The 144,179-nt window shown below is 36.1% G+C and overlaps 4 protein-coding genes and 2 long non-coding RNA genes across 6 annotated transcripts; 2 read left to right on the top strand and 4 right to left on the bottom strand.

Annotated features, from left to right (window-relative positions):
- Positions 1-9,358: 9,358 nt before the first annotated feature.
- On the bottom strand, positions 9,359-41,146 carry LOC145280166 (uncharacterized). The gene is made up of 2 exons (XR_013868567.1): positions 41,066-41,146; positions 9,359-11,827 (listed from the first exon to the last, which is right to left on the bottom strand). It is a non-coding gene; the product is annotated as an uncharacterized LOC145280166 (long non-coding RNA).
- A 579-nt stretch (positions 41,147-41,725) lies between these two features.
- Positions 41,726-59,981, top strand: LOC145280165 (uncharacterized). The gene is made up of 2 exons (XR_013868566.1): positions 41,726-41,860; positions 58,041-59,981. It is a non-coding gene; the product is annotated as an uncharacterized LOC145280165 (long non-coding RNA).
- A 3,240-nt stretch (positions 59,982-63,221) lies between these two features.
- On the bottom strand, positions 63,222-79,979 carry LOC145280162 (uncharacterized). Its single transcript, XM_080131930.1, has 2 exons — positions 79,457-79,979; positions 63,222-64,701 (listed from the first exon to the last, which is right to left on the bottom strand). Exon 2 carries the CDS (start codon positions 64,620-64,622, stop codon positions 63,582-63,584), a length of 1,041 nt encoding a protein of 346 aa, XP_079988056.1. The 5' UTR covers positions 64,623-64,701; positions 79,457-79,979; the 3' UTR covers positions 63,222-63,581.
- Positions 79,980-93,137: 13,158 nt separating this feature from the next.
- Positions 93,138-107,974, bottom strand: LOC145280161 (uncharacterized). The gene is made up of 2 exons (XM_080131929.1): positions 107,713-107,974; positions 93,138-95,411 (listed from the first exon to the last, which is right to left on the bottom strand). Exon 2 carries the CDS (start codon positions 95,053-95,055, stop codon positions 93,970-93,972), a length of 1,086 nt encoding a protein of 361 aa, XP_079988055.1. The 5' UTR covers positions 95,056-95,411; positions 107,713-107,974; the 3' UTR covers positions 93,138-93,969.
- A 2,618-nt stretch (positions 107,975-110,592) lies between these two features.
- LOC145280382 (uncharacterized) lies at positions 110,593-111,723 on the top strand. The gene has a single exon (XM_080132153.1). It carries the CDS (start codon positions 110,593-110,595, stop codon positions 111,721-111,723), a length of 1,131 nt encoding a protein of 376 aa, XP_079988279.1.
- A 25,577-nt stretch (positions 111,724-137,300) lies between these two features.
- LOC145280160 (uncharacterized) lies at positions 137,301-140,277 on the bottom strand. Its single transcript, XM_080131928.1, has one exon. It carries the CDS (start codon positions 139,804-139,806, stop codon positions 138,436-138,438), a length of 1,371 nt encoding a protein of 456 aa, XP_079988054.1. The 5' UTR covers positions 139,807-140,277; the 3' UTR covers positions 137,301-138,435.
- Between the last annotated feature and the right edge of the window lie 3,902 nt (positions 140,278-144,179).

A 144,179-nucleotide genomic window follows, 5' to 3' on the forward strand; every position in this document is an offset into this window, starting at 1 on the left:
AAGATGGCGCTCGCATGCTTTTATGTGGAAAAAAGTCTCGGGGAATCTCGGGGAATCTCGGAGAATCTCGTACCCTGATTCCATAAATAACGATGAAGGGAAAGCGGGAAGAGATGAGTTTTAGTCGCTAAAGCGAACGGATGTGTGTAAAAGAAGAGGTAGAAGAAAACAGTATGGTGAACGAAACAAACAATGACTCGGTTGAAAGTAGAGTTGTAATGAACACAAGCTATTTCGGCATAATTCCCCTGTTTGATGGCAGTAGCACTGATCACTCAGTGCAGGAATGGGTGGAAAAAGCAGAATTAATATGTCAGCTCAGTGGGGTAAAGCGTATAGAATGCGTGGTCCCAATGCGCCTCACTGGGGGGGCATATGCAGTATACCAGCAGTTGGCTGATGAGGAAAAAACAGATTTGCCTGCATCAAGCGCGCCCTTTTTACAGCATTTGCATTAGATCCAATTACTGCATGGAAGGAATTCATGGCCCGAAAATTACATCCCGGGGAAACGGTGGATGTGTATCTGGCTGAGCTAAAAAAGCTATCGGTCCTTTTTGGAGGGATGTCAGACAAAGGCTTGGTGTGCGCCTTTGTTGGAGGATTACCTAAGAGTGTGGAAGATCTGCTCTGTGCCTCATCCCAAGTGGACGAGATGAACATATCGGAAGTATTGGCGCGGGCACGAGCAATACTAAAGAAAAGCCTTAACACTATAGACCAAGTGGCAGCTGTACAACCATCACAGGTTGGATTGCAGGACCTGGGCGCAGCTACAACCTGCTATAAGTGTGGAGGACCCAACCATTTGGCCCGTGATTGTCTTTTGTCACGTCAACCAACTCGGAAACTTGACGGGGCGCAGTGCTACAAGTGCAAAAAACGCGGACACCTGGCCCGCACCTGTCTGGGAAACGGGCAAGAGGAAGAAGCTACAGCGCCACTCTTCTCCCCAGATCGTCATTGAGCAGGGCGCTACCCACTGTAAGCATACACATTAATGGTAGCGAGCGCCTCGTGCTTGTGGACACTAGGTGCACCCAGACTCTCGTAAGCAAGATATGCTGTGCCACATGGAAAGCAGAGAAAATTCCGGTACTAACTGTAGGCAGAGGTTCACTAGCCTCTTGTGGGGTGAGCATTATCCGCGCAAGCATCAACGACGGGCCTGCAGTAGCCGTGCGAGCCCTGGTGATGGAGGGAGAGCTTCTTGGGTACGACCTACTCCTGGGTATGGACTTGATTACACAACTGGGTGGAATTACCGTGGACAGAACCGGCAAGGTACAGTTCTCCCGATGTGAGGAACATGTTTGTGCTGCCATAACTCTCGACGAGCCTGACTTTCATGCAGAGTATGATAGAAACACCAATGCATGGACGGCGTCTTGGAAGTGGTCAAACGATTAGCCACCAATATCCTTGCGAAACCGGTTATCGGAATATCCCCCACCCATGTGGCTAAGGGAACAGTATGAAGAAGAACTGCAAACGTGGATCGACAATGGCTGGCTTCTTCCATACCCAGAGGATGAGCTTGGCCCCCCGCGAGGGCTGATTCCCTTGATGGCCGTCGTACAAGAGACCAAACAAAAGGTCCGCCCCATCCTAGACTACCGTGAGCTGAATGAGCATGTCGACCCATATACGGCAAGGGCTGATGTGTGTGCACTAAAATTAAGGGAGTGGCGACAGCAGGGATCGAACGTGGCAACTCTGGACCTACGCAGAGCCTATCTGCAAATACGCATTGAGAAGAAATTGTGGCCATTTCAGACTGTGGAAATTAGGGGAACCCGATATTGTCTAACCAGGCTAGGGTTTGGTCTAAATGTGGCCCCAGGCATTATGACAGCAATCATGCATGCTATCCGGCAGCAAGATGAGGCAGTGCAACAGGCAACATCCTCATACATCGATGATATATTCGTCAATGAGAACCTCATGTCAGCGCAATCGGTTAGAATGCACTTTGAAAGCTTTGGACTGACATGTAAGGAACCAGAGCGTCTGTGCGATGGAGCAAAAGTTCTCGGCCTGCACGTGCGCAATAGCAAGGAGGGACTTTGCTGGAGAAGAGGAAGTCACGTTCCCAAGGTCCCATCAAACATCACTCGACGAACAGTGTTTTCGCTTTGTGGAAAGATAGTAGGCCATTTCCCTGTGTGCGGTTGGCTCAGGGTGGCCGTGGCAGCCATAAAGAGACGTGCAACAGCTGTGTCGTCGGGATGGGACGATGCAGTACACGATGTCACCCTAAGGAGCATGTTGAAAGAGACTGTGTCCAGAGTGACCAGTGATGACCCCGTTCAGGGAAAGTGGTGCGTCAGCAGGAATGAGTTCATGGTCTGGGTGGATGCTAGTTCACTGGCCCTTGGAGTTGCCCTTGCAGTTAATGATTCCATTATTGAAGATGCCTGTTGGCTTCGGCCAGAGAATGATTCGAGGCACATAAACCTGGCCGAATTTGATGCCACATTGAAGGGCGTTAACTTGGCGCTTCAATGGCACGCCAAGGTTCTACATATCATGACTGACTCGGCATGCACTCATCGGTGGATAACCGATGCATTAAGTGGAAGAGCACAGCTGATGACACGAGCATCGAGTGAGATGTTAATTCGAAGACGGCTTGCCACCTTGGTCGACACCATCACAGAGTACGACCTGACCGTGGACATAGTGTTGATCAGGTCTGCGCTCAACAGAGCAGATGCTTTGACAAGAGTCCCTCAACGATGGCTTCTGGCTGGTGCTCAGAGAGATGCTGATAATCTGCAAAACACATGTGCAGCAGTTGTGTGTAATGTGGATGCAGCGCGCATCATGGACATTCATCGACAGTGTGGACATCCTGGCATCAAGTGGACACTGTACTTTGTCAAGATGATTGATACAGGAGTAGGAAAAAAAGATATCCGAAGAGTGGTGGAACGTTGCGAGGCCTGCCAATCCATCGACCCAGCTCCAGCACGATGGAAGAAAGGGGAGTTGGGAGTGAGTGGTAAGTAGCAGAGAGTGGGCATGGACATCACACACTACGGTGGCAACCACTTCCTTACCCTCATCGATTGTGGGCCTACACGTTTCGCAGTCTGGAGACTCCTCGGGCGCCAGGACTCTTGCAACATTATTCGCTAGCTGTCATCCATGTTCTGTGAAAGAGGTGCGCCCGATGAAGTGCTGATGGACAACGACCCAGCCTTTTGCAGACATCAGATGAGGCAGTTCTTACAAGAATGGGGTGTGCGGCTGCGGCTTAGATGCGTTTATGTGCCTTCTGGCAATGGTATAGCTGAGAGAAGCCATCGCAGCATCAAAACAATTGCAGCCAGGAAGCAGTGCACCATCGCAGAAGCTGTGTACTGGTATAATCTCATGCCAAAGGATGGCGTCTCTCCAGGAACGGCGCCTGCAAACGCAATCTATCAGTACCGTGTCCGAGAAAAAGGAATCCACCCCGATACAACTGTGGCCACTGAGATAGAACGGAATCGATATGCCAAAGGGGATGCTGTCTGGGTGAAGCCGCCAGGAAACCGATGTACTGACAAGTATAAACGAGGCACAGTGACTGATGTGGTGAGTCAGCAGTGTGTCCAGGTTGATGGCGTACCCCGTCACATTAGGGACCTACGGCCGGCGACACATGTACCACCTCCTGTGGACGATGAGAGTGACTCTGACTCTGAGACGAGTGGGCCATCGCTTTGGTTTGCACCATCCCTATCAAGCAGTGACTCTGATATCAGTAATCTCCACGGAGATGAAGCCTTCTCCGACCATCAGGCGGTGGATGAGAGCGCACGTGAAGACGAGAGCAGCACTGTCCCCCTTCGTAGAAGCACCCGACGGCGGCGATCACCCTGTCGTCTCTGTGATCATGAGATCGGGGGGGAGTGTGGAGAAAGAATTGGCTTACCGTTAAAGTGGCTGCGCGTTTGTGCCTGTAGAGCACAAATTGAGAATCAAGATGGTGCCCGCACGCGTTTATGTGGAAAAAAGTCTCATGGAATCTCGGGGAATCTCGGAGAATCTTGTACCCTGATTCCATAAATAACGACGAAGGGAAAGCGGGAAGAGACGAATTTTAGTCGCTAAAGCGAACGGACGTGTGTAAAAGAAGAGGTAGAAGAAATCAGTGTGGTGAACGAAACAAACAACGACTCGGTTGAAAGTAGAGTTGTAACGAACACAGCTGGTGTGCCAAATAAGAATTACCGACATAGAAGTACAGTAGAAACATGGCCTACCTGCATGTTTCGAAAAAAGCACTCCCAACAAACGATCATCACACTACAGCCACAAATGTAACTTCAACGACATCCATCGGTACAACCAAACCAATTTCCTTGCAGCCGATAGTATTAGAGTGAAAATAATAACAAACTGGATAGCATTTTTTCTCAACTTGTTCCAACGTACATCCGAAATGCCAAGAATTAATAATAATTTACGTTGTGGTGACTGGTGACGATATCTCAAAACATTCCCTCACACGCGTTTTAGCTACGTCTCACAAACTTTAGTGAATTATTCACAATATATCTAAATATTTTTTTCACCACATGTGCATATAAAAATATTTAAGCTTTCTATTTTATCATGGAGAACGAGTGGCAGCAAGCCCACCGAAAACTTCAAATAACAATTCTAATGCAATTTTAACTCCAGTTTTCTACATAATTATTTAATGGAACAAGCGACAACAAGCCTTTACAACATGTCGCGGCATATCAAGCCTTTCTAACAACATGTTACAGCATATCAACCCTTTCCAGCAACAATGGCTATCAGCTCTTTCTGACAAGCAACTCGCAAAGATGCAAAATATGGCCGCAACTCATCGCATGCAAAATTCACATCGTCTTGTGACCGTTCCGTTCCACACATTTGCACAAACTTTGAACTCTTTGTCTAATATCTTTTCACATTGCAACTTTTGTTCTTCACCATGACACTTAATAATAATTATATTATTTAATTCCCGAAATTCGAAAAGAGCGTGTGTCTTAAGATAGATGTCTGAATGGGGGTAGAAGTGGAAAAAATGCCGTGAGTGGGTCAGTTTACTGCATATACTCCTCGGCAGAAAATGGAAATATCTGGAAGGCAGTTCCATTTATAATCTCTTGTTGTGTACTCAGTTCGCCTAAGAGATGACCTCTGATTCGAGGAAGCCAAGAAGTAAGTTTAATTCTTCAGCGCCAAGCTTAGAAAATCAAGCCTATCTTCAAAATCGTAATGATAAGCGTGATAAAGAAACTGAACTTGTAACAGTATTAAAACAAAAAGGATGTAAATTGCAGGTGACATGTTTTTTTGTTTAATACTTTACAGAACTCTGATCTATTTATAATTTAAGCTAATTCGTTCTAGCCGTTATCATTCAGGGAATCCCTTAGAAAAGTGAAATATTCCAAATAATATTTCAGCCTAAAAAAGAAAAAAAAGAAAAAAAAAGTGGTGTCGCTTTTAAGGCAAAGCTGATAGAAATGATTTGTTTTTCTACTACTCTATTTAATGTAACAACATTCAAACATTATAAAAGTGCTCGTGAAATGTCCCTTCTGATTAATTATAAAATGCCCTGGAAATGTCCCTTCTGACTCATTATAAAATGCCCAGAGAAATGACCGTTCTGACTAATTATAAAATGCTATGAGAAATGTCACTTCTGATAAATTGTAAAATTCCCTAGAAATGTCTCTTCTGATTAATTATAAAATGCTTTGAAAAGGCTACTTTTGATAAACTATAAAATGCCCTGGAAATGTCTCTTCTGATTAATAACAAAATTCCCTGGAAATGTCCCATCTGATTAATTACAAATTGCCTTTGGAAATGTCCCTTCTGATTAATTGTAAAAGGCTCTGGAAATATCACCTCTGATTGTTTACAAAATACCATGGAAATGTCCCTTCTGATTAATTACGAAATGGCCTGGAAATGTCTCTTCTGATTAATTATAAAAGTGCTCGTGAAATGTCCCTTCTGATTAATTATAAAATGCCCAGGTAATATCTACTCTAATTATGAAATGCCCTGGAAATGTCCATTCTGATTAATTCAAAATGCACTGGAAATGTCCCTTTTGATTAGTTATGAAATGCCCTGGAAATGTCCCTTTTGATTAATTATAAAAGGCCCTGCATATGTCCTTTCTGATTAATTCTAAATAGCCCTGGAAATGTTTTCTGATTAATTGTAAAATGCCATGGAAATGTCCGCTTAGATTTATTAAAAAATTCCCTGGAAATGTCCCCTCTGATTAATTACAAAATGCCCTCGAAATGTCTCTTTCTGGTGATTTACAAATAGCCTTAAAATATCCTTTCTGATTAATTATAAAATGCCCTGGAAATGTCCCTTCTGATTAATTATGAATTCCCCGGAAATGTCAATTCTCATTAATTATCAAATGCCCAGAACTATCTTTCCGATTAATTATCAAATGCTCTGGAAATGTCCCTTTTGAATTATTATAAAATGCCCTGGAAATGTCATTTCTGATGAATTTTAAAATGCCCTAGAAATGTCCCTTCTGATTAATTATAAAATGGCATGGAAATGTCCCTTCTTATTAATTACAAAATGCCCTTGAAATGTTCTTTCTGATGAAGTTTAAATGGCCCAAAAACTGTCGTTCTGATTAATTATAAAATGCTCTGGAAATGTACCTTCTGATTAATTATAACATGCTTCGAAGTGACCTTTTTATTAATTATGAAATGCCCTGGAAATATTCATTCTTATTAATAATAAAATACGCTGGAAATATCGCTTCTGATTAATAATAAAATACCCTGGTAATTTCTCTTCTTATTACAAAATTCTCTGGAAATGCTCCCCCCCCTGATTAATTACAAAATACCATGGAAATGTCCCTGTTCCTTAATTACAAAATACCCCGGAAATGTCCTTTCTGATTAATTATAAAATATACCTTAGAAATAACCTTTCTTATTAATTCTAAAATGCTATTGAAATGTCCCTTCTGATTACTTACAAAACATCCTGTAAATGTCCTTTCTGATAATTTGCAAAAAGCCCTGGAAATGGCTTTTCTGATTAAGTATAAAATGCTTTAGGAATGTTCCTTCTGATTAATTACAAAATGCCCTGGAAATGTCCCCTCTGATTAATTATAAAATGCTGTGGAAATGTCCCTTTTAATTAATTATAAAATGCCCTGGAAATATCACTTCTGATTAATTTTAAAATACCCGGGAAAATTTTTTTCTGATTAATTATAAAATGCATTAGAAATATCCCTTCTTATTTTTTTTATAGGATTCCCTGCAAATTCCCATTCAGATTAATTATAAAATGCCCTGAAAATGTCTCTTATGATTTATTATGAAATGACCTTGAAATTAATTATAAAATGCTCTGGAAATATCCTTTTTGATTAATTATCAAATGCACTGGAAATGTCCCTTCTGATTATTTACAAAACTCTCTGGAAAAGTCCTTTCTGGTTAATTACAAAATGCCCCGTAAATCTTTCTTCTGATTAATTATAAATGTCCTTAAAATGTCCCTTCTGATTAATTATAAAATGATCATAATGCTGCGAGATCAGGATAAGATCAGAACAGTTTAACAAATTGATGCACGATATCAGGATCTGAAATGATTTAGTTAAGTTTTTCATTGTACATGATCCAACCTCATTGTAATTGTTTTATTATGTGATAAGTTTCTTACTGATGTATGTTTGTAAATTTTTTCAACTACCGTGGAATTTTCACGGGTTCTGCTAGTTGAAATGATTGTTTGAATGAATAATAACAAAATATAAGAAGCTACATTCATGCACATATCATAAAAAATAACAAAAAGTTGCTTTTAATTCTATTTTACAAAATATCTTTTTAAAAGGATAACTATTTTCATTTTATATAATTTATAATATTTATTTACAAGATAGTTATAATATTCTTTTATTTTTGTTAATTATTTCTCTTGTTTTTGTTGTAGTGTATCATTCATTTTATTTTTATCTTCGTATCAGACAGCTCTGATCATATTTAATCTCTACCCACACCATTGCCACAGATCAGTAACTCCAACGTAATGTGACACAATCATTAGTAGATACATATATATGCAACTCAACCACAGGAAAAATCGTTCGGACACCTACCACCAAAGTTTAAAAACAAACATGCAAACAAGCAAAAACAGGCAAAATATTACCAACTTAGTACTGATTGATAAATAGACAGTTCAGCAAACATCTCCAATCTATGGTTCACCCTGGCCAAACTTTTACAAAAACACTCCACTAGCTACAACCGCTCTCAACAATTTTCGCCACTCTCTATCTGCACCTAAATCTAAACGTAGATTCCTTTCCTAGAACAACCCGTATGTGGAACACTGTTCCATTGGTTTGCTTCCTGGTCGATTTCAATATGATAGCCTTCAAGTCAATGTAAAAAGTGCTTGTTGAACCGTCCCCTTAATAATCCAATGTAAAAAGTGCTTGTTGAACCGTCCCCTTAATAATCCAATGTAAAAAGTGCTTGTTGAACCGTTCCCTTAATAATCCAATGTAAAAAGTGCTTGTTGAACCGTCCCCTTAATAATTCAATGTAAAAAGTGCTTGTTGAACCGTCCCCTTAATAATCCAATGTAAAAAGTGCTTGTTGAACCGTCCCCTTAATAATCCAATGTAAAAAGTGCTTGTTGAACCGTCCCCTTAATAATCCAATGTAAAAAGTGCTTGTTGAACCGTTCCCTTAATAATACAATGTAAAAAGTGCTTGTTGAACCGTCCCCTTAATAATTCAATGTAAAAAGTGCTTGTTGAACCCTTAATAATCCCAATTCTACTCACTTTACACTCATTATGATTACTTCCGCCTTACTTCGGGCCTTGATAAGTGGTGACTTCCTTGTAAAAAAAAAACACCATCACCCTTCACAGATTACAACCTTCTTCAGTAGTGACTTCACTTCTGGACGTTTATCGAGTACAAACGTTGCTGGAATCTTGACTAACTAAATTATCACCCAAAGCACCTTAGAAAGTCTTGTTTGTTTAAAAAAGAGAAGACACATACGTGTTAATGAATTAATATATGAATGGATGTTGATTAATTTGTAGTGCAAATATATAATAATAAGTAAATTGGTGACAAATGCATAATATATTGATCATAATCGTTCAACAAATAAATCACAAGTTTTAGTAATTATGATATTAGATTATGAAAATTCATAGTGAACTTATTTAATTCAAGAAAATGAAAATGTTATTATAAGTCTATTAATCCAAACGAGAAAATTGTTATTATAAGTCCATGTGTTTGGACGAGAAAAAATATTCATTCAAAGTCTGTACATATTAATAGATAGGAATAACAATTAGTTTATTAGACTGACAGAGTTCACACTATTATTATGTGGAAATCTTACAACAATTAATCCATACAATGGTGTCATAGCAAGAAACTAAAGTCAGGTTTCATTTGCGTGCAAAGAAAGAAATTTGATTGTTGTACTGGGTAACATGGTTTAGTTAGGCAGCCTAATCTTCTTTCTGCAAACTGACTGAAAAGCGTAAATGCAAGTCTTTATATATCAACAGCAAACAGGTGTGCAGCTCAAGAGAAAAGTGTTTCTGATTGGTTAAATCCCGATATAAGGAACCAATCTAAATTGAGTATTTGTTTCAATCAGTGCCAAGCATTCAAGCCAGCAAAAATCAAATTATTAAAGACGCCATTATTCTGCAATTGATGTAGCTAGTAATGCTACTGTTGCTAGACCCATACTTCTAGTTTTTTTCCATGGAAGTTATTTTGAGTATTTTTAGGGATGATTTTGGACTATTTCTATAGCAGACTTATTTTCTGGTTCTGTCTCATTTGTAAGACAGTCTTGTATAAAATGTTTGGCCAGTTTCATGTTGGAAGTTGTTCTGCTGGCTCTTGTTTCATGATGTTGATGCACCATTTTGAAATTTACCCAGTGCTCACATACCTCCTGATCCTCTGAACTGCTACAGCTTAGGCAGATATTGTTTTTTTTATGTTATTATGTACAATATTTACATTTTCAATGTTTTAGTGTCTAGTCTGTATATGTTTTTTGTGACCAGTTGACAATACTAAAGTTGTATATTATCCCAGACATAGCTAGTTGGTTAAAGGCAATTGCTTTTGTTTGTAAACTTGTTTTCCAGTTTTTTTCTTACACAGTATATGTATAAACTGCCAATTCTTTCTTTCATCCTGGCATCTTGAATTAAATCATTCTCTTTAATGCCAAGATATTTGCAGTTTCTCTGCTCTCCTAGATCCTTTATGTACGTATCTTTATCCAGATGTAGGTGTTCCATTCGGACCTTCTTTCCAGCTCTGATGGGACACTTGGGACTTTTGTCCAAACCTAACCTCATTCTGTGGAAAATTTATATACGACCTGCAAGAGTCCACTTGTCAGCGTTTGAGCTGCCAAACAGCTTAAAGTCATCTATGAAAGGCAGGTGGTTGATTCTTATGATTTAGGAGGCACACTGGTTTTCATTGAGTAGCAGAAGATTAAAGGAGATAATCTATTTTGGAACATTCTTCTTCTGATCATGATGTTAATGATTGTTATAGATTCATGTGTGTGGCTTAATGGCATGGTTGCTTGCCACATTTTTATATGTACAGCTATAATCTCTTTGATTATTGGATGGATATTATCAAAATACTGCAGCAGTCACGTGCAGAGCAAATTCCTTTTTTTAATAGATGAAAGCCATGCTTGGGTTCTTCTGCTTCTTCCTAAAACATTTACGGAAGGTTTTACTAACAATCAACTGATCATTGGTGCCAAAACTTTTCTTTCTGCATGCTGTTGTTCTTTATTCAGGTATGCTCTAGAGGAGAGGTGTTGATTGATACTGTCTGTAACAAGGCCAGTGAAGAGGTTGTACGTCGCAGTGAGACAGAAGATGAGTCTGTATTTACAAGAGCGTTGTATTTCACTCGTTTTGGGTATATTTTATCCCTAGTATGTGTTTGCATATGCTGCGACAACGTTGACTTCTGTGTAAAAGAAGAACCACATAATTCACAAGAATGTGGTTTGTCGCCTGTATGGATTCGTATATGATTCATTAAAGTTGATTTATGTGTAAAAGAAGAACCACATACTTCACACGTATGTGGTTTATCACCCACATGTGTCCGTCTATGCTGCGACAAATGTGCCTTCTGTGTAAAAGAAGAACTGCATACTTCACAAGAATATGGTTTATATCCCGTATGTGTCCGCATATGCTGCAATAAATGTGCATTCTGTGTAAATAAAGAACCACATACTTCACAAGAATATGGTTTTTCTCCCGTATGTGTTCGGGTATGCTGCAACAAACTTGACTTTCGTGTAAAAGAAGAACCACATACTTCACAACAATATGGTTTTTCTCCTGTATGTATTTGCATATGTTGCAACAAAATTGATTTCCGTGTAAAAGAAGAACCACATACTTCACAAGAATGTGGTTTGTCTCCTGTATGTGTTCGCATATGCTCCAACAAACTTGACTTCCGTGTAAAAGAAGAACTACATACTACACAAGAATATGGGGTGTCTCCTGTATGTGTCCGGATATGTTGCAACAAATGTGACTTCCGCGTAAAAGAACAACCACATACTTCACAAGAATGTTGTTTGTTTTCCATATTTGTTTGTATTTGCTGCAATAAACTTAACTTCTTTATAAGAGCAGAAACACACAATTTACAAAGATGTGATTTCCTTATTTCAAATCATCAAGGCAATGATGATCGTTTCAAATCAAATAATTTATTTCTTTTCATTGCTGAAAATATAGAATACATCTTTAAACATACATTTAATATGGTAAATTTGAATTTCTTATATTTATTTTTATAAAACGTCCACAAATTCGTTATTGATATAATTCAAAATATAATGAGTATATCTTTATTCAATACCTGTTTGTTAATAAAAATTAATGGATTCTATTTTTCATATATTTAAAAGAATCTTTACCACTTATATGTAACAAAACGAAATAATTTTAGATATAACTTTTTAATATAAGATAAAAATACACATGTTCTAGTTTATCTTTAAAAAACAATTAAATTAAGTCATTTCATTTGCCAGTTTTATCAAAGTTTTTCAAAGTAAATATTTAATCATGTAAATATTTTCTATCCCTCTCTTGCATCATTTTCGCTCATTGGCAAAAACATGTGTTTAGCAAAAGTGGAAAAATATACGATTAGGTAGATTTAGACAAGGGATTGGGCAGAGTAAAAGAAAAAATGTTGGTTGCTCTATGTTTTCATGATTTTAACATTACTTTCTGCTGCTCCAAATTTCTTGTCATAATTTCTTGTTCAGATTCGAGTTGTTAAAGATCACCTTTTGATCTCTATAAAAAAGTCCATTCAAATTTTTTCAATCTTTCATCGTTTCTAACGATGGGTTTGAATCTCACATGATTGCTTGTATCAAGAAGTACCCTCTGTATTCTAGCACCATATTTCCTACCATAACTTTTGTAATTCAACCCCTTGCTTAAGAAACAGACTTTCTAGTTTATTCTGGATATCTTGGCAATGCAGCCTTTCTCTATTAGGTCTTGCTTATATAGATTAGAGTGCTATACAACAGTATTACATTAAAGCCAGGAAAATAATTGGTTGTTGTAAGCATCGTTGTAGGATTATAACACCACCTTCTGTAATAAAGAAATCAGTGATTTAAAAAAAATAATTATAATGCCACATAACTTGTGTTGCCTAATTGTAACACAGATGATCGGTAATTAGTATTATTGCTTTAGACAGATATAATGTAGTGGCAAAATACAATTAATTTTTATTTTTCTCCAAAATATATGAAATTGTTAAGCATCCAAAATTTATTTTCCCCCAAAAAGAAAACAATTGACAAAACTTACCAAAATATAACGTGTTTATTATTTACTTTTTAAATGGTACATTCTCTGTATTACTCAGTATAATTTACGCCCAATCATTTTCCCCAATCGAAACAGATTAAAAATAAACTATAAATATACTATTATAAAAATTGTTGAAAAATATTAAACTGTATTAAAATTTGACTTTAAACTTTTATATAAGTGTAATTCTAAATATGAACCGAATTTTATGTTGAAACTTGAAGATATAAACATTCGAATTTCTTCAGATGTTTTTTAAACAGCTTTTGTTAAATAAAGAGTATATTGTTCTATTAAATTTTTATTGTTTAAATAATTTGACTTTAATCGTTTTATTTAAAAAAGTGAAAATTGAACATGCATTTTTCATTCAGTAATGTGCTTTAGAAGATTGTCAATGAAATAAATACAATCGCCAAAAGATAAACGTTTTATTATTTCTAGTCGCCAGTTGGAAAAATCACTCGCAAATGCGGCTGTTTTACTCACAATGTAAAGTCCTTTAACTTTAGGATTTTTACACTATTTTTCACAAATGGAAAGTAATGCTATGTGTATTCCTTCATCGATTACATTAGTATAGGCACGGCTAAAACGAAAGGAAGGAATAAGCAGTGGCGGCTCGTGCCTAAGATAAGTGGGGGTGCTGTTTAAAAAAATACTTATTGTTTTAATATTGTGTAAAAATAAAACAAACATGAAAAATATACATAATTTATGCGTATGCACACGTATAAAAATACAATAACTTAAAGGAATCCTAAATAGATGTAAATATTTTAAATATTTTACTTATTACATTCATTTGAAAGTAAATTCCATTCTTCTTGTTTTAATTTGTGAGAAAAGATTGATAATTTTCTCCTTAACTTCTGAATGACTCCTGAAGAACTTTTTTCAATTGAAAGCACTGCAAGTGCATTTAGTCTTTTGCAACCCATGGTACTCCCTAGAAAAGTTTTTATTCTTTTCAGGGTTGAAAAACAACGTTCTGCCTCTGTAGTTATGGGAATTGTCAAAATAATTTTTATGAGTTTTATAATTTCACTAAGAACATCGTTTAAATTGTTTTCCAAAAAAAATGCAGGAGATCAATTACTTTGCAATACTCATGGATATCTTACCTACTATAAACTACTTCTAACTCAGTTTCAAGCTTTTCTTTGTCACTCATGGGATATGCTTCAGTTGTCAAGGATATCTCTTCTGTAGGTAGTTCTTGTTAAACAATTTAGCAAGTATTAAATGTTTAGTTGAAGAATATCTGCCCGTTATAAAACAGATATATAGTCACGCAGTTCTTTAGCTTCGGCTTTGAGTGTTTATGAAGGATTTTCACAGTATTTGGAGTTTCTTATCTCTAAAATAAGTTTTTAAATTTGTTATGTATTCATTGACTTTATATATGCTAATTTCGCGAGATTGCATTTGATTATAAATAATATCAACATGAGACATAATTTGATGAAATAGCTCTAACCAAAATATGAAATTTTCATCATTCAAATATTTCAGAATTCCTGTCGCTTCTGCAACGGTCTCATCTACATATGATGTTGACTGAATTTCAGTGAGACAGTTTTTTAATGCTTGAACATTTTCATGAACTCTATTTATGGTCCGCATGCTTACGTTCCACCTTGTGGCGGATGGACGTGGATTGCTTACATCCTTCTTGAGAATGGACAGACCCTGTGGTGATCTAGAAAAGAAAGTCGGAATAGCCAAAATGCTCCAGATAAATATTCTAGCATTTTGTGTAATACTTGCTGCATTACTCATTATTAAATTAAGTTGATGCGCATAACAGTGAGTGAAATTAGCATTACTATAAACTGCTTTTATTTTCGCCTGAACACAAGCTTTTTTGCCTTTCATGATATTCGCACCATCAAATGTCTGAGCTATCAGTTTTTGGCGATTCCCTTGAAGGATTATATCTAATTGTTGTAGAATACATTTTGATCTCCCATCAGCGGTTTGGTTTTCTGAAATAAAGAATCCCGAAAAGCGTTCAAGTATTTTTCCATCCAAGACATACTGTGAAACAATGATCATTTGTGCATGTTCAGACATATCTGTTGTATCGTCAGCCATGACAGCTACAAAGGAAGCTTTGTTAATTACTGCCCTTATTTCATCACGGTATATTTGTAAAAGACAGTCAAGTATGTCATTATGAAGGGGAATAACCACGATCCTTTATTTTCGGAAAAGTCAAAGCAATTTATTCTAACATTTTCCCTTTCAACAAGTATTAAGTATGGAATTATAGAAGTTAAATTTAGTCTGTTCAGTACAAGGTTAAGAAGTCATTATATTTACTTGGAAATCGTCGCATTCTGGACGATCTCTGCACTGACTCACAGGGATTTTGTAAAACCAACACAAAGTCAAGTATCTGCAGAATGTCTTCTTGGTTCCTCCTCTTCTCTTTTCTCTCTCCCAATAATCGAGCACAGCATATAATAACAAAACTCTAAAGCACGTCTGACAGCACTGACTTCTGCCAACAGTCTGCGCCTCCTCTTAACAACACAGGCTTTTTATATTGCAAAATCGTTCACCTCTATTTGCATATTCTTCTAACTCACGTGATCACTACTCTATAAATAAGAGTCTTGACCGTTTCTTTTCTTTCTTTTTATTTATTTTCGGTGACCGACCCGCACGTGGTCTATCCAGGTAAGTCACGCATTTCTCCACACTCCCCCCTGATCTCATGATCACAAACAGGACATGCGGGCAATCGTCGTTGGCGGGTACTCCTTCAAAGAATCGGGGGCAGCACTTCCTCATTGCTGTTTTCTTCATTACCACCATCATTACTACCAGTCTGTTCCATTATCCCGTCTCGTGGTTCCATAGGCGGTGTCTCACAATCAGGGCAGGGGGGCAGTATCCGTCTTTGTCGGGTACTTCTCCGAAGAATCAGAGGCGTCATCTTTTCGGTGTGCTCCATCATCCCTTCTCGCGGGGTTTCGCAATCACGGGGGGTGGGCAGTATTCGTCTCTGTCGAGTATTTCGATGAGGCATTACTTCCTTGTGTCCATCGCTCTCCTCGCTATTGTCATCAGTATGTCCCATCATTCCCTCGTCTGGTTCTGTTGGTGGTGTTTCTATGCTCACCTGAAGGGGCAGTAAGTGATCAGGATCATCTCTGAACGGTGTGTGATCCTCCTCATCGTCCTCAGAATCAGAAGAGGTATAACAAGAGCGGATATCTTTTACGTGACGTGGTATGCCACCAATCAACATGGTCTGAGGACTTATGATTTCGTCTATTTTTCCCCGGAAAAATTTCGTAGTGCACCCAGCATTCGAGGGTTTTATCCAAACAAGGTCTCCCACCTGATATGGTGTATTGACAACACTCACCACTGATGGTATGGCATCAACTCCTTTCACACGCTGTTCATATTGATAAATCCCATTGGCTGGTGCAGTTGCTGGTGTTGCATTGTCCTTGGGTGTTATATTATACCAGTACACAGCTTCTGGAATAGAGCACTGCGTCCTGGCTGCAATTCTTTTGATGGTGCGGTGACACCGTTCTGCTATACCATTACCCTCAGGATAATATGCATACCGATAATGCATTTTAATCCCCCATTCGTGCACGAATTTCTGAAATTCTTGACATCGAAATGTGGCGGCATTATGAGTCAGAATTTCAATCGGGGCACCCCGTTCAAAAAAGACGGCTCTCAACTGTTGTATAATGCTGGCTGCATCCTGTCGTGTCAACAGGCGCCATATTGTGAAACGCGTCGGGCCACAATCCGTCATGGTCAAAAAATGTTTGTCCCCATAATGTGTTATGTCCATCCCTACTCGCTGCCAGTTTCCCTCCACCTCCCCTTTTTGCCATTGGGATGGTGACGGATCAATTCTCTGACACTCTTCACACGAACGTATGGCTGCTTTCACTGATGCTTTTGTAGTTGCAGGGCATACTCTTCGGACAAAATATGCAGTCCTCTGAATTCCAGGATGTCCAATCTGCTGGTGTATCATACGGATCTGGTCAGGTGTTAATTGATCCGTTACAGTCGCGCATGTTTGTTGTTGAAGATCGGATCCCTGCCTCATTGCATCGATCCACCTCTTTGGTACTCGAGTCAAGCTATCAGCCAAATTCTGCATCGACGAGACTAACGTAATGTCTACCTGCAAGCTGTATTCGTCAACTAGACGCTTAATTATTGCTAGTCTCCTTCGTACTAGCATTTCACTTGCAGCTCTAGTCTTAACTCGAGCCTTTCCAGTCAAGGTGTCGGTTAACCAATGGTAAACACACAATGAGTCAGTGTGGAGATGCACAACATTAGTCTGCCATTGCAATGCGAGATTAAGACCTTTTAACGTGGCATCAAGTTCTGCCAAATTTATATGTTGGGCATCATTTTTCGGACGAAGCCAGCATGCATCTTCCACAACAACACCTAGTTGCTCCAACACGACACCTGTAGCCAACGAACTTGCGTCAACCCATGCATTTAGTTCGTTTCCAGACACTTGCCACTCACCCCGGGCAGGGTCATTCCTATGCACTCTGGACAACATTTCAGCCATCATTTGTTGGAGAGAATCATCATCCGCAACATCGTCCCATCCTTTTGTTACTGTAGTCACTCGTCTTTTCACCACTCCTGTTGCTGATCGGAGCCATCCACAGACAGGTAGATGTCCTACCAATTTACCACAGATAGAAAACACAGTACGTCTTGTTAATACATTGGGTAACTTTGGAAGTGGGCTCCCTCGCTTCCATCGCAACGTATTGCCCTCCTCCCAGACCTCGAGGCCTAGCACGGGCACTCCATCCTTTAGGCGCTTAGGGTCTTTGCTTATTAACCCAAACGCTTTCAGTTTTATTCGAACTGCATCCGCAGACATTATGTCCTCATTAACATAGATGTCATCTATGTAGGCTGAAGCAGCTTTTGCTGTGGTCTCATCCTGCATCAAAACAGTTTTAATAATGGTTGTCATAATCAAGGGTGCTACGTTTAGGCCAAAACCCAAACGTGTCAAACAATATAGTTTTCCCTTGAGTAGTACTGTCTGAAACGGCCATAATGACTCATGGACACGTATCTGCAGGTAGGCCCTCTTTAGATCCAGAAGTGCTACATTGCTCCCTTTTTGACGCCACTCTCTCAGTTTAGCAGCGCACACATCTGCATTTCCGGTAAACGCATCAACATGCCGATTCAACTCTCGGTAATCCATTATGGGACGAATTTTTTCTTTGGTAGGTTGTTCAACAGCCATGAGCGGAATTAATCCCTTGGGTGGTCCCAGACGTTCCTGTGGGTATGGTATTAACCAACCATTGTCAATCCACATCTGAAGTTCTTCTTCATATGCGGCCCTATTCTTGGTAGAAACTGCATACTCTGGAATCGTGTTGCACAGCCGATCTGGTTCCTGGCCCATGGCCCATTTCCACTTTGCAGTCCACACCCTTTCGTTGTCATCAAATGTAGCACAGAAGTCCTTTTCTTCAATCGACATGGCTGCACAGACGTCTTTCCCTTCTCCAAGCCTGATACCTCTAGCTGCTGTGATTGTAACGCCTCCTAGTGCTTGTATTGCATCAATTCCAAGCAACATGTCGTAGCCAAGGGGTTTCTCCTGCATCACCAGAACGTCAACTTTAGCTGTGTCACCCTTCTCAGTACAGATTGTGACTGTCCCTTCACCACAACATACCCGTGATAAGCCATTGATGGTCATAACGCCGACTGGGTTCCTCCGCCACACCGGACAACAATGGGCACTAACTATAGACCGGGAACACCCCGTGTCTATAAGTGCTGAACACTGCACATCATCAAGTTTAACGCTAATGACAGGCAATCCTGTGTTTATTGGTTGGCAGGGGGCAAGGGTAGCGATAGTACCTTGCCCCCAACTTCGTTTCCCGAACAGTTGCGAGATATGTGCCCAAACTTATTGCAGCGATAGCATTGCACTGGTCTCTTTGATTGTGGATATACACCTCTCCTATCACTCCGGCACTCTTTAGCAAAATGATTGGCCTCCCCACATTTATAGCACACTAGGGTGGCATGCTTATTACTATCTGGAAGAGAGTCCACATTGCCTCCATGTCGAAAACGAGCTGCTGCTGCAATTGGTTCCTGTTCCTTACAGATGTTTCGAGCTCGGGCCAATAACTCATCAGTTGACAATTCATCGATTCTTGATGATGCCCGCAACAGTTTACTGACCTCCTCGGGTAGGCCTACCAAAAAAAGCACAGCTTAATATTTTATCGTTGACCCCACCAAACGGTACAGATAATTTTCGCAGGTCGGCTAGATACACGTCGACTGTTTCCTTGGGTTGAAGTGTCCGGCTCGTGAACTGTTGCCACGCAACAAATGGATCTGTACCAAACGCTGTATACAGGCTCTGCTTGATTTCATCCCAGTCTGGTTCATCCCCGAGTTGTTGGTAGACTGCATAGGCCCCTCCGGTTAGCCTCAAAGGGATAACTGTGGCTGGTTCTTTAATTTTGCACAGTTTACAGATTTTCTCTGCCTTTTCAATCCATTCGACGACAGCCGGTCCAGTGGTAGATCCGTCGAACTCGGGTATTAAGCGAATGTCGAATCTGTCCATTGTTAGTAACCGCACACCAAGCGCCGAAATAGCTTAAAACCAACACAAAGTCAAGTATCTGCAGAATGTCTTCTTGGTTCCTCCTCTTCTCTTTTCTCTCTCCCAATAATCGAGCACAGCATATAATAACAAAACTCTAAAGCACGTCTGACAGCACTGACTTCTGCCAACAGTCTGCGCCTCCTCTTAACAGCACAGGCTTTTTATATCGCAAAATCGTTCACCTATATTTGCATATTCTTCTAACTCACGTGATCACTACTCTATAAATAAGAGTCTTGACCGTTTCTTTTCTTTCTTTTTATTTATTTTCGGTGACCGACCCGGACGTGGTCTATCCAGGTAAGTCACACATTTCTCCACATTTTGGTCCTCAACATCCACATCTTGGGGAGCATGGATATTTTCAGGATCAGGTAAGGGATTCTTCTTCTTCATGTATGTATTGTTTTCGTCAGTTGGCGGTTTTTAAAGGGGTTCAGGGCTTGCAGGATTGTTTTCATTGTGTTGGTCTTCTTGATTTGAGGAGTTAGGAGCCAGGTCTCACAAATCGATAGTAGTTTCCGCACCAGAGGGTAGTCGTACATGAGCATAGTAGAGGTTGATGTCTAGGGTAGCAGGGTTACCGGAGGGTCGAGCTTACTAGACTTAGTATGGTTTCTGAGATATATTGAGCCTGGTTTCGCCCGAGTGGGAACAAAAGTTCCGGAGGAAGATCTACGACTATATTTGACCATTCTGTCATGAGGATTCGTATTAGTGGCAGTGCATAGTAACGACCTAATTGAATGGAGAGCGTTTGGTAGCATATCTTCCAAATAGGGCAGTTTCATGTTGCTAGCGTGTAAAGTCATTTGGATGACCTTCCATAAAGTCCCACTGAGTTTCTCAATTTGCCCATTACCCTCAGGGTGGTATCTACTTGTTTTAGAGGTGGCGTTACTTTTGCCACGTAAGTAATTTTTTATTTCTCCTGCAAGGAAGTCGGCAGCCCGGTCAGTGTGTATCATATCGGGCATACCAAAAATTGAAACTAGTTGGTTTAGGCAGTGGATCACGGTTTTACTAGTCATATCCTTACAGGGGAAGGCAAAGGGAAAGCGAGTATATTCATCAATTATAGTGAGTAAGTATTTGTTACCATGCACAGAAGTAGGTAAAGGGCCTTTAAAGTCGATGTTTAATCGCTGGAAAGGTAATATAACCGGTATGAGTGTTCCTTTGTTACAACTGGCAAATTTAGGTTTTAGATACTGACAGGAGGAACACGAGTCTGTTATATTTTTAATTTGTTCTGAAGAGAAAGGAAGGTTTCTTGTCCTGATGAAGTGGCTGAGTCGCATGACACCAGGATGGCATAGTGTAACATGCAAGTCGTGGAGGTCTTGCAAAGTGTGCGTTAATGCAGAGATGCGAGAAAATGTGTCAGCAGCTGTATTTTCTGTTTCTGGATAGTAAAAAATACTGAATTTGAATTGTGACAGTTCGATCCGCAAACAACATATCATTTTTAATTTTAGATTTCCTCTTATTATCAAACATAAAACTGATGGTCTTTTGATGAGTAATAACTTTGAAATGTCTCCTGAGTAAGAAGTGTAGCCACTTTCGGAGAGCTTCGACAATCGCAGCAGCTACTTTTTCGACCGCATGATGTCTAATCTCGTTCGGGTTTAGTGTCCGAGAAAAGAATGCAACAGGTCTACCCTGTTGGTTTAGAGTAGCAGCAATGCAGTAATTACTGGCATCAGTTTCTACTACAAATTCTTTATCCGGGTCAACAGTTATAAGGGTAGCATTTCTTAAGTCGGTCTTCAGCGTCTGAAAAGAATTTAGAATAGACGGGGGCAGTGGAAACTCCTTGTTATGGTTAAGAGGCAGTATCTTATCAGAAAAGTTTCGAATGAATTTACTATAGTAAGAGAACATACCAATTATCCATTTTTGTGACCGGAAATTTAGAGGCGGTGGCATTTCAAGAAGTAGTTTTAGCCTCAGGTAATCAGGTACAATTTGATTGTTCTGGATTGTGTAACCAAGAAGTGTGATAGAAGTAGTAGAAATTATGCTCTTACTTTGGTTGAGCATGATGTTGTATCTTTTCGCTACATTATAAAAACTTTGAAGGTTGTAGTCATGCTCTTTTTGATCCTTTTTGCATATTGTGACATTGTCTACATACACAAAAGTGTCTGTTAATTTTTCTCTTTCTACAATGTCATCGATACATCTTTGAAAGGCACTTACTCCGTTAGTGACGACAAAAGGGATACGAGTAAATTGGTAAAGTTTTCCATTTACTTCAAATACTGTGTATTTCCGATCGACGTGACTAATTGGGATTTGATGGTAAGCAGACTTCAGGTCGAGTGTTGTAAAAACGTTGTACCGAGCTATGTTATCAATCATTTTAGTAATGTTAGGCATGGATAGGCATCCATTTTTGTAAATCTATTTATGGTGTCGCTATACTCGACCACCATTCTTTTTTTTATTCTTGTTACAGGTTACTAAAACTTGGGCTCGCCAAGGAGATATAGAGGGCTCTATTGTGCCTTCCCTCAACATTCTGGCAGTTTCCTCTCTAATAAATACGTTGTCATTGAATGAGAGACGACGAGATTTGGTGGCAATAGGGGTCGTCCGTGTAGAAAGATGAGAGAAAAGGGGAGGAGGAGAAATTTTGATACATGGAAAACTGTCCCTCTTACCCATTGCTCCGATAACAAGTTCTTCCCCGAGACCATCGAAAGTCTGTAGGCCTCTGTTATAATAAATTACTGTAACTCTTCAGGAAATGAATCATAGTTATTCCCCCGTGGCCGGAACTAAGGATTCCGCCATATTGATTTTGCCAAACATGTGGATATATTTTAAGCTGATAAAACCTTTACGAAAGGCATTCTTATTCATTCTTCTTTTATCATTTCAATTTTATCAGCTTAAAATATAAAAAAAAAAAAATGGACAAATTACTGCGGCCAGACAGATTTAACACAGAACCAACTGCTCCGAATTCGGAAAAAATATACAAACATTGGAAGTTAACATTCGAATACTATCTACGCACGTTAAATAACGGCCAAATCGAAAACAATGCGCAAAATCTTTTCGCTTTGATTAATTCTGTCTCAGCGACAATTTTCGAAATTATAAGCGACACCACGGATTACAACGGCGCCATAGAAACGCTAGACGCTATTTATATGAAACCAACAAACATTGTATTTAACAGACATCAACTCCTGACAAGTAAACAGAAACCGACACAAACCATCGACGAGTTCATGCAACAATTGGAAGTATTCGCTAAATCTTGCGAATTTCAAGCGGTAAGTGCCAAGGAAAACAAAAAACAATATATACGGGACGCGTTCATTAGCGGCATCTCGTCTTCGTCTATCCGTCAGCGCCTACTTGAAAAACCTTTCTCGACGCTACAAGAGACATTTACAGTGGCTAGGTCCCTAGAACAAGCGGAGAAGCATACGGCCAGCTTCGATTACCACCAGAGCGTAACAGCTACCGTAGTTCAACCAGAAGAAACTCCCTTAGCCGCTGTAAAAGGAAATACATTACAAAAAGGAATTTGTTTCTTCTATGGGAACACACGGCATGCACGGGCGATGTGTCCTGCGCGTAATGCCGAGTGTAGAAAATGTAAAAAAAAATGGCCATTGGGCTAAGGTATGTAGATCATCCTCCTCTCCTGCTGCTGTGTTGTATGACCCGGACTCCCCCTCACCCAATCTCTCCTGACTAGGAACGGGTGCCAAAGACATCACCTACACAAAATGCGAAATAAATGGGCAGGTAGTGAATGCTATGGTAGACTCCGGCAGCGTGGGGACGTTCATTAGCAAAAATACAGCAAGAAAGCTGAAACTTTTTGTTATCCCCAAACTGAAAACCGTAGCATTGGCGGACCCGAATCATCATGCTAAAATCATCGGTGAAACTGTTGTTGACATCTCTCTAAACGGTAAAAACCACCACGCCATGACGGTGGAAGTAATTAAGGACCTGTTCACGGATATGATTGTCGGAAAAGACCTTCTAAAACAATATAAAACTGTGACGTTGAAATTCGACGGTCCCAGGGAAGAACTTGTTATTGGAGCGATGGGTAAGAGTAACAGTTTTCCATGTATCAAAATTTCTCCTCCTCCCCTCTTCTCTCATCTTTCTACTCGGACGACCCCTATTGCCACCAAATCTCATCGTCATTCATTCACTGACAACATTTTTATTAAAGAGGAAACTGCCAGAATGCTGAGGGAAGGCATAATAGAGCCCTCTATATCTCCTTGGCGAGCTCAAGTTTTAGTGACCTCTAACGAGAATCAAAAAAAAAAAAAAGAATGGTGGTCGACTACAGTGACACCATAAATAGATTTACAGAACTAGATGCCTATCCCATGCCTAACATTACTAAAATGATTGATGACATAGCTCGATACAACGTTTTTACAACACTTGACCTGAAGTCTGCTTACCATCAAATCCCAATTAGTCACGCCGATCGGAAATACACAGCATTCGAAGTAAATGGAAAACTTTACCAATTTACTCGTATCCCTTTTGTCGTCACTAACGGAGTGATTGCCTTTCAAAGATGCATCGATGGCATTGTAGAAAGAGACAAATTAACAGATACTTTTGTGCATGTAGACAATGTCACGATATGCGGAAAGGATCAACAAGAACATGATTACAACCTCCAAAGGTTTTATAATGTAGCAAAAAAATGAAACATCACACTCAACCAAAGTAAGAGCATCATTTCTACTACTTCTATCACATTTCTTGGGTACACAATCCAGAACAACCAAATTACTCCTGATTACCTGAGGCTAAAACTACTCCTTGAAATGCCACCGCCTCTAAATTTACAGTCGCAAAAACGAATAATTGGTATGTTCTCTTACTATAGTAAATTCATTCGAAATTTTTCTGATAAGATACTGCCGCTGAACCATAACAGGGAGTTTCCACTACCCCCGTCTATTCTAAATTCTTTTCAGACGCTGAAGACCGACTTAAGTAATGCCACCCTTATAACTGTTGACCCGGACAAAGAATTTGTAGTGGAAACTGATGCCAGTAAATACTGCATTGCTGCTACGCTGAACCAACAGGGTAGACCTGTTGCATTCTTTTCTCGGACACTAAGCCCGAACGAGATTAGACATCATGCGGTCGAAAAGGAAGCTGCTGCGATTGTCGAAGCTCTTCGAAATTGGCGACACTTCTTACTCGGGAGACATTTCAAAGTTATTACAGATCAAAAGAGCGTCAGTTTTATGTTCAATAATAAGAGAAAATCAAAAATTAAAAATGATAAGTATGTCGGTGGCGGATCGAACTATCACAATTCAAATTCAGCATTACTTACTGCCCAGGAACGGAAAATACAGCTGCTGATATGTTTTCTCGCATCTCTGCATTAACGCACACTTTGCAAGACCTCCACGACTTGCATGTAACACTATGCCATCCTGGTGTCATGCGACTCAGCCACTTCATCAGGACAAGAAACCTTCCTTTCTCTTTAGAACAAATTAAAAACATAACAGACTCGTTCTCCTCCTGTCAGTATTTGAAACCTAAATTTGCCAGTTGTAACAAAGGAACACTCATACAGGCTATACTACCTTTCCAGCGACTAAACATCGACTTTAAAGGCCCTTTACCTACTTCTGTACGTGGTAACAAATACTTACTCACTATAATTGATGAATATACTCGCTTTCCCTTTGCCTTCCCCTGCAAGGATATGACTAGTAAAACCGTGATCCATTGCCTAAACCAACTATTTGCTATTTTTGGCATGCCCGATATGATACACACTGACCGGGCTGCCGACTTCCTTGCAGGAGAAATCAAAGATTACTTACGTGGCAAAGGTATCGCCACCTCTAAAACAAGTAGATACCACCCTGAGGGTAACGGGCAAGTTGAGAAGATCAATGGGACTTTATGGAAGGCCATCCAAACGACCTTACACTCTAGCAACATGAAACTGCCTCATTGGGAAGATATACTACCAAACGCTCTCCATTCAATCAGGTCGTTACTATGCACTGCCACCAATACGACTTCCCATGAGAGAATGGTCAAATATAATCGTAGATCTTCCTCCGGAACTTCTGTTCCCACTTGGGCGAAACCAGGCCCAGTATATGTCAGAAACCATACTGTCTAGTAAGCTCGACCCTCCATTAACCCCTGCTACCTTATTAGACATCAACCCCTACTATGCTCATGTACGACTACCCTCTGGTGCAGAAACTACTGTCAATGTGCGAGACCTGGCCCCTAACTCCTCAAATCAAGAAGACGAACACGATGAAAACAATACTGCAAGCCCTGAAGCCCGTAAAGAACCGCCACCTGACGAAAACAATATCGACGTGGAGGAGAAGAATCCCTTACCTGATCCTGAACATATCCATACTAGCCACGATGTGGATGCTGAGAACAAAAATCCCTGTGAGTCAGTGCGGAGATCGTCCAGAATGCGGCGATTTCCAAGTAAATATAAGGATTTTTTAACCTAGTACTGAACAGACTAAATTTAACTTCTATAATTCCATACTTAATTATTGTTGAAGGGGAAAATGTTATAATAAATTACTGTAACTCTTCAGAAAATGAATCATAGTTATTCCCCTTGGCCGGAACTAATGATTCCGCCATATTGATTTTGCCAAACACGTGTATATATTTTAAGCTGATAAAACCTTTGCGAAAGGCATTCTTATTCATTCTTCTTTTATCATTTCAGCCTCACTAAGGTTTTCTTTAATATTTACGGTCCCCAACATTCAAAGGGAAACTACATTGTCAACGTGCTTCTTTGACTTCTCATGCTTTTCAGTTCTATCTTTCATTTTGCTAATAGTTCTGAAACCATCTATTGTCCACGTTACATCCACCCCCAAACAACAAACAAGGAAAGCAGAACAATGCCTTTTTTAGTTCTAATCTGCAAAGCCAACTTTTCCGTTGGTACCATTCAGAATTAAAGCTACGAATATACATTTTGTTGTTGCTAATATCTGGTTGAGATATTTGAATATCAGGCGTTGAACGGCTTCTTTTCTTAATTTCATGGAGAGACAGCTGTGAAAACTTCGCCATTATAAGCCGTCGAAAAAGGGATAATGCGCAAAAACATTTTAATTAAAAATACTATTTTAAATTGTGTACACTTTACAGAGTACTAAAAAATATATAAAAATATATTTCTTTTAAACTTTACAGATTAAATAAAATTTTATGGGCTTTTTCCGCAGGCAAACAATGAAAAACATTTTTTAAAATACATTTTTTTTACAAATTTTTAATAATTTATTTTTTCATAAATACAAAAACTTTGAAATTTACTTGCATGCACACTATGGTAAAGTTAGGAGATTACCATTTAAAACGTGGTTTTATTGTATAACAGTTTTATTTAAAATTTAAAAATGTGCTTATAACAAAACTTACTTTATAAATAAAATATAGAATAAAAAAGTTTTCATGTTTGTACTATGAGCAAACAGAAAACATTTAAAGATACATAATTTTATTTACAAATCTTTTTACAACTTTTTATATAAAAACAAAAACAAACAAACTTTGCTATTTACTGGGATTTTTATAAAAACGGTTTTACTTACAAGCTCGTTTTGTTATTGCATATTTTAATTTAAAAAAAAACTTTGTTCAAAGTGTAAAACTTCTTACATTGCCCTCGTGGGAGGTAAATAAATTTCACGATATATATATATATATATATATATATATATATATATATATATATATATATATATATATATATATATATAAAGTTAAAAACATTTCTAACTAAAATGTATTTTAAAAATAAATTTTCTTCACTTTTCTATAGAAAAAAATGTAAATATTTTTTATTCTGTAAAGTTTAACTACTACAAAATAAATAGATTTCAAACTACTTAAAAACACAAACAAAATAAGCCATATAGGTGAAAAAATAACATTAGTCCCGTTGATAGCTTTACGGCTAAAAGCCCGAACACTTTTGATTAAAAAAAAAGTTTGGCATATTGTATATTTTTGTCTGCTTAAATCGCATTTAAAAGTGTGAGAACTATTTTTTAAGGTGGAGATTTTATTTACAAGAACACGTTACACTTTTTAATAATAATAAAAGCAAAACATTTGCAAACAAGCCTCTTAAAAAAAAATATAAGCGAAAACACACAAACACCGCATTTCACAAGCGTTTGGAACTGCGAAAACGACAGCTCCAAATTGGCTTTTATCGGCCGTCTAAAGCGGGCATGCGCACAAGCGAACTTCACTAAGAATGTGTAACTGTGAAGTTCGCAGCTCCAAGCAAAGTTTTACTTTTATGCTTCATAGAAAGAAAAAAATAAACGTATTCTTTTGAACGTGTATCGATAATATTGAGTAGAAATAACTTGGGGGTGCTCTGCTGCAGTTCCACAGCTCCAGGCACGAGTCGCCACTGGGAGTAAGTATTTTTTTGACGGAGTCTCTATTTAAAAATTTACCAAAAATTAAGTAATTATCCAATCAGTACGAAATTTTCATTTAAGTGAAGAATGAGTTTTATAATGGTGTACTTTTTTCATAATCGATATTAATATATATTTTTTGTCTACAACCTAACCTTCTTTATTTGTGGGTACAAATATGCTTAAAATAATTAGCCGAAACTGAGCAAAATATATTGTATTGTGGGAAGGGTGAGGTTTGTAGATAAAAGAAGCAAAAAAAAAACAAAACAACTGCGCACGTATCATATTTTAATGTTGAAAATCCGAATTTTTAATGTGTTTTATTTTTCATCATCAAATTATTTGGTTCATAAACCTTTTAAAAAAATATTTAGATGTTTTAGCGATCGAAGCTAAATTATGGAATGGTTTGGAAATTTTAAAAAAATTTTAATTTTAAATTCCATTAAAAATAGTAGGAAAAAGTTTTATATTGTTCTGCTTTTCATATGATAAAATTCAAGCTTTCATTTTTCTGGAAAAACCAAGTTGCTCAAGAATAATGGATTTTAATTCCTTTTCAAAACAACAACTATTCCTTATTTTTCCATTTTTTGGCCGTGCCTATATTAGTACTGATAATTAGATGTACAATGACAATCGATTGCTACTACACAATTCCACCAGTTAGGTGTGATATAATCAATTCAAATCTTTATTCAATTCCTTTTTCATATTTGTGTTTTACACTTTTATGGACAGTAATCATAAACAGGTTCCAAGAACAATTAATAAGGGCACATAAGTCCTGTTGTGTATCAAGTAATCTTTAATTAGTATTATTGCTCAACAAAGATATACTTAGGGTCCTGTAGTGAAGTAGAAAAAATTATACTGTCTCGTTGTGAAACAAGTAATCACTAATTAGTAGTATTGCTTTAGACATATATAATGTTATGGTGAAATACGATTAATTTTTATTTTTGCTTCAAACGTGTGAAATTGTAAGAAATCCAAGATTTAACCCCCCCATCCCCCCAAAAAAAGAATTAACAACATCTACCAAGATATCACATTTTTATTGTTTACTTTTTAAACAGTAGGTTGTTCGTATTACTCAGTGTAATTTACTCAAGATAATTTTCTCAGTTTTGATAACTAAAATGAACATGAATGAAAAAAAAATTACAAAAAACTCTACTGTATTTTACTGAAAACTACAATTAAATTCAACTCTTTTTAATAACTTAAAATATTGCAGCATTAAGACTTTTTTTAAAATTCAATTTAACATATAATCAATTCTTAATTAATAATGCAATATTTAAAGTTATAAATTTATTATATTTTTTATTGGAATATCTTTCTTTTTCTTTTCCAGTTTTAACAACTAGTCCTTTTACTTTTCCATGCTTAATTTTAACCACATTACTTTTCATGCTCGCATTTTTCTATATGAACCACGATTTTTCCAGGCTTTGCTTTGAAATAATATTTTCTCTCTATTACACTTGTTACTCTCTCTCTCTCTCTCTCTCTCTCTCTCTCTCTCTCTCTCTCACTCTCTCTCTCTCTCTCTTTCTCTCTCTCTCTCACTCTCTCTCTTGGATTTCTCTCTTTTTCTCTCTCTGGATTGTGGCGTTCATTCAGCAGTCAGTTTTTGCATTGGTTAGTGTTTGAGCACAGCAACGGTGAATTCTGAACGACAGATAGAGACAGCGGTGAATTATTAGTGACAGTTTTTTATATATATATATATATCTTGTTACGTCATCATCTCCGCCATCCGCGGCTGATTTAAGGTAGCATAACAAATTTGGTTGCTATGATAACCAACAGCCAATCAGAAACAAAACGTCGCTACGTCCCTTACAAATTTCTGAGAATATTTTAACATTGAATTCTATTAAAACTTTTGTTTTACTAAACGAAAATTGAATTTTTTTTTTCAAAATATAGCTGAGAAGGGGCCTATGAACTGTAAAAATTGTTTGAAATTTGGTCACAAAATGAGTGAGCGGTGAAGCTTATACACAGTTCTAAATGAATAAAACTAACACCTACCCATATATTCAAACACGTAGTTTTGAATGATATATAATATATATTACAATAAGCCTAGCAAACAAATAATGTCTATTTATGAAAACCCCATTAACCCTAACTCTAGCCTTTTCATTTACCACAGGCTACTGTCCCCCAAACTACAAAATAGGTTCTTTTTAATTTTCAAAATAGTATTAAAGTGTAGTATTTTTTAAATAATTTTTATTGATAATTATGTATGTATATATATATATATATATATATATATAAGTAGGTTGTAGTTTGCTTGAAGCATTGTTGAAGAAAATTATAAGGTAAAATTAAAAGCCAAGAACAATGCGAGATTTTTTTTTTTATATAGAGTAAAATTAAATGCAAACAAAAGAAATAAAGTTCTTTTTTTTGTTGTTTGTTTTTTCTTTTTCACACAAATTTTAACTCTAAACAACAGTAATTTTTTTTTTCTGTTGTATTCAATGGTGATATAAATCTCAATATATTTCAGACTTATTAGTCCATTTTCAAGAGAAGACAGCGGAAGAGTGTTCAAAATTGGAAAAGTAGCCGCAGAGTTTGCCAGCGGAGTTAATATCTTTAAGAGCATATATGAGAAAATAGACCACATACTGTCTTCACATCCCTCGGCTAACATCCACATCTGTGGTGACTTCAACGTCCATAACTTGGAATGGCTGACCCATTCAAATAAGACAGATTATGAGGGAAGGTTTTGTCATGATTTTGCCATTGCTTATGACCTCACTCAGATTGTTCGCGAACCAACCTGTGTGCCCGATACACCCGATCAATATGCAAGCCTCCTAGACCTTTTTCTCTCTACTTCCCCTGAGCTATGTTCATGTTCCGTTCATTCTCCTCTAGGATCCTCCGACCACTCCGTCGTATCAGTTAAGATAAAAACGAAATGTAAGAAGCCCCCAGACGTACTCCTCCACCGTACTGTATACCGATACTCTATGGCTGACTGGGATAGCTTCCGTACATTCATATCAGATTTACCTCTGCATTCCATGTTTAAAAAGGAAGTGCCCTCTATAGTATCAGATCTGACCGAATGGTTAATTGTAGGCATTGACCAATTCATTCCATCTAAAAAATTCCAACAAAAACCTAACAGCCAGCCAGGGTTCACCCAGAATGTGCTGCTGCTATCGCACACAGAAATCACTTTTTCCATAGCTACCAACGTAATAGATGCACTGAGACTAAAGCTGCTTTCAGGAACGCCAGCAACCACTGTAAAAGAGTAATAAAAAATGCAAGAGAGCTATATGCCCAGTCTGTTAAATCCAAGGTAGCTGATCAGCGGCTTGGTTCCCACCAGTTTTGGCAAATAACAAATAGGATCCTGAACAGAAGTGTGCGTTCTATCCCAACCATTATTAATGGACCAGAGGTCATCTCGTCAGCGTCAGACAAGGCCAAACTGTTTGCAAAGAACTTTGCAGCTAATTCTACCCTATGCGACGAAGGCCATCAACTCCCCATATTTTCTCCTATAACACAGAACAAGCTAGGTAACATACAAATATCTGTGTGTGAGGTCGCCAAGCTAATCAAGAACCTAGATTCCAGTAAAGCAACTGGCCCTGATGGCATCCCAATTATAGTGTTAAAAAAGCTTCAACCAGAACTTGCTCCCATACTTACGAAACTATTTAAATGTTGCCTTAAGGAGAAGTGCTTTCCGACTCCCTGGAAGACCTCATCAGTTTGCCCTGTATTTAAGAATTCAGGTGATAAGTCATCTCCCTCTCAGTACAGACCAATAAGTCTCCTGTGTGTTATGAGTAAGTTGCTGGAATCCATATTAAATAGAGAAATAGTCAACCACCTCAGCAGGAATAACCTTCTTAGTGACACACAATATGGTTTCCGCTCTGCAAGATCTACCGCAGATGTGCTGATGGTTATATCACACAGGATTAGTGAATCTCTTGACAAAGGCTTCCTTTCTAGGGCAATTGCTCTTGACATATCAAAGGCCTTCGACAAGGTATGGCATAAGGGTCTACTTCACAAGATTTCCAGCTATGGTATAACTGGAAATGTTTTCTCAATCATTAAATCATTTCTCTCCGATAGGCTCATAAGAGTAGTGGTAGATGGACAAAAATCGGAGGCCTGCAATATAAATGCTGGAGTTCCTCAGGGGTCAATCCTGGGCCCAACTCTCTTCCTGATCTACATCGATGACCTCCCTAAACACATACTTAAATCATTCGTTGACATCTATGCTGATGACACGACCATCTACGGCAACACATCAAAGGCTATAGATGACAAAGTTCTCTCTGATTCTCTCTCTTCTGATCTGGAGCGCGTGGTTCAGTGGGGGAAGATGTGGCTGGTTACCTTTTATGCATCCAAAACCAAACTCCTATCCTTACATCATCAACGCTCTGATCCCCATCTGGCATCAGTTGTGATGGATGGCTCTCGTCTGGGTGAGGCCCCGTGTTTTGACAAGCTTCTGGGTTTGACCTTTACTCCTGATCTGAAATGGAACATTTACATCAAGTCTGTTGCCAAGGTCGCTGGAAAGATGGTGAGATCCTTCTATCGCTCCAGAAGATATCTCACTACTGATGCAATTCTCTATCTATATAAAAGCCAAGTACGTCCAAGGATGGAATACTGTTGCCATATCTGGGCAGGAGCTGCTAAAAGCAGCCTATCCTGCCTTGACAGAGTACAAAATAGACTTCGTGGCTTAGTGGGGGATGCCCTTTTCTCTACCCTGCAACCTCTCTCCCACAGAAGAGACGTTGCGAGCCTATCCTTGTTTTATCGCAATTTCCATGGCAGGTGCTCGTCTGAACTCCAATCTCTGGTCCCCCCTCGCCAATCTTTTACGAAAAATACCCGTCTAGCTGAATCCACTGTTAAAAATTTCCCCCACTCTATATCTGTGCCTAAATAAAAACGCGGATTCCATGAACAAAGCTTCTTTCTTAGAACTGCACGCCTGTGGAACTCTGTTCCGTCTGCCTGCTTCCCTCCGGACTACAACTTGGATGTCTTCAAGTCCAATGTTAACAAATTCCTAATGAACCGCCCCCTTAAGTAAACACTTCATCAAATCTCCACACTAACATAATGTACTTGCAATAACCCTTATCCCTGAGTGGCTTCTGGGCCTTGATAAGTGGTGATCACTGTGTAAAAAAAAAAAGTGTTTACCATTTTTTTTCTTGTTAATAAGACACTTGACTCCAAGCAATACAAAACACCACCTCCCATGTTAAGAATGGCGACTAGTGAAAACAATAGAGAATATGCTGGATAATAAAAGTCTTAATATCATAAGAACTTGTAGTGTTACATGATAAGGGCTGTCCCCTTTTCATGTAAGTATAAAAATAGAGAGATTTAGTTAAAATGAAAATGAAATAGCAATAGACGAAATTCGAACCTCGTAATTTAGGTTTAGAAATAGATTACGAGAGAGAATTAGAAAATGGAATGTAAAAACAAACCATTGTTTAGCTTAGTGATAAAATAGTTTTAAGAAAAGGAATGTGCATTTGTCAATTCTGTTATGAAATTGAATTGAAGAATGCAACTATAGGATAATTTAATAAACATGTTTTTAACATATTGGAAATATAGGTTACTGGAAATATAGGTTAAAATTCCTTTTGTAAACAAAGGAAAATGTATTGGACACGCATTTTCAGAACACGGGAAAGAAGATACATGTTTTTACATGTGTATGACGTCATGGAAAATGGGAAGTTCTCGATATAGTTAGAAACTTTAGAGTTAAGCAGAGAGAGTCTGAGGACGACAGACGACAGTCTGGAGTCCAGAGATGGACAGTCGAACGTCTGGAAGCGAGACGGTCACCTTTGAAACATAGAATGTAAAACTTTGAATTCCTGACTAAGAAAACCACCGACCGGTCCATGGAAATAAACGCGTCATGTGTTTTTATAAACGTCGTCTTTGTGTTGTAATTCTACCAAAAGGTAAAGTGAAATTTTCATTATATGCCTTATATATCCTGTGTTTTAAAATGTCTTCACATACACAATGTCTCTACATCTCATATCTACAATGTGAACACTAAGACTGTCTCAACACTGTCTCTTCACTCTAAGGGCTTCTATTACACTTCTAAGTATGAACATTTTATATATATGAATCTCTTCATAACACGAACACAGAACGCAACATCTCTCTTAATAAGACTCTCTAAGACTCACTTTTAATAAGACTTCCTAACAACGAATAACAATAACAACGAACAATAACACCAACAACAAGAAAAAGAATAACAAGAATAATCATAATAATAATAAAAACTATATAACAGTAGCAGTCACAGAGAACTATTTTCTCTGGTGAATCAATGCCCCCTCCCCTCTTGAGTTCTCCAGCCACAGGCTGACCTATCAGCTAACAAGACGCATTGATTCATCTGCTCCCTAAAAGTCTTGAGGGAATGTAAGCCAGTCAGAACCGAACCGCCAGCCTAGCAGCATTTATCCTCTTTCGTCCCCTGTCCACCGGACATCTCGCTATAGCTTTTCTCGACTTGAGACAACTGCTTGTTTTTCTTGGTGCGCTCACACTCACAGGCAGATGACATTTCGCCTTCCAGTTTCTTTACTAAAGAGACCAGTCTACTGTATTATTTCATACACCAAACTCAAACTATATACATATATATATATATAAGAGCAAATAGTTAATAAAACATGTTAATAAGCACTTTGAAAAAGAGTTAAAAACATATTTAATCTGAAAAGGAAACACTTAATAAATGGATAGTCCTTAATCCACAGAGTTTCGAAGAAATATTTTCCTTCTCATCAGAGGATAGGAATTAGCAAAATGCGCGATCGGATTTTGCATACAAAAGTATTTGATGAAACTACAAGTAAGTCAAAGATCTTACTTGATAACAAAAAGTGAAGCAGAGAGAATATGGTGAAAAAAAAGGTGATTTCATGTGAGTGGATAGTCACGTGAAAGGTAAGGTATCCAATGACGGTAAAATCCAAAAATGTAAGTCCAAGAAAGTTAATTTAATTTTCCATTCGCACAAGTAAAATCCAAGGAAATCACGTAATTGGAAGATGGTCCAAAATAATCCAAAAGGCCGAAATCCATGCAATAATTCACAAATATGTACAAGGAAAATGTGAATTTCCAAATATGTTTTATTTATTTTTATTTTTTGAAAGACCAACTATGCTGTAAGTACCATATTCACTTCATTTTGTCACACACACACACACACACACACATGTATTGTTAACTCTTTTACCACTTCCCTTCCTTTTAAAAGTATATTTTTCTATTTTATTTTATTACTAGCGAGGGGTACCCGGCGTTGCCCGGGTGTTTGTAGGTGTGTGTGTGGTGTTAAATAAAAAAGAAACCGGGGGTAGGATCGAAGCCGAAGCCCTGAGGCGAAGTTTGAAAATAAAATCGGCCAGCCAGAATGAAGCATTGTTATAAGCGTATAAGTGAAAGATGTTTTAAAGTCGTCAAGCGTTACGACGACGACGATGACGACGTAAGCATTGTTATAAGCGAAGTAAGAAAAGAAAACACCGTTTTAAGCGGGTGGGGGGTAATCAAAACATTGAAAAAAAAAACACAAAAAAACTAACGTAAGGCAAATGAACGATGGAAACAGAAACCGAACACATGAAAAATGGCTTAAATAAGCCTGTTTCGATATTAAAATTAAAAAAATCGGTGGGTAGCTGAGTGTTTTTTGGTGTCGTTAAAAATAAGCGAAGTAAAAAAAAAAACACAGGTGGGTACCCGGGTGTTTTTGGGTGTCGCTAAGAATAAGCGAAGTAAAAAAAAAACAGGAAAAAGAACGTTACGTGAAAAATGGCTTAAATAATACAGGGTTCAATATTTAAATATAAAAAATCGAAAAAAAAAAAACCATCTCACACCACAATTCGAACCCAAAACGTTTAGATAATGAAACAAGGCCTTAACTACCTGGGCTAAACCGACGCATTTGAAATTTGTTCGGTTTTTTCAACTATTTAAAGTAAATCAGGTGACGACGTCATGACGTCATCTGACGGATGCGTTGTTGACTCCCCCCCCTGTCGAAAATTGTCGATTTCGGGGTGAAAAAGTTAACGTTTTTCTTTCTATCTCTCTCTCTCTCTCTCTCTCTCTCTCTCTCTGTTTGCGTCTCTCTCTCTCTGTTTGCGTCTCTCTCTCTCTCACTTCGACTGTTACTAAAAAAGAAAATGGCGTCTGGCTGGGTTTTTTTTGTAAAAACTTCGATCGTTAATATTTTTTGTAAGCGTATTTTTTTTTACTTCACATTTTTGGCTTGTTATTTTTTGTTTAACTATCGTATCTAAGTATTTTTTATGTGCTAATAACTTTGGTAACGTTGTCATAGCATAGATGTTCATAGTTTAGCTTGTGTGAGGGTTAATTTTTACTTTACCGATAACAACAATTTTTAAATTCAGACTGCCATTAGAGCTTGCTGACGTCAAGATCACGGGACATGACTCAGCGGGTTTTAAATACAAGTTGACCCAAAATAAACGGCCCCATGTATACTTTATGTAGAAGAGTTGGCGCCCGTATTTTTTGGGGCAGTTATAAATCGATTTAAAAATATGTAATGTTTGACATTAAAATGTCACTTTTTTGGCTCCCCCCCCTGCAGAGAATCGATCAGTTGATGCACTTCTGATGGTTCTTTTGGGCTAATTTTTCGATATTTGTCGTCCGGAGGGTGGGGCTTTAATATGATACCAAGTTTGTGAATTTTTGTTCCGTTGGTCAAAAGTTTTTGGCAGAAACACAAACAAACATACATATATACATTTTCGCTTTTATATATATAGATAAAAAAAAAAATTCTTTTTCGCCTCTTATTAAGTATTTTCTCTCTAATTTTTGTCTCTGGCTAAATATTTCCCTTTTTCCCTAAGTGGTTCTTTGACAATATCTGTGAGCCGTCGCAAAGATGTCACAACCTAATGACATCACAACCCAACCACTTGTGAATATGGCTATTTTAAAAGCCATAGAGAGCCTCACTCACAAGGTAAAAAAACTTGGCAAGCTGGATCCGCAGTCGCACAGGCACCTACTCCAGACTAACTCTTTGCCTTCACGCCGCTACCCTCGCCACCGTTCACCATCTCCATATTGCCGCTCTCACTTTAACAAGCCAGGCAGGGTGCTGTAAAATGCCTTGTTCGTATTCGAACCAGGGAAATGATCTTGTGGAGAACTGAGCACAGCACATTCTCCACAGAACTCGCACAACTATGCCTATTTCATCACAGACTCACTATCCCAAGCACATTGCTTGGTTGATACCAGATCTGCTTGCAGCATCTGGCCACTGAGACTCCTCACTGAGAAGCCTCCAGTGTTGTCCATCACACTGCAATTGGTAAATCACTCCCTCATCTCCACGTACTGTCAAATTTTTCGTTCTCTGGACTTGGGATTACGTAGAGACTTTACGTGGATTTTTACGATAGCTGATATACCCTATCTCATTCTAGGTGCAGACTTTCTGTATCACTTCAACTTGTTAGTTGATATACGCAGACAACAGCTGGTAGATGCTAATACAGAACTTTCCATCACAGGTTCAAAATCGAACGCCACATCTATCAGCCCAGTATTTTTCATCACTTCTGCTGCTTGACTCATACCAAACTTTGCTACATTCCTACCTAGATTTAACAAACTTGAATTTTATTGAGAGAACCAACTCACTCAACAACTCACCATATTGAGACCACAGGTGCTTCTATATTCTCATGACCTCGACATCTTCCTGCTAACAAACTTAAGGCAGCAAAGGCAGAATTCAACCATATGCTTCAGCTAGTAATAATACACCCCTCATCCAGTCCATGAGTTTCCCCTTTGCATATGGTCCCAAAACATTCTGGAGATTGACGTCCGACTGGGGACTACTGACGATTGAATGCCACTACAGTACCTGATCGTTACCCAATCACATATATACAAGACTTTGCTTCCTCTCTGGATGGTTGTAAGACCTTCTCCAAACTAGATCTAGTTAAGGCTTACCATCAGATCCCAGTGAATCTGCCGATATACCCAAAACTGCAGTAACAACTCCATTTGAAGCATTTGAATTTTTAACTATACCTTTCGGTTTAAGAAACACGGCTAGCACCTTTCAGTGCTTCATGGACAAAGTAGTGCATGACTTGGACTTCGTCTATAACTATATAGACAACATTCTCGTGGCAAGTGCCTCACTTGAGGAACATGTCACTCACTTCCGCCTACTATTCGAACGGTTTCAGCAATACCAGGTGAGGATTAACCTTGGTAATGTGTTTTTCGGTGCTTCGTCACTAGTTTTTCTGAGCCACATTATCATCCAAGACTGTATATCTTGGTTACTGGAGAAGGTGAAGACTCTACAAGACCTTCAACCATCCACTTCACTTCACCAACTAAGGCATTTCCTCAGTTTTTTAAACTATTACAGATGCTTTATCCTACACTGTGCGAATCTTCTAGCTCCTCTTTCCGACCTGTTATGTAACAGGAAGAAGAAAAACGAGCAAATCTCACTTAATGAGATTAAGCTTAAAGCTTTTAATGAAGTGAAAACAAAACTGGCGACAACATCTCTACTTGCACATCCTGTATCTGATGCCCAGTTTTCACTGGTTGTTGACGCATCAAGCACAGCTGTAGGTGCAGTGTTGTAACAGCAGCACCAACAACAGTTACAACCTCTCGCATACTTTTCGAGACAGCTGAAACCGGCAGAACAACTTTACAGCACGTTTGGCCGTGAATTCTTAGCAATGTACCCCGCAGTGAAACACTTAGAATTAACAACAACCAATTCAGCTCTGTATGTCGACAGACTGCAAGCTTATTTTAGTAAGCTCCCACCGATGCATACTAGGAAACAGACCATAAGATCATCGGTCCCAAAGGACATTTCACCTTGGACTCACGTTTTTCTCAGAAAGGACGCCGTGAAAGCCCCCCCCCCAACTTCACCTTATACTGGCCCTTATATTTTCATCTACTGATAAACTTTTCACCTTAGATATCAGTGGTAAAAGAGAAACTGTCTCTATTGACAGAGTAAAAAAAGCCTTTCTAAACACAAAAACAAACGAGCAACACACTCCCTCTACTTACACACATCATCAAAATACACATACACCTAAAGTGAGTGCACCACTCAATACAATTATATAACCACTACACGTAGTGGTCATAGAGTACGTTGGCCAAAGAAATTATGTAAGACTCTGTACATTTAATATGCCCTTGTCCAATTTCTGCTTGGATGTTTTGTTTTTTTTAAAAAAAACAAAAAAAAAAGAACAGGACTTTTTACAAGAAAGACATTTTTTTCTTCTTCTTCTTCAGGAAAAGCAGTTTTTCACAAAAAAGCAAGAACATTTTTTTTTTTCACAAAAAAAGTTATAAAATAACTGTACCATTTCTTTTCTTCTCTATCGGCTTTTCACCAAAGCAGGGGGTGATGTAGAAATCACAGGAAACTATTTTCTCTGGTGAATCAATGCCCGCCTCTTAGTTCTTCGGCCACAGGCTTACCTAATAGCTAACAGGGCGCATTGATTCATCCGCTCCCTAAAATCTGGAGGGAACGTCAGCCAGTCAGAACCGGACCACCAGCCTAGCAACATCTATCCTCTTTCGTCCCCTGTCCACAGGACATCTTGTATTGACGGTCTTGATTTGAGACAACTGCTATCCAGCCGGAGACGACACGGTACTGATTGACCTTCGACTACCTTAAAAGAACTTTCTTTACCTTCTTCCCTTTTAGCAGCCTGACCTGCCAGTTCCTGCTACAAATAAAATACTCTTCATTGTTATTGTTTAAAAAGAAGTTTGTGTTTCTTTTGTGCCTCGTACTTTGCTATAATTTATTAGGAAGGAAAAATAATTACCTCTCCTAAAAACTACTTACCGGCAACTGTGATATTCATTCATAGCATACTCGAATATGCCTAGAAATCAAAATTTTAATGGTGGACTCTTACAAATGCGCTGAAGAAGAGACTGGATGGCTATTAAACTCAGATGCTCAGAATGGCCCTCAATACATCATGGAAAAGCCATGCAGTAAACCAACAGCTTTATGGTTACCTACCACCAGTATCACTGAAAGTACAGCAGAGAAGGATAAGAGTAGTCGGTCACTGCATGGGACACAGCAAAGAGGAAGCCAGCAAGCTAGTTCTCTGGATACTAACAGATGGACACCCAAACCGTGGTAGAAGAAAAATGGCCTACATTGACAATCTGCTACAGGATTGGAAAGTTGGGACCTGCAAACTGTCACGCGAGATCGAGAAAACTCGCGAAGTCATGTAGATTCGATGGTGAAGCGTCCTGAAAGACGACTGAGATGGGATGATTTAATGGTGAGTATTCATTTATAGTCCTCTGAGACATATTGACTGATTCTTCTTTTAAATTTATTTTGTTAAATTTCTTCTTTTTAGGCTTTTTATTTCCACTGTGACAATATTTGCCGCGTTTGTAATTTTCTCCCTGCAACGTGAATTTAGGACGCTGAAAGTGTTTTTTGTTTTGTTTGTTTGTTTTTTTTTGTTTGTTTTTTTTACATTTACCAACGTTGATCGTTTAGTTTTTACTTTGTTTTTGTTTTTTGTTTTTTCTGAACATATTTTCTTTATTTTAAACCTTATAAAGTCTATTTATATAAACATTTTATTTACCTAAACGACGGAGTTGTTTTCTTATTTTTATTTATTTATTGTCAATATTAAAAAAAAAAAAAAAGCTATGGACAACTAAAAATCCTCAAAGAAAAATATTATTTTCATTGTGATTATTCGCTTAGTAAATGAGTTATCTCCCTTTCATTTTTAAATGCGCTAAAAACGATATTAAATTTTAAAAAGTAATACTTACTTTTTGTTTTATAATCTGCTTTCATAACAGAAACAATTATTCGCATGTGGCTGACTTTGCAAGCTGAACTTCGAATTCAAGATGGTGAATGGAAGAGCATATTCGCAGGAAATAAAATTTAAAAGGGAAATTTAAAAGGAAATCATTTCGAAATAAAGCCGATCATTTACGGATAAAATTAATATTATTTTTATTCATCTCAACATTTTAATGTTTACATAAGAGAAAAAGAAGATGCTTGTTAAAATAGAAGTGACAGATCATTTTTTTTTTTTTTTAATGCGTCATTTTAAGCAAAATCAATATTAATTGTCATGCCCGGATTTCTAATTCGTAGAAGTGGGGCCGTCCGTCGGCCGATCTGACTGAACTTCTTTTTTCTTTTTCTTTTTTTTTTTTCTTTTTTTTCAAGTTTAACTTTTTTCAAACCTATATAAATTATTGCTGAGTCAAAATAATTAAATTAAAAATCATTTTTCTTATTTAGAATTATTGGTACTCTTGCATAATTTGACCCGAATTCTCGTGATTTCCCGTCAAGCCCGGATCGGGCGAGACCGGCAATCATCGGTGTCAGCCGAGAGCGGCCTAACAGACTAAGGAAAAAGCAAAACAAACCGTAAAAAAAAAAAAATACAAATGCAAATTATCAAAAATAACAAAAAACCTACCTTGAAAAAGCAAATATGTTTATTTAATTTATTTTAGTGTTTATTTATTTATTTTTCTTTTTTGCAAAATATTTATCAACAGCAAGTTATGTAAATATTGTTGTCTTCAAGAAATGGTTTAGGTGTAAGTACAATTGTTTTGTTTTTTCTTTAACCGTATTTTTATTCTTGTTTTTTTTTTTTAAATTTTATTTTCAATACTTTTTGTTCAGTCAGATTTAGAAATAGAAAAACATGTTGTTTTTTTTCATTTTTATTTTTATTTTTTTTTTACGGTTGTTAATTGCCGGCGGAAGAACTTTCTTGAGATGAGGATATTTCCTTGGAATCTTTTACTTCGGTCGACTGTTGATCGGCCATATCGACAGCAAAGAGGGAGGTGATGGGCGGGGTAGAGGAAATGGAAGGAAGACCCCCCCCCCCCCAACCGGGTAGCTCTCGGAAATGTGATTTATGATGGAGACAAAAGGATCGTTTCCAAATTTTTGTCTCCACATAAATTCAAGTGAATATGTATTCAGAAGCTTCCTTCCACATCCTCTCGACGTGGTTTGTTGTTTTTCTAGCATGCACCACAGATTTATTTCCTTGCCTGTCATTTTATGTTTGGTGAGTCTGAAAATATAGTTGTCAGCCTTTTGGGGGTTCAATCGATTTGTTCCAATTCGAATGTCGTCTGCTTTCAGTTACATATCGCTTTTTCATTGGCTCAGCAAACTCCCAGAAATTGAAGGACAAAAAAAATTCTAAATAAATCATTAAAAATAACTAATCATAAATTAAAAAATTATTAAAAACATTAAAAAAAAAAAAAAAAAACTTTTTAAAGTCAAATTAGTGTTTCAACATTTGAACAATGCTCGGCTGACCCCGATGATTGCCAGTCTCACCCGATCTGGGCTTGACAGGAAATTACGAGAATTCGGGTCAAATTATGCAAGAGCACCAAATTATGAAATCAAGTAAAAATTTCATTTTTTACTTGATTACAAAATTTAAAAAACATGTTTTTTTTTTTCATAGAATTTTCCTTTCGGCAACGATCAAAGTGTAGTATCCGTTCTGATGCCGCACTTCACTTTTTTCACTTCACGTTTTTAGTCTCGGTTAATGAAGGAGTGATCCTTCATAATTGATACATTTTTATTTTTGTTACTAACCAGAGTGCTCCATTTTGGGGAGCTGTTTTTACCCACATTAAAAACCGGCCTTGTGTCTAACTCTCTCCACGTGGGGAGGCAAGTAAACAAAAACAAAAAAATTTTTTACCATATTCTTGTCTATTAAGTTGTTAGGTTGCTAGAATAACGTTTTACATTTAGTAATCAAGTAAGAAATGAAATGTTTACTTGATTAAATAATTTGAAATAAGAAAAATGATTTTTCTTTTCATTTTATTAATATTAAAACATTGCTAAAGACCATTTTAGTAAAAACAATGTTTTCGTACCTCTGTGTATAGTAAATACAAACCGTTCCATTTTTGTGTTATTACCTAAACTCCCAAGATGCGATCCTCTCACGTCGAACATTTTTTCTTGTTCTCCCGTAACACTCGGCACTACTTGTTTTTGAACTGAATGAACGCCTTAAAATAAGTTAAACCACTAAAAACTCAGCTGGCTAGGTAGAAAATGAACACTTAGAAAAATCGATTTTATCTTTTTTAAAACTACAGTAGACAAGTAAAAATATATTTTATGTATTATAGGGGGTGTACTCTCTTTTAAAAACAATATCTCCTGCTAGAACAGTCATGAAATGCGTTTTCGATCGATATTTATTCTATAATGGACCAGTTTTCCTACTTAGCAAAAATGGACGATTTTTTCGTGGACGATTTTTCCAGCCACCTTAATAACACCCATAACTAAATAATTGCCTTCCAAAATGAGTTTCTACTTGTTAGGTGATTATGTGTGACTGAACATTCTAAAAAAACTTGACAAAAAAATAAAGACAAAACGGAAAAAATTATTTTAGAATTTGGACTGGGGGATACGTTTCTTCTGTAGGGGACTAGGATATATAAATACCCCAATCGCGTTACAAAAGAATAATGAAACGAATGGGAATTGAAGGAAACAAAGACTCAATTAATGGATAAGATAAATGTCGTTTATTTGCTGTTGAAAGAAATGAATGTTTTAGTTATAACATGTCCGCGCGTATGTAACCAATGTCCGTTGCAGGACTAGTGCTGTAGCAAGAATAGGAAATGTGTTTTCATCTCAAGTTCGGGTCATTATTGTTTGTTCGCGCGTGAGAATTGAAGTGAGTGTGGTAGTGGAAATGAGAATCCAGCGTGTAGGCAAGGAAGAGAATATTAGAGTTGTCATCAGTTAGTAGGCAGCTACGCGAAGGTGTTCTTAGTGGCCAGTAGTAGATAGAGAGAGAAAGAGTGAGAATGCATACATACAGTCTTTAGCTCGTGCCCCATACATAGTAGGAAGTGGGCGTGAGGTGCGCGTGCGCGCGCGCCGAAACGGCGCGTGGCTTGTTCGCCCAACCTCTCTAGTTGAGAGTTGGTTCCAAAGAGGATTAGAAACAGCTTATCGCCTTGTTTTTATACTCGTTTCCAGAGTGTATTTTGCGCATGTGTATTTCCTTAGAAAGCGGAAGTGACGTCGTTCATGTGCTGTGTTCGTGTTCGCGTGTGTGAGTACATGTGTATACGTAAGTATGTGTGTATATATACGTGAATGTGAGTGTATGTATGCGAACGTGAATAAGTGTACATGTGTGGACGTGGGCGCGTATGTTTGTGTGTGCGTATGTATATGACAGCTTGAAATATGAATGTGTGTTTTGTGTGAGACTTGAAAAAGGCTCGTACACTTCTATAAATATAATTTTTTACCACTCACCCCAAGTTTGACTGAAATGATAGTAAAATAACACTGAATCATTTTAGAAAGTTATTATTAACCCCTCTCCCAAAATGCCCAGAAAAATGCCCTAAAACACTAGAATGACTCAGAAATGTGGGTCATCTCTTGCATTAAATATATATGTGAAACTCTAAATTCTAAAAGAATTCATGTTTTTCTTCCTTGACAAAAATTTCAGGCTATCCATACATAATCTCACTATTACTTAGAATGTTGGAATTTTTTGTACCAATAATAGTGCCCCCCCCCCCGTTTATTTTTATTATATTTTCATTCTGGTTTTTATATTTGATTTTCTGTATTTCGTATCTTATGATTCTTAGTTTCGTATATTTTGGGTTTGTACGAAACTCTCTTTAATTTGAAGAAAAGGGAAATGCTAGCTCCTTGATGACGTGACGAGTCCAGCGCAAAATTCGGCCTCTTTTGAAATTCCGGCGACGAGGATATTGGACTTAATTTCATTGCCCGGCGCTAAATATGGAATTTTGACGAGCCCCCTTCAAAGAAGAAAACCCAGCAAGAATACCCCAGAATACTGAAGACTATTTACGTGGCTATAGTCTGCACGTAATTGGAAGGAGTATAAGTTTTTAAAGGGACTTTTAATCGAGAAAAAAAGATAAAGGCACGTGCCTGACTAGCTTTCAATTTGTGAGTACGTTCCTAAAATTTATTACATATGAGGGTGTGATTAGCAACTACTATTTTGAATTATATTATTGTGTTCGTTCATTGATGTGACTTTTTCAATATAAGAACCAGTGTTTTTTTTTTTTTTCATTATATGTTGTTACCTTGGTGTTCTTTGTTTTTGAATTTAATGCCCGCAAATGGAAAAATTTGCAACTAACTTCATTGTAAATAAAATTTCTTCTTCGTTTTGAAAAAAGACCCTTATATTATTCTTTACCCCACCCCTCCTTTTTAGTTCATGCTTTTATTTTTTCAGGCTAGTTACTTTTGCGTTGAATTTATCTGAAAGAGGATAAATTTCCAACAAGAGGGATTTATCGAAGATTTTCATATACTACTACAACAATAATAATTTTTTGTATAGTAAAATGATCCACTTAACTTTTATATTTACATGAAAATATAAAATTAAATATGAAAGGAAATATAAGAAAAACATTTTAGTAAAATATATTTTCAATTATTTAAAAAGAATATGCACTTACATTTTGGTTGGCAGACAAATTTTCAGTCTCCCTCTGTGTATTTGCATCTGCCTTATCAGGGGTGGGGAAGAATATAAACTTAACTGATAAAATTGCTTCAATTATAACCAGGAATCGTTAATTACTCGATTTGAGATAATGGCCTTTTATCAGCATATTGAAAATTTGCATTGATGACAAATAAACACTACCAACAGACAGGAGATGCCAAAATCAAAGAAACGCTGGCGCCAAAATGTGTCTAGTGTAGAAGTGGAAAAACCTCGAAGTCCACTAATTCTTTAAAGTTTTTTGTAAGGCAAAAGCCAACATTGTCTTTTTTTGGCACAAGTAAAATAAATTTGCATCGTTTTTTATGCTATTATTATAAATATAGATTTTAATACCATTAGGAACTTAAAAACAATAAATGTTCTCATTTTATTTTAAGTCCCATCAATGTAAAATTAAGTTTAACATGATTTTTAAGGAATCAGTTTTGAAATCGGAAATTAGAGTATTTTTTCCGATACCAATTCCGATATCCTGAAAAGTTCCGATTTCTTCCAGTTCTCAATTATAATTAATCATCCCAACACTAGAAATTATATTTATGTGATTTTCTTTCACTACATTTAAGAATTAATTCTAAAAAAATGTCCACCTTTTAAATAAGACATTAATTTCAATTTTATCAGTGTTGCTAGTTGCATCCCTCAAAAATCGACAGTTTTCACATTCACTTATCCAGATTATCCAACAAAATCTATAAAAATAAAATGGCTTTGTACTTTTTAGGAGTGTTTTGTTCTCAATGTGCGTTGTGTGTACTCTGTAAAATTACATCTAAATAAGTGCTTATTACGGTTTCGATTTATTTGAAAATCTAAATAAGTTTTTGTATGTTTTTTTCTCAATATAAATATTATATAAAATTCGACCCAAATAAGTGTTTAATATAGTTTAGATTTATTTGAAAATATAAATATAATTTCTAGAGGGGTTCTCTTTGCCATCTAAGTATTATATAAAATTCAATCTAAATAATTGTTTAATATACTTTAGATTTATTTAAAAATATTTCTCGAAACGTTCTCTTCGCCATCTAAATATACAATGAATTCCAAAATAAATAAGTCTTTAATATAATTTTGATTTATTTAAAAATAGAAATATAGGTGCGAAACGGGTTCTTTTCTTCATATTCTTTTCCATTGTAAAACCTATAAATACTTTCTTGTGGGGTGTTTAAAGGAAATGTATTGATTGAATAAAGGAGTTTTTACAAGTATAACTTCTGATTCAACAGTTTAAATGCGTCAGTATTCTTTTATGAATTTCCACTTAGATATATGGATAATGTACTATATGCAAGGTTTTTGGTCTGATGTCATAACTTTCGCAGATTTTCACATTCAGTAACAGAACATAATTAGTGGTATTAAGAATAAATTCTAAAAGACAAATATAAATAATAGTTTTTTTTTTAGAGAAGATATACTTTTTACAAATTGTGCATAGATATACATGTAAGATCACCTTCAGGCTCTTACCGTTTTACACAAGGGTACTTTTACAGAATACAGACCGTGCTGAAATACTAATTTTATTATTTATTGATCTGGTCTAAACATTGGACGCACCTAACAATTAATTAAACTATACCTACTGTATACAGTATAATTTTACTTGAACGTACTATGTAAAATATGGAACGCTCTGTATTCTGCATACTTACAAAACCTCTTGCGACCCGAACACAATGAGCAGTACCTCAGTCTTGACGATTGTGACAAACAGTTAAGACAGTCAGTGCTCAAAGATAACCACCTCAATACAACAATAACTGAATGTGCTCTGCAGTGCCATCAGCTGATAGTAAATACCTGTAAAGATCACTATCCCCAGTTACCGCAAACAAGTTTTTTTTAGATGGGGGGGTCACCACTTATCAAGGCCCGAAGGTCACTCAGGGATAAGGGTTATTGCGTGTACAGTACTCAATGAGATAGTATTGTAGTAATCATTAGTATTGGGGGTTTTGATAGAGTGTCTTACTTAAGGGGGCGGTTTGTCAGGAGTTTGTTTATGTTGGACTTGAAGACGTCCAAGTTGTAGTCAGGTGGGAAACAGGCAAGCGACAGAGTTCCACTGGCGTGCAGGTCTAAGAAAGAAGCTTTGTTCATGGAATCTACGTTTTCATTTAGGCACAGATAAAGAGTGGGGAAAAATAATGACAGTAGTTTCAGCCAGACGGGTGTTTTTCATGAAAGATTAGCAAGGGGGGACGAGGGATTGGAGCTCAGACGAGCATCTGCCATGGAAATAACGATAAAACAAAGACAGGCTTGAAACGTCTCTTCTGTGAGAGAGAGGTTGCAAGGAAGAGAGAAGGGCATCCCCCACTAAACCACGAAGTCTATTTTGTACTCTGTTAAGGCAGGATAGACTGTTTTTAGCAGCTCCTGCCCAGATGTGGCAGCAGTACTCCATCCTTGGACGTACTTGGTTTTTATAAAGATAGAGAATTGCATCAGTAGTGAGATATCTTCTGGAGCGGTAGAAGGATCCCACCATTTTCCCAGCGTCCATGGCAACAGATTTGATGTACGTGTTCCATTTTAGATCAGGAGTAAAGGTCAAACCCAGAAGCTTGTCAAAACATGGAGCCTCCCCAAGACGAGAGCCATCCATTTCAATTGATGCCAGATGGGGATCAGAGCGTTGATGATGTAAAGATAGAAGCTTGGTTTTGGATGCATTAAAAGTGACCAGCCACCTCTTCCCCCATTGTACCACGTGCTCAAGATCAGAGGAGAGAGAATCAGAGAGAACTTTGTCATTTACGGCCTTTGATGTGTTGCCATAGATGGTCGTGTCATCAGCATAGATGTCAACGAATGATTTAAGTATGTGTTTTGGGAGATCATTAATGTAGATCAGGAAGAGAGTTGGACCCAGGATGGACCCCTGAGGGACTCCAGCATTAATACTGTGGGCCTCCGATTTCTGCCCATCAACCACTACTCTAATGAACCTATCAGAGAGAAATGATTTAATGATAGAGAAAACATTTCCAGTAATACCGTAGCTGGAAATCTTGTGAAGTAGGCCCTTATGCCATACCTTATCGAAGGCCTTTGATATGTCAAGAGCAATTGCCCTGGAAAGGAAACCTTTGTCAAGAGATTCACTAATCCTGTGTGATATAACCGTTAGTACATCTGCTGTAGATCTTGCAGAGCGGAAACCATACTGCGTCTCACTAAGAAGGTTGTTTCTGTTGAGGTGGTTGACTACTTTTTTATTTAATATGGATTCCAATAACTTACTAATGACACACAGGAGACTTATTGGTCTGTACTGAGAGGGAGATGACTTTTCACCTGAATTCTTAAATACAGGGCATACTGATGAGATTTTCCAGGGTGTTGGAAAGCACTTCTCCTTAAGGCAACGCTTCAACAGTTTTGTAAGTATGGGGGCAAGTTCTGGTTGGAGCTTTTTCAGCACTATAACTGGAATGCCATCAGGGCCAGTTGCTTTACTGGAATCAAGGTTCTTGATTAGCTTGGCGACCTCACACACAGATATTTGTATGTTGCATATCGTGTTGTCTGTTATAGGAGGAAATACACGGAGTTGATGGTCATTGTCGCATAGGATAGAATTAGCTGCAAAGTTCTTGGCAAATAGTCTGGCCTTGTCTGACGCTGACGAGATGACCTCAGGTCCATTGATGATAGTTGGGATAGAACGCACACTTCTGTTCAAGATCCTCTTTGCTATTTGCCAGAACTGGTGGGAACCAAGCCGTTACTCAGCAGTGTCCACCATTGGATGACAGTGCACCATATATTGATATGTTTTTGTCTTAATTTTACCGGCCTGCAAAGGTACAACAGGGAGTTTGTTTTTACGTTTTCACTGGCTGTTCTCTATATCTATTTTAATCAAAAGCTCACGATTTCTGAGCAGTGATTTAATAACCATGAGACTGTTGTTTACTTAGTCATTTGGACCACCTTCAGTATGAGTGTCTGGCTGTTCATATCATACACAGCTCTTTTGTCAACAAACGCTGTTCTTGTTATCAGGTTTACTTCATTCCATCTTCAATGTATTGAGTTAGATTAAGAAATTGATCACAAAATGGTTTTCCTTGACAATAAATGGCCTGATAAGACGATACCTGTTCTTCTATAAGCATATCAAATCTTTTTGTTTTTTTACATGTGTGTACATAATCCCCATTGCTATCAATCGATCGAAACACTCAACAATCACCCATTCCCATTTATTCTGCAAATCTGATTTTATGATACTGAACGTGCTCTATAAATGAGGTTCATTTTCAATTGTGCTTTTTTTTCTGATATTTAAGGGCCTTAATTAGATGGGTTAAGTTTTACAAAATGTGAAACAGAGAAACTCTCTTCTACTCCAAACAATATAATAATTTGTATTCTTTGCTTTTACACACTGGGACAAGTTAGATGCACAGTGGGTGTTTAATGTACGGGATTTCAAGCTAAACCAACATTCACCTAATGGAAAAGCAGTTTTCATCCTCTGAGTGGAGACAGAACAGATAATACGATAATACATTTTAACTTAGTTTGAATGTCTAGAATTATAATTTCCAAGTCATAAAAAATTATATTTTGAAATAAAAAGTATGTTATTTTAATTTGTAGGAGTTTCAGTTCGGTATAGAAATATAACAAAAGCAGTAAAACTTGCAAACAAAGCGTTAATGGAAAGAAATAACTTAAAAGTAACATTTAGTATATGAATAATTTTCATGGGGAAGGTATAGCTTGTTTTGCATTATATTTTCAAAAAGAAATTAAATTTAAATGAAAAAGGACATTTGAGTTACTGTCCATTTCAAGGCATCCTTATGAGGTTTCTCTCCATGGTAACTTCTAACATCAAACGAAATTCCAAAAAATAAAATAAATTTGATATTTGAGTCCTTAATTAATCAAGCTCTAATCCACCACCTTACAGCTGCTAAACTTCTGTCAGATCACCAGTACGGATTTAGGCAAGCCCGTTCTACTGCAGATATTCTAACTGAACTTTGATACCAAACACTGGATAAGGCAGGGGAGGAGAGAGCAGTAGCCCTAGATATATCTAAGGCATTTGACAGGGTATGGCACGATGGTCTTTTCATGAAAATAAAATCTTATGGTATTACTGGACGAATGCTTAGCATAATTAGATCCTTCTTGAATAAGAAAAGAATCCAGGTTGTCCTCGATGGGCGTACGTCCAAAAAATTTGATATAAATGCGGGTGTACCTCAGGGATCGATCCTTGGACCTTTATTATTTCTGATATTTATAAATGACATACCTGATAAAATTGTCTTTGAGATGGATATATTTGCCGACGACACTACACTCTATAGCAGGCACGTGGGGAAAATTTATGAGCACATATCTAAGGTAATGGCCGAAACCCTAGAGGAAGACCTTCAGTCTGTAGTGGAATGGGGTCAAAAATGGATGGTGACGTTCAACGCTGCCAAGATAAAGCTCGTTTCCTTTAATAATTACATAAAACCTTATCAACCACCAATAGCTATGGCTAGAGATACTTTATCGGAGAGCACTTCATTCAAGATCCTTGGCTTAACGTTCACAGGAAACATGAGTTGGAATAGATACATTGAGATCATTGCTAAGGCTGCTTCAAAGAAGCTCTCTCTATCATGCTAGAAAGTTATTTATGCCTGAAAGTATCCTGTACCTCTACAAAGCCACCATTCGTCCATGTATGGAATATTGTTGTTACATTTGGGCTGGTGCATCTGCTACTAGTCTCTCACTCCTGAACAGGGTCCAAAAGAGAGTCGCCAACCTAATAAGACCCGAACTGTCATCTAAACTTCAGCCCCTGTCCCACCGACGACATGTTGCATCTCTCTGCCTGTTTTACAAGTATTTTAATGGTGGATGCTCTGACGAACTACAAGCCCTCGTACCCCCTCATGGAAAATACACCCAACAAACCCGACAAGCAGCGAAGTCTCATCCCTACACAGTTGAGATCCCTAGATGTAAGAAAGCTTTTTACTCTAATAGCTTCTTTCCCAGAACTGCAAGACTTTGGAATTCTCTTCTGGTTTCCTGCTTCCCCAACTGTACTGACATGCAAAAGTTCAAGTGTAATGTGAACAGACATCTTGTTGCTAAACTCCCACGTAGTACTCCTGCAACTTAGGTCCCTGATAGTAGCCCACTACATCAAAGTGCAATGTGCCTTGTTTGGGGGGAAAATATAATAAAAAAAAATTATTTTTCCACTAGCAAGTAATTTGTGACAAGTTCAAAAGCCTAATTAAATAGCTGAAAAATGGTCAAACAAAAGTGAATAATGTTTCCTGTAAGTTTTGTTTTGTTTACTAAATACAAAAACAAAAAAAGTAAATTGTGTTTTAAAGTCGTACAATTTTTTAACAGTGTCATTACATTTTAACCGGCCCAACACATTATAGACTCCATCGCAAGGAAACAGGAAAGAAAAAACTCAAAGCACTCTCTCTTTTTTAATGAATCCCTTTATATCTCGTATTTCCAATAACACATTTTTTTCTAAATATTTAAACTCTCTATTTCTCCTTCAGTCGTATGTGACTACATCTTTCCTCGTGTCTCAAACTCATGCTTCTCTTTTCACATCTCAAACACCTCTCTTTCTCTGAACTTGTCTTGAAAACATGTTTCTCTGAACACATTTCAAACATGTGCTACTCTGAACACCGCTTCTCTGTTAAAATGTGTCTTTTTATTTCTGTTGTGATGTCACATGGTGCAGCCGGCTTGGTCATTTGCATATCTTATCTGCTGCTGTTTCCAGCGTCAGTGCCTCTGTTACATACCTTCATATGACAAAAAAGTCTTTACAAGAATTTAATTAAAACCTGTACTGAGGTAATAAAAAACACAAGAAAATTCAAAAGTTTACACAAAAGCGTGACAACATAAATTAATAAAATACCTTAGTTAATAGTTTGTTTTGAAATTTTTAATAAAGAAATAATTTTTGTTAATTTTTTTATTTACACACATTCAACATCTCGGCATTTGGGGAAAGGGACGTATTCCTTGACCGGCATTTGCAGGTCACTTTCATCATCATCATCATCGTTATAGTTATAGTTCCCTTTCTAGCAGTCGGCTACATTCCTACCCCCTGGAGGTGGAGGAAAGGACTTTTGCCTGTTTTCTTCAGTTCGAACCTAGCCGGCCAAGAAGAAGGAGGCTGACTTCGGCTCCGTCAAAAAAGGATTTTTGACGTTAAATTCTTATGTTTTTTTTTCTCTCCTCCTTTGGAGAAAGACGTTTCTTTAGAACTCCATTGGGAAGTACTAAACTGTTAACCTTATTTTATTCACAGTCATTTAAAGACAACAAGGTCTTACGACTATGCACCGAGGCGCAGTCACTGCCTGTATCTTCGTCTACTGGTTCTTCACTGGTGACCTTGTGGGTTTTACGATTTCCAGCTCTGTCGTTGTACTTCCAGGTCAAACAGGCTGGCGAAATGTGACCGGTTTTGTGACAAAAATTACATGTTGCCTCTTTGAAACGACAGGAGTCGGGGTAATGTTTTCCGTTACATCGGAAACATGGTCTTTGTTTTTGTCTCCGTAGTGGAGTAGGTCGTTCAACCTGGTTGACTTTCGTATGTATTGTAAAATTGGACGTTGAACAGGCTGTCATGTCACTAACATTTCTGTCTGCACTTTCCATGGCAAGAGCTATCTGTCGGGCATAAGGAAATGTTAGTTTCGTCTCGGAAAGCAGTCGCCAACAGATTCGATCATCCATCAATCCAACGCCGAGCAAATCTCTCAACATCTCTTCTATTGTATTTCCAAACTCCCAAAACTTTGTAATTTTTTTTGAATAAGCAATAAAATCCGAAATGGACTGACGTGGTTGTTGGCGGCACATGTAAAAGTTGAATCGCTCAACAATTACGGACGGTGTTGGGTTGCAGTGCTCTTTTAACGAGAGCAAGAGTTCCTCATAACTTTTGTCTCTTAAACTGTGCAGCGTAACGAGATCCTTCAGCAGAGTAAATGTTTAACCACCGCAAACAGAAAGAAGGACGGCCTTTTTCTTTCCTGGATCTTGTATTCCGATAGCCTCGAAATAATACTCCAATCTTTCTGAGTATGTGTCCCAATCACCTCCACTCGGCGAGAATTCGTCGATTTTACCATAAGACGTCATGTTTTTAAAATGCGTGTGTGCAGGTAGAAATATGCCGCTATTTAATTTCTATTAAACGCGATGTTTTTCGGAGAAAAAGTTTAAATAACTTTCCCCTTTATGAGAAATGATCTCATCCTCGTTGCCATGTAGTGTTTCTCACTGAGAACGCAAACGCCGAGTTTGTTTTAAGACTTTATTCAGCCGAGAGCCGACCGCAAGTATCTACATGCTGTCTCTTTTTTGCACCGCCCGTTTTTTGCCGGTGTTCCCCCTGTTATCGTCCCCTGTGTACCTACATACATTACAAGGGTGACATCATGAGCCAGGTTGTGGCTATCTGTACTTATTTTGCGAAGGTAATGGCGGTTTTGGAGTGTGGTTCTCCTGCTGCCATCAACTAATATGCGGTATTGTCTGTGGGGGAGAGTTTCAAAAATCATGCCAGTGTTGTCCCAGCGCAGGGGTTTGTGTCCATGTTGGTTTTGAATTGATACATGTTCCCCGATTCTTAGTGGGTTGAGTTGTTGCTTGTTTTCAGTGTGTTTCATGTTGTTGAGGAACCGCTGATTAATGGCCCTCTCGCGCATGTCGCCAAGTTCCAACCATTCATGGCGAAATTTTGTAGGATTTGGTGAGTGGTCATTCAGGGTGCGAGCGAATAGAATTTCTGATGGTGACGCATCTATGTCAGGTGGTGGTGTGTTGTGATGGAGTAGCAGTGCTTTTGCCACTTCGTCCGTATCCAGTGAACCATTAGGGTTAATATTTGTTGTTAATATCCTCTTCATGTGCTTGACAGCTGCCTTGGCTCTGCCATTGCTTTGTGGATAATATGCTGACAAGACTCGAAGGGATATATATGCTCCATGTTTTGAGAAATGTCCTCCACTCATCAGAGTTGTATGGGGGTCCACTGTCATGAGCAATTTCCTCCGGCACACCATAATTCACAAAATACCTGCGTAATATGTTGCATACTGTGGAGATCCTGGCGTCTTGTTTCATTGAGGATACTTCTGTCCAACCTGAATATCTGTTAGCATATATCATATATTTCCGTTCAGCCATGTTGAAAATATCTGTTACTGTCGACTGGAAAGGGTAGTCTGGGTGGACAGGCTCTATTGCGGGTTCTTTATGGTTTGATGGGGCAATTTCTTTACAGCGCTTGCACTGATTGCGCTTTTCATGCAATTGTGCTCCCATACCAGGCCAGAAAAAACTTTGTCTGGCATTGCTTCTCATACTGTTGACTCCCTGGTAGCCAACATGGAGTTGGTCGATGAGTTTGCGGTGTAGGCATTTTGGAATTAATATGCGACTTTCCTTGAATACTAGACACTGAACCGTGTATAGGTCGCTTTGCATATTCCAGAATTCTTAAACATTTAGCTGTAGAAGATCTTTGTGTTCAGAGAATCCCTTTTCTATTGTTTCCACGAGGTTCAGGTATTGGTGATCCATCGTGGCTTCTTGCTGTATGCATGCCATCTTGATAGGAGATGTTTCTTGGTTGTATCGGGATTCTATTCCAGCTTGCAATGCTTCTTCCATGCTGTCCAATTCAGCTGCTGCGACTTTGGAGGTAGGTGTAGGGATACGGGACATAACATTTGCTCCACCATTTGCGTTGCCTGGTATTGATATAGCCCTGAACTGTGATATCTAAAATCATGGAATTTTTTATTTCGTCCATTGAATATCGGCACAAGGGGTTTGTGGTCAATAGCAAGTATCAGGTGGGAGCAGTGAGTTAGTGAATCTCTTGATAACTCTGATAGGTTCATAAGAATAGTGGTTAATGGGAAGAAATCAGAGGCCTGCAATATTAATGCTGGAGTCCCTCAAGGGTCCATGCTGGGCCCAACTCCCTTCCTGATCTACATAATGATCTCCCAAAACACATACTTTAATCATTCGTTGACATCTATGCTGATGACACGACCATCTATGGCAACACATCAAAGGCCGTAAACGACAAAGTTCTCTCTGATTCTGTCTCCTCTGATCCTGAGCGCGTGGTTCAGTGAAGGAAAAGGTGGCTGGTCACTTTTAATGCGTCCAAAACCAAGTTTCTATCTTTACATAATCAACGCTCTGATCCCCATCTGGCATCAATTGAAATGGATGGCTTTTGTCTTGGGCGGGCTCCATGTTTTGACAAGCTTCTGGGTTTGACCTTTACTCCTGATCTGAAATGGAACATGTATATCAGGTCTGTTGCCAAGGACGCTGGGAAGATGGTGGGATCCTTCTACCGCTTTAGAAGATATCTCACTACTGATCCAATTCTCTATCTTTATAAAAGCCAAGTACGTCCAAGGATGGAGTACTGCTGCCAAATCTGGGCAGGAGCTGCTAAAAACAGTCTATCCTGCCTTGACATAGTACAAAATAGACTTTGTGGCTTAGTGGGGGATGCCCTTTTCTCTTCCCTGCAGCCTCTCTCCCACAGAAGAGATGTTGCGAGCCTGTCTTTGTTTTATCGTTATTTTCATGGCAAGTGCTCGCCTGAATTACAATCTCTGGTCCCCCCTCGCCAATCTTTCATGAAAAACACCCGTCTGGCTGAAACTACTGTCATTAATTTTCCCCACTCTTTATTTGTGCCTAAATCCAAACGTAGATTCCATGAACAGAGCTTCTTTCTTAGAAGTGCACGACTGTGGAACTGTCTTCCGTTTGCCTGTTTCCCACCTGACTACAACTTGGATGTCTTCAAGTCCAACATAAACAAATTCCGGACAAACCGCCCTCTTAAGTAAGACACTCTATCAAATCTCCAATACTAATGATTACTACGATAATATCTCATTGATTATCTTATGATTCATTGTAACTATCTCATTGAGTACTGTACACGCAATAACCCTTATCTTCGAGTGGCTTCTGGGCCTTGATAAGTGATGACCTCCATGTAAAAAAGGTGCTTTCTGGACTGTGAAAAATGTTTATCTAGTAGAGTCAATTATATTAATTGATTAAAAATCAAACTTAAAGAGCATTAAGAATGTTTCATCAACATTTATATTAGTTGAAGTTACTTTAATCTTGTATACGTTTTTATAATAAATTCTGCTAGATATCAGTATAACTTGGTGACACACAGGACACATATACTCTTAAGCTGACAAATATCACATATAAACCAACTCATATCATAACGTGACACATATAAATCAACTCATATCGTAAGGTGACAAAAAACATAAATTGAACTAATACAATGTTTTGATACATTCACACCCAGAATATTTCAAAACAGCAACAAACGTTTGCATTGTTAGTTTTGGTGGTGAATGGGAATCAGTATACAGTTTTTAATTGCATACCACTCATGTTAGATTTATAAGTAAAAATTCAGGGTGACTCATTTCAGTCTGGACAATTAATGAAAAAAAAACTTTCCTATCAATTTTTTTTTATATTTGCAATATTTCTATGGCGTTCTCAATTCAAGAATTTCATACAGTAGAATTTTCATGTGATCAAAATAGAAATCAGTAAAATGTTTTATTAGATAGCATTGGTGGTCACGCTTCGTTCTTTATCAGAATGCAGATCAGAAAGAATAATATCATTTAAACGAATATAAAGGAAATACTTTATGCTATCCATTAGCATCACACTCTGAGAAAAAACTAACTTGGAATAAAATACGGATAATAATTCATGGTCCATTTGAACCCACTGTTTAGATAAATTCCTGATTGACTATTAATTTAACACCATTCAACTTTGGCGACAATCATGTGATATATATGTGAAGTTCTACCTGCATTTGAGCTTTGTTGTTTTTAATTTTTAAAAAGATTTTGTAATCGAAACTTCAGATAACATTACAATTACACAGTTGGCAGGCCATAGCTTAATCACCTATTATCGAATTTATGATAAATAATCATTATTACTGAAGGTAAATTTTTAATGAAGTTCAATCTTTTGTTGATTACTATTCAAAAATATGACAAAAATGTTCATTGTTTTTCAAATTATAAGTTTGTAATATATTTTTGTAGGGAAAATTTTGGTGTGACTGAAGTCATGGAAGTGGACTGCTAAGGGTGGTATGTACGAACTTGAAACCCAACTGACGGGATACAGAAAGGCGAAAAATCAGGTTTAATCGCGTCTTAATTTGCATAAATGAGACAATATAAAGCCAACATTGAATAGGTCGGGAGTTGATTCGAGTTTAGTTCTCGAGAATCGAACTAGGCGTTGTTAGAGCAGAGAATGTCGCTGAGAATCCAGTTCATGGTTTTTTTCTATTAGAAGCTATTTCGGCTTTAAATATGGGGCCAATGCGGCCAAAATGAAATGGGAAATTTTTAATGATTCGCGTCGAAGCCAGAAAATTAAAAGTCGCTTTGAAAATTGAAAACCATTGTCACAGAGAGAATCAAATGAGAAGGTTGAAGATATGAAGTCAGACTTTGTCTTTTTGTTTGTTAATCCCAGTGGAATACGTTTGTTTCTTTAACTATCGTTGTCAAATGAACATGTTAAAATGCGATTCGGACGGCTTGTGTGCATTAAAGTCGTCGTTTTTAAACGAGGAATTTAAAATGAAATCCTGCTGTGTTTAAAAGAAAAAGTTGTCGTTTTTAAATGAAAATTATTTTATAAAAGTGCAATTACAGTCGGATTTTATTGTTTGAAAAAAAAAGAAGGTCGCTGTTAACAGAACTTAAAATATGACTCGGACGACTTGTATGTATTTAAAAGTTATTTTTCAATGCGGAATTTAAACTGAAATCCTGTTGTGCTGAAAAGAAAGGTCGTTTTTAAATGATAGATTCATTTTATGAAAGTACAATTCGAGTCGGATTTTATTTTGTTCATGAAAAAAAGTCGCCGTTAAAAGAACTTAAAATGAAATTCAGACGACTTGTGTTCATTAAATTCGTCGTTTTCAACGAGGAATTTAAAATGAAATCCTGTTGTGTTAAAGAAAAAATGTATCGTTTTTAAACGAAAATTATTTTATGAAAGTACAATTCGAGTCAAATTTTATTGTGTTTGAAAAAGTCGTCGCTGTTAAAAGAACTTTAAATGTGATTGGGACAACTTGTATGTATTTAAAAGTAATTTTTCAATGCGGAATTAAAAATGAAATCGGGTTGTGCTGAAAAAAAATGGGTGTCGTTTTTGAACGAAAGAGTAATTTAGCTGAGAGTCGGACTTTTTTGTTTTGTTTTTGAAAAAAAGTCGCTGTTAAAAGAACTTACAATACGATTCAGTCGACTTGTATATAAAGTCGTTTTTAAATGATAAATTTAAAAATTTCTGTGTCTGGCTGTGGACTAGCTGTGTCTGGCCGAGTATCGTGGGCTAGCTGTGTCTGGCCGAGTATAATGGGCTAGTTGTGTCTGGAACAAGTATCGTGGACTAGCTATGTCTGGACAAGTATCGTGGGCTAGCTGTGTCTAGCCGAGTATGGAGGACTAGCTGTGTCTAGCCGAGTATGAAGGGCTAGCTGTGTCTAGCCGAGTATGGAGGGCTAGCTGTGTCTAGCCGAGTAGCCCCACTTTTGCTAAGGAATATCCGACAAAGACAGATACTACTTCCCTACCCAGTTTATGATCATGAGATCAGGGGGGGTGTAGGGAAAATTTTGATGTGATGAAGTCATGGAAGCGGACTGCTAAGGGTGGTATGTGCGAACTCGAAACCCAACAGGACACAGAAAGGCGACAAATCAGGTTCAATCGCGTCTTAATTTGCATAAATGAGACCATACAAGGCCGACAGTGAATAGGTTAGGAGTTAAGTCGAGTTGAGTTCTCGAGAACTGGACTGAACATGATTAGAGCGGAGAATGTCGCTGAGAATCCAGTCCATTTTTTTTATTAGAATTTTTTAATATTTAAAATTAAAACTAATATTTTCACAATAAAACTGAAAAAAATGCGATTGTAATATATTATTTTTATTGCAAATTCAGTAAAATATTTTTTTATAAAAAAGGCCAAACTTACTAAGTATATTTTATTCGGTGGAGTTTGTGTTAACCCTAACAAGAGTCAAAGTACTGACATTACATTCAGCCAACATTGGGTCTTCAATATAAGCTTGAGAAAATAATGAGTTTACATAGTTTTTTTTTCTGTAATGTTTGGGGCAATAGACCCTCAAATAGTTCCATGTGTGTACTAGTACGCAAACGATTTGTAACATATGACATAATCAATGTTTAGTTCGTACAATATGAATGGGTTGAATTGTGAATTCATTTATTGAAGGACCACAATAATGGGGTGATATTGCTTGACAGTGTAATGTCTATAAAATTAAAGGCTTGTTTTTGGACTATCAAAGAAGGATAGACAAGTGTTTTGTTTTGTTTTTTTGTTTGTTTTTTTTTCGCACCAGCTCAGATGTGACAGCAATGCTCTTTTCATAGACTAATTGTGGATTTTTAAAAGTATAGAATACTGGCAGTTAAGTTTTCTAGCATAGTAAAGGGAGCAAACTTTCTTTGTAGTAGTCTTAGTAATGTATTCTATGTATTTATTTGAATTCATGTTGTCTATGAATATTTTGTGGGGACTCACCCAATGCACAAAAGATGAACCCTTACAAACTGTATAAATTGACAGAGAGGTATCAACACTTAGGGTGGCCTGTGTACTTTCATAGTAGGCCATGTTGGCATTACATGCTATGAGTGTTAGTCTTTGTATATTCTGTTTTGATTCAATACAATTTACCTTTCTTACTCATATTAGTGTCTATGCTTTCGTTAGTGATCCTTCTGGGCCACAGCACTTCAGGGAAAAGAGATGCGAATTCACAAAAGAAGTACTCAAAACAACTTGGCAACGAGACACTCAAATTCACAAAAGAGATATTCACAAAATCAAGGCAACAAATAATTCAAATTCAAAAAGGATCAGCAACAAAAATCTTCGTTTCAAAAAGGAAAGGAAAACATCGTTTTGCCAGACACCAAATAAAGTTCTTAAAACTGTACTTCAAGATATTTCTATTTAAAACTAAACAAAATGAAATGGTAAGCACGTTTAAGTTTTTTAAATATTTTTTCAGAAAAAAGTAAAGTCTTTAAATGTACAGTGGTAAACTGTGATTAGTAATACTACATCATCTCTTTTCTCAGTAAAGTAAATTTCATTCTTGAAAAGTTTTTAAGACTTTAAAGAACATCAGATAATTAAAGAAAGATTAATTCAGCAACAACAAGAGACAAGAAGTTCAGGAATTGCTTCTCAAGAGCTTGACCAATAAACCTAACACAGACAGTAACAGCTTTTTCGCAAAACATGATATGGAACACCATGGAGACGTTTACCTATGTTTTTGATCAAGACGAAATATTCAATACTTTCTTTAGAAGGTATGAAGACCTTTTCAATGTCGATTGCAAGATTGGCCTGATACAAAAAAATGTGTCTACTTTTATGAAAGCTAAGAACTGTTGAACAAAATAGATTTTTAGTCTACATTCTACCCAAAAACTATGGATCTGAAGTTCGGGGCAACCGTTAAGTTACTCCCATAACTTTTCAGTCCCAATGCGTCACTGTTTCATAAACGATGGATGTTTCAATTTTGCCATACAGGACGATGAAGATTATTTAGCGTTCACTTTATTCGTAAACATGAACTATAGTAACTTTAGACTAGCAAAATTATCGGCAGATTATTTTAAATGTCTTATATTTGCTCAACGGATAGTATCAGCAAAAATGTGAAGATTAGAGTGTAATAGTGAAACTTGAAAGTGAATCCTATCTCACTCTACAAACTTGCAGAGGATTTTTATGAGGTGATATGCATGAGAAGCGATTCTTAAAATATAGAGGAACCGGATGTAGTATACGTCAGGAAAGTAAAGTACACATCCAAAAATGACTGTTCTAAAAAGAGAAAAAGGAATATGTTCAGCCACATTCTCAGCATAAAGCAAATATTTACTTTCCTAAAAAGAAAATGACTATCCACATTTTCAAAGCGAGCAGACTATTCAGAAACAACAGAAATTATCCCAAACCATGTAGTCAGCCCATTTCAAAATAAAACTTGACAAAATTGTGGCAAGCTTGGCCATAAAATGTTGCATTGTAGAATCAGATGCAACCCAAAAAAAACAATCAGATAATATTCAACAAAATGTCAGACGAATATTTATGCAAATATGTAATAGTCAAGATATTTAATAAAACCATAAAATTACGAAATTACTGTCGGTATTGTCGGCATGTAGGCATTTATGCTTTCAGCAGTCTTATTCCATTTTATGTTTCTACAATATAGCCTATTGTGTTACTACTCTTCTGGAATATGGTTCCAGGATGCCACGTTTTCACAATTTTATTTATGTTGGTTTGGATACAGTAACGATGGGTTTATAGTATACCTACTGAAATTGTGTTTTTTCTCCATTTCTGCTAATCTGTTCCTATAATCGTTATTTTTCTTCCTTTCCAAGTTCTATTCGACTGGGTAGTATAGTTGGTAAACCCGTTTAAATAGGAATTCAATATGTGATTGTAATGTGTTCTCTATAGAAGGTATTCTTACCTGCTACAGTGAGCACATCTTTATGTTGGAGGTATTTTTGATTATAGACTTAATATGTTTCATATATCGTTCAATAGAGGTATTTATTCTAGCATAAATGGATGAGCTGCCTAATACTTCATGATGTGGTAGAGTTTTGAAAAGTTAGTCACGAGTCAGTAAGGTTGCTTCATCAATAGGTAGTTCTAGATAAATATTGTTTTTCTTCTATATTGTTTGAGGACTGCACTCAGTGTTTTGGCATGAAAGAATAGTTCCTCTCTTTATATTATTTTTAATTTTACAAAACTGTTATAGCTGTTATATTTAACCGGAAATGATAGACTTATTGTTTATGTTTGACGTCATAATAACAATGAAGCCGGTATTCATTCAGGCTCACACATCCGTGGACAGATGTCACTGATTGTAAGATATCATGTTACTAACTGTCTGCATGCTGGTACATGTGTTAAGGTATCTTACGAGTCGAATCTTGGCATTGCCTCTAACAAGCATTGCCAACTCGTGTGCATAAGAGTAATAGAATCTAATACAATCTCTCGGAAAATGAAAAGCAAGTTTTAAACAAAATCACAAAAATTACATCATGAAAATGAACATTTCTATAGTCAATGTAAAACACAGTAATATTTTTGTATAAAATCGACATAAAGTTAAAGAGAGCAATTATTTCAATCAGAATTCATGAATACAAACTGCAATTTTTTATCAACAGGAACGTTATCCAAATATAGAATAACTTTAGAATATGATGTGTACATTTATAGAGAAACTAAATCATTTGTTCCACCAAAATTGATATTTCTTTTTAGTTTTTGTTTGAACTTTTAGTCAATTAGGCATGCTATCCCCGTGGATTAAATAATGGCTTACATTAAAAATTCTATACAGTTTCCCGAGTTTGATAGAAAAATTCCAGAGTTCGTCAAGATTTATCTGAGGATAATCAGAGGTGATATTGGCCTAAACGTTGTGAAAATCATACTGTATATGAACATCCAAATAATTGAAAATTAGACAAGACTTTTATATTTTTTGCTTTTTAAATGTTTTGCCAGGTGTGCTTTCAGATTCGAATTACATGTAAATTTTGATCCACAAACATGACAAGAATATGGTTTCTCACCTGTGTGTATTCGTGTGTGAATCTTTAAAGTTGATTTAACGGAAAATGCTGCTCCACAAACTTGACAAGAATATGGTTTTGCCCCAGTGTGTATATGCATGTGCGTTTTTAAAGTCGAATTCTGTGAAAACGAAGAAAAACAAACTTGACAAGAAAATGGCTTCTCTCCTGTGTGTATACGCATATGAATTTGAAGTTTGTGTTTCTGTAGAAATGATGATCCACAAACGTTGCAAGAATATGGCTTGTCTCCTGTGTGTATTTTTACATGACTTTTTAAACTTGAATTATCAGAAAACACAGCCTCACACAGTTGACAGGAAAACTGTTTCTTTCCATTGTGCCTTTGCATATGAGTTCTTAAGCTGGAATTTTGTGAGAATGCAGACCCACAAATCATGCATGAATAGGGTTTTTGTCCAGTATGTATAAGCATGTGGCTTTTTAGACTGGAATTCTCAGAAAAAGCAGAGTCACAAATTTGACAAATATATGGTTTTTCACCTGTGTGTATTCGGATGTGTGTTTTCAAACTGGAATCCTGCGAAAATGATTTTCCACAAACTTGACAAGAAAACGGTTTCTCGCCAGTGTGTATGCGCATGTGAGTTTTTAAAGTGAATTTCCGTGAAAACGAGGAACGGCAAACTTCACAAGAATACGGTTTTTCACCTGTATGGATTCTCAGATGTTTTTTCAAACTGGAATTCTGTGTGAACGCATATCCGCATTCCTTACAAGAATATGGCTTTTCTCCTGTGTGTAGTAGCATGTGTGACTTTAAACTGGAATTTTTGGAAAATGTAGATTCGCAAACCTGACAAGAATAAGTTTTTTCTCTCATACGAATTCTCATGTTTCTTGTCAAATAGGATTTCTGAGGAGATAAAGATTTAAACTCGTGTGTGTTTTTGCTAAGCTCCTGCATGTCTTTAACTATATAGAGCTTTGCACTCTTGACAATTATCCAAAATCACTCCTATCATCCATTTATATAATAGTTTTATCTGCAAAGAAAGAATGAATATTTTTCACAAAAATCCAAATAATGTTTATTATTTAACCCAACTTCAATAAAATAAATCTGTCATATAATTGAACTTTATGCAAATAAGTACAGACAATATTAACTAATGTGAAATTTAGGGAGGATTACATTAGTACATGTCAGGATAACCTAACACATTCATTAAAAAACTAGTAAGAAACTATTTTACAATAGGCAGCTATGCACTTTCAACACTTATCCGATATCACTATTATCATCCATTTATATCTGTAAAGATAGGATATTATGAATAAAAATGGAATAATCTCTTATTTACTTCAACTCCAATAAATTAAATGATACTGTATCATAAAAATTCAATAAGCATTTTAATATTTATTATAAGGTTCTTAATACATGAAATCTTTTTATTTTTACACATTATTTTTAAAAGTGAGACATTTAGTGCACTTCTTTTCACAGCCATCAATCAGTAGTTTTAGTTATTAGACAAAAGATCATACATATTGTCAGATCTTAACTAGAGAGCATTAATGTGTGAGAGAAGTGACATTATTAACGATTTTACAATATACTTAAAATTAACTGGATTTATTTTTAATTTTGTAATCTTTTTCCTTTTCATATTCAGCTAATTATATTATGTTCTTTAGAAAAAGGAATACAACATTGCTTCTACATCTAAATACAACTGTGAGAGAAAAAGTATTTTGAACTATTTTATAATATACTTCAGTCTTACTGTTGAATTATTGTCTTTCTAAGTATGGACATTTGGCCAGGAAAGCAAAATAAAACGTATAAAAGAAATAATGAAAACGTTTTTTTGTATGAAATTACTCTGATATTTAGTATAAATATTTTAAAAGTAAAAAATTGTCCAAATATTTTTCTTTAATTTATTAAAAAATTAAAATCTTACAGCGCATGTAGATGATGTTACTTCCAGAAAGGAATTCTAGAGAAAGTGAAAACATTATTCGTGTAAACAGTATTTCTGTAAAAAAAATATCATACCAATAGTTTTATCTGAAAATAAAAATATATAAACAGAAATTAACAATTATTTCTATTATTTATATCAACTTTAATAAAGTAAATGATATTGTATAATACAAATTAATAAATATTTCTTTTTTCATTAATCTATATTTTTATTAGATGTATGGTATATATCTTGTATTTAAATGTTTTACACCATTGGTTTGTTAATAAAATAGATAAATATTATAGGCATGTTATTTTATACACTTTGCATTACCTGATTAATGATTAGAATAATATATGTATCATTAATGCGTGCAAGATTGGCTCTCTGGATTTTGTCCTATTATTTAGCAAAGTTTCATGATAAACATTTGTTCAACTGTCGTTTATCCATGTAATCTTTTTATTTTGGTAGTTTACACATTCTTAAAAGCAGTATTTTTACAAATTTCATTTTATATTCTTCAAAAGTTAATTGCTAGTTTTAATTATATCATGTTCTTAAAAGAAAAATAACTCACATTATCAGACAATGTGTAAATACAATTGGAGAGCGTAAATGCACAAGATATTTTTAACTAATTTACAATATATGTAAGCATGAGAAAGCAGAACAGAAGTTAAAAAGAACTATGCAAAATAAATTACTATTAACATCTTTTACGTATGACAAAAGTAAAAAATGTCCACATTCTCTTTCATGTATTACCAAAAATCTTTTAATAATTTAATTTCAAACATTTACTCTATGATAGATACTGTGTTCATTTACACTATATATATATATATATATATATATATATATATATATATATATATATATCAACTATACTATATAGAAGATGAATGAAATTGATTCAATATACTCAAAACTTAGTATTGCGATTATACAACAGACACTAGGTGTAATGTTTGAACGACACTGTAGTCTTGATGACATTATATATATATAATGTAAAAATATATATAATGTAAAAATAACACAAATGAAAAATGATTGGTGGGATGTCAGGGCAGCAGAATTGCAAGAGACTGCAGACAAGAAAGATAATAAAGCATTTCATGATGGTCTCAGAGAAAGTAATGTTACATGATAAGGGCTGTCCCCTTTTCATGTAAGTAAAAAAATAGGGAATTAGTTAAATGTAAATATGAAATAGGATAGTCAAGGATTCGAACTTGCGAAGCTGGACTCGGAATTGAGAATTCCAATCATAAGTTAAAATAAATACAGAATTTTATTGAAAATAAGGAATGTGGAATCACAATTGTTTAACTCACACAAAATAGTTAGATATCTGTTTATTGGAAAAGGAATGTAATAATGAAATTTGTTCCTGTGAAAATTAAAATAAGGAATTTAATCGTCAATTGAAATCATACACATATTTTGTAAAGAGTGTGGGGTATATGGTTAAAAAAAAAAAAAAGAAACGTACCGGGCGTATCTGCATCGCTCTTTGGGAAAGAAGAAGGAAAGGATGGCCAGCGTAGTTGTATACGCAAAGGGCATCTTGGGAAGACACAGCATGATGGGAGAAGCTATTTTTTTCCTGTCTCTTCCTTTTTTTTCTAGATAGGAGGATATAAAAGCTGGGAAAAATTCCCTGGGCAGCAGAGAGAAAAGAGTTGTGAACATCTTCTCTTGAAAAGAATTTCGTATTGCTGACATTCAGATTGTGCAGTGTGACATTGGTGGCGAGAGGCCAGGTGTGGTCGATTAGAAAAGAAGAGGGCAGAAACGTGCTGTTGTTGAGAGAATGTCTCATTCCTTCCCAAACCCCAGAACCGAATCCTGATTATAACGCTAGAAAGAGGTTATTCAAAAAATAGGTTACTGAACTCAGGGTCATGTCAAGTTTTGCAATGTGATGCATGTCAAGGCAGTGTGCTCGATAAGCACATGTTTAATCATGCAGCGACGTGATGAGTTCTCAATATAGGTTGAGTTTTTGATGCAGCCTGAGAGAAATAGGGGAGAGAGAGCCGAGAGAGAGGTCACAGACAGCTGCTGACACCAAACCTTGGAAGCAAATGTTAAAGAAAAGCCATGCAGGGAAGAGAAAAGGGCATCACCCAGTAAGCCACAAAGTCTATTTTGTACTCTATCAAGGCAGGATAGGTTGTTTTAGTAGCTCCTGCCCAGATATGGCAGTAGTATTCCATCCTTAGACGTACTTGACTTTTATATAGATAGAGAATTGCATCAGTAGTGAGATATCTTCTGGGGCGGTAGAAGGATCCCACCATCTTTCCAGCGACCTTGGCAACAAACTTGATGTACGTGTTCCATTTCAGATCAGGAGTGAAAGTCAAGTCCAGAAGCTTGTCAAAACATGAGGTTTCTCCTAGACGAGAGCCATCCATTTCAATTGATGCCAGATGGGGATCAGAGCGTTGATGATGTAAAGATAGGAGTTTGGTTTTAGATGCATTAAAGGTAACCAGCCATGTCTTCCTCCACTGAACCACTCGTTCAAGATCAGAGGAGAGAGAATCAGAGAGAGCTTTGTCATTTTTTTTTTATTTTTACACAGTGATCACCACTGATCAAGGCCCGGAAGCCACTCAGGAATAAGGGTTATTGCAAGTAGTGTGGAGATTTGATGAAGTTTTTACTTAAGGGGGCGGTTCATTAGGAATTTGTTAACATTGGACTTGAAGACATCCAAGTTGTAGTTCGGTGGGAAGCAGGCAAACGGAACAGAGTTCCACAGGCGTGCAGTTCTAAGAAAGCCTTTGATGTGTTGCCATAGTTGGTCGTGTCATCAGCATAGATGTCAATGAATGATTTAAGTATGTGTTTAGGGGAGATCATTGATGTAGATCAGGAAGAGAGTTGGGCCCAGGATTGACCCTTGAGGGACTCCAGCATTAATACTGCAGGCCTCTGAATTTTGTCCATCAACCACTACTCTTATGAGCCTATCAGAGAGAAATGATTTAATGATAGAGAGAATATTTCCAGTTATACCCTAGCTGGAGATCTTGTGAAGTAGGCCTTTATGCCATACCTTGTCGAAGGCCTTTGATATGTTAAGAGCAATTGCCCTGGAAAAGAAGCCTTTGTCAAGAGATTCACTAATTCTATGAGATATAACTGTTAGCACACCTGCGGTAGATCTTGCAGCATGAAAACCATATTGCGTGTCACTAAGAAGGTTATTTCTGTTGAGGTGGTTGACTATTTCTCTATTTAATATGGATTCCAGCAACTTACTCATGACACACAGGAGACTTATTGGTCTGTTCCAAGAGGGAGATGACTTATCACCTGAGTTCTTAAATACAGGGCATACTGATGAGGTTTTCCAGGATGTTGGAAAGCACTTCTCCTTAAGGCAACATTTAAATAGTTTCGTAAGTATGGGAGCAAGTTCTGGTTGAAGCTTTTTTAACACTATAATTGGGATGCCGTCAGGGCCAGTAGCTTTACTGGAATCAAGGTTCTTGATTAGCTTGGCGAGCTCACACACAGATATTTGTATATTACCTAGCATGGTCTGTGTTATAGGAGGAAATATGGGGAATTGATGGCCTTCGTCGCATAGGGTAGAATTAGCTGCAAAGTTCTTTGCAAATAGTTTGGCCTTGTCTGAAGCTGATGAGATGACCTCTGGTCATTAATAATGGTTGGGATAGAACGCACACTTCTGTTCAGGATCCTATTTGTTATTTGCCAAAACTGGTGGGAACCAAGCCGCTGATCAGCTACTTTGGACTTAACAGACTGAGCATATAGCTCTCTTGCATTTTTTTTTACTCTTTTATAGTGGTTGCTGGCGTTCCTGAAAGCAGCTTTAGTCTCAGTGCATCTATTACGTTGGTAGCTATGGAAAAAGTGATTTCTGTGCGCGATGGCAGCAGCACATTCTGGAGAGAACCATGGCTGGCTGGTAGGTTTTTGTTGGAATTTTTTAGATGGTATGAATCGGTCTTTGCCTACAATTAACTAATCGGTCAGGTCTCATACTATAGAGGATACATCCTTTTAAATATGGAATGCAGAGGTAGATCAGATATAAATTTACAGAAGCTATCCCAGTCAGCCATAGAGTATCGGTATACAGTACGGTGGAGGAGTACGTCTGGGGACTTATTACATTTCATTTTTATCTTAACTGATATGACAGAGTGGTCGGAGGATCCTAGAGGAGAAAGAACGGAACATGAACATAGCTCAGGGGAAGTTGAGAGAAAAAGGTCTAGGAGGCTTGCATACTGACCTGTAGTATCGGGCACACGGGTGTGCTCGCGAACAATCTGAGTGAGGTCATAAGCAATGACAAAATCATGACAGAACCTCCCTTTAATATATAAAAACTGTCTCTCTCTCTTTATATGTATCCCGTCTCATATATTCAGAACTCTCTCTCTCTCTTTATATACCTGTTTATGTCTCTAATATGCTATCTCTTACAACACATAAACACACCTAACACTCTAATCTCTCACTAAGACTCTCCTAAGACGAACAAGAACAATACAGAATATGCACCCAGTATATAACAGTAATACTTCACTAGTACTTGCTTCTGATGGTACAAACCTTTTAACTAAGAATAGTGAAATTTTGTTGTGATGGAAAGACCACTTGAGGACAGTTCTAACCTCAACTTCTACTGTTGGTGAAGCAGCACTAGCATCGTCTTCAATGCTCAGAACTATCACAGCTTGCTACTGAACCTATCTTTGAAGAAATCAACGATAGTGTCAAGTAATTATCTTAAGGCAAGGCCCTTTCGGAAAGATGGATTGCCACCAGAAATTAATAAATAAAGAGGCCAAAACCTAGTCAAAAACTGCATCAGCTATTTAAGATCATTTTGGTTTCATGCTCAGGTTTTTTGAGGATGCAGGCATAAAACATATTATAGAAACAAAAGTAATCAACATTGTTACAATAATTTTCATGAAATTTCTCTTCGTTGTATCGCAAGAAACATCTTGGCACATCTTATTATCAATAGAATCATGAACAATCTGCTAGATGACGCCTATCATAACTCACAGTGTGAGTTTCAGTCCGGTTGAGGCTCTGTAAATATATTTTTTCCCCTTAAAAAAGTTGCCAAAAAGGAATGAGGAAAAACAGTAAATTGTACAGGGTGTCCAAAAAGTCACTGAAGGGTTGAAAATCTTTGTTATTTAACCATTTGATTATTTTTTTCTATTTCAGATATTTTACAGATAATGTTTTGAAAATTAATTATTGATAAGTATAGCATTGAGTACACTACGCAAATTTTTAAATTATTTTACCAAAATCAGGGGTCAATTGTTTTGACTCAAAGAGCTTATTTACAGCATTTTTATTTAAGAGATAGCCCAAGTAAGAATTTAAGAGATAGCCCAAGTAAGAATTTAAGAGATAGCCCAAGTAAGAATTTAAGAGATAGCCCAAGTAAGAATACAATTTTCTTAAAGAAAGAGTCTATGTGAAACCCCAAACCCTGCAAGAATTGAAGGACAACACCAAGAACGAAATAAGGAAGTTAAATCGCAATCCAGAGATTCTGCAATCTGTCATTAATAATGTTTGGGAAAGAACACAAATATGCGAAGCTGAAAATGAGCAACATTTAAGAAATTATTTTTCATAAAAAGATTGTTTGAATTTTGCATTTTTTTAAAAAATTTCCTAATGACTTAGTCAGATTTTGTTAAAATTACAGAAAGATTTCATCAAAAATAAAGAATCTATTCAAGTTCGAAACCTTTCAGTGACGTTTTAGAAATTCTGTACATGGTCTTTGTTGACCTTACTAAAGCTTTCAACACAGTGAACAGAGAGACATTTTAGAAAGTACTGATGCGATGCTTAATGTTATTGTATCATTCCATGGCAGCATGAAATTGTGGAGAAAGAAGTGGCTTACCATTAAAGCGGCTGCACGTTTGTGCATGCAAAGCACAAATTGAGAATCAAGATGGCGCCCGCATGCGTTTATGTGGAAAAAAGTCTTGTGGAATCTCGGGGAATCTCGGACCCTGATTCCATAAATAACGAGGAAAGGAAAGTGGGAGGACAGACGATTTTTAGTCTAATGACGTGTGTAAAAGAAGAGGTAGAAGAAAAGAGTGTGGTGAACGAAACAAACAACGACTCAGTTGAAAGTAGAGTTGTAACTAACACAAGCTATTCCGGCATGACGTCAGGATTTGACCCCAAGCTAATTCCCCTGTTTGATGGTAGTAGCACTGATCACTCAGTGCAGGAATGGGTGGAAAAGCAGAATTAATATGTCAGCTCAGTGGGGTGAAGCGTATGGAATGCGTGGTCCCAATGCGCCTCACTGGGGGAGCATATGCAGTATACCAGAAGTTGGCTGATGAGAAGAAAACAGACTTTGCCTGCATCAAGCGTGCCCTTTTTACAGCATTTGCGTTAGATCCAGTTACTGCATGGAAGGAATCCATGGCCTGAAAATTACATCCCGGGGAAACGGTGGATGTATATCTGGCTGAGCTAAAAAAGCTATCGGCCCTTTTTGGAGGGATGTCAGACAAAGGCTTGGTGTGCGCCTTTGTTGCAGGATTACCTAAGAGTGTGGAAGATCTGCTCCATGCCTCATCCCAAGTGGACGAGATGGACATATCGGAAGTATTGGCGCGAGCACGAGCAATACTAAAGAAAAGCACTAACACTATAGACCAAGCGGCAGCTGTACAACCATCACAGGTTGGATTGCAGGACCTGGGCGCAGCTACAACCTGCTATAAGTGTGGAGGACCCAACCATTTGGCCAGTGATTGTCTTCTGTCACGTCAATCAACTCGGAAACTTGACGGGCCGCAGTGCTACAAGTGCAAAAAATGCAGACACCTGTCCCGCACCTGTCCGGGAAATGGGCAAGGGGAAGAAGCTACAGCGCCAGTCTTCTCCCAAGATCGTCATTGAGCAGGGCGCTACCCACTGTAAGCATACACATTAATGGAAGCGAGCGCCTCGTGCTTGTGGAAACTGGGTGCACCCAGACTCTCGTAAGCAAGATATGCTGTGCCACTTGGAAAGCAGAGAGAATTCCAGTAGTAACTGTAGGCGGAGGTTCACTAGCCTCTTGTGGGATGAGCATTATCCGTGCAAGCATCAACGACGGGCCTGCAGTAGCCATGCGAGCACTGGTTGTGGAGGGAGAGCTTCTCGGGTACAACCTACTCCTGGGTATGGACTTGATTACACAACTGGGTGGAATTACTGTGGAAAGAACCGGCAAGGTACAGTTCTCCCGATGTGAGGAACATGTTTGTGCTGCCATAACTCTCGACGAGCCTGACTTTCATGCAGAGTATGATAGAAACACCAATGCATGGACGGTGTCTTGGAAGTGATCAAACGATCAGCCACCAATATCCTTGCGGAACCGGTTATTGGAATATCCCCAACCCATGTGGCTAAGGGAATAGTATGAAGAAGAACTGCAAACGTGGATCGACAATAGCTGGCTTCTTCAATACCCAGAGGATGAGCTTGGCCCCCCCGCGAGGGCTGATTCCCTTGATGGCCGTCGTACAAGAGACCAAACAAAAGGTCCGCCCCATCCTAGACTACCGTGAGCTCAATGAGCATGTCGACCCATATACGGCAAGGGCTGATGTGTGTGCACTCAAATTAAGGGAGAGGCGACAGCAGGGATCGAACGTGGCAACTCTGGACCTACGCAGAGCCTATCTGCAAATACGCATTGAGAAGAAATTGTGGCCATCTCAGACTGTGGAAATTGGAGGAACCCGATATTGTCTAACCAGGCTAGGGTTCGGTCTAAATGTGGCACCAAGCATTATGACAGCAATCATGCATGCTATCCGGCAGCAAGATGAGGCAGTGCAACAGGCAACATCCTCATACATCGATGATATATTCGTCAATGAGAGCCTCATGTCTGAGCAATCGGTTAGAATTCACTTTAAGAGCTTTGGACTGACATGTAAAGAACCAGAGCGTCTGTGCGATGGAGCAAAAGTTCTCGGCCTGCACGTGCGCAATTGCTAGGAAGGACTTTGCTGGAGAAGAGGAAGTCGCGTCCACAAGGTCCCATCAAACATCACTTGACAAACAGTGTTTTCGCTTTGTGGAAAGATGATAGGCCATTTCCCTGTGTGTGGTTGGCTCAGGGTGGCTGTGGCGGCCATAAAAAGACTTGCAAAAGCCGTGTCGTCGGGATGGGACGATGCAGTACACGATGTCACCCTAAGGAGCATGCTGACAGAGACTGTGTCCAGGGTGACCAGTGATGACCCTGTTCAGGGAAAGTGGTGCGTCAGCGGGAATGAGTTCACGGTCAGGGTGGATGCTAGTTCACTGGCCCTTGGAGCTGCTCTTGCAGTTAATCATTCCATTATTGAAGATGCCTGTTGGCTTCGGCCAGAGAATGATTCGAGGCACATAAACCTGGCCGAACTTGATGCCACATTGAAGGGCGTTAACTTGGTGCTTCAATGGCAAGCCAAGGTTATACATATCATGACTGACTCGGCATGCACTCATCGGTGGATAACCGATGCATTAAGTGGAAGAGCATGGCTGACGACACGAGCATTGAGTGAGATGTTAATTCGAAGATGGCTTGCCACCTTGGTCAACACCATCACAGAGTACGACCTCACTGTGGACGTAGTGTTGATCAGGTCTGCGCTCAACAGAGCAGATGCTCTGACAAGAGTCCCTCAACGATGGCTTCTGGCTGGTGCTCGGAGAGATTCTGATAATCTGCAAAACACATGTGCAGCAGCTGTGTGTAATGTGGATGCAGCGCGCATCATGGACATTCATCGACAGTGTGGACATCCTGGCATCAAGCGGACACTGTACTTTGTCAAGATGATTGATCCAGGAGTAGAAAAAAAAGATATCCGAAGAGTGGTGGAAAGTTGCGAGGCCTGCCAATCCATCGACCCAGCTCCAGCACGATGGAAGAAAGGGGAGTTGGTAAGTGGCTGAGAGTGGGCATGGACATCACACACTACGGTGGCAACCACTTCCTTACCCTCATCGATTGTGGGCCTACACATTTCGCAGTCTGGAGACTCCTCAGGCGCCAGGACTCTTGCAACATTATTTGCCAGCTGTCATCCGTGTTCTGTGAAAGAGGTGCGTCCGATGAAGTGCTGACGGACAATGACCCAGCCTTTTGCAGCCATCAGATGAAGCAGTTCTTACAAGAATGGGGTGTGCGGCTGCGGCTTAGATGCGCTTATGTGCCTTCTGGCAATGGTATAGCTGAGAGAAGCCATCACAGCATCAAAACAATTGCAGCCAGGAAGCAGTGCACCATCGCAGAAGCTGTGTACTGGTATAATCTCATGTCAAAGGATGGCGTCTTTCCAGGAACGGCGCCTGCAAACACAATCTATCAGTACCGTGTCCGAGAAAAAGGAATCCACCCCAATACAACTGTGGCCACTGAGATAGAACGGAATCGATATGCCAAAGGGGATGCTGTCTGGGTGAAGCCGTCAGGAAACCGATGTACTGACAAGTATAAACGGGGCACAGTGACCGATGTGGTGAGTCAGCAGTGTGTCCAGGTTGATAGCATACCCCGTCACATTAGGGACCTATGGCCGGCGACACATGTACCACCTCCAGTGGATGATGAGAGTGACTCTGACTCTGAGACGAGTGGGCCATCACTTTGGTTTGCACCATCCCTATCAAGCAATGACTCTGATATCAGTAGCCTCCACAGAGATGAAGCCTTCCCCGACCATCAGGCGGTGGATGAGAGCACACGTGAAGACGAGAGCAGCACTGTTCCCCTTCGCAGAAGCACCCGACGGCGGCGATCGCCACCCCCATGCCGTCTCTGTGATCATGAGATCGGGGGGAGTGTGGAGAAAGAAGTGGCTTACCAATAAAGTGGCTGCGCGTTTGTGCATGCAAAGCACAAATTGAGAATCAAGATGGCGCCCGCATGCGTTTATGTGGAAAAAAGTCTCGGGGAATCTCAGAGAATCTCGTACCCTGATTCCATAAATAACGAGGAAAGGAAAGCGGGAGGACAGACGATTTTTAGTCACTAAAGCGAACGGACATGTGTAAAAGAAGAGGTAGAAGAAAAGAGTGTGGTGAAAGAAACAAACAACGACTCGGTTTAAAGTAGAGTTGTAACGAACACAGAAATAAACTGTGATCTAAGATAGTCATGCTTCGGATCCATTTGATGTCTCCAATGGTACACAATAAGAGGTTGGGCTTGCTCCAATTCTTTTTGCACTGTGTTTTTTGGTGATGCTTCAGCATGCATGAAGTGATTTCAACAGTGCTGTGAACTTCCAATTCTATACCAGTGGTAGATTGTTTAACCATTAATGCTTTAAGACCAAAACAATGTTGAGAACCTAATGATATATGACAGGCTATTTGCTGCTGCTGCATTAGTCACTACATTTTATGCTTGAGCACAAGAAGTTGTAAGTAGATTTTCTGAAGCCGATAAAGCATTTCGACTCACCAGAAGTATTAATAAAACTGAAGTAATTCATCAGAAGCAAGTAAATGGTGTGAAACAAAATCCTCCAGTTCATTTTTTCCTGATAACTGCATTACAATAGATGAGAAATTGGAGAGTAGACAATGCATTGTGGATGCGTTGTTAAATAATCCCATACATCTCACTTCTCCTAATTTGTTTTTCAGTCCTCGTTTAGTATGAGTGATTTTTCTGACAAAGGGAAAGGAAAAACCTGTATTCCAGGTCGACAGTATTTTTGCATGAGCAGTCGCCTGAGAATTTGTGTTAAGTAGAGAAGTAGTCAACCACCTCAGCAAAAATAATCTCCTCACTGACATGCAATATGGTTTCTATTCTGCTAGATCTGTTCCCTTTGCCAGTTGTTCTAAAAATGCTAAAACCTGGTTAATCTGGACACGGTTTTGATAATTTCCATATATATATATATATATATATATATACAATATTTTACCCATCATACAAAAATGGACGCCTTACAAATGTTACATTGTAACAATTATTAAAACTGCAAATTGAACAAAAACAATAATAATTTGCACACCAGAAACACTCAGATGAAAGACAATTATTTGAATACCAGAAGTGTTCAGATGAAAGACAACAACAATGCATGGAAGATCTGGTTATACAAGTCATAAAATATAATGCATCCACCAATAGTAATACCATATTTTCACAAGATTGAATCAGTGAATATGGAATGGGATTGACAATTTCTGCTATAGCCCTGAAGAAGATAAATCATTTTAAGCTTATTTTTGTCATTATGAAGATCTTTTAGTATCAACTAACGAGCATAACAAGTTTGTGGATTTTATTTTACCATGTAAAACATTAGAATTATCGTTTGCTGAGACGGTGGAACTTCTTACAGGACTATTAAGCCCAAAAATATCTTTATTCCATTAGTGTTAGTCATGTCTGAATTTGTAGGAGAATGATGAAGAGGATTTTGCAACGTATGCAGCCATGGTAAATAAACGTTGCAACGACTTCAAACTTACAAACTTCAATGCAGATAATTTTAAATGCTTTATATTTGTGCAAGGACTGACTTCTGGTCGAGATACGGACATTAGGAGGCGTGTGTAGAAAATGAATCAAACCCAATTTTACAAAAGTTAATGGAAGACTGACAGAAATAGAAATTATTAAAAACAGTTGATGGATAATTCACTACAAGACTTTGCTTCGTTTCAGTACTCATAGTTTTTGATCCACGTTGTCATATGCATGATGACGTAGCAGTGTCAGAAATTTCGTGAAAATAGTGAATAATTCCACCCCATCTTTCCAAGCTTATAACTCATCGAAAAATGTAATTCAAGCCCTAATTTTTTTTTCAATTAAAGGAGCAAGGACCAAGGTTTTATTAAAAAAAAAAAATAAAAAAAAACAATGTGTTTTTTTTTAAAAAAAAAAGGTTTTAAACTTCGAACTTTACAGGTAAATTTCTAAAAAAGCAATTTTATTTTTGTTTTAAATTTGAATATATTATTTATTGACCTTTTCTCTTCAATTTGTAATATATAAAACTCCCCGACATAATTAATTATTTACTTTTTAATAGACATTTCAAAATGAGAGGCGTGAATTATTCGACCCCCTGTCTTTCCAAGCTTATAACTCCTCGAAAAATGTAATTCAAGCCCTAATTATTTTTTCAATTAAAGGAGCAAGGACCAAGGTTTCATTAAAAAAAAAAAAGACAAAAAAAAGATTAAAAAAAAGACAAAAAAAAATAATGTGTTCTTATAAAATAAGGTTTTAAACTTCGGACTTTACAGGTAAATTTCTAAAAAAGCGATTTTTTTTTTGTTTTAAATTTGAATATATTATTTATTGACCTTTTCTCTTCAATTCGTGATATATAAAACTCCCCGACATAAATTAATTATTTACTTTTTAATAGACATTTCAAAATGGGTGACACTTCGGGGGGGGGGGGCGTGAATTTAAAAAAAAAACGTTTGTCTAAAATATTATATTCGGTTTATTGAAAAGAACATAAAATTTCACATTGACCCTGAAAATATCGTAAAAATAGAATCAATAGAAAAATTTTGATAGATTTTTAAAGTTTAAAAATTGAGTTCGGAAAATTCATTACTGTTTTAAAAAAAAAATATTTCTATTACTTTTAAAACAACTGTAATAGTTTATTTTGGAAGTATAATCCATAAAGAAAATAAATAACCCACTTTTGACAGAGAAATTACGAGATTTTTATATTGTATTCGCAGTTTCGTGTTAGGGGTGTCAAAAATTCCTACAAAAATTATGACGCCATTTTCTGTTTTTGATGAAAAACGTATAAAAACGTCTTTCTTTTTTCCATATTACTGTGTAATAATGTATTCATTTTACTCCCAAAATGCTCGTCATTTTACATTTAAAAAAAAAGTGCGGTTGCATTATAAATGGTTGTAAAAATGCATTTGAAGTAAAAACACTTTTACATAACTGTCATGTTGAAATTAGTAAAAAAACTTTTTAATTACGAAAACTGATTACGTGAAAGATTTGACATCTATTTTTACAAAAAATAAATAAATAACAAATGCCATTTTCGTAGATTCTCGATTTCCCATTTTCTAATTTGAAATCGCGGAAGTTAACGAAACAAAGAAGATAAATCAGTTTGTCACATGGAATAAAAGAATATGTTAACAAATATGATAAATTATTATTCAATGAATTCTATGGTTAATTTTTACGACGTGCCCCTGCATATTATAAACACCCCAACCTCCCCATGTTAAGAGCGGATTTCGGAATAAACATCCCCCAACCTCGAAAGCCGTTCTTAACATGGAGAGGTTGGGGGGGGGTATTCCGAAAGCCGTTCTTAACATGGGTGGCTGGGTGTTTATAATACGCTGAGGCACGTCGTAAAAATTAACCAATTCTATTTTTACTCGTAATTATGTCTCGACCTGATAATTTTTCGTAATTTAAATTTTTTTTTAGCAATTCTGACATGACAATTAAGTACGTAATAATGTTTTTGTTTGTTTGCTTTTTTACTTAAAATGCATTCTTTTATGCAATTGATGCACGCACCCGTAACTACAACATAAAATCATTTTTTTCTCGACTATACAATATATTATGCATTATGTTTTCTGACGTCGATCTATATTGACCACTTTACATTAATTTAAAAAAATAACATGTTGGCCTAAATATAAAACGATTGGGTTCCTACAGCAAATCAGCGCATGCCGCGCTGCGATATTTTGGAAATTTCATAACCTTTTCGTAAATCAAATACATTCAAGTAATACTTACTTTTTAAAAATTAATATATTTTGCGTTGACTTGATTCTGTTTTAAAAAAATAACCGTTTACTTATTAAATGATTAATTTCTTTTTAAATAGTCGACGTGAAAAATCAGATTTAAGATGGCGATAGGGATAGTAGGTTCGCAGAAAATATTTTTAAAAGAGGAAGAAAACATTAAAAGAATTTGTCCTGAGTAAAATTATTGGCAAGACATAAGGACAATAAATAATTGACAATAAATGATGGATTTGGTAAAAGTTACCTTACGCTACAACAGAACACCGACCACTCTAATTTGGTTTTTAGTGGTATTTATGAATCTGATAATCAAACCAGTCACAAATTTTTCGTTTGCGTGGTGAATCGGAAAAGTCTGACGAGTCGCACAACAAAATTCACTCGACACAGGTTGTATCAAGACATCCTATGAGTCGCACAACAAAGTTGGGGTTGTGTTACTATACACATAGATTCAAAAAAGTTGTCAAAAAAACAAATATCTAACAAATAAATGTTATCAAAAGCAAGATAAGTTACTTTTCTACCTAACTGGATAATTTTTTATTGTTTTCATTTAATGTAACATGTTTATTCGGCTCGAAAAACATACAATGTTTACCGATGTATTTGAAAATTGCAAATGGCAGGTGACTCTCTGTTGAACACGGTAAGTTTGGGAAAATGAATTAAAACTAAAAAATTATGCAAAATATTGTTAAAAACCCACCGAATATATGTTAGCCTATGTTACGGTAACATATATTGAGCGAGTTTCTAACAGTAGTTTATTTAGTTTTTTTGTTTAAACTCATTTTCCCTAATTTATCGTGTTTAACAGAGAGTTCAGCACCATTTTGAATTTTCAAATACATCGGTAAACTTTGTATGTTTTTCGAGCTGAATAAACATATTACATTAAATAAAAACACTAAAAAATTATCCAGTTAGGAAGAAAAGTAATTTATCTTGCCGTTGATAACATTTATGTTATATATTTGTTTTTTTGACAATTTTTTTTAATCTATGTGTATAGTAATAGAAACCCACAAGGTTCACTCTACACAGGTTGTATTAAGAAATCCGACGAGTCGGACAACACAGTTCACTCTACACAGATTGTATCAAGAAATCCGACGAGTTGCACAACAAAGTTCACTCTACACAGGTTGTATCAAGAAATCCAACGAGTCGCACAACAAAGTTCACTATACTCAGATTGTATCAGGACAGACAGACCCGAGCACGTTTACGCGGTAAGCCTTCTCTATTTTGCCCACACTACCCCTCTGATCTCATGATCACAGCAATGGCATGGAGGTGGCGGTCGCCTCCACCGGTTACTTCTTCAAAGTGGGGGGGGGGACACACCCCTCATCTTCACTTGCACTCTCATCCACGGTCTGTGGGTAAAAAAAACTGCGTCCGCTATGAGGCTACTGATGTCTGAGTCACTTTTGGATAAAGCTGGTGCAAACCAGAACGATGCCTCACTGATCTCTGACTCTGATTCACCCGTGTTGTTCATGGGTGGTTGTAACTGCTTTGCCAGCCACAGGTTCCTAACATGACAGGACACGCCATCGACTCGCACTGACTGTGTGCTGATCACCTCAGTGACGCGCCCAATTCTGTACCTTGTTGTACATTTGCCACACAGATTTTTAATCCAAACGATATCCCCTTTCTTCAGTATATCTGGTTGTTTCCAGTTTGTGGTCTCTATGCCTTTTACTCTGATGTGATACCTGTACAATGCATCGGTTACATTTTGCAGGTAAACTGCTTCAAACACCATGCAGCCCCCTTCTGGCTGCAATGGTCTTGACAGTCCTGTGATTCCACTCAGTGGCCCCATTTCTGCTTGGTACGTGTGCACATCGGAACCACAGGCATACTCCCCAGCCATCGGCAAACTTTTTGAATTGCTCATTGGTGAATGCAGTGCCATTATCAGTTAGTATCTCTGTTACGGGCTTCAAGGAAAACGCTGTTTAACGGCTGCCATATCACAAGCCTAGATGGGCCACAATCAATGAGAGTCAGGAAATCCTCACCGTTGTGGTGGGTAATATCTATCGCCAGCTGGCTCCAGTGGTCCATCACTTCCAGCTTCTCTTTCTCCCAACAAACAGGTGCTGGGTTGATGGATTGGTAAGCCACACAGCTTTTGATCACTCTCCTGAAGTTTGCCTTCTGCACTCCTGAATCAACCAACTTAGCTAAATATAAGGTTTGTTTGATCCCAGGGTGCCTGTTTGCTGGTGGACTTCTTTGATTCGATTAAGTTGAATGGGACTTACAGACGCAAAACAGATGTTTTACGGGTTCAATGGCTCTCTTAATGGCGTCAAGCCATCTTTGGGGTACCCTTGTCAAACAATCTTCTTTGTTCAGGCTGGATTTGACCAGAGACACCTCAATCTTGTACCAGCCTCACGATTGTGTCAAGCTGCCGTCAGATGAACATCATTGTGGCTTTGGTTTGCACCCTGGCCCTCCCGGTAAGGGTATCTGTGGACGCAGGCAGAATTGGTGAACAGTCGTAGCATAGCCAATTTCCATAGAATTGCCAAGTTGATCCTCTTGATGATGGCATCAAGCTCTAGCAGGTTTATATGCTGGGAGTCCTTTTCTGGTCATAGCCAGCAAGTATCCTCCACGACAGCCCCATCATGGACTAGCGACACACCCACACACTGAGGTCTTGACAGTTGACACACCATCTGCCCCACACTAGGTCTTCTTTGCGCAGTCTAGTAAGGACCTTCCCAAGCATTGTGTTGAAGAGGCATCATAAAATTTATCATCCCACCAAGCGGTAGTATCAGATGCTCTCTGCTTGATGAATGCCACCGCAACACACAGCTAGCCATCCACAGGGAGATGTCCAACTAACTTTCCACTCAAAGAAAATATGCTTCGCTGCGTAGCAATGTGGGGCATGTCTGGGACCTTGTTCCCTCGTTTCCAACATAGGACAGCATTCTCTTTCCAACCCTGCAGACCAAAACCCATGCATTATCCTGTAGCCTTTCTGCTTCCTTGCTAAGGAGGCCAAAGTTGCAGAGATGTTCCTTCATGCGTGCCACAACCATAATTCCCTCATCCACATACACATCCTTAATATATGTTGCCTGCTATACGTGCTCATTCTTAGCCAGAATGGCATCAACAATCATCTTCATAATCGATGGCGCTACATTAAGTCCAACCCCCATGTGGGTTAGACAATACCTTTTCCCCTTTATAAGTATGATTGGTGCACGCACACTTGAAGATAGGCCTTGCAAAGATCTAACACAGACATTAGATCCCATTTGCCACCATTCTCTCAATTTCTTGGCGCATACGTCTGCACGAGCTGTAAAAGCGTCCACCTACTCATTCAGTTCCCAATAGTTGAGGACCGGTCTAACCTTCTGCTTGTTTTACTGGATAATTGCCATTAGTGGGATCAGGCACTTTAGGGGACCTAATTCTTAACTAGCCACTTGTTATTGATCCAAGTCTGTAGTTGCTTGTCGTATTCGATTCGGGATCCGTGTGCAATGAGGTACTGTTGTACCAAGAAAGAGTAGTAATCCCAGATACACTACAAAAGAAAACTCTAAAAGATTTCCATACAGGGCACCCTGGTGCTACACGAATGAAGAGCCTCATGAGGTCCAACGTTTACTGGAAGAGTATGGACACTGATATAGAAGGCACGGTAAAGTCGTGTAACAGATGCGCATTGACTGCAAAAGCGCCCGCAATACAATCGAGCCTGTGGCCTAAAGTGGACCACCCATGGCAAAGAATACATGTAGATTACGCAGACCCACTGGATGGAAACTATTATTTAATAGTAGTAGACATTTTTTCAAAATGGCCTGAAGTATTTTGATGTAAAAGTCCAACAATGGATTTTACAATCAGTGCTCTTCACGAATTGTATGCTAGGTTTAGTTTGGTCGATTGTCTAGTGTCAGACAATGGCACACAATTCACTTCAGCAGAGTTTAAAAGCTTCTGTGAAGATTTCCAGGTTAACCACATAATGATGCCAACCTATCATCCACGATCTAATGGTCAGGCAGAGAGGTTTGTAGACACGCTGAAAAGAGCCCTGAAGAAGGCTAAAGGAACGCCCTCAGAAAAAGGCGCTCCAGCAGTTTTTATAAGTTTATCAAATTACGCCAAATGAAAGTGCCTCATCAAAGATGTTGCCGGCAGAGTTAATGTTCTCGAGGAAAATTAGGCCAGCCTTCGAGAAACTTTTGCCAAAACAGGTGAAACCACCAAATACTATAGTTCCTAAAAAAGGTACTTACCTGGTGGAAAGGTATTTTTCCAGGTACACGAAAATAATAGTATGATGTGGGAACTAGGAAAGGTCCAGAAAAGGATTTGGCAGATGGTCTACATTATCAAAGGTCCAAGATTTACTCACAAGAAGCATTGAACCCAAATTCAGAAAAATATCACAGATGATGAAAGACAATCTCCTGCTGAACAAGAAGAGGTAATGGACCAGATACATGACACAAGCGACCTGGTAACACCACAAACAGCCGGACAACGCTAGTCCTCCGGAAAAAGGAAAATGACCGACTCGATAGAGATCAACCCCAGGAAAAAGAGCTATACGATAATTCCAGGGGAATGAAAAGATCGGGAGGGGGTATTGTGGGGTACAAATCACCACTATTTGAGAACCAAGTGGAATCAACCAGTCCTATAAATACCACTGGTTTCAGAGACTAAATGGAGACATTCATACCAAGTTTAACCGCATGCTACGAACACGTTCCTCTCATACCACTTTAGTGGCTCCTGTATTCTTTATGATAAATACATATTATATTTATACACTTTACACTATTTGTGGTTTCTTTCATTTGTGACCCCTAGCAAGGGTCTACAACGCTAACTTAAACTAAGGTTGCAAATTTCCTCCTTTTTCTCAGATAAATATGAAAAAATTATTATCTCGATTTTCTAGCTACATAGCTGTATAAATTGCATCGCAATGGGGATGGTGTATGATTTATTTCAAGCTGGTCTTTCTGGTATGTGTTCTCAGAACTTTCTGCTACATTTGATGTTCAACTTTTTTACAGATCTTTCATTTGTGATATTTACACACTCCCTTGTGTCGCATTGTAAACTAACCTTCCAGCAGCACCTTACAACTGCATGTCAGGTGGCTCACATTTTCTGTTTCTGTTTTGCACGTGTTGTCGTCATGGGAACCACTCATCTGAAAAGAATCGATTTGTCATCACAGAAATAGAATGCACAACCATACCACTCTATGCAAATAAATCTATAAACTGCATCCCTTTCGAAAGAGAACGCAATAACTGCAAACCTTTTCTGGATATAACTTATAAACAGTATTAAAACAATATTATGAGGTCCACTGCAAACCAATCAATAAAAATGGTAATGCTCATTTTGATTCTCATACAGCAATAAACAGAGGCATTATAATTAAATGTTCTATCGAATACTAATGATCAATTCAAGACTCGCCCATACAATCCCTTACATAATTTAAACTAAAGAGAAAAAAGTTATCTATTTTCACTCACATCGCAAATATGAGAAAATTAACTCAGTTTCCCTTGAATAAAAACACGTCTTGTTTTTCCTAGTGACATCAATACTAACTCTATTAACAAAAATACTAATTATTGATATGTTAGGATTTATCAAATCATGTTTTAATATTGTGAAAGTTGTAAGAGTTGCCTCTATTTTAATGGTTTTATATTCATGATTATTTGCAGTGACAAAGATTTTGAGTAACTTAGAGTTACTTCATTTTGTTTTACTATATCAAGTTTTGATTACATGTACTTTCTCTCTTTTCGTCTCAAAATTGTAAATAAAAGATGTGTCTCTTCATGTCTGTGTGTTGAACGAAAAAATGCTTATGAGTTAATTCCTTTTTGTTGATGTTGGTTGCTTTCTACAATTTGAATTCTATTGAAAATAAATGAAGTATGTTGTATTTGATGAGGTACGTACAAAATAAATAGCTGATGCTCAAAATGTAGAAACATTTTGACCCCTCCTCCACCACTTTACTTAAAAATTCCACAAAAATCAGGAAATAAACCAATTTTAGTGGAATTTTCAGTATTTATCAAATCATGATGACGGAATATAATAAACTATTAATTTTATTTGAATTTTAGTGGAAATAGATTTTGTGTTCAAATAAAAACATCTTTACTAAGGTTATGGATTTCAGTGGTAAAACAAATGAAGGAATTTATTTTTGCCTTTTTTTCTGAAAATAAAGCATTGTAAATTGTAATAATAAAAATAATTCATTTTTTCAGGAACATTACAATCCATATTAACGAAATGGATATAACTCAAAGAAAAATTAATTCCCCGAACTAACGATATTATCATTGAATTCAGCATATTTTATTTAATATTTTCATACAAAGTTTTATTTCCAAAGAATATTTTCTCTTTCTAAAAATTGCGTTTTGGCGTCAGTTTTATATGTAAGGCTATAATATTGTCCTTACATGAATGAACATGTAATTTTCAGTGTAACATAATTTTTATATAATCTTGAAAGATAAAGATAGATTATTTAAAGCAGGAACACATAAAAATAATTAAATTAAGAAATGGTAAAAATTATACAACTGTAGGGAAATACGTGACTTACCTAACTAGCACGTGTGCATAATTCAACAGGTCGGTCGTGGAACGAAATGAAAGAAGAAAGAAACAAAAATGGCTGCCTTATCTCTTTATATGCCTGCAATGTGACCACCCGATATGCAAATGAGATGCTTCTGGTTGGAGATAAAAGAGGGTTGATTTTTTAGAAGGACGTTCATTTTGAAGTTGGATTTCGAAGAAATAAGTTGAATTAGCAGAAGTTCGTTTGGAGTTGAGAGAAGGTGCGTGACGTACACAGAAGTTTGGAAGTTGAAAGTTTGGACAACAGTGTCAACCTTACCCAGGAAATTATTGGTGTAACGGGCAGAAGAAATAACACTCAGGTTATTGAATTATAACAAATATTCACGATAGGAATGTATACATGCACGGATGGGAAAAGAAAAAACAGTTGGTTTTGTAGCCCATCTCTCCTTCTTTCCTTCAACAACATGACGTAATTTTCAGATAGTCTTGTAACTTTTTGACATTTTCGGCTTCTGTAGAACTCATACTAGACGACTTTTAGTTTGTTTTGATTGTGTGAAGCCAAAATCTCTCGCTTTGGGGGGGCTGTTAAGCTATTTTTATACAAACAATGTGTTTTTGTTTTTAATTAATTCAACATCTTAGGACGTTACAAATTATCTTTGAAATAGCCCCAGAAAACTAATATTTATCTTTTTAAGAATTTTTACAATGAATTTATTTAACTTCATAATTTAGTCAGTTTCTGAATGTCGCTGTGAAACATTTTTCATTATAACTTTTTTTCATATGTAAAAATATTTTTTCCTTTTGGAAATTAACTTTAGACCTTAATCTTTCAAATACAATTAAAAGTAATCAAGGGCATACAATAAAAATGATGATAAACCAGCTTTTAAAACTATGTCCCCTTTTCAGTTTTCTGCCTTCAATGCACATGCCTGTATTTGATACATAATTTTCATTATTTACCATCATGACGCAGGTCAAATAAATTAAATAAAGGCAAAATAAATCCATCAACTATAATTGTGGTGAGAGGAATGGTGAATGACATAAACAGTGAATGATAAGATGAATCGAGTGATGTAAATAATTATAAGAACAAAAGATACAAAAATAAAGGAAATGAGAAAAAAATAAAGAGCACTGAATTGCAAAAAACAAAAAAAGAATGAGAAAAAAAGAATGAGAAAAAGAGAAAGGAAGTCGATAATGACATCAAAATGTCTTCTGACATCAACTGACTTTATGAAAATTAGAAAAGCAGGTGTTTGAAGTATTGCTTCTGTTAGTTACAAAACCACTAACATTGAACATATATATTTTATATCTAACTAGCAGCGGTATCCGATGTTTCTTGGGCAATACCAGGCAAAGAGAAGAAACGTAGTTGCGTTTGAACACATCTAAAAACATTGTGTACGTTACAGCGTCCTAAATTCACTTTTGAACAAAAATTCATAAAATTATTAAAACAGTTTAATATAAATTATTTCTTTGATGTGTATGACCTTAGTGTACCATGCTAATTTTTTAAATAGTATTTTCAAATTAAAATCAAGTTTTATGCATAGTAAAAAAATATATATAAAACATCTGCAAACTGCACGCCATTCAGAAGTGCATAAGCACAACAACGTGTGTATGTTTTCAGTGTCCGAAATTCACGTTTCAAAAAACAATAATATCAGAAAAATCTTAACCCTGTTTTAATGCAAAACCTTACCAAAATATAAATTTGTCAAATTATGTTAAAAATAAAAAAATAAATAAATTCTGAGACAACCTGCTAAAACAGTCGGCCACAGCGACACTCATATTATGACATTGCAAATTTATGTACTTAACGTATCCAAGAGGTGAAGTAGTTCACACGTGCGGTAATTTTGAAATCATTCAGAGACGACTTTACATAACTTTTCCTATCAAATTCTGCAGTCGTAGAAAAATGAATATTTTGTTCTAAATTTCATGTATTACACGTTTGAGTCCTTGTCCTTTAAGACAGTACCAGAATTATTCTTATTTGATTTGGATTTCAAAAGTTTTAGCTAGAAACACAAACAAACCCACACACAGACAACTGTCCTTCATAGAATAGATGTACAATGTACATGTTGAATGGATAGTTGTCTAATTTTACATGAAAATATTAAAGTTAAGAATTGTAGAATTACTTTCCTCAAATCCTTCAAATTGAAGATAAATGTATCTAACTCAGTTCTTTAGTGATTTATATGATTAATTTACAGTTTGAATTGTTTTTTTTAACATTTTAAACAGATAAAAAAGTAGTAGTAACAGCAATGTGTCCATTTTAACATCAGACAATGAAAAAGGAAAAGAAAAACATGCCTCTTTGATAAGGAAAAAATTAATTCTCGAAGCACATGTTAAAATGAATAAAATTTACTTTAACAAACACATTGTTATGGTTTTCTATAAACATAAATTGGCTTGACACAAAGACAAGGAAAATGTTAACCTTGTACCGAGTTATCGAAATCAGTGCATGCCTCGTTTATACCTACCCAGGCGAGAAGGAGGTATGGGACTCTCGGAAGTCAATCATCAACACAGAGCCACAATCGTCAGCATAGGTCAGTACATAATAAGTTCCTGTAACCCCAAGCTTATGAAAATTAAAGACCATTATCAGAATCGAGCAAGTAGTACAACATCTATAACACAACTTGCCACTCATTTTGGAAAAGATTGCCTTACAAATGATACTGAGAACCCAAACAAGCCTGCCACTGACATAGCCCAGAAAAGTCGGAAAAAATACACTAGCCAGTTCCATAGTGTTAAAACAGAAGAATGGACCAACCATAAACGGGCAAAATACCTACCGACTGAACTATCCCAAGAATATATTGATAGGGATGGTTCCCTGGACTGGCTCAAAAGAGGATCCCTCCATTACGACCAAGAGAGGTTGATATTGGCTGCACAAGACCAGGGCCTCATGACAAACGCCTTCAAAAAGATGTGTGGTCTAAGCAACAATAATAAATGCAGGTTCTGTAGCACTGAGGTTGAGAGTGTGGGCCACCTGATTTCTGGTTGCAAAGTCCTACTTGGAGACGGTTATTATACAGATCGCCATAACGGAGTTTGCAAATACCTTCACTGGAAGATATGTAAGAAACTCAACATTCAGTGTAGTAAAAACTCCTGGGAACATATACCCGAACAAACAGTTGGGAATGACAACTACACTATTCACTATGACTACATAATCCCTACTGCTACATATCTTGAAAACGCAGCTGTTAAACCAGATATAGTGATTTGGGACAGAGCAAACAAAAAAGCGACCGTAATAGAGGTCAGTGTACCCAATGATACAGGGCTTAACAGAGTTGAGAGGGAAAAGATAACAAAGTATCAAGGACTTATGTATGATATGAAACGAAATTGGAAATTAAAAGACGTTTCAATTATACCAGTCATCATAGGAGCAACTAGGCTTATGAAAAAGAACTTTAAAAAGTACATAGCAAGCATACCCGGTGAACCAAGTGCAAGTGGAATACAAACGATTGCACTGAAAGGGACGGCTAGAATCCTGAAAAGATCTCTTGGTTGGACTCACTAAAATAGGGGTAAATGTCAGACATCTGGTTGGATGTCCCATCCCCTAGAAGAAAAAGTTTAAGAAAAATGAAAAAAAAAGAGATAAACAATACTCTTACCAAAAAATGTTTTTTGCTGTTACTACTATTATTTCAAATTGACATAGCTGCACCATGAGGAATAACCGGATTATTCATTATTTTTTTACACCAGGAAGTCAACTTTAGCATTGGACAATGAAAATTTAAAAAAAAGCTTAACATCTATTTGACAAGGAAAATTTGGATTTTAAAAATCTCAAATTAAAATAAATTTGATTTATTTTTAACATCTTTATGGTTTCTTATAAAAACGAATTACGATTTGAGATAATGTAAAAAAAAAGAGATGAGATTCACAATTCATTCTACAATGAATAATAGAATAATGTGATTGTAATTTTCCATGAACATTTTTCACGCTTGTTCAATGGATTGCAGATGATTTGTACAAGGATAACATTTCCATACATAATATTACTAAAACAGATTTCCTATTTACTGTCACATTTTAGTTGCATTTGTGACTTAATGTGAACTTGTAATTATTTATATTAATGTATTATTTGTATAAAATGTTATTATTGTTTCCAAGTAATTTCACTGCCTTCTAATGAGTCCAGTGTTACTATATCTATGATGCACTAATGCTATACTCTCTAGGATAGATTGCAATACACACCCACACACGTGCATTATTACTTTGGGTTATTCATTGTTTTTGTATATGAGAATATAACAACATACCAAGAAAATCAAAGTCAAATAAAATCTATATACCCTACACTGAAGTATTGCATGATTGAATCAAATTGTTATATACGACATATGAAATATGTTTATAAAAAATGACAATGCAATGTTATGTAAAATAAACAAATAATTATTTGTTTAAAATTAATATTTCAGCGATAGATGCCATCTCCATCATCCATGATTACCATCATGGTGAGGGAAAATAAAGAAAATACATAGCAAATGAATATTGGTTTATTTTTCATATTATTGCGTTGTAATTTGGCTTATGAACGTATTTCATGCATAATATATTTTAAAATTCAAACAACGATTATATCACAGAAAACAACTCTGATTTTCATATCACGTGTGCCAAGCCTATTCTTTCAGCATTAGAAAATATCAACACAGACAAATAATATGCAGACTCTGTACAGACTTTTTGCTCCATTTATACTCATGACAAGGAAAAAAAAAGAAAAAAGTATAAAACCTGAAGGCGTCTATTTCTGAAATATTAAATTTAAATAAATATTAATTTTACATAAAATTGCACTGTAATTGGGCTTATAAATGTATTTCATTTTAAAATTTAAATACAACTCTGCCTTTTATATCATGTGCACCTAGTGTATTCTTCCGGCATTTGAAAATATCAATGCAGTCGAACAACACAGGGTCTCTGTACTAACTTTTTCTTCCATGTACCATCATGGAAAGGGGTCGCAAATTAGTAATCTCTTCCCCCACTTCACAGCACAGAATTATCTGACTACAAAGGTGAAAAAACAACCAATGAACCAAACTGTTAAGATCACTTAATATATACACCTGACTCAGCTGGGGAATTTACATATAGAACTCGTGACAGACTATAAATTGTGCTATCTGAACATGCTCGAGCTTCTAGCCTTGACTTCTGACCAGTTATGAATCTTCAGGTAATTCATTTTGTATTTTTCATTTTTTTTTTAATTTTATTGTTCACTTTCTCTATACAAGGAAAACAATTGAAAAATATATAAAATTCTGAATATCACGTTTACCACCGAAATATCAATTTTAAATATTTATTTTACATAATATTGTGTTGTAATTTGGCTTGCAAACGTATTTCATACATATTATGGTTAAAATTTAAACATGTATATCACGTAAACACAACCCTATTTCATAAGTTATATAAAGTATTGTATAATTAGATTACAAACAGATTATTTTATATATCACTGAAGGATCCTGAACTAAGAAATTAATGTTTTATATGATTGATAACAAGATATCAAAGATTGGAATTAAAGAAAATATTAGGTATTCCCATCAACTAAATAAAAAATAACTCTTATTTGCAATTCAATGTTATTCGTTTTTTTTTTTTGTGTGCAGCTGTATAAAGGAACTAATAGGGTCTACAAATACTACTTGCAAGCAAATGAACTTGTTCACTGTTTTTACATAAGTAAACTACAATTATAACAAAAATTAAGCTTATTATAGCAAAGCATATTCTATGCATTTTTTTTATAAAAGCGTATAAACATGTAAAAAGAAAAAAGCTTAACAGTAATAATGAATTATAATAAAAAAATAATCATCAGCGAGGATTTGTTGAGGAAAGAAGCAAAAACTGTGTCCATTGGAAACGGGAAAATAGTAAAATAATAATAATCAAATAGTGATAATCTGAAATTGTATTTTATTAAATCGTTTTCCTAATGTTACTGGTTATAGTAAGAATATATATAGGAAAATAAATAGTGAAAATTTATTTTATTTGTTTTTATGAGAAAATATTGCTAATAATAAATACGAAACTAAAAAATTAATTAAAATTAAATGATGGAATATTCAGTTCATATGTGTAATCTTTGAATGTATTTGAGAGGAATTATCCCATGGTAACTAAAATGTTTAATCTTTTAATTTATGTTAAAGTGATATGAGAATTTACATGAATTGAGTTAATAAATATATTACAGAATTACTTGTTTAGATATCTTGATAACATTGTGTTCACTTGTACATCTTGTCAAATTAAATAAAAGGTTTCTCTTTAGTGTACTATTATTATAGTATTATTATTATAGTATTACTATAAATTTTGACTTTATAGAAAAATGCTTTTACAAATTGTAATAAGAGTGAGGAGAATCACAGCAATAAGTGCCCTCTGTGGAGAAGCACTATAACCTGAACCAATACAAAACAATACAAAAATAAGATTTGACAAATTTAGGTGCTGTCAGTGTTCGAGGTGGCAGGATAAAAACAAAACGTTTTTGTGGCAGAGTCATTATCTCGTGCACGTTAAGTCATTGTCAGTTGAGAAGAGGTTGAAAAGAAAAAATATGACAGCTGATTGGCGAAGATGTAATCAAGTAATAGAAGAGAATCAGCCAACATTTCACTGCAGGAGAAATGCAAACACAACTTCGACATCGTTTGTTTTGAACTTCCAAGAATTTATGTGCCTAAACTAGGGATTAATTTTAGGGAAAAATATTGCCCGATTACGAAAACAAAAACTATAGGCTATCTTTCATAATTTAAAGGAATATGGTTTCTTTCCAATATGTCAACATTTATTTTCAATTTTCCCATAGTCGATAAAGAAGTCCCATATTGTATAGAGTGAACATATATAAAATTTGAATGAAGACTAAAATGTCAAATTTAAAAATTTATTTTGTTTCTAGTTTGATACATTTGTTTAGAGTATATTCTCTGCAAAATGTTATATTTATCTGAATTTTTCATTTGTGCTATTTTCCCACTTCTGTTATATTTACTGTTGCAACTTTTGCAGTGTCATTTTTACCAGTGCTATTTTCCCTAAATTCGACACAAACGTAAAAATGAAACTTGGCATCAACTAGATTAATAATCTTAAAATGAATACACTTGATTTACGAAGTCCCAAAAATGTCTAAAAATTAAATGAAACAGATTTATAAACAAAATATTGAAAACATTGTTTATAAATAAATAAAAAGTATGTTTTGCATATTTTATATGGTGGTCTTTTGTCCAGTTCCACAATATGAGCAGATGACTTTACAAAATCTTTGTATTTGCATATGTTACCAGCTTAGATTTGCTTAAAAATAAAGTAATACATCTTTTACAAGCATACTGTTTCTCTAGAGTATTTTACCATGTGAATTATTACAACGTTCTAACAAATGTCTGTCAGGTGATGATCTTTTAATTTATCTTTCTGCTAAAATGATAAACTGTACATTTAACCAACATATGAAATTCTGTGTAAAAAAAATTCTTGCAAACCTCAAAAGAATATGGCTTCTTTCAAGTATCAATCCAGACATGTTGATTTAAATTCAATTCGCCATCCTCAAACAATTTAATGCATATTGCAAGCATATAGAGTTTCACAAGTGTGTATTTAAAAAATAAATTAAACTATGTTTCTGTTTTTGCTTTTCTTATCATTTTGTTTTCACTGGGGATGAGTATTCTACTGGATGCCAGATATCTGCCCTTATTTTTCCGCAGTGTGTCTCTTTATATGTTTTGTAAGGGATGATTTCTGTGTAAAGCAAGTGCCACATATTTTACAAGAATATGGTTTCTCTCCAGTGTGAGTTCGTATATGTATATTTAATTGTCCTTTTTCAGAAAAGGATTTACTGCATATTTCACAAGCATATGGCTTCTCACCTGTGTGTCTTCTTAAATGTGTTGTCAAAGTTGATTTTTGTGTAAAGGAAGCCCAACAAACATCACAAGAATATGGCTTCTCTCCAGTATGAATTCGGACGTGCTTATGTAAAGGACCGATCTGTGAAAATGATCGACTGCATATTTCACAAATATATGGTTTTTCCCCAGTGTGTATTCTCATATGTCTGATCAAGATTGAACTATCTGTAAAGAAAATCCCACAAATCTTACAGGGATATGGTTTTTCTCCAGTGTGAGTTCGATAATGTTTATTTAAATGTCCTTGCCCAAGAAACGATTTACTGCATATCTCACAAGTAAATGGTTTTTCACCAGTGTGTATTCTTAAATGTGTTTTCAAATTTGACTTCCGTGTAAAGGAATTCCCACAAACGTCACAAGAATATGGCTTTTCTCCAGTGTGTTTTTTCATATGTGTTGTCAATTGTGACTTTTGTGTAAAGGAAGAGCCACATACCTCACAAGAATATGGCTTGTCTCCAGTGTGTATATTCATATGTCTTGTCAGAGCTGAATTCTGTGTGAAGGAATTTCCACAAACCTTACAAGAATATGGTTTCTCTCCAGTATGAGTTCGGATATGTTGAGCTAAATGTCCTTTGCCTGAAAATGATTTACTACATATTTCACAAACATATGGCCCCTCTCCGGTGTGTATAATCATATGACTAGTCAAGGCTGAATTCTGGGCAAAAGACGCTTCACAAACCTTACAAGAATATGGCTTCTCCTTAGTATGAGTTCGGATATGTTGATTTAAATGTCCTTTATGCGCAAATGATTTAGTGCATATTTCACAAACATGTAACCTCATTCCAGTGTTAGAAAATGTTCTTTCACAGGTATCATCAATTCTGGTCTCCATATTCTTCATTATTGACATTTTTAATAAAATGTAAAAAATAACTGTTTACAGAAAAGGATATATTGTGTATCAATCAATATTTTTTTCATTAGTGTTAATTTATATATTTTAGACACAAACTATTGAATCATGTTCAAAAATATATATGTACGATATGCTGCAGGGTTTTACTATGATGATATTAAGGTGAAACAAATTAGAAAATGAGTAAATCAGTTTTTTATTTAATGTCTTCAAGTAAATTTTAACAATTATTCTTTTAAAAACCACAACTTTCAGAGTATTTTACTTCATTTCATAATTTTCCAGTTGTTTTATTAGAAATCACAATACATTTAAATGTTTGAAAGATTGTACTTTTCCAATGTTAATATCTGTAAACCAAAAGTAAAAAGAAATATAAACAAAAAATATATATCATGATATACAGTTTAAAAATATCAATAAATGTCTGTCATGCTAGAAGACTACTAACACCTCAGAGTATCCTGTACCACTTCAAAGCCACCATTCGCCAATGCATGGAATATTATTGCCACATCTGAAGTAGTGCATCTATCACTAGTCTCTCCCTCTTGGATACGATTCAAAACAGAGTTGTAAATCTAATAGATTCCACTTTATCAACTAAGCTCCAACCCCTGTCTCATCGCCGCAATGTTGCATCTCTGTGCCTCTTTTGCAAATATTTTGATGGAATATGCTCTGATTAACTCGTTGTGATTGTGCCCCTTCAACATACATATCCATGACAAACCAGTTTAGCAACAAAATCATTCCCTTTCACTGTTATGGTCCTTAACTACCAGAAAGCTTACTATTCTAATAATTTCTTCCCTCAAACAGCCAGACTTTGGATTTCTTTTCCTGCTACTCACTTCCCTGACCGTACTGATATACAGAAGTTTAAATGTAACATAAAACAACATTTTGTTAATCTTTCCTAGGCATGGTTCCAAATAGCAGCCCCTTATGTCAAAGTGGTGATATGCCTTGTTATAGGTGAACATGAGTAAAAAACATAAAAATAAACAGGAAATAGGATGTGTCTTAAGAATTGTTCCAGTTATTTTAATTGAATCGTGATTATTTCAATTTTGATTAATTACAAAAAACATCAGATCTTGTTTCTTGTGTTGAATTAATTAAATTTATCTACACCAGAATTGCCCAAATTCTGTTTTTGTGATATTTTAACAGTTTTAATTTCTCATTTCATAAACAGAAGATTTTCATTATACATGACTCCTTGCTATATAATATTTTAAAATATGGATTTTTCTTCGTTTTAATGGAAATTTTGAATTTCCTAAGATATTTACTTAATTGTAATATCGCAGTAATGAACATACCTAAAAATCATGCAAAAGAATTGGGTAGAAATTAGTTAATTTCAGAACTTATTTTTTAATGGCCTTATATCATTTAAAACAAAAAGCTTAAGATAAAGTAAATTTTGTAAAAGTGTTTTTTAATGATTTCAAAATTTTATTCAATGCTGTTTTAAAATAACGACCAGATGATCTTTTGTTCATATTGAAATGATTGCTTTCATCTCATTTCATTAGTCGATTTGAGTTACATGATAATTTCAAATTTTCATTTACAAGCAAACGATAATTATGAATATTTGTCAATTGTCTATTACAGGCAGACGATAATTATGAATATTACAGGCAGACAATAATGATGAATATTTGTCAAATTGTCGATTACAGGAAGACAATAATTATGAATATTTGGGCAGTCTTCTTCAGATGAAGTTTTGTTGTTGAACAATTGAAAACTTATTTTTCATCTCCGTGAATACAGTTTTCTTATGAAAATTGCGTTTACACAAATTATTTAATTATTCTTCTTATTCCCTTACATAAGAATGTTGAGAAGAAATTTAAATATGTATTATTTTACCATACTTTTAAAATATAGAGAAGAAGAGACGAGTGACCTCTTAGTTAAGTAAAATATAATATTCAAGTCATATTTTGGGCTATAAACTATTTTTAGAAGACAAATTCATTTTGTAGGAAAAAATCCAAGAATTACAAAAAGATATGTTAACAGAGAATCTATATTTAATTTTTAAAAATTAAAGACACTTAACACATAGTATATTTTTTTAGGAAGGATCCGAGAATTATAAAAAGGAATTTGTGACGAAAAGTCATTATGTGCAGTTATATTTGCAGAAAACCGAAATAGTAACCATTTTATTCAAAGAAAAGAATTGTGATAATGTCACTATTAAGCAAAGGTTATAAGGTAAATATTCAGATATGTTACTGAAGTCGGCCGAGGAGGGTTGACTGAAAGAGATTTTTTTTTAGCCTGATCTTTCCTAGCCGTGTGGTTGTGTAGATGTAGAAAAAAATGTACTAAATTTAAAAAGGCATACATTTTTTTTGTGAAATATGGAAGGGAGGGATGTTACATGATAAGGGATGTCCCCTTTTCATGCAAGTATAAAAATAGAGAGATTTAGTTAAAATGAAAATGAAATAGAATAGACGAAATTCGAACCTCGTAATTTAGGTTTAGAAATAGATTGCGAGAGAGAATTAGAAAATGGAATGTGAAAAGAAACCATTGTTTAGTTTAGAGATAAAATAGTTTTAAGAAAAGGAATGCAACTATAGGATAATTTAATAAACATGTTTTTAACATATTGAAAATATAGGTTACTGGAAATATAGGTTAAAATTCCTTTTGTAAACAAAGGAAAAAGTTTTGGACACGCATTTCCAGAACACGTGAAAGAAGACACATGTTTTAACATGTGTATGACGTCATGGAAAATGGGAAGTTCTCAATATAGTTAGAAACTTTAGAGTTAAGCAGAGAGAGTCTGAGGATGACAGACGACAGTCTGGAGTCCAGAGATGGGAGTCGAACGTCTGGAAGCGAGACGGTCACCTTTGAAACATAGAATGTAAAACTTTGAATTCCTGACTAAGAAAACCACAACTGGTCGAAGAAGAAATAAACCCATCATGTGTTTTTATAAACGTCATCTTTGTGTTGTAATTCTACCAAAAGGTAAAGTGAAATTGTCATTATATGTCTTATATATCCTGTGTTATAAAATGTCTTCACATACACAATTTCTCTACATCTCATATCTACAATGTGAACACTAAGACTGTCTCAACACTGTCTCCTCACTCTAAGAGCTTCTATTACACTTCTATGAACATTTTATATATATGAATCTCTTCATAACACGAACACAGAATGCAACATCTCTCTTAATAAGAGACTCTAAGAATCACTTTTAATAAGACTTCCTAACAAATAACAATAACAACAATACCAATAACAACAACAAGAATAAGAACAATAATAATAATAATAAAAATGAAACCTATATATAACAAATACAATTTGGAGCCGTAAGCGACCAGACCACCCAGCAAGGGTGGGTTTAAAAAAAAAAAAAACTTTGGTTACCACGGAAAAAAAAAAAAGAAACACAACGTTTTAAAAGGGTCCAAGATAATTAAAAAAATAAATAAATAATACCATGAAAAAAAAAATTACACGATCACAGAAATGCAAACAAAAAGAAAAGAAAAAAATTTGAACGCACACAGAAAACTAAAGTTTACAAGAAAATATTAAAAAAGAAAAAAAAAGGCCGATATGCCGTAATGAATGATAAAAGAGATACGGTTAGTTCAAAAAAACAACCCACAAATATTTCCTTCATAAATAAAATAAAAACAAGAGAAAAATTGTTGAATTCGGATAATATGTTTTGAAATATACGGCCGCAAACAAATAGAAAATAGGACAGTGTGTCATTCATAAGAATGTGTGTTAATGTCTGAATTGTTTAGGGTTAAACTGTCAATCATAATAAATAACAATTTAGTTTCAAAAGTCGAAAGTACATTTAAAATTCTCGAGTATTAAAATAAATAAATAAAACAGAATACACTATAGCAAAAAAGAAGGATGCAGAAATGAAAATCAAATTTATGCATTGTGAATATTTTCGGCTTTTTAATGTGTTTTAATTGTTCTGGTCTTTGAAAAAGGGACAATTTTTTGTTTTGTGTTAACAGACTTTTGAAATGTATAATGTAACGAATTTTTATTTTATTTTTTTTTGTTTCGTTGCAAAATGTTTAAATGTATTAAGGTATTTTCTTTTGAAAATGTGTTGATGTTGAACAATATTGTAAATTTGTACTTAATGTAAATGTTATTGTTTTCACAGCAGGAATTCAAAGTCATTAGTAAATATACATTAGATTTAAACAGTCTAGGAGAAAATAAAACTAGTTAAGACGTATGGTTGGCTTACAGATTCAGTTAGAATTTTAGAAGGGGGACAAGAATTAAAATTACGTAAACGGGTATTTAGAGAGTTTTTAGATGTGATAAGCCGTAAGAAAGATGTTTTTTTTAGCATTTTGTTTTTGTTTTTTGTTTTTTAGAGATCCTATAATTTTTTTCCAAGAAAAGTGACTTAGTAGGGATTGATAAGCACAAGATGTGCCCCTATTTGAAAAATTTGGGAACCTGTGTTAATTAAGTGCTTAAAATAATCTGGTCACACGTAACGACTCCAAGCAAGACTTGGCTTAATTAATAAACAGGCGTTGGAAAGAATACGAAAATTCTTAAGGGGACCAGTAAACCAATGATAGGTAGCCCCGAGGCAATTACATATAGCTTAATGAGGTGAGAGACAGGCAAAAATATACCATAGATTACGTCAGAAAGATATAACCTTGTATTTTTTTTAGAGAGGCATAAATGTGGGATATATCTGCTGGATCTTGGAAGCTCTGGTGAGAGAAAAGAAAAATCACAAAAAAAAAAATAAAACATTATCCGAATTCAACAATTTTTCTCTTGTTTTTATTTTATTTATGAAGGAAATATTCGTGGGTTGTTTTTTTGAACTGACCATATCTCTTTTATCATTCATTACCGCATATCAGCCTTTTTTTTTTCTTTTTTAATATTTTCTTGTAAACTTTAGTTTTCTGTGTGCGCGTGTGTTCAAATTTGTTTTTTCTTCTTGTTCGTATTTCTGTGATCGTGTAATTTTTTTTTCCGTAGTATTATTTATTTATTTTTTTTTTTAATTATCTTGGACCCTTTTAAAACGTTGAGTTTGTTTTTTTTCCCATGGTAACCAAAGTTTTTTGTTTTTTTTAAAACCCACCCTTGCTGGGTGGTCTGGTCGCTTACGGCTCCAAATTGTATTTGTTATATATAGGTTTCATTTTTATTATTATTATTGTTCTTATTCTTTTGTTATTGGGACTTATTAAAAGTGAGTCTTAGAGTCTTAGAGAGTCTTATTAAGAGAGATGTTACGTTCTGTGTTCGTGTTATGAAGAGATTCATATATATAAAATGTTCATACTTAGAAGTGTAATAGAAGCTCTTAGAGTGAGGAGACAGTGTTGAGATAGTCTTAGTATTCACATTGTAGATATGAGATGTAGAGAAATTGTGTATGTGAAGACATTTTATAACACAGGATATATAAGACATATAATGACAATTTCACTTTACCTTTTGGTAGAATTACAACACAAAGATGACGTTTATAAAAACACATGATGGGTTTATTTCTTCTTCGACCAGTTGTGGTTTTCTTAGTCAGGAATTCAAAGTTTTACATTCTATGTTTCAAAGGTGACCGTCTCGCTTCCAGACGTTCGACTCCCATCTCTGGACTCCAGACTGTCGTCTGTCATCCTCAGACTCTCTCTGCTTAACTCTAAAGTTTCTAACTATATTGAGAACTTCCCATTTTCCATGACGTCATACACATGTTAAAACATGTGTCTTCTTTCACGTGTTCTGGAAATGCGTGTCCAAAACTTTTTCCTTTGTTTACAAAAGGAATTTTAATCTATATTTCCAGTAACCTATATTTCCAATATGTTAAAAACATGTTTATTAAATTATCCTATAGTTGCATTCCTTTTCTTAAAACTATTTTATCTCTAAGCTAAACAATGGTTTGTTTTCACATTCCATTTTCTAATTCTCTCTCGCAATCTATTTCTAAACCTAAATTACGAGGTTCGAATTTCGTCTATTCTATTTCATTTTCATTTTAACTAAATCTCTCTATTTTTATACTTGCATGAAAAGGGGACATCCCTTATCATGTAACATTACAACAGAACACTGACCACTCTAATTTATTTTTTTTAGGGGTAATCAAGGTCATTGACAATGAATCTTATTCTCAAACCGGGGGCAAATTTACCGTTTGCATGGTACTAACCCCTGAACCCACAAACTACTTTCTGCCATTTTACAGCTTCCTTTTACAATGTGCATGTGTACACGGCAGAATAAACGACGGCTTGCTTCACCTAGCTCACTGCCTTCTCACATGGCGTATCAATCTTCTATGGAAAATGTAAAATTAGACGAAAAAGAAATAAAGCAAGAAAAGAAAAGCACACCAAGTTTGGGGGGGGGTATAATTTAATCTTTTTTTTTTTCCAGAACATAGAATTTTCTAATTTTCAAAAATGCATTATAGCACTTTTTTGGTGGAAAATTTAAAATTAGCTGAAAATAAATAAAACAAGGAAAGGAAAGCACTCGAAGTTGGGGAGAGAGGGTGGGTAATTTAATTGTTTGTTTTTTTTCTTGAACATAGGATCTTCAAATTTTCAAAAAGTAACGCACCAACATTTAACAATTAGAACACCATTTAACATTTTTCGAAGATTTTACTATTTACATTGCAGATGCGAGCGGGGCAGGGGTGTGCGCACACCCCACCCGCTCATGCCCCCAATGTAAACAGTAAAATCTTCGAAAAATGTTAAATGGTGTTCTAATTGGTAAATGTCGGTGCGTTTCTTACGGAAAAACTTATGTGGCTTAATAGGTGCTTCTGCAGTCTATTAAGCCACATAGGTTCTATAATTGAATCCCCCTCCCTCAAAAAAAGGAACGAAAAACATAAAAATGTTTGGTGCTTATGTTTTTGTAAACCGCATTAAAAACTACATGAGACAAAAAAAAAATTAATGGTGCCCCAATTTGTTGTACTTTTCTTTAATTGTGTTAAGGAAGAGAGAGAGGAAGAGAAAGAAAGAGAGGAAGAGGTGAGTTATAGTGTAGACACGTTGACCGGAAGTCAAGATCAGCTGATTGGATTGCGTGCGAGTCATGTGATCAGGTTAGTGGAATCGTTGAGATTTGATTTGGACTCAGAAGACAACGGACGGCTTCCGGTTGTCTCCTCCTCTTCACTGGGGGGGGGGGAACGAACGCTGACGTGTGTAGAAGAAGAACCCACACAGGCCGATTTCACTTTCCACCTTCTGCAAGACATCTGGGAAAAGTGAAATAAACTATAGAACCGATTTCTTGTCTTGGTGTGAAATAAATCTTCGTCCCCCAAAACAGGTATCAAGTCTCCCTCCAGGACGAGAAATTCCAGATGGTCCAACATCGAAGAAGCAGAGGTAGGTTCTGAAAATACATGTCACTCACACACGATTCCCTTTATGATACAACATAAATATATAATATAACACGTCATCTCTTCTAATCCATTATTAGAGATGATACAACAAACACTCATATCCTTTATTATAGAGACAATACAACAAACACTAACAATCTTTTATAAATAGACAATATAACAATTGTAAGTCCTTAAAAAATGTCAGTCCGTAATTTTTTCCACTCAAAAAGTGCTATAATGTACTTTTTGAAAATTTGAAAATTCTATGTTCCAGGAAAAAAAATAATTAAATTACCCCCTCCTTCCCAACTTGGAGTGATTTCCTTTTCTTTTTTATTTCTTTTTCAGCTAATTTAATATTTCCACGGAAGATTGGTACGCCATGTTAGAAGACAGTTTGCTAGGTGAAGCAAGCAGTCTTTTATGCTGCTGCGCGCGTAGCGTAAACAGAAGCTGTAAAATGGCGGAGGTAGTTCATAGGTTCAGGGGTTAATACAATGCAAACGGTAAATTTGCTCCTGGTGTGAGTATCAGATTCATTGTCAGCGACCTCGATTACCTCTAAAAAAACAAATTAGAGTGGTCGGTGTTCTGGTGTAATGTATCTGAATATTTACCGGTTATATTAAAAAGAAAATCCAAAAGTATCATATTTATTGATAATATCAAAAAATATTCTGAATATTTTATATTTTAGTCAGAGAGACTAATTATTTAAATGTGTCATTGAATTCAAATTTGTTTACCCAAAGAATAAATGAATAAAAAGAAAAACAAATATAAGCTTTTGTATATGCAATTTAACGTCTGCATAGCAGAAATGTTTATTTCTTTACTAAAGAAAAGAAAAGTTATTTTAAAATATTTATATGATATTGTTAGGTTAGGATAAAAATATTTTTATTTTCAGGGTATAAAGTAAGAAGAAACAAGAAGGAAACAGAAGAAATGCATGAAACCCAGATCTGCCCAAGATTCCAAGTAACCCTTTCAAGTAAGAACTGTTTTCTTGAATTTGTCTGTAGTCCTACAAGATTTCCATAAAAAAAAAAATGAACTGTTTCATTGAATTTTTGTTCCCCAGTCATGCAAGGTTTCCTACAAAAAAAAATTCTTTTCAAAAATACATATAGTCTGCCAATGAGAACTTCTGAACAAATTTTATATAAAAAACACACAACAATTTTCTCTTCAAAAATTATGTTATTGTAAAGTTTTAATCGTGAGTATTATGTTAGGTTTTTTTCTTTTTTTTTCAAATGACATAGAAACAAGTATGTATTGTCAATCCTTTTTTTTCTTATTTTTAAATAAATTTTTAATTCTTTTAATGTACAAGCTATTTTGTCATTCATTTAAAATTATCATAAAGAAAAGAGCATATAGACAGGCAGGTCTTATCGCTGTTTTAGAACAAATATTTTTTCATTATTATTGAAAAGTTTTTTAAGATAATTGGCGAAAATTAAATTTTGCTAAATTGGCTAAAGATTTAGTTTTCATAAAAGAATTACCTTGCTTTTGTTACGATTCAAACATATCAGTTTCATTTTTTTTCTTTGCAAAAGTGAATTTTTGCTAAGCTAATTGTCTTTGAAAACTAGTTTCATCAATAATTAATTGCTACCTTATCGTTTTTCATAATTTTTGGATATGTCAATTACTATGACATGACAATTGAGTATCATTGGTTTTACTTGAAATTCAATATTTCGATTGTTGAATTTCACTACAAAGTGCTTGCTAAGATAGAGTCGATATATCGATTTTTATATGTACATGCAACAGGAATAGCCGATGTTCAAAATGTATAAACATTTTGGAGTCCCCTCTTTACTTAAAAATTCACCAAAAATCAAGAATTTTACCAATTTTACTGAAATTTGTAAATAATGATTTCAGAATATAATTGATCCATTATTTTTATTTGAATCTTAGTGGAAATTTATTATGAATTATTGCTTTTACAAAAAAAAATTTTTTTTTTTCAGTAGTAAAAAAATATGAATATATTTTTGCTTTTTTAAGAAACTAAAGCAGCGTTAATCGTCACAATAAAAAACTTTTTTTAGGAATATTACAAAAAAAAATCTGTATTAACGAAATCGATTTAACTCGAAGAAAAAATAAATGCCTTGAACTAACGATATTATCATTGAATTAAGCATTTTTAATATTTTCACAAAAAAAACCCTCTATTTTTAGGATTATGTTTTTAGCATACTTTTTATATGTAAGATTTTAATATTTTCCTTGCAAGAACGAACGTGTAATCTTTAGTGTAAAATAATTTTTATATAATCTTGAAAAAGAAAAAAAAATGAAAACATTTAAAAGCGAGAATACACAAAATTAATTAAATAAAAAAAATAGCAAAAATATTACAAACCTTCACGATAGAAATTTACGGATGCACTGCTGGGTAAAAAAGAAAACCAATGGTTTTGCACCCCAACAAGAGTACTTACTAAATTGTCATGTCGAAAATAGTAGTATATCCAAAAATTACGAAAATTAATTTAGTAGAACAACTGTTATTAAGTTTTTTAATAAAAGTAAAAAAACAGTGCCGGGAAAACTCATCCCGGGAAAACTCGTCTCGGGAAAACTCGTCTCGGGAAAACTCGTCTCGGGAAAACTCGTCTCGGGAAAACTCGTCCCCTTTCGCTAGGTAGGAAAACTGGTCCCGTATTGAATAAATGTCGATTGAAAACACATTTTATGATCGTTCTTGAAAGAGATATTGTTTTTTTAAATAAACTATAGCCCCCCCCCCATAATATTTTTAAAAATATTTTTACTTGTTTAATGTTTTTTTTTGTGTTTTTAATAAAAGCGTATGTTCATAAACGAGACCGCATATTTTTTTTTATATTAATATAAAAAGAATTTACTTATATACTGTTGTTTATAAAAGGGTAAAATCGATTTTTCTACCTCGCCGACTATGTTGTTTATTTAATTTATTTGGAATCGTTTATTTAGTAAAGAAAAAAAAACAGAAAACAAACAAAAAACATGTCGGTCGAGTGTTACGGGAGAACGAGAAATAATGCTTAGGGGGTCTTGATAATCGCTAAAAAATAGAAAATTAAAGAAATTACTGAGGGAGATTGTTGTTTTAAAAAGAAAATAATAAATTTTAATATTTTTTTAAATATAAGTTAGAGAGAGAGGGGGGGATAAAACCTATATCTCCCTTCGAAAAGCAACCAACAAAAAATGAAATTAAAAAGATTCTTGATAAACGATAGCGGAGTTTTCAATAAAATTGATTAATAAATTTATTTAGTGATTACTTTCTCTCTTAATGATTGATTTTAGAATTTTGAAGTAAAAATTAAAAAAATTAAAAATGAGTTAACGAGAGATTGTTAGCACATGGCATCTCTCGCGCCAAAAAAATATTTCGCTTTTAATTCATTAATTAATTTTTGCAAAATTTGACAGGACGACAATAAATGTTGATAATTGATAGAATTATAATTTTAAATAACGCATGAGTGCATTTGGTATGACAGAAAACAAAAACATAACAACAAAAAACTATCATAATTAAAAAACAAAACCAAAAGCGTAACGAAGAATCGAATCGCTCCCTGTTTTTTAATTTTGGGGTTTTGTTTTTTTTTATTGTTTTTATGACTCCAAAAAACATCGTTAAAATAAGAACAAAAAAAAAATTTGTAATTAACTTTGTATGAACATAATAAACGCTTTAAAATAAGTTAAACCACTAAGAACTTAGCCAGTTAGGTAGAAAACGGACACTTAGAAAATCGATTTTATTTAAAAAAAAAAAAAAAAAAACATTAAACAAGTAAAAATATTTTTTTAAAAATATTGGGGGGGGGGCTATAGTTTATTTTAAAAAACAATATCTCCTTCAAGAACGATCATAAAATGTGTTTTCAATCGATATTTATTCAATAAGGGACCAGTTTTCCTACCTAGCGAAAGGGGACGAGTTTTCCCGAGACGAGTTTTCCGGAGACGAGTTTTCCCGGGACGAGTTTTCCTAAATTCGTCTAAAACAGTACGTCAGTCATTAAAGTGGCAAAACGGGGGATAAGTATATTCTCTGTATTCGCAACCTTCAAGGTGCTCTCATTTACGGAACATGCATCCCCCCACCCGAATTTTCCTAAAAATTATTTTAACTGATAAATACAGTATTTCTACTCGATGAATTTTAATATTTTTTTTATACATTACTATTTTTGACATGACAATTAAAAAAAAAAAAAAAGATACTCGATCCGTCAACTCCATCTTAATAAGCATCCGCTATAATAACGAAGAAGCATAAAAATGATTTGATCGTTGCCACTTATCTGTTGATATTAACATCTTGCATGAATCCGACATATTTTGTTCCTATCACAAACAATAATGAGAGGGAATAAAAAATGCAATATATTATTTAAATAATAAAACACCTTAATATTTTAATTTGGGACTTCTTCAATCCTTTTTTCTCTTCAATCATTTTTTTAATTATTATATTTAATAAAGTATAATATATACTATACGCTGAAGTATTCTGAGATTAATACGAATAAAAAAAGGTATTTTTTCAAACATAATAATACTGACTTTTATAAAGCTATAGATGTCATACAAACTCTTGCACTTTTAATTTTCATTTTTTTTTTTCTGATAAAAAACATGGGTTTGTATTACAATCCACAGAGGCAAGAAAAAGTTGTTTAAAAACTAATATATAACAAATAAGTGTTATCAAAGGCAAGATAAGTTACTTTTCTACCTAATTGGATAAGTTTTTAGTGTTTTTCTTTAATGTAAAATGTTTTTTGGGTTCAAAAAACGAGTAATGTTGAACACTATGGCCGCCAACATTTATTGGGTGGGTTTCTTCCACCATTTTGTTTTATTTCTTATTTTGAAGTGATTATCGAGTCTTCAAAGACATCGCGGACATCTTTTCTTGTTCTCCGGCAGCGTTCAACATCACTTGTTTTTCGAACCGAATAAATATTTTACATTAGATAAAAACACTAAAAACATTTAGTTAAGTAGAAAAGTAACTTATATTGTTTTTGATAACACTTATTTGTTATACATTTGTGTTTTGACAACTTGTTCGTACCTCTGTGTACCCAATGTGCAATTTTTCTAGGAAGTATATTTCATTCGTGTATGAAATTTAGTTTATAAAATCGAGCAAAAACAAATTAGAGGGAATTAATACTTACTCTTCGTCAAATCTTGTTATATACAATTTCTCGTCTTTAAAGAAGAATAAGATAAAGAATGATTTGTAAACTTAAAACTTTGTGGCAAATCGTCTAATAAATAAAGCGTTTTGAAAATATGACATTCTCTAATGGAAACAGATTTCGAATTATCCTTCACTTAATGGCTCCTGCTAAAATAAAGAAAAAAAAAAGAGGGAGGGGCAGTTGAGAGTGGGAGTAATAGTAGACTTCTTATGGTGATAGCAGCACTGCAGTAGTAATAATTTTGTTGAGAGAGAGAGAGAGAAAGAGAGAGAGAGAGAGAGAGAGTGGAGGGAATACATTCGTATTTCACGTAATCCAGGCAAAGGATACACTTGTATATACAATGGTTATTTAAAAAAAATATTTAAATAACAAAAGAATACCAGGTATTGATCGAAACTAATATTGACGTCACTATAAATAATTTATATAATTATAGAACTCAGATCAGCTTGCTTTCCTGGGCGTTTAAATCGTCTATCCGGTTTGTGACTTCCGGTTTCAAAAACTTCGTCTGCTCACCTATTTCATAGCCGCTCTGTCTTACGCCCTATACTAAAAGCCACTGCTGCTATTCAAAGCAGACACAAGGTGAACAATATTTTTTTTTTGTTATTGTTTTCACTTATCTTAACGTGTTTTCTTTACAAATAAATCCCCTGACCGTATTTCAATTATAGTACTAAAAAAAACTTCAACCAGAACTTGCGCCCATACTTACAAAACTGTTTAAACGTTGTCTTAAGGAGGATTGCTTCCCATCACCCTGGAAAATCTCATCAGTATGCCCTGCATTTAAGCATTCAGGTGATCGCTCATCTCCCTCTCAGTACAGGCCAATGTCCCCTGTGCATCATGAGTAAGTTGCTGGAATCGGTGTTAAATAGAGAAGTAATCAAACATCTCAGCAAAAATAACCTTAGTGATACACAATGTGGTTTCCGTTCTGCTAGATCTACAGCAGATCTGCTTACAATTATATCTCATAGGATTAGTGAATCTTTTGACGGAGGAAACCTTTCTAGGGCAATTGCTCTTGACATATCAAGGACTTTGGTAGAGTATGGCATAAAGGTTACTTCACAAGATCTCCAGCTATACCATAGCTGGAAATGTCTTCTCAATTATTAAATCATTTCCCTCTGATAGGTTCAAAAGAGTAGTAGTTGATGGGCAGAAATCAGAAGCTCACAGTATTAATGCTGGAGTCCCTCAGGGGTCCATCCTAGGCCCAACTCTCTTCTTGATCTACATCAATGATCTTCCAAATCACATCCTTAATCCTTTGTAGACATTTATGCTGATGACACTACCATCTATGGTAGCACATCTAAGACTGTAAATGACTAAGTTCTCTCAGATTCTCTTTCCTCTGATCTTGAGTGTGGTACAATGGGGAAAGAGGTGGCTGGTTACTTTTAATGCATCTAAACCAAGCTTCTATCTTTACATCATCAACACTCTGATCCCCATCAGGGATCAATTGAAATGAATGGTTCTTGTTTTGCGAAGGCCTCATGTTTTGACAAGCTTCTGGGCTTGACATTTACTCCTGATCTGAAATGAAACACATGCATCAAATCTGTTGCCAAGGCCGCTGGAAAAATGATGGGATCTGTCTATTGATCCAGTAGATATCTCACTGCTGATGCAATTCTCTATCTATATAAGAGCCATGTACGTCCAAGGATGGAGTACTGTTGCCACATATGGGAAGGAGCTGATAGAAAGGACTTGTCCTGCCTTGATAGAGTTCCAAATAGACTTTGTAGTCTCGTAGGTGTCCTTTTCTCTTTCCTGTCACCTCTATCTCACAGAAGAGATTCTGCAAGTTTGTCACTGCTGTATTGTTATTTTCATGGCAAGTGCTCGACTGAGTTTCAAATTTTCTTCCCCTCTCGCCAAACTTTCACGAGAAACACTCGTCTAGCTGTAAACACAATCAATAATTTCCCCCACTCTTTATCTGTCTTCCATTCCAAGATTTAACACAAACAAAGTTGATTTCATATCCTTAAAACTGTAATATATAGCGATACAGAGTTATTCCCCCTTCACCAATAACTTTAATCGTGTTGACTTAGTGTGTATATCTCCCCCTTGTCTATACGCTCTTCAGTAGAGAACTATATTCTAAAGAAAACAGTCCTATATATATTTTATCGTGTATTAAAGCCTTCCGTTTTTAAGGTTATTCCTGTCTTTTTCTCTACTCACTTCAATTTAATACACGATAAAATATTAGATATATATAACTATGAAAGCACGAAGATGGACAAATTCTTAAAACCTGACAAACTGGATACACTTCCTAACAGCGCTTCCTCTAAAATATTCAACTACTGGTATCGGACTTTTTCGGCTTTGATGAGGAGAACTGAAATACGGGATGATATCGATAAACTAGACCTGCTAATTACGTACATTTCCTCGGATGTCTATAAATACGTAGCGGAGCAACAAACCTACGAGGCAGCAATCAATCGACTCAGGGAATTATACGTTAAACCCATCAACGAAATTTTTGCCAGACACGTGCTGTCAACTCGCGCACAAAAAGAGAGAGAAACCATTGACGAGTACGTGCAAGAATTACGACTTCTATCAAAAGAATGTAATTTTAAAGCAGTTGACGCGGCACAAAACCGGAATGATAGTGTAAGAGACGCTTTTATTACCGGTCTATGATCGAACACCATCAGGCAACGGTTATTGGAAAACAGGACTCTCGACCTTGATACCGCCATTGACCAAGCTAGGACACTCGACACAGCTCAGAAAAACTGCGAATCTTATTCGCGCTATTTTCCACCAGTCAGTGCTTCTACAACCGAGAATGGGAACGTTTCAACGATGGAAAATTGTGCTGCGCTCCCCAACACAAAATCACAGTGTTATTTCTGCAACGGACCACGTCACGATCGCCAATTCTGCCCAGCTAAGGAAAGCACGCATCGCCGATGTAACAAAATTGGCCATTACGCGAAAGTCTGTCGGTCCAGGCCAAATACAACTACTTCAGCTTCAATACATTCGTCAACTGAAACACACAGACTTGCTACTATTACAAACAACAATAAATCTACACCCGTAACAGTAGCTTCAGATTCAACAGCAGCTTTTTCTCTTTGTTCCTCTTCATCGATACTAAGGCAAGCCACTGTATACATAATGATTGAAAAAAATGAAGCTGCGGAATTAATGGACACCGGGAGCTCTGGATCTTTCATTTCGCTCGACTACGCAAAAAGAAATAAATTAAAAATAAAACCCGCTTCAGGATCCGTCTCCATGGCCTCTTCGCCACTGAACGCTCCAGTAAAAGGACTTTGCTCAGTCAACCTCAACTTGCTAGGTGAGTCTTACCCAAATACTCCTCTCTCTGTACTACCAAATCTTTGCAGTGATGTCATTCTTGGTCAGGATTTCATGAGACAACATTCTGGAGTCTTGTTTGCTTTCGGTGGTCCTAGGAAAGATCTTGTCATGTCTAACCCTACTGCATGCAGCATACCATCAGCTTCAGTAGACAGTCCCCCACTTTTTTCAAACCTTGCACCTAACTGCAAACCCATTGCTACTAGATCTAGGAGATTCGGAGGCAATGAAAAAAACTTTATCGAATTCAAATTAAATATGGTGCTTCAGGAGGGAGTAATTGAAGAGAGTACATCTCCGTGGAGAGCTCAAGTTCTTATTGTCTCAAATGAACGACAAAGAAAAAGACTGGTGGTTGATTACAGCCAAACAATCAATAGATTTACAAAACTAGATGCTTACCCCTTACCTAGAATGGATGACTTGGCGTGGGAAATCTCCCGATATAAACTATACACATCACTAGACTTAAAAAACGCCTATCACCAGATACCTATTCGGGAGGAAGAAAAACCGTATACGGCTTTTAAAGCTAACGGGAAATTATACCAATTTTGTAGAGTACCATTTGGAGTCAGTGGCTTGCTTCCAAAGAACCATAGATAATCTAGTAAAACAAAACGGCCTCCTTCGTATCTATCAACATAGTAGTGGTAGGAATGACCCAACAGGAACATGATAAGAACCTCACGAAATTCAGGAAGGTAGCTCGGCTACAAAACCTGACCTTCAATGAAAATAAATCTGTTATATCAACAGAATCTATTGATTTTTTGGGCTACACTATATCTCAGGGTAAAATAAAACCTGACGCAGAAAGACTACGGCCACTGAAGGAATTGCCAACCCCAAGAGATAAAGCGGTACTATGGCGAGTTGTCGGGTTGTTTTCATACTACTCTCAGTGGATTCCCAAATTTTCAGACAAGATCAGACCCTTGATTATAGCCGACTCCTTCCCCCTGAAGCAAAATACCGTGAAGGCATTCAAGGACCTTAAAGAAGAGATCAAGGATGCCTTACTACACTCCATCGATGAGAATATCCCACTGGTAGTGGAAACAGACGCCTCTGATACAGCTGTTGCGGCTACATTGAACCAAGCCAGTCATCCTGTGGCTTTCTTCTCAAGTACACTAACACCCACTGAGTGTAAACATGCCTCAGTTGAGAAAGAGGCTTGCGCCATAGTCGAAGCTGTCAAAAAAATGGTCCCACTATTTATCTACTCGACATTTTACAATTGTCACCGACCAACAAGCAGTGCATTACATGTTCCACTCAGAGAGACTAGGTAAAATTAAAAACAATAAGATCCAAAGATGGAGGATGGAACTGGGGTGTTATGACTACGACATAATGTACCGCCCAGGCAAGAATAACATCCCTGCTGACACGCTATCAAGAGCACATTGTGGAGCTGTCATTAGCAGAGAAAAACTATTCGACCTCCATGCTCGACTCTGTCATCCAGGCATCACCAGACTAACTCACTTCATAAAAATTAGAAACCTGCCATACTCGATAGAAGAGGTTAAAAAGGTATGTGCTGAGTGTCCTGTATGTGCTCGTTGGAAACCTCGTTTCCACACGCCAGACGCAGCGAAACTAATTAAGGCCACACAACCAATGGAACGACTCAGCATGGACTTCAAAGGACCCTTACCTTCCAACTCCAAAAATCGATATATGTTGGTAGTGTTCAACGAATATTCGCGCTTCCCATTCGCCTTCACTTGTCCAAATATGACAACAGATGTGGTGACTAAGTGTATAAACCAGTTATTCGCCATTTTTGGAATGCCCTCATATACCCACACCGATCGCGGGTCTTCATTTGCGTCAAAGGAACTCCGGGAATATCTTACCGGTTTAGGCATAGCAACCAGTCGAACGACCCCATATAACCCTCAAAGGAATGGACAATGTGAATGCTACAACGGCATTGTCTGGAAACACGTACAACTGGCGCTAGCCTCTAGAAACCTCCCAGAAGCTCAATGGGAAACCGTACTCCCAGAAGTACTACACGCAATCAGATCTTTGCTCTGCACTGCAACTAACGCAACCCCTCATGAGAGACTATTTTCTTATCAACGACGCTCACCAAGTGGACACTCCCTACCTTCCTGGCTTGCTACACCGGGCCTGGTACTTTTACGTCGTCATGTTCGTACCAGTAAGTATGAACCCCTTGTAGAAGAGGTGCATTTAGTAGAAGCAAACCCACAATATGCACATGTGTGTTTTCCTGACGGAAGGGAATCGACAGTTTCCATGAGTGACTTGGCTCCAGTTGGTGACTTATCCTTAAGAAAAGACACAACCACCACCAGAAATGAGGAAATCACACCTACACCGACACCAACTGAAGGACCAAACATGGAAGATGACCCGGCAGAGACGAGCATGACGGATGGTGAGAGCATCCGCCCGTCAGCAGAGGATGAGGATCCTGCATTAACCCAGGAACCAGAAAAGTTGAGACGGTCTACACGAGAGCGTCGCAAACCAGTACGATACGACGAACTCTAAATCTTTAAGGATGGGAGAATGTAATATATGGCGATACAGAGTTATTTCCCCTTCACCAATAACTTTAATTGTGTTGACTTAGCATGTATTATCTCCCCCTTGACTATACGCTCTTCAGTAGAGAACTATATTCTAAAGAAAACAGTCCTGTATATATTTTATCGTGTATTAAAGCCTTCCGTTTTTAAGGTTATTTCTGTCTTTTTTTCTACTCACTTCAAAAACATTGCCTGATCAATAAGGTGTGACCATTTTGCATTAAATTTATTTACAAAACTTATTGTTTAGTGTTTTATTCTATTTTTTCCACTAAAATTTTCAAGTTGTTTACATGTAATCGCCTAAAAATGGAGAATTGTATTTTTCTTTTTTAGGTGTATTAAGAATATAAGTTAGATCTTTAAAAATAATAAATGTGGTTTTTCATACGTAAGTTTCTATTCATTGGCTAGATAAACGTAGAAAGATTCTGGTAAAAATAAACTTTATTCATTTTTTATTATTTAGAAAAAATATTTTCCGGTACGCCACACAGAGATTTATCAAAAAAATTATTTTTGTTTTAGAAGACTTCAGATCCATTATTGCATTTTAAAAAAATGATAAACGTGTTGCATGAGGAACTAATCTCAGGTTACACTGCTAGAGTAACGTCCCTTGGCGGTGACAGACTTGTATTGTAGATAATGGCGTGAGAATAAAATAAGAAGCCAGTAAGCCATTGTGTTGTTTTCATTAATGGGAATCCGCATGCAAAGATAATGAAACATGTTGGCAGCGGTCGGATGAACAGAGTTCCAAGGAAGAATACAAAATGGAAAATATATTGTAAGAAAAATAAATGAAGATAAGTAATGTTTGATTTATTGTTTCACATTGCGCACACGCACAAAAAAAAGTTTGTTTTGCTTTATCTGGTCATTGTTATCTATTTGCATTTAAATATGAAAAAAAAAGAAGAAGTTTAAACCAATTTAATCGGCCGTAAAATACAAGATTGGGATCAAGTAAAGAATAGATACCCTGTAGCAGACGACGCTGCCTGGCAGTGACAAGCGTGATTCGACCTTGACATTGGCACACGCACATAGCGTCGGTTGTTTGTAAACACGTCAAATAGCAAACATGCTCGAATATTCGCCAGCAATTTTTTATATATATATATATATATATATATATATATATATATATATATATATATATATATATATATATATTTACAAAACTATTGAAGATTTAAAAGAAAAAATATATATTTACAAAACATTTTTTTTTTTTTTTTTTTTTTAAGTAAGTAACAAAACGAACGTATTTAAATAAAAGATATTTAAATAAATGGGTGTCTTCTGTTTCGGATTTTTGCGACCAAATCTTTAAATCTCGATTGTTTATACTTGTGATTTTATTATGCATAAACATTGTCTCTGCCTAGAAGGATTTCTCCTTCACTGACCACCGACATACATCGCAATTTAAATAAATATTGAGTTGTATTATAATAATGAACCTTTTTGTTTTTTTAATAAGTTTTATTCAAACAGTTTTTATTTGAATTTAATGTAGGCACCGCCAAAAATGGCCGCAAAATCAAGTTGTTGTTGTTTTTTAAAACTAAATTACATTTATTAAAATCTATTATTTCTGAGTAACTTTTTTTTTTCCAGAAAGATAAAACCCTGAATTTTATCATATAGAAAACAGAATAATGTAAAACTTTTTCTACTATTTTTAATTAAATTTAAAATGTTAAATTTTCCCAAAAAGTTAACAATTGACATTTTTTGTCTTGCACAAAAAACGTACTTAAATATTTAAAAAAAAAAAAAAAAAGGTTTTTGAAATAATTAATTTATTTATTTATTGTCTAACTAAGATTTAGGATGATTTTCTAAGAGAATATGCAAAAATATTATAATATAAGTACCTTAATTTCAAATAATTCCACTTATTCATATAGGTAACCAGATATTTCGCGTCGATGTAGAGTCTAGATCGACTCTGTTTACGTTTGCGTTTGATAATAAGAAAACTATGGAAGACCAAACAGGCAAAAAAAACTTATTTTTCAGTGACGAAAATTTCAATGTATTATTAAGCTGAGGCTGGCCAGTACCAGATGGGTGACCATTTGTATGAGTTTGGTTTTTAATGTGTATGTGTGTGGGGGCCAGGCTCCCCAAAATGGGGGGGGGGGCAATTTAAAGCAGAATAATAAAAAAATTATTTCAGCGCGTTTGGTCCACCGTAGTCGAAAGGCGGCAAACGTTTTCAAACGGGATCGAAAAATAATTATGCTATTTTTAACACAAAGGGCACAATATTTATCGAATTTTTTTTTTTTTTATCGATTATTCAAAGCATGCCCTGTTTAATAATGGTCATGCATTATTCGGCTCGCTAAAAAAAATTGTTAATTTATTTATCAAAAATTTTTAAATGGCTTTTTTCGTATAAATATTAAAAAAAATTTTTTTTGTTTTGCTTAACTTAAATTAATTATTTTGCTTAACATATTCCCCGAATTTCACACTTCAAAACTCAAAAGCGGGATAATTAAACACAATCGAAGTTCTGATATTCAGACGTCAAAATAAGGTATGCAAACAATTTTTATTTTATTTTTTTAATCTATAATTCTGTCCCTTACAACAACACAATATGTTTTGTTCAGTTTCAGATGATTATTTTAAGCATATTTGTTCCCACTTCAAAACAAGGGGGGGTTGTAAGCAAAAAAAAAAAAAAATATATATATATATATATCGTTTATGAAAAATAAGTACACTGTTATAAAGTTCATTCTTGTCCTAATAATCGCTGAAAATTTCGTATTGATCGGATAATTACCTGATTTTTGGTAGATTTTTAAAAAGACGGTCCGTCAAAAAGTACTGACCTGCCCCCCCCCCCCCCAGTTTTGGCGGTGCCTAATTTAATGGACTGTTTTTTTTTGTTGTTTTTTTTTAATTTATTAACTGTTTTATTCTTTTTTATCAAACAAAAATAGAACTTTTATAATGAAATCTATATTATGGACTGTTTTTCAAACATCGAAATTTTAAAATTAAAGTTTTATTTAAAAAAAAAAAAAAAAAGACGAGGTGTTTTTTTTTTTCGAGATATTTTTTTTCACCATTTATCATTTTGAAATTTTATTCAACAATGAAATAATAAAAAAAAAAACCTTTTCGTTAAATATATTTTTAAAAAATTATTATAAAATATCTATAAAGTCTATTTTTTATGCCTGTAAAAGTTTGTTGAATGTTCAAATAAAGTTTATAATAATTTAATTGAAAAAAAAAACCACCTCGTCTTTTTTTTTTTTTTTTTTAAATAAAACTAACTTAAATTTGAAAATTTCGATGTTTGAAAAACAGTCCATAATATATATATGTCATTATAAAAGTTCTATTTTTGCTTGATAAAAAGAATAAAATAGTTATTAAAAAGTCCTGTAAATATATTAAAAACGCACTCAGAAAAGACGCCCATTTATTTAAATATCTTTTATTTTTAAAAAAATATTGCTCGCGAATATTCGTCAAAATTTAATATTTAAAATTATTATTTTAAAAATATATTAATTGTCGCTGAAGTTAATGTTTTAAAGAATAATTAAATAAATATTGAATTGTCTTAAAAACGCACACAGACCCCCCACCACCACCAAAAAAAAACCATGGTACATTAAAATCAATCTTGGTCGAAAAAATCCGAAACAGAAGACACCCATTTATTTAAATATATTTTATTTAAATACGTTCATTTTATTATTTACTTAAAAAAATGTTTTGTAAATATATATTTTTTCTTTTAAATCTTCAAAAGTTTTGTAAGTATATTAAAAAAAAAAAAAATTGCTGGCGAATATTCGAGCATGTTTGCTATTTGACGTGTTTACAAACAACCGACGCTATGGGCGTGTGCCAATGTCAAGGTCGAATCACCGGTGTTAGTTGAAATGTGCGCTTGTCACCGCCAGGCGGCGTCGTCTGCTACAGGGTATCTATTCTTTACTTGATCCCAAGATTCTATTGGAAAAAAAAAAGTGTCCGAACTAAACATGGAAGAGATAAATAGACCAGTGGCGGGAATACGACCCCCACAACCCCTGTGTATGGAAAATAATCAGTCAGCGAACTGGAAGGTGTTTAAATTAAGATGGAATAACTATACTATCATCACGTATCTAGTGAGACAGCCAGTACCATACCAAACGGTGATGTTGCTGCATACACTTGGAGACGAAGCGTTAAAAGTATATTATGGGTTTCAATTTCTGACTCTGGAAAAACAGAGAACACCCAATGAAATTCTCCAAGCGTTCGATAAGTATGCCATTGGAGAAATTAATGAGACATACGAACAATATATCTTCCACACAAGAAAACAGGGAGAAGGTGAAACAGTAGAAGCATTTATCACGGCACTCCATACGTTGATAAAGACATGCAATTTCTGTGAGAATTGCATCTCTTCCATACTACGAGACCAGATAATTCTTGGAGTACACAACTCCCACACCCAAGTGGAACTGCTTAAAATGAGACAGTTGGACTTACAGAGATGCATAGACATATGCAAACTATCGAAAAATGCAATGCTACAGTCTAGAAATCTGAGACCTGAGGCAGTTAACAGAGTGGACTTGAAACCTAAGGGAAGGCCAACAACCACAGAAAGTAACAGAGGGTGTAGGGCGTGTGCATTGCGACATGAACCCAGAAAAGAGTTTTGTCCAGCTTTTGGGAAGAAGTTTTTCTAATGCAATGGAAAGCACCACTTTGCAACAAGATGCAAATCAAGAAAAAAGAATATTCTGTTTGTTGGAAAACAAGATGATAGCAATAGCAGTAGCGATGGTTCAGACTATGGACATGTGGACAGTATGACCACGAAAGAAGGAATCAATTCCATCAGACCTGAAGTAATAAAGGCAGAAATGATGGTAACAAAGGAAAGCCGGTTGTTTTTCAGCTAGATAGTAGAGCCTCAATGAACATCCTGAACAAGAAAGATGTGGCGCGGAAAACACTTGAGCAGTCCAATAAGACCCTTGTCATGTGAAATGGGTCACAAATTAAACCTTAGGAGAACGTCGGATAAAAATGATAAACCCAAAAACCGGACTCAAGTATGCAGTGGAGTTTGTCATTGTAAAGGAAGACTTCCATCCACTGCTTGGAACGAATGCCATCCAGCAAATGGCACTCATTAGTGTGAACAATTACAAATTTAAGAGGGTTGCAAACATCTCAAAAAGACAGTAGCCAGCACCCAGAGAGCATCATATCCGAATTTCAGGATGTATTCCAGGAAGAATTGGGTACGTTACGTGGAGATGTTCATCTGGAGGTGAACTCCAACGTTACACCACATGTTGCAGCGGCTCGAAGAATACCAGTGGCTATCAAGGTAAAAGTGAAAGCTAAATTAGAAAGACTGGTCAAAAAGAAGGTAATTGAATGAGTGAACGAGGCAACACCAGGGGTAAGTGCCTTATTACTGGTAAACAAAAAAAAAATGGAAACTTACGGATATATATTGACCCCAGACCATTAAATAAGGCTCTTAAAACGGAAGCATTTCATGTTACCAGTATTGGGCGATCCCCTAACAGAACTTGCTGACAGCAAAGTTTTCTCAACTCTTGATCTAAGGGATGGATTTTGGCACCTGAAGTTAGATGAAGCCAGCAGTCGCTTGACCACTTTTGCCACTCCATATGGTAAGAGTATCATCTACCCCGGAACTAATTTTCACAGTGACATTGAACATTCACCGTTTCCGGAGAGCTCCAAAAAACAGACAAAAAAAAGCAGTGGCGCTAAATTCGAGGAGTCTCTCGCTCTTTTTGCTCGCGAACACCAGAGGAGTAAGACACGTTACTGCCACGCTCTGTCGCTCGTGCGTGACACACCCTGTGCCGGTTCCAATGGTGAAACCACACAAAACAAAAGAAAAACCTTCTTCTTATCTATTCACTCCGCTCCTTACCCGAACGGCTTTTCTAAAGAAAATTAATTTATCGTTTCTTTCCAACTTAACGCCAAAAACATTTGAGCAGTTGGGAAGGATTTCTTCTTTTTTTTTCGGACTCAAAATAAACACGAGTGTGATACACCAGGGCAAATAAATTTACACCTCGTATAACAAGCCAAGTCTGATTATTTGTTTTTTAATTAATTTTTCTAAATATTTGTTTTCTTATTAATGTTTTTGAAAAATTAATTTTAAGTGAGCTGTTTGTTGTTTTGCCCAGCGAGCACCTCGCTTCACTGGTGACCCCTTTTTTTCGTCAGACTTTGGCAGAACACGCAAGGAATTGTGGATATTATCAATAAGGAAGAATTACCTGTAATCACACAAGGGAAATTTCTCAGTGACCATGCGCACGCCGAATGACGTACATGTCGACCTTAGTGGCACATCAGTTTTTCTAGGCGTAAAGGATCTCACGGAGATTTTCTGCGGTCATCATTCTCTTCAACGCGTTCCCTACGATGGACAGGGAGGTGCTTCCTTCAACGACGGCTACTCAGGCTATTTTGAGGATTCCTCCTTTTTGGACGCATTATCCAACATTATGGTTCGCACATGCAGAGGCCCAGTTCTACACGCAAAGGATCCTGAGCGATGTGACGAAATTCAACCACGTGGTGGCCGCATTAACACATGAAGTAATGGTGGAGGTTCGCGACCTGATCATGTCACCCCTGGATCGATCAGCTACTATTATTTCAAATCGGAATTGATTCGTAGGACAACCGATTCACAGCAGAAACGCCTTCGTCAACTTCTCGTAGAAGAAGAACTCGGAGATCGGAAACCGTCTCAGTTACTCAGACATATGAAGCTGTTGATGGGTGAGAACTCACTACCGCCGAACATACTTAAACAACTTTTCGTCAATAGACTGCCATCGAGTATTCAAATGATACTCGCTTCTTCGAATGACTCCACAACCATTGAGGAGCTAGCAGACCTAGCCGACAAAATTATGGACGTGATCGTTTCCATTGCCCCAGTTCACACACACAGCTCTAACGATGCCCTGCCTAACGTCACAAACCCCTCCACGGATATACGCGAGGAACTAGAGCAACAGGCTCAAATGATTCACGACCTGAGTGAACAGTTACGTGGCCTCGAGCTCAAACCAAAAATGCATAAGCACCCCACTGAACGAGTTCGTCCCCGGCGATTTAGCAGAACTCAGAACAGCGGTGGGCTCTGCAAGTACCACGCAGGTTTCGGTGAAAGAGCTTACCGATGCCACCAGCCATGTTCATATACGAAGAAACGTCTCTCGAGAAACGCCCAGGCCAGGCAGTAGGAGCAGCAGACACTCCTGGCAAGAACAGCATTTGTCGCACCCTGTATGTGACTGATGGAACCACTGGTATACGATTTCTCGTTGATATTGGTGCGGAAGTCAGTATGATCCCTAAGAAGTTCGTGAAAGAGAATCGTCCTCAATCAAACTTATTTCTACACACAGTGAATCACTCCTCCATTCCTACTTACGGAGAGACATCGATAACATTAAATCTTGGATTACAGCGCGCACTATGTTGGGTCTTCATCGTCGCAAAGCTACCCGTTCCGATTTTAGGGGCGGATTTTCTGCACTATTTCGGCATCCTTGTAGATGTCAAACGCGGCAAACTCATTGATAATAACACTGGACGTTCCGTGCAAGGCATAATCAGTGGGTCGACCGAGATCAGCCCAGTTATATGTAAAGACACCACGGATCCGTATACAGATTTGCTGCGAGGTTTCCCGGAATTAACTCCTCCTACGTTTAACGGTGACAAAGTTAAACACGATGTCACTCATTATATCCAAACAAGGGGACTGCCTGTGAGCGCGCGCCCGCGCAGACTTAAACCCGATCGTTTAAGGGCGGCTAAACAAGAATTTCAGCACATGTTGGATTTAGGCATTATTCGACCCTCTAATAGCAACTGGTCATCGCCACTCCACATGGTGCCAAAAAAATCAGTTGGCGAATGGTGCCCTTGTGGGGATTACCGCGCACTTAGCAGTTGCACTACTCCGGACAATTACCCTATTCCACATCTGCAAGACTTTTCTAACTCGCTTCACGGAAAAACAGTGTTCTCCAAAATCGACCTTGTTCGCGCATACAACCAGATTCCCGTACACCCAGAGGATGTTTCTAAGACTGCGATCACAACTCCTTTCAGCCTTTTCGAATTCTTACGCATGCCCTTTGGATTACGTAATGCAGGGCAATCTTTTCAATGCTTTATCGACGCAGTTTTGCAAGGACTACCATTCGTCTATGCATATATCGACGATCTCCTCATGGCAAGTGCATCAGAAGGTGAACACTTACAGCATCTGCAGCAGTTATTTCACAGATTGACAGATTATGGCGTTATTATTAACCCCCAAAAATGCGAGTTTGGAGTTTTTTCACTTTCGTTTCTTGGCCATTTAATCGACAAAGAAGGTATCCGTCCCCTTCCAGAGAAAGTCCAATCTATAGTCGATTACCAAGCTCCCACTTCACTTCGTAAACTTCAAGAGTTCCTTGGCTTAATTAATTTTTCTCAACGTTTCGTGCCCCATTGTGCTGAAATTGCGCAGCCATTAACCGACATACTCAGAAATAAAATTTAAAAAATGAGACGATTACATTAAGCGAAACGGAATTACGTTCCTTCGATAAGGTCAAGCAGGCATTAACAGAAGCGACAATGTTGGTTTTTTCCCGTCCAGATGCACCCCTAGCTTTATCCGTCGATGCATCCGACGTTGGCATTGGAGGTGTACTGCAACAATTAGTGGATAATACTTAGCAACCACTAGCTTTTTTCTCAAGGCGTCTTCAGCACGCTGAAACCAAATACAGCACTTTCAGCAGGGAACTTTTGGCCGCATACTGCGCAGTTAAACACTTTCTTTACATGTTGGAAAGATCCACTTTCACGCTTTTTACGGATCACAAGCCGTTATCACATGCTTTGCTTGCACAGCCCGGAAAACACTCACCCAGGGAAACTCGCCATTTGGATTTCATATCACAATTTACTGCGGATATCAAGTATATCAGAGGGAAGGAGAACGTAGTTGCAGATGCATTGTCAAGAATGCACATCGATGCCATTCAAGCGATTGACGAGATCGACCTCCACCAGATCGCCATCGACCAACGGGATGATGAAGAACTAAATCGCTTACGTCACTCTGAAAATCTAACTTTCAAGCAAGTCCCAGTACCTTGGTCCAACGAGACGATATGGTGCGATGTTTCGAACGGTCATGAACGCCCTTATGTACCCCTTAAGCATAGGCGAGCTGTCTTCTTTCAATTACACAACTTGTCACATCCTGGCATTCGTTCCACGCAGAAGCTGGTGACTTCTCGTTTCATCTGGACAGCCATTAACCGAGACGTTCGCGAATGGACCAAGAGTTGTGTCCCTTGCCAGAAATCGAAAGTACAGAGGCATATTAAAAGTCCCCTTGCTACCTTCGCAACCCCTGAGGCACGATTTCAACACGTTCACATAGATTTAGTGGGTCCACTCCCACATTCGAGAAACTGTACATACTTGTTGACTTGCATCAACAAATTCTCTAGATGGCCTGAAGCCATCCCCATCGCAGATATTTCCGCAGAAACTGTTGCCCGAGCCCTGGTTACACATTGGATATCGTGTTATGATAGGGGCAGACAATTCGATTCCTATCTTTTTTCTGAGTTGTCTCGCCTACTGGGAAGCAAACACATAAGGACTACCTCGTACCACCCGGCGGCAAACGGCATGATCGAGCGTCTGCACCGTCAGTTGAAAGCAGCTATTAGAGCAAATTCCGACCCTAACAGGTGGACAGAGTACCTCCCCTTCATTCTATTAGGCATCAGATCCACCATAAAAGCAGATATTGGCTTTACATCTGCCAAAATGATTTACGGAACAACGCTGACTCTCCCTGGACAGATGGTTGCACCGACCACTCCTACACGCATGCCTGACCCAACAAGTTATACCTCTCGTGTGAGGGAATACTTGGCGAAACCTTTTAACGTTGCCCCGAGAACACAGAACACACGCACTCACGTCCCCAAAGACATACAATCGTGGACTCATGTGTTTGTTCAGAACGATGGAGGCACAGCTCGACTGCAAACACTGTATTCCGGTCCCTTTAAGGTATTGAAACGCTACTCAAAGTTCATCGTTATCGACATTGACGGAAGACGAGATTCCGTCAGTGTTGATAGCCTGAAGAAAGTTATTCTGGATGATGATGTGCTAGCACGCAAACGGACACAAAACACTGCAGTTCAGAACGGAAACTTCGATTCACCAGTAATTACAACTTCTACCAGATCGGGCAGATCAGTGCAACGTCCTCACCGATTTGCTGTGTATACCCAGTGACTTTTCCACTTTCTTTGGTTCGACATACTGTCTAGTAGGGGGGTATGTAGCGTCTACCCCGGAACTAATTTTCACAGTGACATTGAACATTCACCGTTTCCGGAGAGCTCAAAAAAAAAAAAAAAAAAAAAGTTGTGGCGCTAAATTGAAGGAGTCTCTCGCTCTTTTTGCTCACGAACACCAGAGGAGTAAGGCGCGTTACTGCCACGCTCTGTGGCTCGTGCGTGACACACCCTGTGCCGTTTCCAATGGTGAAACCACACAAAACAAAAGAAAAACATTCTTCTTATCTATTCACTCCGCTCCTTACCCGAACGGCTTTTCTAAAGAAAATTAATTTATCGTTTCTTTCCAACTTAACGCCAAAAACATTTGAGCAGTCAGGAAGGATTTCTTCTTCTTTTTTTTTCAGACTCAGAATGAACACGAGTGTGATACACCAGGGCAAATAAATTTACACCTCGTATAACAAGCCAAGTCTGATTATTTGTTTTTTAATTAATTTTTCTAAATATTTGTTTTCTTATTAATGTTTTTGAAAAATTAATTTTAAGTGAGCTGTTTGTTGTTTTGCCCAGCGAGCACCTCGCTTCATCGGTTTCGATTGAAGGTTTTACTATTTGGAATTGCTGCAGCCCCGGAAATATTTCAAAGGGAACTATATAATAATGTGGCCGATTTGAAAGGAATCATCAACAAAGCAGACAATCTTCTGGTGGTCGGGAATGGTAAAACCATAGAAGAAGCAACAGAGGACCATGATAGAAAACTCAGAAGGCTGTTGCAAATATGTCGGGATCGTGGGATGTGATTGAATGTTGAGAAAATGAATTTACGGCAAACATCTGCATAATTACTGGGTCACAGGATAACCAGTGAGGGTTTACTTCCAGATCCTGAGAAAATAAAAGCCATAAAAGATATGCCACGGCCAACAGACATTAAGGGAGTGCAACGATTGGGGGAATTCGTGAATTATTTGGCAAAGTTTCTGCCCCACATCTCTTATGTGATGGCTCCAATTCGCAACTTAACAAAGGCGGATGTGCCATGAACGTGGTCTCAGATCCATGAAGAAGCTTTTGAGAAAATCAAAAAGTTGGTGAGTGAAGCACCAGCATTGAGATACTATGACCCTAAAAAACCATTGGTTGTTCAATGTGATGCAAGTGAGAAAGGAATGGGGGCTACATTGCTACAAGAATGTCAACCTTTAGCATATATTAGCCGAGCACTTACAGACACAGAAACCCGATATGCACAGATTGAGAAAGAACTATTGGCAGTGGTTTATGCATGTGAACGGTTTCACCAATACACATTTGGTCAACAGATTACAGTACTGACTGATCATAAACCATTAGAAACAATAATGAAAAAGGAATTGGGGAAATGCCCAAAGTGACTGCAAAATATGTTAATGCGGTTGCAAGTTTACAATGTGATTGTTCTGTACCATCCTGGTAAGAAGATGTTCCTAGCAGACACATTATCAAGGGCATACATTCATGGAGTGAGCAATGAATGTACTGATGATGATGATGATGATATCCAGGAAACAATATATTGCAATGACAGAGGAAAGGTTGCTCGACAAAAGAAGACAGATGTATGCAGATGTTACAGCAAGTAATTGTGGAAGGATGGCCAGAAGACAAAGTACATCTTGACCCAGAGGTGAGACCATATTTCAGCATGCGGAATGAAATGACGGTACAAGTTGGATTAATATTCAGAGGAAACCGAGTAGTAGTACCAACAACACAGCGAGCAGCGTTAAAAGAAAAATTGCATTCCACACACCTAGGGGTCGAAGGATGCCGCAGAAGAGCAAGAGAATGCTTTTACTGGCCAATTGTCTCAAAATGTCCAGTGTACAGGAAATATGAGGTAACCAATCCTGCAAAGCCTTTAATGGTTCATAAAATTCCGGAGAGACCCTGGGCAAAAGTAGGAGTACATGTCTTTAGCTTTGCAGATAGGGACTATCTCTGCACGGTTGATTATATGAGTAATTTCTGGGAAATTGACCATCTCCCGACTACACAAGCTAGAACGGTGATCACTAAGATTAAGCACCATTTTGCATGACATGGGATACCAGATCAGGTTGTCACTAATAATGGACCACAATTTAGTAAAGAATTCGCCGCCTTTGAAAGAAAGTGGTGTTTTGCACATACACCCGTCAGTCTTTACAATAGCAAGGCAAATGAAAAAGTAGAATCTGCTGTAAAGATGGCAAAGAACCTTTTCCGGAAATCAATGGAAGATAAGGTTGATCCATACCTAGCGATGCTGGATCACAGGAATACGCCAGCCAAGGGTCACTTATCACCTGCGCAGAAGCTAATGTCAAGAAGAACAAAGACACTTCTCCCAACCAGAGGACCTACTCAGACCAGAACTACACAAAAATCTAAGCAAAACAGTTAAGTGAGCAAGCAAAAGCATTATTTCAACCAGAAAGTAAAACCACTTCAGCCAGTGCAACATGGAGATGTACATATTAAACCACACATAAAAGGTCAGCAAGAGTGGAGACTGGTATGGCAGAGACTGGATGAGAAGTCATACCATGTCAAAGTTGACGGGGAGTTGCTCCAACGTAATAGAGTGGATTTTAAAAAAACAGCAGAAGCACTCCCATCACCATCATTGATCCCTCAGTCATACCAAAGGCCTAGCAAGGAGGCATCAATAACTGAACTGCCAAGTACAGAAGGGGTGTGTAATTCCCAAACACGTTGGCTCGAAAGAGAAGGAATGAGGCCGGCAACACCATCCCCAGCAAACTAAAATACTGAAGAAATAAGGATGACATGTTCAGAGAGACTAGTAAGGAATCCAGCTAGATTCAAAGACTACGAACTAATTGAGTCCAAGTGAAAAGGGCAGAATAATCCCTGTTAGGCCGGAGGGTAGTCAGCCCAGTGAAGACCTAGGTCACAAGGACAAAGCATTGTTTTGTTTTTGTATTTTAGTTATTTTGTGTTTTTGTCAGTGGATCTTTTTTCTTTGTTGTTGTTCTTAAAAGGGGGAAGATGTTGCATGAGGAACTAATCTCAGGTTACACCGCTAGAGTAACGTCCCTTGGCAGTGACAGACTTGTATTGTAGATAATGGCGCAAGAATAAAATAAGATGCCAATAAACCAAGTGTATGCATTGTGTTGTTTTCATTAATGGGAATCCGCATGCAAAGATAATGAAACAAAACGTAGTTTTTCAAATGTACTTTTATGTTTATTCGCTAGATAAAAATGTAAAAATAAGTTTTTTCCTGTAGAAATTCGTTTTTATGACAAAATCAAATTTGGCGCACTGACATTCTTTTTGGCAAACCAAAATAGCATATTGAAATCTGGTGTGCTGGCATGCCAAAAAAGCATTACCCAGCGATTGGTATACAAAATAAGAAAACAGTGTAGGGAGAGAATAGTTAAGAAAGCTCGTCTCATGTCAAAAATGAGTTTCTACATAATAACGTACTATTTAGAAAGGTGTTCTTGACATTAGGAGGGATTTCTCTTAACTATTCTGTACCTTACCACTTTGAAAAAGTGATCATATTTTCTTACAATTATACACATTTGGTCGATTATTAGATTGATTTGTGTTACTGTAAAAAACAAATTGCAGATACTACTACTTATGATAATAATAATAATAATAGCAGCAGCAAATATCTCTTTAGCTAAATCACTCCCCAAAATGGGTTTCTACATTTTTAAATGATTATGTGGCGAAAAGACAAAGAAAAGTTATTTTTTTAATTTTGCGTAGGAACACATAAAATTAACGTAAAATGATATGCATTTCCAGCCCATTCTTGCTTAATCGCTCAAAACTCGAAAATTAAACAAAATACTCACAGAGCATAACATTTTCGATCGATTGTAAACATTTATTTATGTGTTTCTACCAGTGTTTGTTTAATTTTTAATTTTTAGTGGTTATCAACGGTCGTTATTGAAATAAGATCATTTTTATGGAAGGAAGGACGACAACGCATAAGATATAGTTACAGGAGTCATGATACGAGCTCCATTTTTTATTCCTCTGAAAAACCCGCCTAAACAGAAGTGGTTCTATATTTAGAACTCTGTTCCTTAAAGAGTTCACTAAGGAGAGGTAACTACTATCACAGTTATTGAGCAGGCATTTTTTAAATTCTAACTCAAAGAGGAGACATTGAGTTTGTTTGTTTTTTTACAAGGTGATCACCACTTATCAAGGCCCAGAAGCCACTCAGGGATAAGGGTTATTGCAAGTACAGTACGTTAGTGTGGAGATTTAATAAAGTATCTACTTAAGGGGGCAGTTCATCAGGAATTTATTTACGTTGGACTTGAAGACATCCAGGTTGTAGTCAGGTGGGAAGCAAGCAGACGGAACAGAGTTCCACAGGCGTGCAGTTCTAAGAAAGAAGTTTTGTTCATGGAATCCACGCCTCGATTTAGGCACAGATAAAGCGTGGGGAAAATTTTTGACAGCGGATTCAGCTAGACGTTTTCGTAAAAGATTGGCGAGGGGGGGGGACCAGAGATTGGAATTCAGAGGAGCACCTGCCATAGAAATAACGATAAAACAAGGATAGGCTCGCAACGTCTCTTCTGTGGGAGAGAGGTTGCAGGGAAGAGAAAAGGGCATCTCCCAGTAAGCAACGAAGTCTATTTTGTACTCTGTCAAGGTAGGATAGGCTGTTTTTAGCAGCTCCTGCCCAGATATAGCAACAGTATTCCATCCTTGGACGTACTTGGCTTCTATGTAGATAGAGAATTGCATCAGTAGTGAGATATCTTCTGGAGCGGTAGAAGGATCCCACCATTTTTCCAGCGACCTTAGCAACAGACTTGATGTACGTGTTCCATTTCAGATCAGGAGTGAATGTCAAGCCCAGAAGCTTGTTAAAACATGGGGCTTCTCCTAGACGAGAGCCATCCATTTCAATTGATGCCAGATGGGGATCAGAGCCTTGGTGATGTAAAGATAGGAGTTTGGTTTTAGATGCATTAAAGGTAACCAGCCACGTCTTCCCCCACTGAACCACGTGCTCAAGATCAGAGGAGAGAGAATCAGAGAGAGCTTTGTCATTTACAGCCTTTGATGTGTTGCTGTAGATGGTCGTGTCATCAGCATAGATGTCAACGAATGATTTAAGTATGTGTTTAGGGAGATCAGTGATGTAGATTAGGAAGAGAGTTGGGCCCAGGATGGACCCTTGAGGGACTCCAGCATTAATACTGCAGGCCTCTGATTTTTGTCCATCGACCACTATTCTTATGAGCCTATCAGAGGGAAATGATTTAATGATAGAGAAAACATTTCCAGTTATACCGTAGCTAGAAATCTTGTGAAGTAGGCCTTTATGCCATACCTTGTCGAAGGCCTTTGATATGTCAAGAGCAATTGCCCTAGAAAGGAAGCCTTTGTCAAGAGATTCACTAATCCTATGAGATATAACCGTTAGCACATCTGCTGTAGATCTTGCAGAATTGAAACCATATTGCGTGTCAGTAAGAAGGTTATTTCTGCTGAGCTGGTTGACTATTTCTCTATGGATTCCAGCAACTTACTCATAACACACAGGAGACTTATTGGTTTGTACTGAGAGGGAGATGACTTATCACCTGAATTGTTTTGAACCAAAAGCACACTTGAAAAGTTTAAACACAAATAAATTTATTCGGGTATGTAGAAGAGTCTTGCCTTAGGTATATCAGAATTTTCGGGGAATTTTTGACACCCCTAACACAAAACTGCGAATAAAATATAAAAAAAAAACTCGCAATTTCTCTGTTTAAAGTGGGCTGTTTATTTTCTTTATGGAATATACTTCCAAAGTAAACTATTAAAGTTGTTTAAAAAATAATAGAAATATTATTTTTTATTTTTTAAAAAACAGTGTTTACAAAATGCTGTCACGCCTTCATGCAGCCATTTTTTACGTAATGAAATTAATTGGATTTTACGAGTTAAATATTTTACAATTTTTAAACTTTAAAAATCTATCAAAATTTTCTATTGGTTCAATTTTTACGATATTTTCAGGTTCAATGTGAAATTTTATGCTCTTTCAAATAAACTGAATATAATATTCTAGACAAGCGTTTTTTTTTAATTTACCCCCCTCCATTTTGAAACGTCTATTAAAATTTAAATAATTTATGTACCAAAATTTTATATATCACAATTTGAAGATAAAAGATCAATAAATAATATATTGTAATTTAAAACAAACAATAAAATTGTTTTTTGGAAATTTACCTGTAAAGTCCAAAGTGTAAAACCCTTTTTTTTTAAAACCACGTTGATTTTTTTAAAGTGAAACCATATAATCTTATATTGCACAGAAAGTTTTGTTTTATTACGAAAATTATTTCTATTTCATTCAATGATTTTTTTTAGATATTAAAAAAAATTCACCCCATAAAGTGGAAATACAATATATTAAATCAAAAACTCATGTATTTCTTTGAGAAAAGGAAAAAAACAATTCTTCGACTGCTTTTTTTTTTAAGGCAAAAACTTATAAGTAAAATGTGACTCGTTTGTAACTATGGAGCCACAAATTTCTTCAAGCACAAGGCTACACAGCTAACGTGAACGTGTGTTTTTTACGTCCTGTTCATCCGTAGTTCAAAACAAGGAGAAACAATACTTCCAGTTTTTTCAAAAAATGCTTACATAATAGCGCGTTTTTCAAATCGTCGTTCAAAAAAATTATTTTATTTAAAAAATCAATGGAATTTAAAATATAACAATGAAGAATGGAACTACACATTGAATTGTTTTTTTTTATAGGCAAGTGATTTTTTGGAAATTATATCGATTTTTTATACTCGAAACAAGTAAAATTTCGTTGATTTTCTTCAAATCTTTTTTAAAGAAAACCGATTTAACAAAAACAAATATTTCACGATTTGCTATTAAACCTGTTATTTTTTTAAATTTTGGTCTTTGCTCCTTTAATTGAAAAAAAATTTGGGTTTGAATAAGTGTTGTACCGATTAATCGGAATTGGAAAAATCGGTAGTTTTCGGGGTATCGGAATCAGTATCGGAATCGGAAAAATTTGTGCCTAATATCCGATTCCAAAACCGATTCTTTTAATATTTTATTATGTTAATTTTTCATTACTAATACCGTTGATAAATATTTATTTCTTTTAAACTATTAGTAAAACTAACCTCTATAGATCATGATAACATTAAAAGAAGATCTAAATTTATTTTATCTGCATAAAATTAACAAAATAAAACTTGAAACTTTGCGAAAATACACTAGATAACCTTTAGAATAATGCAGTTTATTTTCAAGGTATTGAAAAAATTGTTTAAATTTAAAGAAATATTTTGTCAAGAAAAATATCAAACATTATTGCTAGTTAAATCAAAAGTAGAATATAATAGTGTTGGATTTTGTCCGGTTAAGTTTTTGTCCGCTCCCTTACTTGGCATTGGCAAATATGACAAGGAATGGCGAAAGGTGTGAAAAGGATTGGTTTTGAATTGAATTTGAAATGAACTCGTGAAATGTCATGCTTCTGTGTGATTTTCTTTGATTCACTTATGTTTATACTTAGGGATTCCTACGGTGGCGCCGATGCCGTCTAGAGCCCACCAATCTCATTCCCCTATATACGGCAATAAAAACCTAGACTACTAACTGAAAGTATTTGGGGATAATTAAGATCTTCAATACCATTTGGCTTCGACAATTTGGCAACATAAAATATAAGTGTATTTTTAAATAACTATTTTAAAGATATTCAAAATGTGTTTCATGATTTGAAAATTAATTACCAGCATAATTTTACTCTATTTTTGTTTAATATTTATTTTAATGTGATGCAAAAGTTCGAATTATTTTATTATCGAGAGTTAAAAGTCGTATGTCTGCCTTTTTTCTTGTTCTCAAATAACATCAGGTGAACATAGTGACATTTCTTGGGTTTCTATCATTACTTTGATTTATGATTTCTGAGCTATTATTGAGGCTCAAATATGGCTTAAATAATATCACCATTTTTATTTTGTTTTAACTCAATAGACTTTACACTACCATTATTTTAAGTTAAAAAACACTACCCAGGTAGTTGAAAATGTAGATTCGCTTGTTTTTGGTAACATTTATTCGTTGTGTATTCATTTATTTCGCCCCCTTTTCTTTCTTTCCCGTTCTGAAAAATCATCCACCAGACGAGAAACAAAAAAATGATAAATTTAATGATTTATAGTGTCTGTTTTACAGGTAAATTTAACAGAAAATGAGCCTCCATATCCAAGTAATTCTAACGTTTAAGGACAGTTAACCAAAGATTGCTATAATATGTAAGTTCTGTGCGTTTGTGTATATGGGAGGTTACTTTTTAAGTAATAATATGCGGGTTTTATGAACTTACCAGTCTAACTTAGGGTAAGTTGTAAAAGAATTTAATGAACAATCATAATAATTTATAATGGCCTGAAAATGAAGACGATTTTACTTTAAATATATATACTAAACTCATCCCACCCTCTAATTTTTAAATTAGTTGTTTTCTTGTTTGTTTTTTTTTTTAATATGTTCACATAATCACCTAAAAATGTAGAATCTCATTTTGTCTGGGGTGTATGAGTTAGTTTACATGTGATTCTATTTACTTGTCGTCCCCAACCCGAAGGTAGTGTTAGACAAAAGGTCGGTTTTTAATATAGGGAATCCAACTCTCCCAAAAGGGATACTCTGGATTGAAACGGCAATGAAACTTGTCTCAGTCTAGAAGGATTTTTTGTCAGTGGCAGAGGACATAAAGGATAAAGTGTAATATCAGAACAGATACTACACTTTGAATTATTTATTGGGTAAAATATATAGCATATTTTCGCAAATTAGGCACAACACCATCAAATGTGTGTGAAATTGGAAGCTGTGTTAATACTCAATCTTACACTATTTAGAATCATTTCAGTTATCACAATAGCACATTTATTCTAGAGGTCATGATATTTACAATATTCATAATTTTAATTTGAAAAATTGATTTTAAGACCGTCCTGAAGAGGGATTTAGTGGGCTACGCTAGTTTTAAATGGGAACTAAATCATCTCCCCAATGATATTTAAAAAATAAATATTGCTTAATATTTTACTCTGTTATTTTGAAGCTATGTGTTTTTGGTGCTCGGTAAAATTGCAAGGGAATAAATAGCAGGGTAAAAGTGGCGACGGCAAAAATGGTAAAAATGCATAAGGAAAAACCGCATTTTAGTAACAGAAAATTAGGACTGCTGGAGAAGTGCCGGCTCAGCTCTCTACCCTCTAGTTTACAATATGGCTAACCCCCTCACCGTCAAATTTTAAAATGACTATTTGTAAATAAGTATTTACACTGATGGGAGGTGTTAGGTTATCATTCATATAGTTTAAAAGAGGAACACAGACAGCGTCCCTCCATGCTTGAAAATAAATATTTTGAAAAGTATTTACTCACTCGGTAAAAATCGTAAATGAATTTCAGGTGTCCGGAAAATTGGGGAACAGAAAAGGGACCATTTTGGCCAGCTAGGAAAAAAGGGCAATTATTGAATAAATATTGATTAATAATAAATTGTAGAACGGTTCTTGTGGGGGATATTGTTTTAAGACGACACTAAGCCCCTTCCCTCTAATTTTTTGTATTAATACAATAATTGTTGAAGAACTTCTTCTAGACTGAGGTCATTTTTATTTTTGTTCTGATCCAATGTGCCTCTTTTGGGGGAGCTGTATATTTCTCACATTAAAAACCGACCTTGTGTTTAACTTTGCATGGGGATGCGAGCAAATAGGAACAGCAGTAAATACTTTTAATGCAATTTTAAAACTATATCTCAAAAACTAAACAAAACAAAAACAAATGATTCAGAAAAGTGAAAAAATAAATTTTTTAGAATTTTTTTTGGGTGGGGGGCTTTTGGATTAAAGATGTATCAACGTTTGTTTTTTTTTTAATTTGACAAACTTCTCAAGTTTTCTGTTCATTTATAGTATACAATATTTTAATAAACCCATTGTGAGATATTAACCTATATTTTTTCAATTTGCCATTTTTAACTATTTATTCACTTCTGCCATTTTTGCCGTTGCCATTTTTACCAATGTGTTCCATTGATTGAAAAAATGCACGAATACTATTTTGAGGAAATTGCTCATGTCAGCTTAAAGTAAGTGAAGAAAATATAACTTTTGTTTATTATGCAATTCATAAAACATTGTTTAAATCTTTATAAAATCTACACTTGAATAAAATAAAAATATTATTAACTGGTGTTTATTTTTTTCAGACAAAAATTATGGCAAGCAGATCCAGTGCTAAGCAGCAAAGTATAGTTTGGAAATTTTTAAAGATTTCTGATGATAATCAAAATATGCCAATTGTGCAATAAGCAAATAACTAGAGGAACACACATTGCTTCTTTTACCACAACAAACATGTTGAAACACTTACACAACACCACAAAGATCTTCAAAAAGAAAAAGACGAGAAAAGGAAAGAAGAGATGAAAAGAGCACAGCCAATCAATGATTTAACAATGAAACGCGCCAAAATTGTCAGAAATTCCTTTAAGCAACAAACCTTGCATGATTGTGTCGCTGAAAATAAAACTTGGGATATAAATGATAGGAAATCTCAAAGAATTCACAGATATATTGGTGAAATGAATGCAATTGACTTAAAACCTTTTTCTGTTGTAGAAGACCTTGGTTTCAAAAGACTATTGAAGCTCAAATTCATTCATTTCAATTCAATAATAAAAGATTATCTATATTAAAGTTGAGTCCCTTTTAATAAAATTTTCCTCCTTTCCTAGGCTGTGTGTTAGAAATTTGACAATTACATCATGTCTCACATTGAATTATTTTGGACTAATTAGATTGGCCGATTTTATTCTCTGCGAAACGTTGTGCTTTTACAGACTTTTTGTATTTTGTGTTTGCTTTTTAGTTTCAGCGAAGGACCCAAACTGGGTGGATGGATGGAATCTGCTCCAGTTACAGCAGTCGAATCCGAGAGGAAGGACGTTTGAAACTCACCCCCTACCCGGCAGGAGGAATGGAGCCTCCAACTTTCATCTCTTAGAGAGTTTTTATGCCTAAATAATTAGGCACATTGACCATAAGTCCTCTAGACACTTTGAGACAATTTATTTCATTCCTAAATATAGGGACATCTTCATTAAGTCCATTAGAGACTTTCATTGGTATGAATAACCGCATTAACATTTTCATGGATTCTGCACTATGTTACCAGTGCAAATATTGGATCCTTTACATCAGAAAGCATCTTATTGACCCTTCTATGACAGAAAATTCTTATCTTCGAAAATAGAATGAACCTGCTTTTATTTGCTGTTAAAGATGAAAGTGTAATATACACCAGAGTAGCAAGTGTCTGTGTATTTGTGCATTGTGTAGATGTGCGTGCGAGCAGTGGCGTGATGGAGGAGGGGTGGACTTGCCGCAGGGAAGTGTTGGGTGGGAAAAGAAAAAAAAAAGATGGCGCCTGGTGTTTTATAAACTGTGGTCTCGCGAGATCACGAGAAAACAGAGGGCACACATGCAAATGAGGCAGGATGAAAAACTGCACAAAAATCAAGCTTGAGTGAGAGGAAAGAAGAGTGCTATTTACTGTTACGAGGTTATTGTGTAACTATTGCGAGTGTTGTTGATGATTGAAGTTGAATTCGATGCAGAAAGATTATCACTTTTGGAGGTAGTTGTGAGACAGGAGAATCTATCATTCTCTATGGAAGATGTTAAATGTACCTACACTGAATGTCCAATATGTGCTGAACTAAAACCAGATTCTTAAACCCCCCCTCAGGTCATTTAATCCATTCCCGATCATCCTTTGAACGCCTCTCAATAGATTTCATGGGCCAAAAACCATCTACGAATAATTGCAAATACCTACTCTTATCATAGATGAATATTCACGTTATCCTTTTGTCTATCTGAAATCTGCTAGGTCCTTTAGCTTCACTTCAAGCCGGAACTTTCTTTAGGAAGAGACTTTTCTCTCCTCTCACCGTTTTCTCTGCTTGACCAAAAGCACAGTCGTCTATCCATCTGAGTTCGCTCTTTTATTCCTCTCAAATCTCAGGAATTCTCACGGCTAGTCTCACTCTCTTTCCCATAAAACCAACCACGTCTACTGCTTCTTCTTCCTCTCCCAGCCCTTGTGTGTTGACAACAAATAGAGCAGACTTTCTGTCTTTTGGAGGTTAGTGCATTAGAAGAATTACTACTACACTATCCATGCCAGCATATATCAACAAATGTCTCCAGAATTCATTTACCTTCTTTGGTTGCTCGAATTCCATCCATAGTGATCGAGGGAGTCAGTTCATTTCAGGTGAACTAAAAGAGTTTCTCTGGCAACATGGAGTTGTGATTACCCATTCAACTCCATACCATCCAATCAGTAATGGATAATGTGAGAGAGTAAATGGTATAATTTGGAAAACGATCAAACTCACCCCCAAGACCAGGCAACTGGATGATTGGCATTGGCAAGAAGTACTTGAAATTGTTTTGTACTCTATTCAGTCTCCTTTGCACAGCAACTAACACAACTCCATGAGAGAATGTTCAGTTTTTCAAGAAGATTGGGTACCGGATACACCTTCCCTGAGTGGTTGCAAGGAGGCCCAGCTCTTCTTCGAAAGTTTGTCCTTTAACACAAGTCTAACCTCCTAGTAGAACCAGTAAAAATAATTTTTGCAACTTAGAATTTTGCCAGAATTATTTTCCCTGACCGCCATCTGTTAAGTCTCAACAGAAGACCTAGCTCCCACCCCTGCCACTGACCCATTCTTTACAAACCTGGGATCTCCTATCTTCACTGATTTGATCCTATCAAATAGTTCTGAATCAGAGGTGACTGATCAGCAAGAACTCTGATGAGAAATGATGAATTTTTCTCTTCAGTTGACAAAACAAAGTGTCCAGAAACAGAAGAGCAGCAGCAGACATGAAGAAGGATGTTTTCAGATTTCTTCCAGAATTAACAAAACGGGGCCAGATCATCCATAACCCAAAATGTAAATGTGACGGAGAGTGTTAAGATGAATCTGTAGCGTGAGTACACATGTGCTGTATAGATTTAAAAATAACGTTGCAAATTGGCACGTTTGTTCATTCGTTCAGTTTGTCGTCAGTTTATTATGCATCCCTAATGGTTGTATTTTATGTTGAATAAAACTTTTTTGCTCATTTAAAAAGGTCTTCATTTTTATTACAGAGAATAAGCCAACGTTTTGTCGCAGAAGAAATGCAAACACAAGTTTGACATCATTGTTCTGACTGAACTAAGAATTAATTTTAGGGAAAAATATGGCTCGGTTACAAAAAAAGAATATAAAAAATCTTTCCCAAATTTACAGGAACATAGCTTCTTTCCATATATTAACATTTATATCTCAATTTTGCCATAGTTGATAAAGAAGTTCCACATCGCATGGAGTGAACATATAGAAAATTTTAATGAAGACTAAAAAGTCAAACCAAAAATTTAAAAAAGATTTTTTTTCTTGTTTAATACAAATGTTATATTTATCTGAATTTTTTACTTGTGCCATTTTTCTACTTCTATTGTCTTTACCACTGCAATTTTTGCAATGTCATTTTTACCTGTGCTATTTTATCTAAATTCGTAAAAAAAACTAAAAATGAAACTTTGCATGCACTAGCTTAGTAATCTTTAAATGAATACAGTTGATTTACAAAGTCCTAAAAACATTTTAAAATAAAATGAAACACATTTATCAAAATTTTTGAAAATATCGTCTATAAATAAATAAAAAGTATGCTTTTCATTTTTTATATGGTGGTCTTTTGTCCAGTTCAACAGTATTGGCAGATGACTTTACAAGCGGTGGCCCAAATCTGTGTATTTGGATTTTTTACCAGGTTAGATTTGCTGAAAAATTAATCAACACATCTTTTACAAGCATACTGCTTTTCTGCAGTATTTTCTCATGTGAATTATTACAAAGTTCTAATAACTGGCTGTCAGGTGTGACTTCAGAGATGCCATTTTTATTTATCTTTCTGCTGCAATAATAGACTGCATATTTAACAAGCATATGATATTCTATGTAAAGAAAGTCTTGCAAACCGCAAAATATGGCTTCTTTCAAGTATCAGTTCAGACATGTTGACTTTAATTCATTCCGCCACCCCCAAACAATTTAATGCATATTGCAATAATATAAAGTTTCATAAGTGTGTATTTTTTTCATTTTTAAGACTATGTTTCCTTTTTGCTTTAATTTTCTTATCACTTTTTTTCACTGGGGATGAGCATTCTACTGAATGCCAGACATCCGCCCCTTATTTTTCCTCACTGTGTCTCTTTATATGTTTTGTAAGAGATGATTTCTGTGTAAAGCAAGTGCCACATATTTTACAAGAATATGGCTTCTCTCCAGTGTGAGTTTGAATATGTATATTTAATTGTCCTGTTCCAGAAAAGGATTTACTGCATATTTCGCAAGAATATGGCTTCTCACCTGTGTGTCTTCTTATATGTTTTGTCAAACTTGATTTCTGTGTAAAGGAAGCCCAGCATACATCACAAGAATATGGCTTCTCTCCAGTGTGAGTTCGAATATGTTGATTTAAATAATTTTTTTCAGAAAAGGATTTACTGCATATTTCGCAAGCATATGGTTTCTCGCCTGTGTGTCTTCTTAAATGTGTTGTCAAAGTTGATTTCTGTGTAAAGGAAGCCCAACAAACGTCACAAGAATATGGCTTCTCTCCAGTATGAATTCGGATGTGCTTATGTAAAGTACCAATCCGTGAAAATGATCGACTGCATATTTCACAAATATATGGTTTTTCCCCAGTGTGTATTCTCCTATGTCTAATCAAGCTTGAACTATCTGTAAAGGAAGTCCCACAAATCTTACAAGAATATGGCTTTTCTCCGGTATGAGTTCGGTGATGTTTATTTAAATGTCCTTGCCCGAGGAATGATTTACTGCATATCTCACAAGTAAATGGCTTTTCGCCAGTGTGTATTTTCAAATGTGTAGTCAAATGTGACTTCTGTGTAAAAAAAGATCCACATACCTCACAAGAATATGGCTTGTCTCCAGTGTGAATATTCATATGTCTTGTCAAAGCCAAATTCTGTGTAAAGGCATTCCCACAAACCTTACAAGAATATGGTTTCTCTCCAGTATGAGTTCGGATATGTTGATTTAAATGTTTTTTTTGTGCAAATGATTTACTGCATATTTCACAAGCATATGGCTTCTCACCTGTGTGCCTTCTTATATGCGTTGTCAAAGTTGATTTTTGTGTAAAGGAAGCCCAACAAACATTACAAGAATATGGCTTCTCTCCAGTATGAATTCGGATGTGCTTATGTAAAGTTCCAATCCTTGAAAATGATCGACTGCATATTTCACAAATATATGGTTTTTCCCCAGTGTGTATTCTCCTATGTCTAATCAAGCTTGAACTATTTGTAAAGGAAGTCCCACAAATCTTACAAGGATATGGCTTCTCTCTGGTATGAGTTTGGTGATGTTTATTTAAATGTTCTTGCCCGAGGAATGATTTACTGCATAGCTCACAAGTAAATGGCTTTTTGCTGGTGTGTATTTTCAAATGTGTAGTCAAATGTAACTTCTGTGTAAAGGAAGATCCACATACCTCACAAGAATATGGCTTGTTTCTAGTGTGTATATTCATGTCTTGTCAGAGTTTACTTCTGTGTAAAGAAACTCTCACAAACCTTACAAGAATATGGTTTCTCTCTCTTTTATTTTAATTCAGTAAGTGTTAAGAGATCAAGGGTTCCCTCCTGTAGCTAACACTTGATTCTGTATTGATTAAAATTTATATTATGATTTAAACTTATATCCGCAGGCTCTTTTCAGAATAGATACTATTCCCTTTATGGCTTATCAGTAATATATGTTGATTTAAATGTTTTTATTTGCACATGATTTATTGCATATTTCACAAACATATGGCCTCTCTCCAGTGTAAGAAAATATTCTTTCACATATCTCATCAATTTCTGACTTCATATAATTCTTTATTATTGAAATTTTAGTGGAATGTAAAACAAATTTACATCAAAGGATATATTGTATATAAATCAGACAATATCATTTCTCATTAGTGTTAATTTATCTATTTTAGACATTAACTATCGAATTATGTCTATAAGATTATATATATATATATATATATATATATATATATATATATATATATATATACACACGATATACGTTAGGGGTTTACCACAATCATACTAAGGTAAAAAAAAAAACTTAGAAAAAATATGAATCAATTCTTAATTAAATGTCTTCAAATAAATTTAAACATAAAATTATTATTCTTTTTAAAACCATAACTTTCAAAATATTTTACTTATTTTTCCCGGTTATTTTGTTAGAAATCACAATAGATGTAAATGTTTGAAAAATTGTAGTTTTCCAAAGTAAATACCTGTAAAACAAAAGTAAAAGAAATATAATAAACAAAAAAACATATGATGTAGTATTAAAATGTCGATAAATTAATTTAAATTTCCAAATAAAGACTTTATGTATAAATGCCTTTTCAATTTTAGAAAAGTTATTTTGTAGATATATTAAGTCATATTATATCATTTCAAAGAATTGCTAAATTTTTACTAATGAGATAATATGACAAAACTATATAATCTCTAAATACAAAATATTGAAAACCAGCTTCTATTGCTCTGAGAAAAAAAATTATATTTTATAAATACTTTTAATTTACCAAAAGATGACTAATCATTTCTTTAAAAATTAAGTGATAGTCCTTTTTCTCATTATATATATATATATATATATATATATATATATATATATATATATATATATATATATATCGGTTAAAACTGTAGTTTACTATAATAAAAAAACATAATATTTACTTATCAAAAAGTGCTTAATGTGAAACAGTGCATCGTTAAGGTTTATTAATTTATTTGAAAATAGGTTTCTACATATGGGCAAGCGTATTTTGTTGCAAAGGATTTACAGAGAAAATTCAGAAAAATGTAATCTTTTCTTATATACATGTATATATGCAAATAGATAAGCATATGAATTTACAACATATATATCAGTATATATAAATTTAATACATATATAGGACTATATATGTACATAAAAATATAATACATAGATATTAATATATATATATATATATATATATATATATATATATATATATACATATGAATATAATGCATGCTAATATATACATATAAATATATAAAATAATAATATATACATATAAATATAAGAGTTGCAAAGATGGTAGGAATGTGTCAACAACGAGCATATATAAAATGGGAGTCCATCATTCACAGAAAAATAAAATGGTAAAAAATTTGGCTTTAAAATATGGAGATAACGTTTTTAATTAATGGAGCATATGACATCTTCCCCAGCCCGGCTAATCTCAAGCTGTGGAATAAAGCAGATTCACCTTTATGCAAATGATGTGGGAAAACTGAATCGTTAAAACATCATTAGTAGCTACCAGTGAGCTTTAGCAGATGGACGGTACAAATTGCGGCAGGATGAAATACTAAGGGAAGTTGTAAAGATAATTAGCATAGCGATCCTAACAAATAAATGAATCTCACACTGTAAGACTATAGAATTTGTAAAAAAAGGCACAAAGCTTCCAAAAAGATACACCTTAAAATTTAACATACTTCTGGGAACGGCATATATATATATATATATTCATAAATATAAGACATATATTAATATATATACAAATATTAATAAAATATATATAAAAATAATATATATTAATATAATACATATAAAAATAAAACGAATGTGTGTATCTAAAAATGCTCAATGTGAAACGGTGTCATTAAAGTTCATTAATTTATATGAAAATCAGTTTCTGCACATGTGCATACATGTTTTGTTCCAAAACATTTACAGAGAAAATGTTTTAAAATGTAATCTTTTCTTATATACATGTGTACATGCAAATAAATATATAAACATATATATGTATTAATATATATCAAGTTATTACATATGACTATATATATACATGAAATTATATATATAAATATATACATATAAATATAATACATATTAATATATATGTATACACATAAATATGAGACATATATTGATATATATATATATATATATATATATATATACACACATACATACATATTAATATCATACATATATATTGAAATCGATATAGACATGTCAAGGGTGTGAGTTTCATAGAGAAACGTTGATTTAATTTGAATAAAATATATGTATCAAGTGCGCTTCAAAGTCAAATCACAACATAATATTAGGAAAATAAACCAATATTTTACCTGCTTGAAATTTATTACATAAATATCTTTCGGAGCTATATGCCATCCTCAGTATGTTATTTCTTTCTTTATTTTTTTTCTTTTCTTCTTTCTTGCCATGCTGTAAAGACATATTCAACATACTGAGGATGGAGTATAGCTCCGAAATATATTTATGTTATAAATTTCAAACAAGTGAAATATTTGTTTATTTTCCTAATATTAAATTGTGATTTGGCTTTCAAGTGCATTTGATGCGTATTTTATTTTATTCAAATTAAATCAACGTTTCTATAGCAAATTCACACCCTTGATGTTATTTTCACATTGCTTACGCACTGTTCCAACATTTTAAAATACAACCGCCGAGAATTTCTTTACGGACTTTTCTTTCTTTAACTTTACAACATGGCAAGAAAGAAAAAAAGAAAAAATAAATTTTCCAATATTACCTTGTGATTTGGCTTTCAAGCGCACTTGATGCTTATTTTATTTTATATATACACATATTAATATAATACATATATATTAAAACATATATACACAAATATATATTATATATATGCATATATATGTACATGTATATATATACATATATATATATATATAATACCTATATATGAATATACATACACATTTAAATATAATACATATATATTAATATATTTGTACACATATAAATATAACACATGTATGTTTATACCCCAAGAGTGGGGAGTGGATGAAATTTATCTTAGAACTGCCTTACTGGAAATGAACAGTGATATACACTTATGGACAACAAGGTTGATATGGTCATGTGGCAAAATCTTGTAAGCATGTATAGGATTTGAAAATTTATCAGATAAAAATGAAGTGTCGAGGGAGTACCAATCCAATGTAACGCACAGGAAATTTTTCTGATCAGATGGAGGGGGAGCAAAGCCCAGAAGCTCACAATAGTGAGTCCCTCCAAGCAGGAAATGATGCTTCTTGTAAAGTCAAACAGAATGAAGGAAGAAGGCGACCACGTGTTTGCGCGTGTTGTCTTACCTGCTGGGAGGATCACAGGGAGGACAGAAATTAAAAATGGCAGCTGTGGTTTTTGTAAGATTATTGAGCGATGACGTCACCCCTCACGTGACTGTTTTTCTGGCTGCCGATTGGCTGATGACGAACGCTTGGACAATAAAAGGAGTATGTTCAGAAGATCGAGGACAGTGTGTATCAACTGCATCAGTGTGATTAGAAGTTCAATGTGTGTGTTAATCAACCGCCGTAGTTGTGAAACGAATTCAAGCTTTAGAAGTTCGACGTGTGTGTTAATCGACTGCCATAGTTACGAAACCAATTCAACCTATTTGGGCGAAATGGGGGACAAAATTGACCTCAAATCAATACCAGAGTTTGATGGATCGACCCCGGTACCTGACTGGGTGGAAAAGGTGGAATTACATTGCCTTCTGTCTGGTGTAGAAAATTTTGAACGTGTTGTTCCTCTGCGTTTGTCCGGCGGCGCCTTTGCAGTGTATCAACAGCTCAGCCATGAGAGCAAATAGGACTACGAGAAAATTAAGGCGGCGCTGTTCAAGGTGTTTGTGATTGACCCCACCACTGCTTGGGAGCAACTTAAGGCAAGGACCTTACGTCCAGGCAAAACAGTCGACGTGTACTTGGCAGAGCTGACGAAGTTGACAGTATTGTTGTTTGGTGGACTGCCTGAGCAGGCCTTAGCATGCAAATTCCTAGCAGGACTCCC

This window comes from Euprymna scolopes, chromosome 7 (genome assembly GCF_053919585.1).
Source record: "Euprymna scolopes isolate OS-2025 chromosome 7, ASM5391958v1, whole genome shotgun sequence".
Classification (NCBI taxonomy): Eukaryota; Metazoa; Mollusca; class Cephalopoda; order Sepiida; family Sepiolidae; genus Euprymna; species Euprymna scolopes.

Coding starts and splice junctions, on each gene's coding strand:
- LOC145280162 (XM_080131930.1), bottom strand. CDS start 64,622: ATGCAGGAGCTTAGCAAAAACACACACGAGTTTAAATCTTTATCTCCT.
- LOC145280161 (XM_080131929.1), bottom strand. CDS start 95,055: ATGTCAATAATGAAGAATATGGAGACCAGAATTGATGATACCTGTGAA.
- LOC145280382 (XM_080132153.1), top strand. CDS start 110,593: ATGGAAAATTGTGCTGCGCTCCCCAACACAAAATCACAGTGTTATTTC.
- LOC145280160 (XM_080131928.1), bottom strand. CDS start 139,806: ATGAATATACACACTAGAAACAAGCCATATTCTTGTGAGGTATGTGGA.